The sequence below is a fragment of the Phacochoerus africanus genome, chromosome 3 (assembly GCF_016906955.1).
Source record: "Phacochoerus africanus isolate WHEZ1 chromosome 3, ROS_Pafr_v1, whole genome shotgun sequence".
Taxonomy (NCBI): Eukaryota; Metazoa; Chordata; class Mammalia; order Artiodactyla; family Suidae; genus Phacochoerus; species Phacochoerus africanus.
This window is the reverse complement of record NC_062546.1, coordinates 16,872,889-16,985,987: the sequence shown is the minus strand read 5'-3', so window position 1 is coordinate 16,985,987 and position 113,099 is coordinate 16,872,889. Positions and strand designations below refer to the sequence as shown.

Here is a 113,099-nt window from a genome sequence, read left to right as displayed (position 1 = left end):
TGGGGTCGGGGGTCAGGGCTGGTGGGGAGGATTTCAGAGAATGAAATGTGCTATTATGAAAGGGACTTCAGAGCCCCTCCCTGTAAAGGCAGAACACACCCCATCATCACCAATTCACAGGAGGCCCCGGGGAGCTGGAGTCACCTGCCCAAGATCACACTACTGAAGTTGTGCTGCAGCTTTTTAGTAAAGGGTCCCCGGGGCAGGGCCAGTGGGTGCAGCCAGCATCGTAATTCAGGTCCTGCGGTTAATTAGTAACAGGAAGGCCCTGTAGTCTGTTCCCAGCCAGCAGGGCTGGGAGGTCGAACTTCAGCTGGCTTGGGAGGCTGAGCGAGTGGGTGACAGGTCGCTCCTGACTGGGAAGGTTGTTTGCAAGTCAGGATTGGGTTGCAGGTCAGAGGGATCCATGCGGAGAATCAGGAAGGCAGAGCTGTGCACGGGGCTGCTCCCTAGGACCTGAGCTGGAACCAGAGCTTTCAGGTGAGAGGCTGTACTGTGAGCAGGACACCTGCCCGCCCACCTGTGTGTCTGCCAAGCCGAGGAACTAGTCACCTACTAGTTTTCTTTTTAACACCCAATCAACTTCTTTTTCTTCCTAATTCCCTTCTTTCCTTTTTTCTCCCTATCTCTGCCCTCCCTTCCTCCCCCCACTTCTTTCCCCATTTCCTTCCTTCTCTCTCAGTTACCTCTCTGCCTTCACAGCTGCCTGATTTTTTTTCTTCCTTCCTAACTAACCATTTTAATCCTCACTTTCTGCCCACTAACTTGATCCCTTCTTTTTCTCAATTCCCAACGTCTTCCTGAAACTCCAGGCCATGGGCTTTGGCATCAGAGTGGGTTTAAATCCCAGTTAAAACCCTGGATGTCTCAGGCAGGTCCCTTCACGTCTCTGAGCTTCTGTTTCCTCCTCCTCAAAACAGGGAGGCTGATCATTCCTGAGCCATGGCTCTGTGGGAACAGGATAAGATCAGCTGGCCCTTGGTGCCCTGGTCCCTGGTGTGTATTGGGTGAGCGCTGGGCAGGCAGGCTTGTAAGTGAGTAAATTAGAGTAGAGGGAAGACCCGTGTCATGCCAGAAGTGAGCCCAAGGAAGGGAGCCAAGGGTTCGTGGGGTCGGGGGTGGTCTGGCGAGGCTTCTGGGATTGGCAAGTGAGGGCAGATGGGAATGATCAGCAGAATGTTTCAAGAAGAGGGAACTGTGTAACCCCCCCCCCACCACCACCACCACACACACACACACACACTGCATTCAGCAGGTCCGGGGAGATGGAAACTCCACGTAGTGATGGGCTGAGGGATGCAAGCCCAGGCTGGGGCAAGTCAGGGGAGGAATAGGCTTGAAGGCTCACAGAGGAGCTTGGATCCCCCGCTTTGGCTTGAAGTATCCACCTATAGGTCTGAAGAGTCGGGAGAAAATATCGATATGCAGCCTCTGGCTAGAAAACTAGAGGGTGGTAGTGCAGGAAAGATGCCTTAGGAACTGAGCATTGCTCAATTGCTGGAGTCACAGCCAAGGTGATGGGAGCATGTGCTGGTCGGCAATGAGCATGTCAGAGTTCCCACTAGGACTCAGTACCTGAGTATTATATGAACAGCAACACCTTGAGAATTTTTTTTTTTTTTGTCTTTCTAGGGCCACATCCTTGGCAACCAGACTAGGGGTCGAATCAGATCTGTGGCCGCTGGCCTACACCACAGCCACAGCAACGCCACATCCGAGCCAGGTCTGCGACACAGCTCACAGCAACACCTCATCCTTAACCCACTGAGCAAGGCCAGGGATTGAACCTGCGTCCTCATGGATGCCTGTCAGATGCGTTTCCGCTGAGCCACGATGGGAACTCCCAACACCTTGAGAATTTTTATGCAATGTTACAAAGATAAAAAATAACCTAACCCACCAATACCTTGGGTCATGGCTTCTAGCCTTTCTCATGGCTATGTGCATGCACGTCTTTATTTTCTTTACAAAAATGGTATTCCTGGTCACCTACCATTTTGAAACCTGCTTTTTCGCTTGACATTGTATCACATATATGTTCCCATTTTGATTTCCATAGGTTAGTATACCATTTTTTTCCGTTGGGTAATTTTTCATTTTATATATGTGCCATAATTTATCTTGTCAATTCATTCCTTGATTCGTTAGTCAAACTGAGCACCAGCCATTTTCCAGGCCCTGATTTAGGTGCTGGAAATTCAATAGTGAATAAGAAAAAGTTCTCACCCTTGCAGAGCTGATGTTCCAGTTCAAGACAGAAAAAGAAACAATTAAAAGTTGTATGATGAGGTCTCAGAGAGTGATAAGTGTTACCAAGTAAAATATAAAGCAGCTGGAACCCGTCTCCTGGAGTGGCCAACCCTCCTGGTTTGTCCAGGACCGTACTGGTTTAAGCGCTGGAAATCTTATATCCCAGGAAACCCCTAAGTCCGAGACAAGCAGGGACAATCAGTCATGTGTAATCAGAAAAGGCCTTTGTGCAAGGTGATTTGGTCAGAGCCTTCTGTGAGGTTGGTGGAAGCCAGCCCTGCAGGTGTCTGGGGAGTACTCTAAGCAGAGGGGAAAGCACATGCAAGGGGCAGGAGGCCAGAGGATGCTCTGTGTTTGAGGGACAGCAAGAGAGCCAGCCAGGCTGGAGCACAGGGAGAGGGGGAGCCTGAGGACCAAGGAGAGGATGGAGATGAGAGCCAGGTCTTGTGGAATCTCTGGAACCTCGTAGTCCACAGTAAGGACTTTGGATTTTTTTTTTTTTTGTCTTTTTGCCATTTCTTGGGCCGCTCCTGTGGCATATGGAGGTTCCCAGGCTAGGGGTCGAATTGGAGCTGTAGCTGCCAGCCTACGCCAGAGCCACCACAATGCGGGATCTGAGCCGCATCTGCGACCTACACCACAGCTCACGGCAACGCCAGATCCTTAACCCACTGAGCAAGGCCAGGGAACGAACCGGCAACCTCATGGTTCCTAGTCGGATTCATTAACCACTGCGCCACAACAGGACCTCCAGGACTTTGGATTTTAATCCTAAATGAGATGGGCAGCAGCTAGAGTTTTTGAGCAACAGAGTCACATGATCTGTTTTGTTTCGTTTTGTTGTGTTTGTTTGCTTTTTAGGGCTGGACCTGTGACATATGGAAGGTCCCAGGCTAGGGGTCGAATCGGAGCTGCAGCTGCTGGCTTACGCCACAGCCACAGCGACATGGGATCCAAGCACCGTGTCTGCAACCAGCAGCACAGCTCATGGCAATGGTGGATCCTTAACCCACTGAGCAAGGCCAGGGATTGAACCAGCAACCTCATGGATACTAGTCAGATTCTTAATCCTCTGAGCTGCAACAGGAACTCCCTGATTTCCATTTTTAAAGAGTCACTCTGGCTTTTGGTCAAGAAAGATCGTAGAGAGTCAGTGCCATGAGCTGTGGTGTAGGTCACAGACATGGCTCGGTTTCAGTGTTGCTGTGGCTGTGGCGTAGGGCAGCAGCTACAGCACGAATTTGACCCCTAGCCTGAGAACCTCCATATGCTGTGGGTGCAGCTGTAAAAAGGAAAAAAAGAATTCATCCCTAGCTCTGGCACATGGAGGTCACTGGTCCACTCTTTTGGTGTCATGTTGGGATGGCTGCCTCTTTGGAATGTGTTCAAGAGATTAAAAGAGGAGTGGGGACTAAGTCCAGACAACTCTTTCAAGGAGTTTAACTGAAAAGGGAACATAGCCATGGGACCATGTCTCAAGGGGGAGGTAAGGTCCAGAGCAGGAGCTATTACAGCCGCACGTAGAGCCATAGGGTGGGACATTGCAGTTATTTTTGATTTCACTATTGTTTTTCCTTTTTTTTTTTCTTTTTGCTATTTCTTGGGCCGCTCCCTCGGCATATGGAGGTTCCCAGGCTAGGGGTCGAATCGGAGCTGTAGCCACCAGCCTACGCCAGAGCCACAGCAACACAGGATCTGAGCCGTGTCTGCAACCTACACCACAGCTCACGGCAACGCCGGATCGTTAACCCACTGAGCAAGGGCAGGGACCGAACCCGCAACCTCGTGGTTCCTAGTCGGATTCGTTAACCACTGCGCCATGACGGGAACTCCACTATTGTTTTTCTATTCTAAGCAGTGCGGCTACACGAAGGCCACATTAGGGTCTTATCATTGACAAGAAATGTCCTTGTCCTGGGCACTTATTTTGTCAGCATGATGTCCTGCTCATCTGTGTGTTGGTTCAACGTTTCTATTTCCTTGGAAGATGGAAGGCTCTGATACTGGTACTTGGATTTTCTTTGTATGACATGCCCACTTCAGGGCCCGCAGAGAACACCCGAGGCCCCTGGGCTCAGACCCCTCCCTGACCAACCCCCTCAGCCCCGGCCCCTCAGATTCCCCCCACTGTGGGGAATTATAGAGGTCTGGGTGTGACTTGTGGTAGCCACACAGAAAGTTCCAGAAGGGCACTGTGTCAGGCCTGCCAACTCCTTCATTCCTCTGAACACCCCACATAACCCCTGGGAGAGTGGAAGTTACCCTGCGAAGACCTAATTATTGCACCAGGCAGCAAGGCCATCTTGCCCAGGGTGCAGTCAGGACCCTACTTCCTGGGTCTTGCAAAGCCAAGCCCACCCCCGCCCCCCCACCCTGGAGACGGAGGCCAGCAGGGAAAGGCCCAAGGGGCCCAGTGTTCAGCAAAGACCAAGGCCAGGCAGACCGATCCAGACCCCCAGGCTCTGAATCACCTGCAGGTTCTGGGGAAGCAAAATGCTCTTCAGCCCCAAATGGTCTACACCAGGCCTGGTAGTCCCGGGGACATGTCTTCTCACAGACGGGCCTCCTACACACGCACGCGCGTGCAAGCACACACACACACACACTCCTTCTGATCTACACCAACATGAACACAGACCCACAACGACCACTGTCCCACACTCACATATTCATGACACTTACATGCAGACTCACACTCATAGACACACACACGTTAACACGTATAGAGATACTCACTGACGTGTCCACACACTACATACTCACTGAAGCACGTACACACATACACACCTGCAGTGAGAATACACATAGATGCACAGACACACCAACAAAATTATACAAATGTGGTCACACTGATGCACAAATACCTTGATTACAGGGACACACGTACACCAGACAGACAGACATGGACACACATCTTTGCACAAGACACCTGCACACACACCCCAGCCCCACACACTCGCCCGCCTTCTAACAAGCCCCAGCGTCTCCAGGGCTCTCCTGCAGCTGTCACTCACCCCCTGCCATCCACACCCCTCCCTGGGGGAGGCGATGTCCCCGAGGGAACAGAGGTCTTCGGTCCCATCTTAAGCCCTGCTGGCTCCCGCGTGACATCAGCAGCCCCCTCGCTGCCACCCTCCTGCTGGGAGTTCCGAGCTGGGTGCTGGGCCCGGGCTGGCGCCAGGCACAGACACTTCGGCCCTTGTTGGGAGAACAGAGAGGCTCTCTTGTCCACTGCCCATCCTCCGGCTCCAACTGCTCGTTCTCCCAGCGGCATTCTCCCAGGCTGTGCAGGTACACGGGGCCGGGGAGGCCAGGGCCTGGCAGAGGGGCGATCAGGGCCAGGCCAGGAGAGGGTGTGGGCTGTCTGTGGGGGCTCGGACACGGGGCACTGGCAGAGGCCAGGCTGCACTCCCTATGGGGTGCTTCTGTGGCTCCCTCCCTCGGGGCTCCACAGTGCTGGGCCTCCCAGAACAGCCAGCTTTGCTTCCCCTGTGGTCACTTTCTCAGCTCCCAAAAAGGCCATGGGGTGGTTGCTCCAGGACCCCCTGATAACAATGGGTGGTCTCCACTATAGCTCAGACCCCACAGCATAGCACCTAGCAGCCCCCACGAGCAACTGGGTTCTCAGGCGAGATCTCAGTGGGGCTGTGGGTTCCTGGGCACCCTGAGCTGGAGCCCAGACATATCAGCCTCCTCCACCCTGCAGGCTGGGGGCAGGGAAGACGTAGACTCCTGGCTGCATAGACAGCTGGTCAGATTCTCCATGGTTTCATCTCAAATAGACACAAGCCGGTGGGTCTGTCCGTGGCTCCAGCCCAAGGTCCCCAGGGCAGTTGCCTTTCCAGGAGCATTAGGCAGAAGTCTTTGGGGCAGAGAGGTAATAGGTAACACAGAGCCAAGCCCAGGGCCGTCCATAGGGATCCAGGGTTGCAACATGCCTGTGTGGGGTCCAGGGGAGACCAGCCTGCCCCTCACAAGCTGTGGGACCCTAGGCAAGTCCCTTGCTAGGCCTCAGGCTCCCCACATGTGAAATGGGAGGAAGGGTTCAGACTTCATGCTCTGCGAGAGACATCCAAGCTGCCCTGGCCGTCCCCAACCCTTGAACAGAGAGCCTGAGAGGGACTGACCATCCTCCTTCTCTCCCTCCTTAGATGTTTGATTGGAGACACTGGGTCCAGGGGATATCGTTTCTCGTCCCATGCAGGGGTTGGCCTCGTATAGGGGACGCTCAGGCTATGGCAGGTGCCCGAGGTTGAGGAGGGGTGGAGAGGGCAGCGGTGCCTAAGGCCCTAGACAGGTGACACTAATTCCCCGACAACTGCTGTCTCATCCTGCTGCTCTTTGTGCCACCAGAGCCCACCTGATCACTGTTACAGGATGGACTCCAGCCCAGCTGGGACCCCGAGTCCGCAGGTGAGTGGGTGTCTGTTCCCCCACCCACCACCAGGGGGCGCACTTCCTCCCAAGGCTGGGGAAATCCAGGGAAGTGCGAAGTCAGTGGGGTGGGCTGTCCCACACCAGGACTGGGGGGCCTACAGGGATCCCTGTGAGCTCACAGACCCCGGGCCAATTGCAGGGTAAAGAGAGAAGAGACCTGGGCCAGGGCTTCAAGAAGTAAATGGGGTGGAAAAATCGTGGGACTGACGCTGAGGGTGCCTGCGTTCTAATGCAGGTAGGCCTGCCTTAGCTCTTCTCCAGGCCTCAGCTTCCCCACTCTCACATTTGGTACAACAGCCAGTAGCCTCCCAAGGCTGTCGTGAGAAGCAGGTGAGATGGTGGATGGGTGGGTGTGCTGGTAGGTGGGAAGAAAGAAGGAGGGAAGGAAGGAGGGAAAGAAGGGGGAGGGGAGGAAGGCAGGAGGGAGGAAAATAAAGAAAACCTATAGAAATGTGGCAACTGGGTTTGGATTGGGCACAAGGGAGTGCATCAAGGAATAGGGACCCTTTGATCTTTTATTATTATTCTTATTATAGGTGGTTTGGGGCCCCTCTGATCTTAATCACCTCTTTCTTTAAATGTCTCTAGCCCCCGAGGGCCAACAGGAATATCAACCTCGGGCCTTCTGCCAACCCAAAGTGAGTTCTGCTCTCTCAAAGAACTTTCCTCCCTGGCTCGCCTCGTACAGGGCTCCTCTCCACTTGGGAAGATAATCTGATTTCTGGTCTGAGACCATCAAGACCCTCTGCCATCTGGACCCAGGACCAAGCCCCCAGCTTTATCCCTCACTAATTCCCCAGCCCCCGCCCATGCTGAGCCCTGGGGCTGGCATATCCCCCCAGCTGCCTTCAGAGCACCTCACCCTCCTGGTCCTCTCAGTCTTTGGAGGGCAGATTCCTCACCTTCTTGCAGTTGTAGCTGGCTTTCTCCCCACCTCGCCTGTTGTTTACTCAATTGGGAGATCCCCAGGAACAGGGGCCAGTCTTTTTTTTTTTTTTTTTGTCTTTTCCAGGACTGCACCTGCACCATATGGAGGTTCCCAGGCTAGGGGTCCAATGGAGATGTAGCCACCGGCCTACACCAGAACCACAGCAACGCCAGATCTGAGCCGTGTCTGCCACCCTACACCACAGCTCATGGCAACGCTGGATCCTTAACCCACTGAGCAAGGGCAGGGATCAAACCTGCAACCTCATGGTTCCTAGTTGGGTTCGTTAACCACTGACCCACAACGGGAACGCCACAGGGGCCAGTCTTAAAGGCCCCTTTTGGCTAGGAGAACATGGCATCCTTCGAAAGCTCCCTGCCTTCTCCAGCTTCAAAGTTGAAAAGAAGCTCTGATTGGAACCAAGGCACCCGGTTTTCCAAGCTTGCAAATGCTGACCCATGTTCCTCCCTCATCCCCCAGTGCCCGGCCCACTGACTTCGACTTCCTCAAAGTCATTGGCAAAGGAAACTATGGAAAGGTGAGTGACCAGTGAACGGGGGAGGCTTGGGTCTCGCCTTCTCTGGCCTCCTTCAGCCCCTGCTGTTCCTTGTATGTGCAAAGAGGGAGCTTACAACCTGCAGAATCATGGGCACAGGGTGGGGCTGGAAGCCCACATGGCTGTGGAGAAATCCAAAGCCCAGAGAAGTAGTGACCTTGGGCTCTGCATTTGTCCTTCTGCTCAGGTCCTACTGGCCAAGCACAAGTCAGACGGGATGTTCTACGCGGTGAAGGTGCTGCAGAAAAAGTCCATCCTAAAGAAGAAAGAGGTACCAGAGCTTGGGCCCAGGCATCTTCTTTCCTGCTTCTCAACCTCCAGCCTTGGGTGGCTTCCAAGATGGGCCAGAGGTGGTCCAGCAGGGGGCGCTGGGTGATTTATAGGATGCTGATCCTTCTCCGAGAAGGCAGGCTAAGTGACCCATCCAAAGGGCCTGGCCCTCTGCCTTCCCCTAAGGCTTCAGGGCTCAACAGTGGACAAGTCCTCTGCCCTTCTAGGTGCCAGCCTCCCCGTCTGTGCAGTGAGGGGGTCACACTTTAGACTCTCCAAAAGCCCTTCCAGCCACGGGCATCCTGGAATTCTAGATGCTTCTGCTGACTTGAATCTCCTTATCACCTGCTTCATGAGGAGGACAGAGCAGGCCCAGAGAGAGGATCGAATGTCTAATCAGAGGACTCGGGAGAGGGAATTAATGTTAAGAAGGACATGAAAGGGCAGGTCTTTCCGAAGGAGGTGGCCTTGCAGCTGGCCTTGGACATAGGATTTTTTTTTTCTTTTTTCTCTTTTGTTGTTGTTGTTGTTGTTGCTATTTCTTGGGCCGCTCCTGCGGCATATGGAGGTTCCCAGGCTAGGGGTTGAATCGGAGCTGTAGCCACCGGCCTACGCCAGAGCCACAGCAACGCGGGATCCAAGCCGCATCTGCAACCTACACCACAGCTCACGGCAACGCCGGATCGTTAACCCACTGAGCAAGGGCAGGGACCGAACCCGCAACCTCATGGTTCCTAGTCGGATTCGTTAACCACTGCGCCACGACGGGAACTCATTTTTTTTCTTTTTAAGACCCCACCTGCAGCATGTGGAAGTTCCCAGGCTAGGGGTCAAATCAGAGGTGCAGCTGCCGGCCTACACCACAGCCATGGCAACACCATATCTAAGCCATATCTGTGACCTATGCTGCAGCTTGCAGCAACACCGGATCCATAACCCACTGAAGGAGGCCAGGGATCAAACCCGCATCCTCATGGACACTATGTCAATTTCTTAACCTATGGAGCCACAACGGGAACTCCAAAGACAGGCTTGTGATGGTCTGAAAAGAGGGTGTCCAGGCAGGAGACCAGCAACAAAGGCCTGAAGGTGGACAGTGGACAGCTTCTTCCCTCTGAGAGATTGTCCTCAGAACTCTTTTGTGCAGTAACTATGTATGCTTTTCTTATCACCCTGGGGTGGGAGTCAGGGGATTTGGATCCAGGGTAGGCGCTGTACCCATGTGGACTGGCAGGGGATGTAGTGGACCAGGTAGAGTCCTGAATATGAGGCAGGGGGGCCAAGCCTGGCCCTGTGGGCAAGGGGGAGCCCCAGTGGGTGCTTGAGCAGGGGCAGGAGAAGGTCCTGGGCAGAGCGGCCTTGTGGGCTGTGGTGGCTGTGACACGGCCCATCTGTGTGACTCCGCAGCAGGGCCACATCATGGCCGAGCGCAGCGTGCTGCTGAAGAACGTGCGGCACCCCTTCCTCGTGGGTCTGCGCTACTCCTTCCAGACGCCTGAGAAGCTCTACTTCGTGCTCGACTATGTCAACGGGGGAGAGGTGGGTGGGCCCGAAGGGCGGCTCCCCTGACCCTCTCTCACCATGCGTGCCATGGCCCATGCCCACCCGTTCCAGGTGTGGGATGATCTCCCCTCATCCTTACAACAGACCCACTTTACAGCTGAAGAAACTGAGGCTCGGGGAGGTAACTCCCTTGCTCAAGGCCACCCAGCCTGTCCCTGGCAGAGCTAGGCTTTGAAGGCAGATCTATCTAACTCTCAGCCACTATCATTTCCTGACTTCCCCACGCAAAGCTGCCCAGAATCCCTTCAGTGGCCCTGGGAAAGGTCAGTGTTGGAGAGGCTCTGTGGTCAATCCTGATGCTCCCACTTTATACCAGAGGCCACTGTGTAGGGGGTGACCAGTCCTGTGGTAAACAAAGACCTGAGGCCTCCTGGCGACCCAGAAGCACAGTTGAGATAAGCTGGGCTCCCTACTCTGTCTCTCTGGGCAAAAGGTGACAACATACAGGAGGCCCTTCTCAGGGACCCCAGATTTAATCTGTGTGACCTCATGCTACTTAACCTAATGCCAAAGGGGAATTTGTATCCTTCATTCCTAAATTCCCTGATGGAGGTGAAAGGCTTTCTGGGCCAGCAAAATAGACCAAAGCAATCGGCCCAGGGCAGATCTAACCTGGGCTCCGTTTGACCATCATAATCATTTTATCACCTGGGCTGGAGGAAAAGCACATCTTTGACCCACCCAGGTTCAAATCAGTTCTGCCGATTATAGTGACGTGACCTTGGGCGAGTCACCTGGCTGCTCTGACTCTCCTAGTTTTCTTTTCCTGGGAAGCTGGCCTCCTACTTGACACCTGCAAGGTAGTCTGGGGATTAAAGGAGATAAGAGACAGGTCAGGGTTTCCATCCCTGCTAATTCATCTCTCCTGCTAACACTGCCAGCTCTGCGGAGGGGGCGGCTGGCATGCCCTTCCCTGTATGAGGACATTGCAGCTTGCGGGGGGGGGCGGGGGGCGGGGGGAGGTGGGGGGGGGATGACACTTGTCTAGCCATCCCACACCCCTCCCTTAAGGAAATGGAGCTCCCCAGGAATCTGCTCACATGCCTCCCTCACCCCCTCACCCCTGCCCCCACCAGCTCTTCTTCCACCTGCAGCGGGAGCGCCGGTTCCTGGAGCCCCGGGCCCGGTTTTACGCTGCCGAGGTGGCCAGCGCCATTGGCTACCTGCACTCCCTCCACATCATTTACAGGTGAGGCCTTCTCGGCCCTTTTGCCCTGACAGCCAAGGCTGGTATAGACCCCTAGATCCTGATGAGATCCCAATGGGCTTGATCCTTTGTCTGAGGCAGAGGGTCCACCAGCAGGTGGGAGCCTGCTCCTTCCTCGGCTCAAGGGCCCGCCCTCCTTGGGTGCCCCTGTACCTCTCTGGGCGCCTCCATCAACAGTCCTCCTGTAGGACCCCCGTCCCAGCTCTCCTCTCTAAGCGGCTAAGACATCACAGTGCCCTTTTCTCTCATTTTCTGCAGGGACCTGAAACCAGAGAACATTCTCTTGGACTGCCAGGTTGGTGGGTGTGTGCGCGCGCGCATGTGAATGCATATGCATATGAGTAGAGATGCATTTAAATGTGTGCTCACATGTGTGCCCATGCTCGTATACATGCATGTAAATGTACCTTGTGTGCTGGAGTTCCTGTTGTGGCTCAGCAGGTTCAGAACTCAACTAGTATCCATGAGGGTTCAATCCCTGGCCTCACTCAGTGGGTTAAAGAATCTGGCATGGAGGAGTTCCTGTTGTGGCTCAGCAGGTAGCGAACCCGACTAGCATCCATGAGGATCCTTAACCCACTGAGCAAGGCCAGGGATTGAACCTGTGTCCTCGTGATGCTAGTCAGATTTGTCTCTGCTGAGGATGGCCTTTTTAAACAAATTTTTTTTGGGAGTTCCCGTCATGGCACAGTGGTTAACAAATCCAACTAGGAACCATGAGGTTGCGGGTTTGATCCCTGGCCTTGCTCAGGAGGTTAAGGATCCGGCGTTGCCGTGAACTGTGGCGTAGGTCACAGACATGGCTTGGATCTCATGTTGCTGTGGCTCTGGCGTAGGCCGGTGGCTACAGCTCCAATTCGACCCCTAGCCTGGGAACCTCCATATGCTGCAGGAGCGGCCCAAGAAAAGGCAAAAAGACAAAAATATATATATATATATATTTTAATTGAAGTGTAATTGATCTACTGTGTTGATTTCTGCTGTACAGAAAAGTGACTCAGTTATACACATATATTCATTTTAAAAATATTCTTTTCCATTATGGTATATCCCAGGATACTGAATATAGTTCCCTGGGCTATTCAGTAGGACCTTGTCATTGGGATGGCTCTTTATTTTTTATTTTATTTTTTGCTATTTCTTGGGCCGCTCCCGCGGCATATGGAGGTTCCCAGGCTAGGGGTCCAATCGGAGCTGTAGCCCCCGGCCTACGCCAGAGCCACAGCAGCGCAGGATCTGAGACGCGTCTGCAACCTACACCACAGCTCACGGCAACGCCGGATCGTTAACCCACTGAGCAAGGGCAGGGACCGAACCTGCAACCTCATGGTTCCTAGTCAGATTCGTTAACCACTGCGCCACGATGGGAACTCCTGGGATAGCTCTTTAGAAGTGTTCCAAGCTGAGTCAAGAAGCCTGGGTGTCTGTGTCCCTGCACTGACAGGCCGTTGGAGAGGGTATAACTTCGGATGAGGGCAATGGCCCAGGAGGGGGGATGGGCAGAACCCCACAGCATCCATTCACTCTACAACCTCTACCAGCCACCCTTTGCCCCAGCTGCCCCAAGGCATGGTTGCTTTCGGGGTCCCCAGCCCTCTCCTAAGGAGGCTGCTGCCACCAGGCCCCTCCAGCGAGGACGTTCTGGAGCTGCCGCTGCTGTAGGGTCTGAATGTGAGTCTGTGATGAGGCAGGGGCAGGCAGTGGAATGCCATTCTCCCCACCTGGCTGCATGTGCTGCTCGTGGCATCCAGGCTTGAAATGCCGAGCCTCCAGCCTGTGCCTGCACTGGGGCATCAGACCCCAGGGCCGCTGGCCTGGAGGTGGCATCTGGGCTTGGCAGTTAGGCCTGGCCATTCCTTTGGCTCAGACCACCCTCCCACCTCAGCCCTCCCTCCTCTCCAGGGACACGTGGTGCTGACAGATTTTGGCCTCTGCAAGGAAGGTGTGGAGCCGGAGGAGACTACATCCACGTTTTGTGGCACCCCTGAAGTAAGCTTCGTCTCCCAGGAAGGGTGCAGCCAGGGGTGGGGGAGGCTGCTGATTAGAGCTAACAGGTCACACCTGAGGGGTTTGTCCCTTCAAGTACATCCCTGAGCTGGCAGGGCACTTGGTCTTGGTTTCCTCATCTGTGTCATGGGGACACCTGCTCCAGGGGCTACTGGGACCCAGCTGGTGAAATTCGGCAGCAGTTCTGTCCAGTAGAAGTAGAAACAGAAATGCAGACCATATCTGCAGTTTTAAAATTTCCAGGGGAGTTCCCACTGTGGCTCGGTGGGTTAAGAACCTAACACAGTGTCCGTGAGGATGCGGGTTCAATCCCCAGCCTTGCTCATTGGGTTAAGAAAGCAGTGCTGCTGCAAGGTGCATTGTAGGTCATAGATGTGGCTTGGATTCAGTACTGCGTAGCTGTGGTGTAAGCTGGCAGCTTCAGTTTCGATTTGACCCCTAGCAGCCTGGGAACTTTCATATGCTGCAGGTGCAGCTGCAAAAAAATATATAAAGATAAAAATAAAAATAATATTTCCAAAGAATCCATGCTGTGGTACAGTGGGTTAAGGATCCAGCATTGCTGTAGCTGTGGTGTAGGTCATAGCTGTGGCTTGGATTTGATTCCTGGCCTGGGAACTTCCTTACACCACAGTGTGGCCATAAAAGAAAAAAAAAAAATTTCCAGCATCTACACTTAAAAAGTAAAAAGAGGGAGTTCCTGTTGTGGCACAGCAGGAAGAATCCGCCTAGTATCCAGGAGGATGTAGGTTCGATCCCTGGCCTTGCTCAGTGGGTTAAGGATCTGGCATTGCTGTGAGCTGTGGTGTAGTTTGCAGACAGCCTCGGATCCCTAGTTGCTGTGACTGTGGTATAGGCCAGCGGCTACAGCTCCAATTTGAACCCTAGCCTGGGAACTTCTATATGCTGTGAGTCAGGCCCTAAAACGCAAAAAAGTAAAAAAAAAAAAAAAAAAAAAAGGTGAAATCAACTTTAATAATATATTTTATCTAGGGAGTTCCCTTGTGGCACAGTGGGTTAAGGATCTGATGTTGTCACTGCTGTGGCTTGGGTTCGATCCCTGGCCTGGGGACTTCCACATGCTGCGAGTGTAGCCAAGAAGAAAAAAACATACATTTTAAAAAACTTAATCCAATATATACAAAATAGTATATCAACATACAATCAATACAAAATTGTTGAAATATTCTATTCTTTTTTTTTCTAAGTCTTTATAATCTGGTGTGTGTTTTACCCTTACAGTCCCTCTCAGCACAGATCAGCCACATTTCAAATGTTTAGTAGCCACATGTGTCTAGCAGCTACTGTAATAGACAGCACCGGCCTACAGGGTGAAGTCCATGTGTCACAGGAGGTTTGAGATCAAGGTTTGCAAAAGTGAAAACACTGGTCTAGGGAGTTCCTGTTGTGTGGCTCAGTGGTAGCAAACCCGACTAGTATCCATGAGGATACAGGTTCGATCCCTGGCCTCACTCAGTGGGTTAAGTATCTGGCACTGCCTCAAGCTGTGGTGTAGGTCACAGACATGGCTTGGATCTGGCATTGCTGTGGCTGTGGTGTCAACTGCAGCTCTAATGCAACTTGTAGCTGGGGAACTTCCATGTGCTGCAGGTATGACCCTTAAAAAAAAAAAAAAGGCAATCCCTCGTGACCTTTTCCTCCAAGTGTCTGGTTTACAAATGCGGAGACTGCAGCCAAGGGTCTTTCAGATAAGTGTGTTTCCCCCTCAACAGTACTTGGCTCCAGAAGTACTTCGGAAAGAGCCTTATGATCGGGCAGTGGATTGGTGGTGCTTGGGGGCAGTTCTCTACGAGATGCTACACGGCCTGGTGAGTGGGGTATAGCTGGATCTGGAAAGGACAGGGGAGCGGCTCTCTCCCTTGCGTGGGCTGCTCAGGCTCCTCAGGAACCCAGTGAACCATCTCTCCTCTGCAAGCTGAAAAAGATGATGCCAAAGTGAATGGGTGGATTAGATTTTCTTTTTCACCATATTATTTTCAATAACAGTATTTCTAATAATATTTTTTCCATAATATTTTCTTTTCTTTTTTGCTTTTTAGGGCCACACCTGTGGCATATGGAGGTTCCCAGGCTAGGGGTCCAATGGAGCTGTAGCCACAGGCCTACGCCAGAGCCACAGCAACATCAGATCTGAGCTGTGTCTGCAACCTACACCACAGCTCATGGCAACGCCGGACCCTTAACCCACTGAGTTCGAACTCGGGGGTCGAACCTGCAACTCATGGTTCCTAGTCGGATTTGTTTCTGCTGTGCCACTATGGGAACTCCCAATAATGTTTTCAATAAATAATATTAGTTCAGCCCTTTATAATATACTGCCTCACATTTACCCCTTTGGTGCCTCAAAACAGCCTTTTGAGGCTGGTACTGCAGGACGTGGAGTTATTTTACCAAGGGGGAAACTGAGGCCCAGAAATGTCACAGCGCTGGGAGGTTGTGGAGCCAGGCCCTGGACCAAATCCCAGGCTGTCTGCTCTTCTCATCTGAAAAATCCCAACCTGTCTCAAAGGAATAAAATGATAATGGGAGAACATTAACTTTGCAAAGTGCAAACAAAGTTGGTGCATGAGCTATATTAAGACACATGGGCTTGGGAGTTCCTGTCGTGGCGCAGTGGTTAATGAATCCGACTAGGAACCACGAGGTTGCGGGTTCGATCCCTGCCCTTGCTCAGTGGGTTAAGGATCCGGCATTGCCGTGAGCTGTGGTGTAGGTTGCAGACACAGCTCGGATCCTGCGTTGCTGTGGCTCTGGCATAGGCGGGTGGCTACAGCTCTGATTCAACCCCTAGCCTGGGAACCTCCGTATGCCGTGGGAGTGGCCCAAGAAATGGCAAAAAGACCAAAAAAAGGGGGGTGGGCACATGGGCTTGGAGTTCCCGTCTCGGCTCAGGGGTACGGAACCTGACTGGGATCCATGAGGATGGGGGTTGGATCCATGAGGATGAGGATGATCCCTGGTCTCGCTCACTGGGTTAAGGCTCCAGTGTTAATTCGAGCTGCTGTATAGGTTGCAGATGCAGCTCACTTCCCACGTTACTCTGGCTGTGGTGTAGGCCAGATGCTACAGCTCCAATTCCACCCCTAGCCTGGGAACTTTCATATGCTACAGTGGCGGGCCTAAAAAGACACACACACAAAAAAGAGAGAGAGAGAGAGAGAGACATGGACTAGAGGAGGTGCTTGGGGTGTCCACAAGCTTCAGATTGGTGGAGAGAGACTTGGCATTCCCAGCACCTCTTGGCTGTGCCAGACACCTGGAGCTCTCTGTCTCTCTGCAATCTGCCCCATGAACCACTGAGCCATTGCCTAAGACTCGGGTCTGGCGGAATCCTTCCAGCTGCCCAGCTTTGTCCCTGAGAACTGTGCCCACTTTAGCATGGATAATCCTTCTGTCTCTCTCTCTCCCCCGTCTCTATAGCCACCCTTCTACAACCAAGATGTGTCCCAGATGTATGAGAACATTCTGCATCAGCCACTACGGATCCCCGGGGGCCGGACTGTGGCCGCCTGTGACCTCCTGCAAGCTCTTCTCCACAAGGACCAGAGGCAGCGGCTGGGCTCCAAAACAGACTTTGTAGGTGACCTGCCAGTGGAGGACTGGCCCCTTGTGGGGCTCTCGGCCTCCTGCAGAGGCAGCTCAGAAGCAGTGACACACACCCAGCTGTTCCCTAAAACCAGGCTCTGCTAATTCGCTCATTTGGAGATTCTCAGCTGCTTCTGCTTCTTTCTTTCCTTCTGTCTGATGCTTTTATTCAGTACTGAGCACCTACTATGTGTCAGGCATCGAGCTAATTGTTAGGGATTCATTAGACTGGGTCTCTGCCCTTATTAACTTTACTGGAGGAAGGCAGACCAACAAACATGTACAATATTACAGAGTGTGACAAGTATCAGGAAAGGGAGTTCCCATAGTGGTGCAACAGACACAAATCCCACTAGTATCCATGTGGATTCGGGTTCGATCCCTGGCCTCGCTAAGTGGGTCGGGGATCCGTGTTGCTGTGAGCTGCAGGTCACAGACTCAGCTCAGATCCTACATTGCTGTGACTGTGGTGTAGGATGGAAGCTGTACCTCTGATTCCACCCCTAACCTGGGATCTTCCATGTGTCTCCCTAAAAAGGTGAGGCCCTAAAAAAAAAAAAAAGTATCAGGAAAGATAGGAACTATGAGCTAAGACAGACAAATGGGAGGAGGGCCTGACAGTCATATCAGAGTTGGAGCCCTAAGTAATGTGCAGGGTAGTGGGGTGGTGGGAGCGCCTATGGAGAGGGCTAGTTTTCTTTTCTTTTTTTTTTTCAGGACTGCACCCTCGGCATATGGACATTCCCAGGCTAGGGGTGGAATGGGGGCTGTAGCCACTGGCCTATGCCACAGCCACAGCAACTCGGGATCCAAGCCGTGTCTGCGACCTACACCACAGCTCACGGCAACGCTGGATCCTTAACCTGCTGAGCAACGCTGAGGATCAAAACCGTGTCCACACGGATCCTGGTTGGGTTCGTTACCACTGAGCCCTGATGGGAACTCCAGGCGGGGCTACTTCTGATCAGCACCTTCTTCCTGCAGCTTGAGATAAAGAACCATGTATTCTTCAGCCCCATAAACTGGGATGACTTATACCACAAGAGGCTGACTCCACCCTTCAACCCAAATGTGGTAAGAGGTCATTATGTTCTAGATTCTGATTCCCAGGGCTGGTGGAAGCTTGGAGGGTTTCTGGAGGGCCAGGTCTCTTTCTACAGATGGGAGAACCAAGGGTCCAAGAGGCAAAATGACTTGCCCAAGGCCATCGTGTAAGTTAGCAGCAGGACTGGGCCTAGAACCCAGAAGGTCTGGCTGCCAGTTCATCTCTGTGTAGCCAGGATGCCACTCCTTTACTTTTAGCACCAATAACCCTCATTTCAGGGCCCTTTACAGTTTGTAAAGGGCTCTGTGTCATGGAGCACATGCAGACAGAGCCTAGCCCTGTACAGATATTTCTCCATGTTTAGCTTTTTTCCTGATAATAAAAATGATATGTGGTCCTTGTACAAAGTGTGTAAAACAGAGATGTTTAAAGCATCAGGGAGGACAATCTTATTATCTCAGCACCCAAGGGAAAGCACTACTGACATTTCTCCTTCAAGTCTTTTTTTTTGCCTTTTCTAGGGCCACTCCTGCGGCATATGGAGGTTCCCAGGCTAGGGGTCGAATCAGAGCTGTAGCCGCCAGCCTACGCCAGAGCCACAGCAACGCTGGATCCTAGCCGCATCTGCAACCTACACCACAGCTCACGGCAATGCTGAATCCTTAATCCCCTGAACAAGGCCAGGGATTGAACCCGCAACTCACGGTTCCTAGTCAGATTCGTCAACCACTGTGCCACGATGGGAACTCCAAGACTTTTTTTCTTATGTGTTTTTCACACAGGTCACACTTTATAGGTGTCATCTTCCTTTTCTTTTCTTTTCTTTTTTTTTTTTTTTTGCCATTTCTTGGGCCGCTCCTGCGGCATATGGAGTTTCCCAGGCTAGGGGTCGAATCGGAGCTGTAGCCACCGGCCTACGCCAGAGCCACAGCAATGCTGGATCCCGAGCTGCGTCTGTGACCTACACCACAGCTCACAGCAACGCCGGATCCTTAACCCACTGAGCAAGGGCAGGGATCGAACCCGCAACTTCATGGTTCCTAGTCGGATGCGTTAACCACTGCGCCACGAAGGGAACTCCATCTTCCCTTTCTTTTTGCTAAAAATGATGTCATTATTTCCCTAAGTCATATAAGACTTGATAAGTATGATTTCAAGTGCCTATATAATATTTCCACTCTATGTTGGTAACATAATTTATTCAGCTATATTCCTAATGGTGAACTTGAGGTTATTACCACTTTTTTCTTTATTGTAATGGACTGATGAATATCATTAAGTGTATATCTTTGCCCACGGTTCTGATTATTTCCTTTGGATGGATTCTGGATGGGGAATTACCAAGTCAAAGAGTGTGAATGTATTTTATTATTTTTTTAGTTTATTATTTTATTTATTTTTTTGAAATTATTGAGGTATAGTTGGCTTATGGTATTATATTAGTTTCAGGTGTACAATATAGTGATTTGATATTTTTCATAGATTATACTCTATACAAAGTTATTATATAATATTGGTTATATTCCCTGTGCTGTATATTACATCCTTGTAATTTACTTTATACCTAGTGGTTTGTACCCCTTAAGCCCCTTCATCTACTTGCTCCCCCTCCCATCTCTGTTCTCTGTATCTGTTGTGCACGTCTCTTTAGGGTTTAGCTTCATCCTGCCTTCACTGCGTGTGAGGGAGTATAATCTACTTCTAACCAGCAGCGTCTGGAGGGTTGGTGTGGAGCAGGCAGGGTGCCAGGGGGGTGGAGGAATTGATGGGTGGTTATTGGACCTCATGGAATACAGTGACTAAAGTAAATGCATGGGTAAGTGACAGTTAAGGGCCCCCATGGGGCACTCAGAGGGGAGCCCTGATATCTCCCTCAGGACTGTGGGCATCTTTGGCAGCTCTGCCTCCTGTGTTCCCTTCTCATCGTTGGCTCATATTCACAGGCAGGCCCTGCTGACCTGAAACACTTTGACCCAGAGTTCACCCAAGAAGCCGTGTCAAAGTCCATTGGCTGCGCTCCCGACACGATGGCCAGCAGCTCTGGGGCCTCAAGTGCCTTCCTGGGATTTTCCTACGCGCCGGAGGACGAGGCCATCTTGGATTGTTAGACGAGAAGCACCTGAGAAACCACAGAGCCAGCTGGTATCTGTAAGGAATTACCTTCAGCTGCTAGTCACCGAGACCCAGCGTTACCATAGCTTGAAGATCTTCTTTTCTAGGATTTCCCATTGTGGCTCAGCAGGTTAAGGCCCCAACATTGTCTCTGTGAGGATGTGGGTTCTGAGCCCTGGCTTTGCTCAACAGTTTAAGGGTCTAGTGTTGCCACAAGCTGCAGTGTAGGTCGCAGATGCAGCTTGGACCCAGCGTTTCCCTGGCTGTGGCTGGAGTGGAGGCCAAAGCTGCAGCTCTGATTTGGCCCCTGGCCTGGGAATTTCCATATGCTGCAGGTGCAGCGGTGAAAAGAGAAAAAAAAAAGATTTTTTCTTTTCCAGTACATAAACGAAGGATGTGTTAGGTGGATGCAGGGCTGGTACAACAGGTCATCAGATACTCAGAGGCTTTCTGTATTTCTGCTCTGCCATCCTTGACAAGTGGGTTCTGCTATTAGGATTATTATACTATCGTAAGGTGATACTGGATCTCTAGCCACTGCTTCCGTATCCTGGGCAGGGAAAAAGGAGGAAAGAGCAAAAGATCACCTTTATAGAGCTTCCCCAGAAGCCCCACCGGATGACTCCTGCTTACATCTTATGAGCCATCCACCCTACCTATAGTGGAGGCCAGGATATATGTCTATTTAGTGGGGCACATTACTCTCCTATAACACAGGGGTTCTGACACGAAGGGAGAAGGGGAAAATGTTGGGTAGGCAACCAGGACCCCTGTACCACCAGAGTCTCTTGGTGTTTGGATTTCGATCTCAGTGTGTAAAATGACAGAGATGTCACAAGCCTATAGGGTACCACCCAACACCCTGTTTTCCCATGTTGATGGTGTCTTTCTTTGGGTGGGTGGTATTGGATATTTGTTATTAGGTTGGGCCGCCTGGCATCTGAACCCCTTCTTCTCTTCAGGGAATCTCCTACTTAATGGGCTATGATGAGAGGCAGTAACTACCTCCACTTACAGTAGCTGTAAATGCTAGATAGATACCGACCCCCCCCTCCCCCGCTACCAGCCTCCCCCACAGCCTGGACCAGGCATGTGACCCCAGGATGCACCTGTGATAGATTTTTGACTCAAGGAAGGAACAGGGAGCTCTCTTTCATGTGGTAGCTGTGGTCACAAAACCCAAAAAACAGAGTTCCTGGTGTAGATGTGGCAACAATGCAAATGGTAGCAATAGGTAGTTGTTAGCAGCATCTATTTCCCAATCAGGTCAGTGCTGCACATCTTTCCTGGGAAGCCTTGAGTCTCCTTCTCCAGTATTCTCAATGATTTTGAGAGCTTCTGACCCCGTTAACCACTCCTTTTTTGCTTTACTGGTCAGAGTCAGCTTCAGAACACCTGCCTATGCTGAACCAGCTTCAATGCTAGACGCTTTCAATTCTATTATCAGTTTCCATCCAAACAACCCTAAGGGAGGAACTATTTCTATCTATCCCCTTTTTACCAATGATGAAATAGGATCAGAGAAGTTGTACCCTGCCTGGAGGTCACATAGATAATAAGGGCCAGAGCTGGGATTGGAGCCCTATGACTCCTCTGGGTGTGCCCTTCACCCTGCCTGTTAGGTCCAAGCAGATCAACTGTCAAAATCTCTAAGGAGAGCCCAGCCAGGATGGCTGGAACAAGCCAAGTGATGGGAAATGGGGGCTCAAAGAGGAAGCACTCAACTGGATGCTTTGCTCCACCTTGCATGCCCCTGTATACTTGGCACATCTAGGGCCATAGTGAGCCCAGGCCTTGGACAGAGGTGGGGGCTGGTACAGGCCTGGTACAGGCCTGGTGAATAGCCACTTCTTCTTTTTTTTTTTTTTTTGGTCTTTTTGCCATTTCTTGGGCCGCTCCCGCGGCATGTGGAGGTTCCCAGGCTAGGGGTCGAATCGGAGCTGTAGCCACTGGCCTATGCCAGAGCCATAGCAACGCAGGATCCGAGCCGCGTCTGCAACCTACACCACAGCTCACGGCCCAGATCCTTAACCCACTGAGCAAGGACAGGGACTGAACCCGCTACCTCATGATTCCTAGTCGGATTCGTTAACCTCTGCGCCATGACGGGAACTCCAATAGCCACTTCTAAAAGTAATTCTTACTGGAATAAATGAGAGCATATAAAACCTCATGAGTGCAAGACACTCTGCACTTGTCTGATGGATCATGCTGCTTTATTTCAGTGAAAAATCTCTTTTTGACAAACCTGTGGTTCATTACCTACTTCTTCAGGGTGGTCTTATTAGCTTTTTGGTTTGTGGACATGAAGGAAACTTTTTTTTTTTTTGCCTTACTTGCAGCATGTAGAAATTCCCAGGCCAGGGATCAAACCCATGCCACAGCAGCAACCCAAGCTGCTGCAGTGATGCCAGATCCTTAGCCCACTTCACCACAAGGGAACTCCCAAGGGGAACTTTTTTTTTTTTTGCTTTTTGCTTTTTAGGCCCGCACTTATGGCATATGGAAGTTCCCAGGCTAGGGGTCAAATCGGAGTGTAGCCACTGGCCTACACCACAGCCACAGCAACACCAGATCTGAGCTGTGTCTGCAACCTACACAACAGCTCACGGCAACACCAGATCCTTAACTCACTGAGCAAGGCCAGAGATCAAACCCGCAACCTCATGGTTCCTAGTGGGTCGGATTCATTTCTGCTGTGCCACAACAGGAACTCTGAGAGGGGAACTTTCTTAACACCAGTGTGTGCTGGTGATTTTATAGGCTTTTCCTCTTAACTCATTCTTACTCTTTGCCTTACCTTTTTGTCTACCCAGCCGACTGCCCCAGGAATTATGGAAGATGAAGTTAGAAGCCCGTGGAAAACACACCAATGACAGTGACATTGACCTACTGGGAATCAAAAACCAGGTCATGAAGAGCTACTGTTACGTTGACCTGTACTGAGAATTCTGAAACACTCTGATTTGATTTCCACCTTCATAGCGTCTGCCAATAGACAAATGTGGAACGTGGTGAGGGAGAAGCCAAAATTCACCCAACTTTCCAAAGCCAAAAGCAAGAGCGTGTAGTTGTCAGAAATGTGATAGTACTGTCAAAAGTATTCAACCCACTATGGGCTGTGAAACACATAATTGCTCTATCTGTTCTAGGACTGTAAAATCACAAAATTTTCACCAGGATAGAAAATAAAAATGAAAAATGACGGTATTGATCTGTTGAATATCAGAACAGACACGTTCACACCTCTGTTTATTAAACACATTCTAAGTTTCATAGGTATTATCTACAAAACTCACAATAAACCAGCATTTAGAAATTAACCTCACTTTACAGATAAGAAATATTCACTCAGAGACAGTAAGCAACTTGCCCAAAGTCAGCCAGCTGGTACTGAACTTGGTGGCGGCTGATGCTAAGGTGCTTGCTTTTTCTACAGCCTTCAAAAGTGGAAGAGGTGCTCTGGGCAGGCCCTCTTTCCATCTTCTAGCAAACACTGACTGCAAACTGTACTCACCCAATTTTGCACCAAAAGACAGCATCCTCAGGAAGGGAAATCATAATCACTCTGTTTCCACTTAACTTTGCAGTGACAGTAGGTGTGAAAAGGAAACAGGAGTCTTGTATTTTAAGACCCTAAAACTCCGACTACTCTGTACATGCTGCAGACTGCAACAAATATCAATCACAAAGACTGCTTTTATCGTTTGAGCCAGCCAGGTATCGGGCTTAGTACACACATCCACGTTCGCTCAGGGCAGGCACTGAGCAGTCCGCTGGGGAGAAGGGTGGCCTATTTGTGGCAACTGCTGTCTGGTTTCTCATTTTCACAGCGACTGCAGGGCAACCCATACGTGGCTCTTCCGCATAAGCAGTTCTTTCTGCCCCAACGCCCTTCCCCAATCCTTGCTTTATTGAACCATTCTTCTTTCGGTGGGGGTGCCCGGTCGGCCCAGCTTCCGCCCCTCACAGATCCCTTAAACAGTTTATATTTTTACTTTTTGGTAGGATCTGGCCAGGTTTAACTCCCCGCCTGGGGATGCGCAGAGGGCGGGTTCACCGATTCATCCGAGGCCTAGCATTTTGGCAATGAACAACAGGGGTATTCAAACACAAAGAACCACCTCGTTTTACCTCCCACTCTCCCACTAAACCTGTCCACCATCCTCTCGGTGGGCTTCCCCAGCCTCCCAGGGGACTGAAACCCTTCCACTACGCAAGCGAACTCGAGGCACGCATTCCTGACGCAGGATACGCGCCGCCGGATGGCTCCACCCCGCCTCGCGTCTCTCTGCGCCTGCGCTCTTGGGATCAAGGCTGGGTCTCCCGCACTGCTGCGGGAGGCCTTCACTAGTCTTTCTCGGAGTGGAGCGAAATTTGGGCGCTCGGGGCCAGTCGTTTTTATCAGATTTTAATAAGAAAGAGAAAAGGAGAAAATAAAATGAGCTTATCTTTGGCCTGAAGTTAAACAAGTTCTATTTGGATTTACCCCTCATCCAAAATAATGGTACAGGAGTTCCCGTCGTGGCTCAGTGGTTAACGAATCCGACTAGGAACCATGAGGTTTCGGGTTCGATCCCTGCCCTTGCTCAGTGGGTTAACGATCCGGCGTTGCCGTGAGCTGTGAGCTGTGGTGTAGGTTTCAGATCCTACGCGGCTCGGATCCCGCGTTGCTGTGGCTCTGGCTTAGGCTGGTGGCTACAGCTCCGATTCAACCCCTAGCCTGGGAACCTCCATATGCCGCGGGAGCGGCCCAAGAAACAGCAACAACAACAACAACAAAAAAAAAAAAGAAAGAAAAGAAAAGAAAAGAAATTAAAAAAAAAGGTAATGGTACAGTCCGACGTTAGCCCCGCCCCCTCCTAGGCGAGCTAGGTGTACCGGCTTCTTCAGTTCTGTCGTCATCACGTAGCTCCGGAAGTAGATCCACGCCGCGGTCCCCGCCTACCAAGCGCGCAGTTTCGCCTCCGCTGTTGCTAAGCGGCCTTGGATACCTGGCCGCGGGACGCTGGGTGGTGCCAAGTGGAGATGGTGGTCACTGGGCCTCAGGTAAGCGGGATTTCGACCGTGGTGGGCCGGCCCGGGCGTTGGGGAGGCCTAGGAGTTGGCGAGGGCCTCTGGGCCCGTCTTCGGGAATTGGGGTCTGCTAGGGTTTAGTAAAAGTGGAGCACAGATAATAGGCCCGGATCCCGGACCTCAGACTGGGCTCAAATTTAGCTCGCCTCAGACTGGGAGATTTTTAGTCATCCTGCTGAAGATGAAAGATCATTGGACAAGAAACCATAACAAAATATCCTAGTCTCATCCCCTTTTTCTAGGAATCCTGCTCTTAGGAAGCAGAAATATGTAAATTTCAGTAGTGTCTATGTTGGCAAAAAATGGAAAAGATGCCCTTGAAGACGGTGATTGAGTTTATTATGGCGTAATTACACAACCACTAACCTAATCAGAAGGCAGAATACAGTGTTGTATTATACAGTGTGAAAATAAGCATGGGCATGGATGCAACGGAACATGAAAGATAGTTGCAGTGGAACATGGGGATTTTTTTTTTCTTAACCTGACAAAGTGATTTTAAAGTTCGCCCTGAAGAATGAAGATGTGGGAATAACAGCTATTAGGAAAATTCTAAAAATTAAGAGTAATAAGAGGCATTAGCTCTTATCAACACCCCTAAATATTATAATATATATATTATAAAGCTGTAGTAATTTAAAAAGTATGGAGCAGGAACTTATGGCCAAATAGAGTATAAAAAATTAATAGTAAAATTAGGAGTTCCCTTTGTGGCTCAGTGGTTGCCAAAACCGGCTAGTATCCATGAGGATGCAGGTTTGATCCTTGGTCTTGCTCAGTGGGTTAAGGGTCTGGCGTTGCTGTGAGCTGTGGTGTAGGTCGAAGATGTAGCTCAAATTCCTCCATTTCTGTGGCTGTGGCGTAGGCAGATAGCTTCAGCTCTGATTGGACCCCTAGCCTGGGAACTTTCATATGCTGTGAGTGTGGCCTTAAAAAGCAAAAAACAAAACAAAACAAAACAAAAACCCAAAGAAACAAACAAACAAAAATTAATAAAATTCAGTTTTTAGGGATTTACTATATAAAGCAATTTTTTTTTAAATGGTCACACCCGTGGCATATGGAAGTTACAGGGCCAGGGATTGAATCTGAGCTGCAGCTGTGATCTACACTGGATCCTTTAACCCACTGTGCCAGGCCGCTGGGCTGTGGATGAAACCTGCATCTCTGCAGCAACCTGAGCTGCTGTGGTTGCATTCTTAATTCACTGTGCCACAGTAGGAACTCTGGCAGTGTGGTATTTTAAAGATGGATTGGTGTCAGACAGCTTTCTAGTAATTAAAAAAAAAAGAACAATTAACAATGAATTTTAAGCACCAAAATCAATTTTAAATGGACTAAAATTTAAATCTTAAAAATTATTAAATCATGAAATACTAGAAGTAAGCATTGTGGATGTATTTATAGTCATAGCATGGTAAAAACTCTTCTAAATATGTCATGCAATTAGGAGTTCCCGTCGTGGCTCAGTGGTTAACGAATCCGACAAAGAACCATGAGGTTGCGGGTTTGATCCCTGCCTTGCTCAGTGGGTTGAGGATCCGGCATTGCCGTAAGCTGTAGTGTAGGTGCAGACTCAGCTCAGATCCCGTGTTGCTGTGGCTCTGGCGTAGGCCGGTGGCTACAGCTCTGATACAACCCCTAGCCTGGGAACCTCCATATGCCGCAGGAGCGGCCCAAGAAAGGGAAAAAAGACAAAAAAAAAAAAAAGTCATGCAATCCAGAAGTGAGAAAAGAAAATTAATACTCTTGACTCTATAATGTTTAAAACCTTGTGTATGGCCAGCAAAATTCAACCAAAATAACCTCCCCCAAAAGAAGAAAACTACCAATAGCTGTTTAAAGACAAATAAACTTATGAAAGTATTTGTTTAAAGATCAATTAGAAAAATATTAAACCTAACAGAAAAATGAGCAGAGTATATGAACAAGAAAATTAGAAGAATACAAGCGGCCAATACACACTGTGGAAGATGACCATCTCACTAATTTCAAAGTGCAAGTTAAAACAATAAGGATTTTTTTGCCTATCTTATTATTTAGCAAGGATGAAAAATTAAAAGTAGATTGGATTGTGTGGAAACAAACATATTAGTGGAAGTAAAACTTAGTACAGTTTTTTTGGAGGGCAATTTGGAAATAATTTACTTAGCCATTCAACAGATAAGCCTCTGTAGATATGCACAGTACAGAAAAACATGTTCAAAGATGATGTTGTAGTAGTATTTTACTAGCAAAAATTTGGGGGAATAACATGTCATTATATGATGGGTTGCATAAATTATGTTGCATCCATAAAATGGAATACTGTACAGCAGTTTCTAAAAGAGTGGGAGATCCACATAGGGTGACATGGAAAGATGTGAAAGATAACAGGTTGGGTGAAAAGAAGTGCGTTGCAGAGTAGCACATATGGTCCTGTGTTGTAAATAAAACTAAGTTAACATGTATAAAAAGAACTTGGAAAAGTATACCCCATGTTTAAGGGTAGTAAACTGAAAAATCAGGTTAGAAACATGGTGATGGCAGAACAGGGCCTTGGGAGTGGGCCAGTGGGAAGGCCAAGGTTTGCCTTGATTTTTTGGCAGCAGCTGTGATTATTCATTTTACTCTCAGCCTTTGGGAATTGTAGGGAAATTGTAGCTAAGCTTCAGTTCCAACTGTATACTTTTTTTTGGCTGCCTCCTCAGCATGTGAAAGTTCCTGGTCCAAGGATGGAACCCATACCACAGTAGTGACAATGCTGGGTCCTTAACTGCTAGACCACGAGGGAACTCCTGTATGCCTTTTCTTAATGATTTAGAGGAAATAGACGGTTTAGTCTTTTTAGGGTCTTTATTTTGGAGTACTGTTTATTGTTTCCTTTTCCTGATCCTTTTTTCCATAAGACGATCATGGAGAAAGAGCTCCGGAGCACCATTCTTTTCAATGCATACAAAAAGGAGGTATTTACCACCAGCAATGGCTATAAATCCATGCAGAAAAAACTTCGGGGTAATTGGAAAATTCAGAGGTGAGTGGGTATATCCCTTCTAAGTGATGATAACAGCCTGCTGTTAACACTGAAAAGTCTTTATTTTCTTATGTAAGATGGATTGTTTAGGTGGGAGGAATTACATTTAAAGATCATTCCGAGGAGTTCCCATCGTGGCGCAGTGGTTAATGAATCCAACTAGGAACCATGAGGTTGCGGGTTCGGTCCCTGCCCTTGCTCAGTGGGTTAAGGATCTGGCATTGCCGTGAGCTGTGGTGTAGGTTGCAGACTCGGCTCGGATCCAGCGTTGCTGTGGCTCTGGCGTAGGCCGGTGGCTACAACTCCGATTCAACCCCTAGCCTGGGAACCTCCATATGCCGCAGGAGCGGCCCAAGAAATAGCAAAAAAAAGACAAAAATAAATAAATAAATAAATAAAATAAAGATCATTCCGAAATAAATTACTATTAAAACATCTCTTTTGAAAATTGGCAGCTAGCATGTTATTACATTTTCCTCCAAATCACAAATCAGAGAATTATTCTCATTATATGTATGCAAGTTTTTAAGAGGTTACAGGCTTTCTCCATATTTTAACTTGGGTAAAAACTTCAGTTTAGGGAAAGGAAAAATGAAAGTCTGTGTGTGTGTGTGTATGCTTTTTCTTAATGGGTAAAGATACGTAATCATGTAAGCAAATGGAAGAGCTGATTGAATTAGCATTTGGAGGATTTCTTTATGCCCTAGTGTGGTTTAGTTTGGACACCTTGGCTTTCGGTAGTATTTGAGTGGAAGCCGATGACTCTGTGGCAGGTCTGTTAGAGGGGATTCACTTTGGGAGAGAGACTGGACCAGGTCCCTCTAAATCCCTTCGTCTCTGGGCCTCTGTAGCCTCTGATTCCATAGTCTAGATGCTAAAGTAGCTCATAAATTGGTATAAATAGTGGATCTGACGCTTGCTTTTAAAATCACATTTCTAGCTTAAAAGATGAAATCACATCTGAGAAGCTAATTGGGGTGAAACTGTGGATTACAGCGGGGCCAAGGGAAAAATTTACTGCAGCTGAGGTAAGAAATATCCATAAGGGGAGTTCCCTTTGTGGCTCAGCAGTTAATGAACCTGACTAGGATCCATGAGGATGTGGGTTCAATTCCTGGCCTCCATCCTGGTTGAGGATCTGGCATGGCCATGAGCTGTGGCGTAGGTCGAAGACGCGGCTCGGATCTGGCATTGCTGTGGCTGTGGCGTAGGCCGGCAGCTGTAGCTCCGATTGGACCCCTACCTGGGAACATCCATATGCTGCGGGTGCAGCCCTGAAAGGACAAAAGACCAAAAAAAAAAAAAAAAAGTTAATGTCTTAACTATAATGTAAAGAAATTAAAGGGAGATGATTTATACAAAGAATGTGTACATTTCAGCTGCAAATATGTGGGCACATATACTCTAGAAGAACATGTATGTCTGTTTTTGTTTGTTAATGCTTCAGCATACATACACTAGAACACTTCTTTTTTGTTTGTTTGTTTTTGTTTTTTGGCCACCCTGCAGCATATGGAGTTCCCAGGCCAGGGATCAGATCAGGGCCGCTGTTGCGACCTGCGCTGTAGCTGAAGCAATGTTGGATCTTTAACCTTCTGCACTGGGCTGGGGATCAGGCTTTGGTCCCAGCACTCCATTGTGCCACAGTGAGAACTCCTAGAACACTTCTTTTCATTGACGTTTTGAAACAAAGACTAAATATAAGTCTGAGTATATAGACTCATCTCAGATGGGTCAGCCTATTGTGTGGAGTCCAGAATCTGTGAAGTTATGTCTCACTTGGGAGGAAACCCCCAGGGAGATGTTAATTGTGGCACTGTATTTTCTATATTTAGGGAGCTGGGGGAGAAAAGGAAATCCAGGTTGCAAACAAGAGCAAGAGGGCTCTGCTGTAGCAGCGCTGGTCTGAGCCATTGTTTCCAGAGGGGGATGCGTGCAATGAACCACTTCGATGCCAGAAGGAAATTGTGTCTATTATCCATATATTTAGTACCCTTAAAAAATGTCCTTTTGGGAGTGTGTTTTATTTTTTCTTTTTCTTTTTTGTCTTTTTTGCCATTTCTTGGGCCACTCCTGCAGCATATGGAGGTTTCCAGGCTAGGGGTTGAGTCAGAGCTATAGCCGCTGGCCTACGCCAGAGCCACAGCAACGCAGGATCTGAGCTGCATCTGCAACCTACACCACAGCTCATGGCAACGCCGGATCCTTAACCTCCTGAGCAAGGGCAGGGACCGAACCCGCAACCTCATGGTTCCTAGTCAGATTCGTTAACCACTGAGCCACGATGGCAACTTCTGGGAGTGTGTTTCATAATTAGCTAAATATATGTATTTTCTATGCTTATGGGAGTGCCCATTCATATTTTTTTCTGATGGAGTGCTTGAAGACAGTTGAGAGACTGTGGGTCTATGTTACCTACCCCAGGTGTTCTTGGGCTAAGTCAACAAAATCAGTCCTCGATTTCCTTCCCTCCCCAGCTTTGTGAAAGCCAAAGAGCTTTCCAGAGATAAGCATGCATTTCTCACGTGGTTTGATCAGTCAGTGGTTTGATCAGTCAGTGACTTGAACAGAGGTCCTCCTTGCGGTTGGTGTGAAATGACTTCATCCTGATATCCTTGGCCGGCAGTGAAGAAAGGTTGTGACCAACCAGGGGTGTTTTTGCTCACTCTGCACCCCCTTCCCCACCCCCGGGGACATTTCGCAACATCCGGAGACATTTTTGGCTGTCGGGAGAAGGTAGGTACAGCTAGCATGTATTGGGTCAAGACCAAGGATGCTGATTGGAGGAGACCTGTGACCTTCCTTTAGCTGTAGTTTTCCACTCTTGGTTTGCTGTCCTGATAGTCAACTTGGAAAATGTCATTTCAACTTGAGTGTTTTGCAGCTTTATGCTTAAAGCCAAGTGTGGAGGTCCTATGTAGAGAGTAAGTTTTTTATTGTCTTAAATACATGTACATTTAAGTGCGTGATACATTTGAAGTGTTTATTTTTCAGCTAGTTAAGGTCTTATTCGTAGTATTTTGGACGGAAGTCTTTGGAGTATATTCATAATTTTTCTTTTCCTTTGTGTAGTTTGAAGTCCTGAAGAAGTACCTTGATGGAGGTGGAGATATTCTTGTGATGCTGGGAGAGGGTGGGGAATCCAGATTTGATACCAATATTAACTTTCTCCTAGAAGAGTATGGAATCATGGTTAATAACGGTAATCATTCTTCTTTTAATAGAGGCAGTAATTTTCTATTTGTTATTTATGTTATGGTCCTTTGGCCTGGTTGTACATTGGAAAAAGCCCTGGGCTGTAAGGGTGCATGGTCCAGCATTCCAGCCTCACTTGCAACCTGCATTTTCTAGTTCTAGGCGTCTTCCATTTATAAAATGAGAGATTGGAATATAGTTCCAGGATTCCTTTCAGGTTAAAATTGGTACGTGTCTGTAATATCAAGCTTATCTCTTATCTAAGATATACTCTCCTCTCTTTTCCCTTTAAAGATGCTGTGGTTAGAAATGTGTATTATAAGTATTTCCATCCTAAAGAAGCCCTGGTTTCCGATGGAGTTTTGAATAGGTAAGCATACTGAAAGCAGAAATGACTTGGCCAGTGGCTCTCCTCTTGCCTGCATGGCTCTTCCCTTCTCTCTTCTCATACATCCTTTTCTCTGGCCCTCTTTCCTTTCTTGCCTTTTTGTTTTATTCTATTATAGTTTATTCTTTTACTTCTCATCCATCAAATTATATACCTCCCATCCTTTGAAACCTTACTCCACATGACCTTTTTGCCAGTTAGAATGCATGCAGTTGAAAGTGACAGAAAACACTTCAAATGGGATTAACACGAAAGAGACTCCATTGATTCACACGATTGAAAGCCAGGAAATAGGGCAGACTTTGAATATGGCTTGAAAGAATCATGATGTCATCAGGGCTCCAGTTCCATTTCTCTGTCATTTTCTTGGCTCTACTCTCCTGTGTGGGGGACGAATAGTTTTAACAGTCTCCAAAATTCATGTCCTCGTGCCACACCATTTCTGCAAGAGTGCATGCCTTGGTCCCAGCATGCCCAGCCAGAGCAGACGTGAGGTTTGCTCTTTGAGCTGGCTGAGGCCACATGCCCATCACGCACTGGTTGCTGTGACAGAGGGTATAGCATGCCCTGATGGCACTGCTGGGTCGTATTCTCCACCCCTGGAGCCTGGGATGAAGTCAGTTTTTTTTCTGATCCACTGGATCCTAAAACATAAATTAGGGACTTTGAGAATGTGGGAAATTAACGCGTGAGGGGGCAACATAAGGGGCCCTCTGAGAGCTTTTCCCTATATTCAAAAAGGTTTATTCCACACTTGAACTTGCTGTATGTCTAGCACTCTGCTGGGTTTGAAGATGCAGAGCCTAGAACACAGGACTAGGATGTGGGTCTGGTGTGCATATGGACATTTCCCTCAGGACTCAGGAAGGAGGAACTGATTCTTCTATGTTTATATTAACTTTGGCCGGCTTCCCAAAAGATGTGTAGCTGTGTAGGTGTACCTTTATTTAATTTTTAAGAATTGTATTTTGAATAAATCTACATAGTCCTTGTATCTAGTTCATACTTAATGAAGGGAGCATGAAATTCCTACATGTTTTTGTTTACCAAAATTTCATTTTTTTCTTCAAGGGAAATTAGCCGAGCTGCAGGGAAGGCAGTGCCTGGAATCATTGACGAGGAGAGTAGTGGAAACAATGCCCAGTAAGTGTGTTTTCTCAGCCCACCTGAAGTGAATGTATTTGTCATTTGATTAAAAAAATATATATGGGAGTTCCCATCATGGCACAGTGGTTAACGAATCCGACTAGGAACCATGAGGTTATGGGTTCAATCCCTGGCCTTGCTCAGTGGGTTAAGGATCTGGCGTTGCCGTGAGCTGTGGTGTAGGTCGCAGACTCGGCTCGGATCCCATGTTGCTGTGGCTCTGGCGTAGGCCGGTGGCTACAGCTCTGATTGGACCCCTAGCCTGGGAACCTCCATATGCCACAGGAGTGGCTCTAGAAAAGACAAAAAAGAATTTTCTTTTTCAAAATGAAGAGTTTTCTTTCTTTCTTTTTTTTTGTCTTTTTTTTTTTGCCATTTCTTGGGCCATTCCCACGGCATATGGAGGTTCTCAGGCTAGGGGTCGAATCAGAGCTGTAGCCGCTGGCCTACACCAGAGCCACAGCAACGCGGGATCCAAGCCGCGTCTGCGACCTACACCACAGCTCATGGCAACGCCGGATCCTTAACCCACTGAGCAAGGGCAGGGACCGAACCCGCAACCTCATGGTTCCTAGTCAGATTCGTTAACCACTGAGCCATGACGGGAACTCCAACAGTTTTCATTTCTGATTACACAAGTAACTCTCACCAAAAAAACAGTGTCAGCAGTTCAAAAGGAAGAAAATAGAACACCTCCACTCTCAATCCATGCCCCTCTCCCTAAAGCTAATCCTTCCAAACATATTTAGATTTTCTTCATTTTTTAACAGATAAAAATAGAAAAAAGTGTCTTATCCTTTTAATGACTAGATTAAATTGGATGTATCCTAATCTAACCAATCTCCTATTATTGAACCTTTAGGTAGTTTATAATATTTTGCTTTAATAACAGCACCTAACATTTATTGAGCACTTACTATGTCACAGCATGTGTTACTATTTCATTTAATCCTCACAGCAGTTCATCAGTTGAGATAACAGAGAGGTTGATGCCTAAGCTCACTTGATCTAGCAAGTGTCAGAACTGTTTCAAACCCAGACAGTCTGCTCCAGGGCCTGTATATACTCTTAACTTCTGTTCCATACTGTTATTATAAACAGTTTAATATTTATCATAAATAACAAAGCACAGAGTGAATATCTTTATACGTTCAATTTTTGTGCACTTAGCTAATATCTTTGTAGGCCAGATTCTTAGCATTCAGGTTTCTAAATCAGAGATCTTCCAGGTGATGCATTGCCAAATAAAATATATTAGTAAGTCACCCACCAGGCATTTGTAACATTTGCAGTCCCTACATACATGCTCCCTTCTCTCTTGCCAGTGTGGAATATTCTATTGAAAGTGTTACCACTTTTGGAGTTCCTTGGTGGCCTTGTGGTTAAGATCCAGCATTGTTGTTACTGTGGTTCAGGTTCAGTCGACCTCTGTCCCAATCCCTGTCCCGAAAACTTCTGCATGCTGTAGGTGTGGCAAAAAAAAAAGAAAGAAAAAAAGAAAAGAAAGTGGTCCCACTTTAACTTGCAGTTCTTTGATTATTACTTAGTGGGTGGCTTTTAAAGTCTATTGGCTGATTGTATTTCTTCTGTGAGTTTCCTGTTCACTGCTTTTTGCTTGTTTTTCTATCAGTGGTTTGTCTTTTCTTACTCATTTATAAAACCTCCATGTATTGCAAATATTTTTCCCAGTTTACCTTTTTACTTTGCAGTATTTTGCCCCATAAAAGTTGAATTTTTTTAATAATTAAAACTTATTACAAAGTTCTAATCAGATCCAATATATATATGTGAAGGGTAGGGGTTGTTAGTTTACAGTAAAAGTGACATTTCAAATTATTAGGGAATGGATGATATAATTTTGGCTAAATTTCCATTTTCATGCCACACCCCAAAATAGATTTCAGATGGATTAAATTTTTTTTTTTTTTGTCTTTTTGGCTGGGCCTCCAGCATGTGGGAGTTACCAGGCCAGGGACTGAACCTATGCCATTGCAGCAACCTAAGCCACTGCAGTGACAAGGCCAGATCCTTAACCTGCTGCAGCTCAGGAGAACTCCTTAGATAAATTTTTAAATATTAAAAATGAAACCAGGAGTTCCTGTCGTGGCTAACGAATCCGACTAGGAACCATGAGGTTGCGGGTTCGGTCCCTGCCCTTGTTCAGTGGGTTAACGATCCAGCGTTGCCGTGAGCTGTGGTGTAGGTTGCAGACGAGGCTCGGATCCCACGTTGCTGTGGCTCTGGCGTAGGCCAGTGGCTACAGCTCCGATTCAACCCCTAGCCTGGGAACCTCCATATGCCGAGGGAGCGGCCCAAGAAATAGCAACAACAACAACAACAACAACAACAAAAAAGACAAAAGACAAAAAAAAAATGAAACCATAGAAACTATAGGTGAATGTTTTATAATCTTAGAGTAGGAAAGACCTTTCTTAGTATGAAACCAAGTTTATATCCTAAAGGGGGAAAATATATAGTAACATATATCATAAGTTAACTTTTTTTTTCTTTCTTGGCCACACCTATAGCATGTGGAAGTTCCCAGGCCAGGGACTGAACCTGTGCCACAGCAGTGACCAGAGCCACAGCAGTGACAACACTGGATCCTTAACCTGCTGAGCCACCAGGAAACTCCATAAGTTAACGCATTTGACATTCAAGAATCACAACCTAATTCTTGGTTAATGAATGAAAGAACTGTGGACTTGAAGTTAGAGGAATTTAGAAATTCCTGATTTTTTTTTTTTTTTTTCTTTTTAGGGCCACACCTGTGGCACATGGAGGTTCCCAGGCTAGGGGTCAAATTGGGGCTGTAGCCACTGGCCTACGCCACAGCCATAGCAATGTCAGATCTGAGCCTTGTCTGCGACCTACACCACAGCTCATGGCAATGCCGGATCCTCAACCCACTGAGCGAGACAGAGATTGAACCGGCAACCTCATGGTTCCCAGTCAGATTTGTTAACCATTTCACCACGACAGGAATTCACTCCAGAAATTCCTGATTTCATGCCTTACATGCAGGGTGACCCGAGGCAAAGTCACTCCTACTTCAGTTGCTGTATCTGTGTAATGGGGACAGTATTAATCTTACAAAGTTGTGGGGAAGCTCTAATGAGGCAGTGCTGTGAAAGTGCTCTATACAGTGCAAGGCATCATTTCTTACTTGCTATTGAATTATTACTTCCTCAGTAGTTGGAGTGAAGGGCAAATGGCTGTTTCTGGGTCATTCAGAAACAGCACATGTCTTGGGAGGCTTTGAGGTATGGCTAAGCAGTTCTGCTTTGTGCTTTGAAATAGCTTGACCTGTTGGAGCCTCATAGTGTCATTTAGCCTCATTTTTTATCTTGTCCCTTTTACCTTCTCTTTCTCTATTGTAGCTACACTGACTTTGAATTCCTTAAACATGCTAAGCTCCTTCTCACTTTATGGCCTTTATGTAACTGCTTCCTCTTCCAGGAATACACTCTTCCAAACTTTTCACCCAACTAATCTTTTTTTAAGATTTTTATTTTTTCTATTATAGTTGATTTACAATGTTCTGTCACCCAACTAATCTTACTCATTCACATGTGGTTAAGAAGAGTCCTGTGTTGGTTTGGGGGTGCACGTTTAGCCTTATGCTTAAAGTCTTATCAAAATATCTGTCTGATTAACTTCTTAGTAATAATAAGAGCAAAAAGAAATAGAGGAATGTAATGATAAAAGCTGACAATTTTCATCATATAACTCAAGTGTCCATTTTCCTTTCTTTTTTTTTTTTTTTTTTTTTTGGTCTCTTTAGGGCTGTACCTGCAGCATATGGAAGTTCCCGGGGTGGAATTGGAGCTGTAGCTGCTGGCCTACGCCCACAGCCACAGCAACATGGGATCTGAGCCGAATCTGCGGCCTACACCACAGCTCACGGCAACGCCAGATCCTTAATGCACTGAGCGCAGCCAGGGATCGAACCTGCATCCTCATGGATACTAGTTGGATTCTTAACTTGCTGAGCCACAGTGGGAACTCCTGGTGTCCATTCTTGAGAATTACCTTGCTCGAGTGCATTTGCGGCAAGAGTGAGGAGGGATGTCCCCTGACATCTGCATAACTGTTTCTCCCATTCCCTTTTTCCTCTTCTTTGTCAGCTGCCCATTTCTTTCTGCTCCTGCCCTGGAAACCATGGGCTGCAGCTCCCTCTACTGGGGTGCTGCTGGGGCAGGGGTGCAAAGGGGAGAATGGGGAACATGAGGCAGGTACTTCTCAACCACCATGTGACATGGAAGTCATAGGTATAGTTAAGACTTTGCTGGAGGGACAGGGGAAACTAACCCTGAAAGGAAATAATTTTAAACTTAAGCTAAAAAGAATGGTCTAGGGAGTTCCCATTGTGGCCTGGTAGGCTAAGAATCTGACATAGTCTCCACGAGGTTGGGGGTTCAATCTTTCAATCTCTGGCTTCACTCAGTGGGTTAAGGATCTGGCATTGCCATGAGCTGTGGTGTAGGTCACAGATGCAGCTTGGATCCTGCGTTGCTGTAGCCTAGGATGGCAGCTACAGCTCTGATTCAACCCCTAGCCTGGGAACTTCCATATGCTGCAGGTGTGGCTATAAAAAGGGGGGAAAAAAAAAGGTCTAAAAGAAAGGAAAATTAGAATCATATAGGAAACTCTATATATATATTCCCTCTGCCTGTCCCCATCCCCACTCCACCCCCAGTTTCTAATTTTATACTTTGGTTTTAAGATTATGGTTTCTTTCCATTCTGAAGACACTTCTTTCAAACAACAGCCTTTATTTACAGAGCTCCATTTTTCTTTCAGTAACACCACAGACCCTCTTGCAGGGATTGACCTCACCCAGGTCTGCACCCCACCATCCCCACTCTGTCCAACACCCTTTCCAGGGATACATTTCCCCAAGTCATGATGCATTCTAGATACTCGAAGTCTTTGCCAGGATAGTGGGGTGTGGAGGAGGGACTCCACAGCAGGTCTGTGTAGAAGTGTCCAGTGTGGGATAAATACATGCTGCTATTCACATACATGTCCCACAGGTAGCATACCCTTCTAATAAAAGGCATTCTTTTTTTTTTTTTTTTTGGCTTTTTAGGGCCTCACCTGTGGCATATGGAGGTTCCCAGGCTAGGAGGTCTAATCAGAGCTGTAGCTGCCGGCCTACACCACATCCACAGACACGCCAGATCTGAGCCGAATCTTTGACCTATACCACAGCTCATGGCAACGCCAGATCCTTAACCCACTGAGCTAGGCCAGGGATCGAACCTGCAACCTCATGGTTCCTAGTTGGGTTCGTTAACCACTGTGCCCCGATGGGAACTCCAAGATTCACATTTCTTAAAATGCTTTATCAAACTTGTAGCTAGATACCATTTGATCCAGCAATCCCACTCCTCCACATCTAGCCAGAAAAAACCATGACTGGAAAAGATACATGTACTCCAGTGTTCATTGCAGCACCATATACAATAGCCAAGACATGGGAACAGCCTAAATGCCCATCAACAGAGTGGTAAAGATGTGGTACATATACATGATGGAATATTACTCAGCCATTAAAAGGAAAGAAGTAATGGCATTTGCAGCAACATAGATGGACCTAGTAATTATCATGCTAAATGAAGTTAGACTGAGACAACGTCATATGCTATCAGTTACATGTGGAATCTAAAAAAAGGACACAGTGAACTTCTTTGGATAACAGATGCTGACTCACAGGCTTTGAAAAACTTACGGTTTCCAAAGAAGACAGGTTGGGAGTCGGGGGATGGGCCAGGGGTGGGATGGAAAGGCTATAAAATTGGGTTGTGATGATCATTGTACAACTGTAAATGTAATAAAATTTATTGAGTTTAAAAACAAAACAAGCTTGTAGCTAGAGTTATACTAATAATTGAGTTAACAGCCAAAGCTTATAAAAAGTTTTATGTTTGATCATGAATTACTCAAGAAACACTGAGATTATCTTCAAAAACTTTTTTATTCATTAAAAACCATGAGCATTTCTTTATTTCTTTCAGGGCTCTCACCTTTGTCTATCCTTTTGGTGCCACATTGAATGTCATGAAACCAGCAGTGGCTGTTCTGTCCACAGGCTCTGTCTGTTTCCCACTTAACAGACCCATCCTGGCTTTCTATCACTCGAAGGTACAGTCTTTCTTAGATGTGGGTGGATATGTTTTTTTTTTTTTTGTTACCGAAATGGTAAAAACTGATTTTCTGTTTCCGCAGGGGTTTTGTGTATGTTCTCATTGGTTTCACAACAGTTCTGTAAAGTAGGATTTCAGTTAACTACATTTTACTGATGGGGAAACAGTAGATTGTCCAGTAGTTGATGGAGTTGAGACCTAAACCTGGGGAGTTCCCTTTATGGCTCAATGGTTCGTGAACCCGACTAGGAACCATGAGGGTGTGGGTTTGATCCCTGGCCTTGCTCAATAGGTTAAGGATCCGGCGTTGCTGTAAGCTGTGGTGTAGGACACAGACGCGGCTTGTATCCTTGTTGCTGTAGCTGTGGCGTAGGCCAGCAGCCGTAGCTCTGATTCAATCCCTAGCCTGGGTAGCCTGGGAACTTCCATATGCCTCAGTGCAGCCCTAAAAGCAAAAAAAAAAAAAAAAAGAAGAAGACCTAAACCTAACCTAACTCTTGTTCTAAATTCACAGCTTTTCCACTGTAGCCTGAGGCTGCCTATATTATAACCATCTCTGACTACCTGCTCTCAATGCAGGAGAATCCATGCAGGGAAAGGTTGAGTTAACACACTGCACCACAATGCATAGAATCATGCTGCTGGTATCTTAGTGTAGCCCAGGAAAACATTTCCTCGGAAGACTATTTGTTCAGTTCTCATCCTGGAGAACCCCCCAAGTGTGGGAGTGGGTGGCCCCAGAGAACACAGCCCTCCTTGTTATTGCCGCATTTTTTTTTTTTGGTCTTTTTCTCAGGCCACACTTGTGGCATATGGAGCTTCCTAGGCTAGGGGTCTAATCAGAGCTGTAGCTGCTGGCCTACACCACAGCCACAGCAATGCTAGATCTGAGCCTCATCTGCGACCTACACCACAGCTCACGCTGGATCCTTAACCCACTGAGCGAGGCCAAAGATGGAACCTGAAACCTCATGGTTCCTAGGTGAATTTGTTTCTGCTGTGCCACGACGGGAATGCCTCCACTGCCTTTTAATTTGTGTTTGCTGAATTCACCTTCATCTGTCTACCAAGACTTAGAATTCACCAGCTGACCTCTCAATTTTTGTCCAGAGATGTGCATGTCTCTAGCTCTACCTGGTCCTTTTTTCTTCGTAGGGCCTAGGTAAGACTTTTCCCTCTCATACTTAAAAGCTCTGGCATCACTTTATTAGGAAGTAAATAAATGTCTGTGCTGAGTTTGGAAGCTGGTATTTAGACAAAATTCATGTAGGTGTCATGATAGTTGGTCTCTCCTAAATAGCTGGAAATAGTGTTTTAAAATTAAAGTGTTATTGGAGTTTCCTGGTGGCGCAGCAGGTTGAAGATCCATCATTGTCGCTACTGTGGCTCAGGTCACAAGTGTGGCTTGGGTTTGATCCCTGGCCCCAGAACTTCTGAATGCCATGGGCGTGGCTGAAAAGAGAAAAATTCGCTTGTAAATGGACCCGTTCAGTTCAAACCCGTCTTGTTCAAAGGTCAACTGTGTATTATTAAAGAAAATATAAGTCTGTGAGTAGAGAGGGTTTGAATTTACTTACCTACAGGGTTTCAAGTCACAGCCCAGTTCTTTCTGTAGATACTACCCAAATCACTTACTGTTTTCAGCAACTGAACTATTTGTAGTGGTTATGGTATAGTAATGGTATTTGTTTTCTCTCTGAAGTATTTGCTTTTAGTGTGGGACAAGTCAGAGTTTGTTTTGCAAATATTGTTTTATTTACAGCATTTGTGTATTTGTATCTCAACATCTCTGGCTTAGGTGTCATTCTTTCCCAGTGCCCTTATAACTGTGCCTGTTCCCTATATGCGATGATGCTAGAAAATTTGATTTCATTTTGTATTTTTAATATTGCACTTTTTTTTCTCATTACAAAATAATATATGCTCATGGTAGAAAATTTTTAAAATACGGAGATGGAGGGAAAAAAGAACGCCACCCATTGTACCACTGTGAGGAAGCCCTGGCTGACATTTTGATCATTTTCTCCCACGTTTGCTTGTGCCTCATCTTTGTTTATTTGCCTCACAGGCTTTAAACTCCAGTAGTTGCACAATTGATAGCACACTTTTTTTTGACCTAATATTATGACAGAAGCACTTTCCCATGTTATGGAATACCCTTTCTCTTTTTTTTTTTTTTTTTCCGTTTGTCTATTTGCTATTTCTTGGGCCGCTCCCACGGCATATGGAAGTTCCCAGGCTAGGGGTCTAATCGGAGCTGTAGCCACCAGCCTAAGCCAGAGCCACAGCAACGCGGGATCCGAGCTGCGTCTGCAACCTACACCACAGCTCACGGCAACGCTGGATCGTTAACCCACTGAGCAAGGGCAGGGACCGAACCCGCAACCTCATGGTTCCTAGTCGGATTCGTTAACCACTGCACCACGATGGGAACTCCGGAATACCCTTTCTAATCTTTAACAACTAGAGTGAGTTCCACTCTTCTTCTTTTTTTTTTATTTTTTTTTTTTATAATTATAGTTGATTTACAATGTTGTGCCCCATTATTCTTAGCTATTTTCTGTGGTTGAACATTTGGATTTATTTATTTATTTATTTATTTTTTGTCTTTTTGCTATTTCTTGGGCCGCTCCCACGGCATATGGAGATTCCGAGGCTAGGGGTTGAATCGGAGCTGTAGCCACCGGCCTACACCAGAGCCACAGCAACTCGGGATCCGAGCTGCATCTGCAACCTACACCACAGCTCACGGCAATGCTGGATCGTTAACCCACTGAGCAAGGGCAGGGACCGAACCCGCAACCTCATGGTTCCTAGTCGGATTCGTTAACCACTGTGCCACGACGGGAACTCCTGGATTCATTTCTAATCTTTTGTGATTATGACTGTAAAATTGTACAGAGTTTTTGGTATATTTCAGATTGCTTTGTTGCATATGTTGACGGTTTCAGCAACAGTGTATAAAAGAACTTATTTCATTAAAACTTGACCAACACTGTTTGTAGTTATTTTTTCTTGCTTTATTACACTGATAGGAAAAAACACTTTGTTTTGATTTTTTAAAATTACTAATAATAGAATTTTTTATCATTAACCAGTCATTACTTTTGTGAATTTTTCATGCTCGTGGCTTAGTTTTCTGTTTGAATCTTAGTTAACATTTCTTTGTTAGTACTCATAAAATGTCTGAAGCTTTATAGATTGTCTTTGGATTTGTCTTTTTTTTTTTCCTTTAAGATGATGATTTTCATTTATAATTTGACTAACAGTGGGAAAATGCTGTTGAACCATTTCACACTGCTTTTTGTTGAAGTCAAATGGAAGGGTATGGAAGTATCTAAACTATGGTAGTGATATCATAATCGACATTTCTAGACCATTAAAATACTCATGTGTGGAGTTCCTGCTATGGTACAGTGGGTTAAGGATCTGGCATTGTCTGTGGCAGCGAGGGTTCGATCCCCAGCCCAGCCCAGTAGGTTAAGGATCCGGCATTGCTGCAGCTCTGGTGTAGGTTGAAGCTGTGACTCGGATTCAGTCCCTGGCCTGGGAACTTCCATGTGCTGCCAGTGCTGTCAAAAAAAAAAAAAGCTCATGTGAATTGGGCTTTCTTAGTATATAAGACTATGTCCACGTGATTCTGATGATAAATGTATAGGAACTAGGATGCGCTTGGTACATTTTTGGGATCTGAACATCTGACACTGCTTTGTCATCGACAGGACCAAGGTGGGAAACTAGCTGTGCTTGGCTCATGTCACATGTTCAGTGACCAATATTTGGATAAAGAAGAAAACAGCAAAATCATGGTAAGCTCTTCTCTTTTATCACACTATGAATGATGTGTGTGATTTTCATGTTATTTTAAAAAAATTCTGTTGAGCTCATCTATTAATTTAAAACCAGCTATTCAGAGCCCATCATATGCCAGACACTAAGGTTACAAAGTTGAGTCAGCCATAGTCTCTGCTCTGAAAAAGTTTTTAGGACATCAAGAGAGTGCGTGGGAGACAGAAGTAAATTCAGAAGGATGTGGTGGGCATATCTAAGCATGCCACCTTGTGGTGGGAGCCACCCTGGGGAAGTGGGGAGGAGTAAGCCCAACCAGGGCCTCACATATAAACCCTAGGAACTTGAACCTTCTCCAGAAAGCCCTGGTAGAGTGTCCAATAGCCTTGGGCATAGTCAGATCTCTGTTTTGGGTTTTTTTTTTTAATTGAAGTATAGTTAACTTACAATGTTGTGTTAGTTTCAGGTGTACAGCAGTGATGCAGATGTGCATGTGTTTATAACGCACACACATAGTCTTTTTCAGATTCTTTTCCATTATATATTGTTGGGATAGTTCTCTGTGCTGTACAGTAGGACTTGTTGTTTATCTGTTTTCTATATAATAATGTGTATACGCGAATCCCAAACTTCTAATTCATCCCTCCCCAGCTTTCCCCTTTGGTGACCATGGGTTCGTTTTCTTTATCTGTGAGTCTGCCTGCTTTGTAAGTTCATTTGTTTTGCATTTTTAGAATTAAGTGTAAGTGATAGTAAATGATAATTGTCTTTCTCTGACCACTTCACTTAGTTTGATAATCTCTAGGTCCATCCAAATGGCTGCAAATGGCACTATTTCATGTCAGATCTGTGTTTTAGAAAGACCTCTCTGTTAGTCGTGTGGAAGATGGAAGGGAGAGGGCACCCTGGAGCCAGTTAGGAGGCTGGCAGAGTCGGCCGGGCAAGAAGGGACAATGACCTGACTGAAGGCAGTGAATGTGTGAGTGGGGGGCGGGGGAGCTGGACAGCACTAGTGGGATTTAGGTGGGGTCCTGACAAGACTGGTCACCGACTGAGCTGGGCAATGAGAGAAAGGCAGTGCAGGTGCTTGTTGGACTAGTGTGAGGGAAGCATGTCCTGTGAAGGATGAAAGTGTGGGCCAGAGCTGGACATTGGCCTCATGTCTGTGACTCACTCACCCCAGGAAGAAGGGCCCACTGGGCTTTTTCATTAACGAGATAAGTTCCTTCAGCTTTAAGGACTATTGTTGTATTGAGAGATTAATTTAATGTCTTGTTTTCTGGGAATTCCCTGGTAGTTCAGTGGCTAAGGAGCTGGTGTAGTCACTGTGGCAGCTCATGTTCCTGCTGTGGCGCAGATTCAATCCCTGGCCCAGGAACTTTCACATGCTATGGGTTTGGCTTAAAAAAAAAAAAAAAAAAAAGAAAAGGGGAAAAAAAATAGATCTTGTTTCTGGAGTCTGTATGAAGTTCTACTGTCTCTAGGCATATTCTGGAGGAATCTGGATATATTCTACTCTTTAAGTGCAGACTGTCATCAGCACAGTAAAGAGGATTGTTCTGGGACTATGAACAGATTTTTATAAATTTTGGCTGTGGTTAGAGGTTAGAGGGCCCTAGGATAAATGATAAATTTCCAGTGATAAAAGTGGCGTTAGGGTGATGACAACTTTTATTTTTCATGTAATTTTACCAAGAGAGAAGAATGGCTCCCCTTTTTCAAATCACTGGTGTAGTCTCTTTCCCTTTATCATATTTTCTTCGTTGATTTAATTCTCTAGTCCTGCCCTTAGCTTTCTCAAATAACCCATGTCTAATTCTATGTTGTTGTTGTTGTTGTTTTAAATCTAGGATGTTGTTTTCCAGTGGCTCACGGCAGGAGACATCCAACTAAACCAGATCGATGCTGAGGACCCAGAGGTAGGAAGTTGTGAATCATTAAAAAACTTTGAAATGAAAAATGGGTCCAGCTTCTCAGCACCCCTTCTAACAGTTCCAAAGGAATATCTCTCTCTTACTTTATCTCCCTGGAAGGCAGATGGAAGGAAGTGATGCTTTTTGGTGAGATGGAGGCCATGTTGTAAAAAATAATAAATCAGTAAGTTATATAATTAGTTGTAGAATTCAGTAGGGTGGGCACCTCTCTCTATGTATATAAAATAATTGGAATTTAATATATATTCTCTGGCACAAACTTTCAGAGTACGTGTCTATAGAGAAATACTTCTTTCAAAAATATGAAGGATATGAAAAGAATTTTTTCATAAACAAAGATCATCAGAATTTAAATTTTAAGCTCTAATTTTGTTGCCTTTATGATAATACTTACCAGACGGGAGAGTGGTGAGACCAGTGCTGAGATAGGAGCCAATCACCGCATTTTAGGTCCTGTTCCAGCATGAGCCCTGGGACCTTGAGCAGATTGTTTTTGACCTTTTTTTCTTCACCTTAGTTCTCTAATACCTGTGTCCTCTGTTTCACAGGGTAATTGTGAGGCCTAAATTAATAGGTGTAAATTTACTCATTAAACTATAGGGTGTAAAAAGTGCTATGTATCTGTTATATCTATCAAGACTTTTTTTTTTTTTTTTAACTCTTGTAGTTATTATATATCAGGTACTGTATATCACATACCTCCTCATCGATTGTCTTGTTTGAACCTCACCACAGCCCTGGGAGGTAGATGGTCTTATTTTCATTTTATAAATGAGGAAACTGAAATTCTGCAAGATTGCACTATGCTCAAAGAGCAAGTAGCTGCAGAGCCGAAACCCAAACCCAGGTCTCCTGATTCAGTCTACTCATTCATCAATTACTTCTCTCAAACTCTGAAATGTCAGGAAGATGGTTTCTTGGCTCTGGGTAGCAGGCGATGGGCAAGAAGCAACCAGAAGTGATTGTCCACTGACTACCTTCACTCTCGCTGAGGACGGGCTTGGCTGGGAAACCCAGAGGTTGACTTGGGTTAGGAAACAGGAGATCCCTTTGTCTAAAATACTCTCCTGGAGTTCCTGTTGTGGCGCAGCGGAAACGCATCTGACTAGTATCCATGAGGATGCGGGTTCGATCCCTGGCCTTGCTCAGTGGGTTAAGGATCCTGCGTTGCAGAATTCCTGTCGTGGTGCAGCAGAAATGAATCCGACTAGGAACCATGAGGTTTCTGGTTCGATCCCTGGTGGTTTAGGATCAGTGGGTTAAGGATCTGGCGTTGCCGTGAGCTGTGGTGTAGGTCACAGGCATGGCTTGGATCTGGCCTTGCTGTGGCGTAGGCCTGCAGCAGCAACTCCAATTAGACCTCAAGCCTGGGAACCTCCATGTGCCACGGGAGTGGCCCTAAAAAGACAAAAAAAAAAAAAAAAAAAAGAAAAGGAATCCTGCGTGGTATAGGTTGCAGATGAGGCTTAGATCTGGTGTTGCTGTGGCTGTGGTATAGGCTGGCAGCTGCAGCTCCGATTAGACCCCTAGCCTAGGAACTTTTATATGCTGTGAGTACTGCCTAGAAAGCAAAAATAAATAAAATATTTCCTACATGGAAACATGAAGTGTGTGGCTCTTTTGCATAAATTCCTCCTGAGAAGTGACGTAAGACCCCAAAACAGAAGAGCTGTGGCGCAGCCAGGAATTCGCTTTGTAGATCTCAGAGGATCCAGCTCTGAGTGGGCGGCGTCTCTGGCAGAGGCCAGTCCTAGTTAGTGTCGAGGGTCAAGGCAAGCAGCACTAAGAGGGGCTGCGTCTGCTCCTGTTCTGTGTGGCCGCCTTGCCCCTGCTAAGTCTCTGTCATCCCTGTTCTCTAGCTGAGGAGACTGAAGTACATTCTTCAAGGTTCCCACTTAGATTAACAGCAGCCAAGCTGTTAGCGCCGACTTCAGGCGGATTCTGGAGCCTGTGCCTTCTCTGTTGCTCCGTTGGTCACTCTCCACCACAAGTGATGGCCAGCCTGGTTCAGTAGAAAGCCAGAGGAGGGAGTGTTGCTAAGGCCTTTCTCCAAAACCGGGCGGTTTCATACACCTTCCAGATGTGAGACCTGGTGAGAAATGTCCTTTGTATTGTAAGGCCTTGGATTAAATCTTGTTATGTTGGAATGGGATTCGAATCCAGACAACAGCTCAGTTTCACATGGTGGTTGATAAAATGATAGCTCGATAAAGGGCTGGAGGAACTTATATAACGCGTTTTTACCTCACAATCTACCAGGAAGTCATGAGAACCAGCGGTCCTGGGAGTGTTCTTTAGTGTTTCTGTCTGGACATCTAAGGCCCTGAGAGTTGTCTGAACCGGGATTTTTGTAGCCTGCTTCTGACAGAGCTGAGAAGCAGCCGCAGGACCTTCGGGATTGCTGGGCCCATTACTGATGTCTGTGCCATGTCCCGGGTGTGTGGCCTGCCACAGCCAGTGCCCTTGTTACTGCTCTCACCTCATGCCTTCCTGTTAGAGGCTTGAGGCCTCTGCAGCAGCCAGATGTTGCTAGGAAGGGCATTTATTTGTTGATGCTTTGACTTTGTTTCTTGTCCCGCCGCGACGGGAACTCCAATATAATAAAAAAATTTTTAAAAGGAGATAAACAAACTTCTTGTTGCCAGCATACATTTATTTAAATGTAAATTTCTTGCTTGCCTAGGTAATGCATTCACGTAGTTTGGAATTCAAAAGCACTCACAGTGAACAGTCTTCCTCCTGTCTCTGTCCAGCCACTTGGCTCCCTTCCCCAGTGACAGCCATCTGAGCAGTTTCTTGTATGTTCTTCCAGAGATATTTTATACAGAGATAAGCAAATGTGGAAATGTACATGAGTGTGTGTACTTCCCTTCCTCCTTGTTTTACCCAAATGGTGTTATGTACCCTGTCTAGTACCTTCCTTTTTAAAATTACCAGTATGTGAGTCCCTGTTGTGGCACAGCGGAAACAAATCCAGTTAGTATCCGTGAGGATGCAGGTTTGATCTCTGGCCTTGCTCGGTGCGTTAAGGGTCTGGCGTTGCTGTGAGCTGTGGTGTAGGTCACAGATGTGGCTTGGATCTGGTGTTGCTGTGGCTGTGGTGTAGACCAGCAGCTGCAGCTCTGATTTGACCGCTTGCCTGGGAACTTCTATATGCCACAGGTGCAGCCTAAAAATTAAAAAAAAAAAAAAAATTACCAGTATGTCTTGGAGGTTTTCCCGTATTTATTCATAAAGAGCTTTCTTTTGATTTTTTTTTTTTTTTTTGGCGGGGGGCATGCCTGTGGTATGTGGAATTCATGGGGCCAGGGAAGGAACCCAACCCAAACTGCTGCAGTGACAATGCTGGATCCTTACTCTGCTAGGCTGTAAGAGAACTCCTGATTGTTTTTTGAAAACTGAATTATCCATCATTGGTACTGTGATATATTTAACCAGTCTCTTATTGACAGACATTTAGGTTTTCCTGATCTTTTACTGTTACCAACAACACAACACAAGTCATCATTAAGGCTTCTCAGCAGTGTTGCAAGCATGTCCTCACCTAGGTGAGAAGGGCTGGGGTGTAGTGTCCACAGAGGGTCGTCATTGCTGGGTCACAGGCACTTCATGCATAGGACAAGAGAGAAAGCAGAGTGTGCGGCCCAGATGCTGGTAGCTGGACAGAGGTCAGACGTTAAAATGGGAGCTTGTCGACTTTCTTTTACGATTGCTTCCGTTTTCTCACTGAGCTAGAAAAATAAGGTGATCAGCTCAGATTAAGAAAGGGAAAGTCATTTACATGTTCGAAGTGACAGAGGAAGGTATTGCCTAAAAGAAGGGGTGACAGGAATGAACTTGAGACTCTAGCTGATGGCTGAGCTCTCAAGATCGTTGATCATGAAATGAAAAGGAGACCAGTCCGCAGGGTTGTGTGGCACGAATCATTGCAGAGCTGGGTTTTGCCAGCATTGGGGTTTTCCCAGGTGACCTTTGCCCTTCTTTCCACCAAAAGTGGCTTGTTGATGGTTTAGTTGTCAATGATCATGAACAGTAAGGTCTCTTAGCAAGATTTAGACCTGAGACGCTGGAGACCAGACTGAGTAAATTCTTGCCCCTGCTCTGCTGAAGGGAGTCCTCTTGTGGCTTTCAGATTTCCGACTACATGATGGTGCCTGACACGGCCACCCTGTCCGAGCGGCTGCGAGTGTGTCTCCAGGAGGGTGATGAGAACCCGAGGGACTTCACCACCCTCTTCGACCTGTCCATTTACCAGCTGGATACCACTTCCCTCCCCAAGGTCATCAAGTCAGTACCACGGCTCTCTCTGCTGCTCCACGCTCCATTCCGAGTGATTGGTTTGAAGACACGAGCCCGGGGATGGGAGTGAAGGTCATGGCGAGCATGATGTGCAAACTGTGTCCTGAGATCTGGATGAGGTCGGCCTGATGAGGTCGGTTGAAACAGTTGGGAGATTGGGAGGGGGCTTGATGCCAAGGCAACTGCCAGCAGTTACCAGCCCCTGCTGTGTTCCAGGCTCCCTCTTGGGCATTTAGAGAAACCAGCTTGTTCGGGTTTGCCCAGGACTTTCCTGGTCTTAGCACAGAGAGTCCCATGTCCCAGGAACCCCCTCAGGAAATTAAGAAGGTTAGTCGCCCTCTGAGCACTCCACGTTGTTCTGTCATTGAATGCTTTCAGTAGTCCTCTGAGTTACCTGCCTCATTTCCAGCTGAGTGTAGAGAGGGTTGGACTCTCCCAAGGTGGAGGCAGGGATTTTAGGCCAGGCCTGAGCGACTTTCAGGCCAGTGCTTGACCCCGTTTCATTGCCTGCTTTGTTGTTGTTGGTTTCCATCCCTAATGACAGGGGCAGGGACTGACATTTTTGAGCATCTTTAGCCTGGCCAGCATCTGCATCTGGATAAACCAAAGGCTCAGGGCATGGCTACAGATGATGGTCTCACGTCCTGCCCCTGTATTTACGTTCAGGGTCAACAGGGACTTAGAGAGCTCTGTGCCAAGCACCACACCCAAAGTTCATGGTCTTATGGAGGAGACAGAGAAACGCTGTGATGCAGGGTTATTGTACTAATGCTAAATGTGAAATAAGACTGGAGGCCATAGGGAGTTCCTGCTGTGGCACAGTGGGTTAAGAATCCAGCTGCAACGGCTTTGCTCGCAGCTGTGGCTTGGATTCAGTCCCGGCCCGGAACTTCCATATGCTGTGGGTGTGGCCATAGAACAAATAAACAAAAAACAATGGAGGCCATGGGCATAATGAGGTAAGAGGATTCAATTTTGACTGGGGTGAGCAGGGAAGGCTTTCTGAAAGAGGGGCTCCAACCAGGCATCAGTTATTTCATCAAACATTTCTTGGTGGCCTGTGTCTGCTTGGTGCTCTGCTGGGTCCTGCAGTTTAAAAGGTGAGGAAAATCCCTCACCTTTTATTGGGAGAGAGCTTTCTGCAGGGAGGTGGCTTTACGAGCAAAGGTAGGGTGTGTCTAGGTAAGGAAGTTTATGCCTTTTTTTTTTTTTTTTTTTGCTTTTTAGGGCCACACCCATGGCGTATGGAAGTTCCCAGGCTAGGGATTGAATTGGAACTGCAGCTGCCAGCCTGCGCCACAGTCATAGCAACACAGGATCCAAGCCAAGTCTGTGACCTATACCACAGCTCACAGCAGCACCAGATCCTTAACCCATTGAGTGAGGCCAGGGATTGAACCCTCAACCTCATGGTTACTAGTCAAGATTTGTTTCCGCTGAGCCACCACGGGAACTCCAGAAGTTTATTCCTAATTGCCATTTGAACTGCATTTAGCCCTGACTTCTAATAAGTGCCATGTAAGTTTTTTATGTACATTGCTTTATCATGTAATAATCATATCAGAACACTGAAGCACACACAGCTAGCTTTTGGTGGGGTCTAAATTTGAATCTGGCCAACCTTAACCCTGAATGTGGTACATGTTGGTTACTAGTAGGAGGGAGGTGGTGAGCTGAGGGGAGAAAGAGAAGACTTATGGCATTTGTTTTATTGTTAAATACACAGTCAGGGAGTTCCCGACGTGGCTTAGTGGTTAACAAACCCAACTACAATCCATGAGGATGCAGTTTCGATCCCTGGCCTAGCTTGGTGGGTTGAGGATCTGGTGTGGCCATGAGCTGTGGTGTAGGTCGCAGATGTGGCTGGGATCTGGCATTGCTATGGCTGTGGCATTTGTCCAGCAGCTGCAGCTCCGATTGGACTCCTAGCCTGGGAACCTCCGTATGCTGTGGGTGCGGCCTTAAAAAGCAAAAAATAAATAAATAAATACATAGTTCTATCGAGGGACAGAAAACAGAACATTATGGCTAGGTGACCAAGGCTAGGACTTGGCAGCAGGGTTCTTTGCAGGAGGGCCTTGCGCTTAGAACTACCTCTGACATCGCTCTGCCTTCTGGGTGGACTGAGTTGTGGTGCTTCTGGCTGGCAGGGATTGGCCAGGTCTGAGTTTTAATTTTGCCTTTGTCACTTCCTAATCACATGACCTTGGGAAGCTACATCATCTCTATACCTTTTCCTTAAGAGTTTACACCCAGTGTTACACCCACTGTTTCCTTTTCCTTAAGAGTTTACACCCACTGTCCAGGATTGTTTTGAGGAGTTAAAGAAATGGGTGCCTAGCACTGGGTCAGGCACTGTGCATGGCATGTAGCAGATGCTCCAGAAAAGTCCTTTCTCTTCTCTTCATGGAGATCTTCTGCTCATTGCTAGGAAGGGTGCTCTGCTCCCCATGCACCTGGGAAGAGCGGAGGAGGTGACCAGCAATGAGCTCAGCTAACTGCCCTCCCGCAGTCCGAGACCTCTCTCCTATTTGAAAGCACCCGTGCAAAGGCCAGGGGTGAACTCTGTCTATACCCCTTGGCATTTGCTTGTTTAGATGAGTTTTGAAAGGCCACAAATGAGCATTCAGTTTAAATTGTTGAGTGTATTTTAATTTTCCTCATTCAGAGTTCCTGTTGTGGCTCAGCAGAAACGAATCCGACTAGTATCCATGAGGGTTTGATCCCTGGCCTTGCTCAGTGGGTCAAGGATCCGGTGTTGCCATGAGCTGTGGTGTAGATTGCAGATGCAGCTCAGATCTGGCATTGCTGTGGCTGTGGTGTAGGCTGGCAACTGCAGCTCCAGTTTGGCCCCTAGCCTGGGAGCTTGCATATGCCACACCTACCTGTGGCCCTGAAGGAAAAAAAAAGAAAAAAAAAGGTAATTTTCCTCAATCCCAGAGAAGGTCAGCCAGCTTGCATGATTTGCACCACACAATACGTGTGGAGAGGGTGTGGAGAAAGGGAACCCTGTTACATTATTGGTGGGAATGCAAATTGGTGCAACCACTGTGGAAAACAGTGTGGAGATTCCTCAGAAAACCGTAAGTAGAATTACCATTTGATCCAGCAATCCCTCTCCTGGGCATCTGTCCAGAGAAAACCATGAATTGAAGAGACACATGTACTCCAGTGTTCATTGCAGCACTCTATAATATCCAAGACATGGAAACAATCTAAATGTCCATCGACAGAGGAGTGGATCGAGAAGGTATGGTACATATACACATGGAATGTTACTCAGCCATTAAAAGGAAGGAAATAATGGCATTTGCAGCCACATGGTTGGACCTAGAAATTCTCATACTACGAGAAGTTGAAGTAAGACACCATCATTGCCATCACATACATGTGAATCTAAAATAAAGGACACAATAAGCTGCCACTTTTTTTTTTTTTTGGCTTTTTTAGGGCCGCACCCACAGCATATGGAAGTTCCCAGGCTAGGGGGTCAAATTGGAGCTGCAGCTGCTGGCCTACACCACAGCCACAGGGATCCGAGCCTTGTTTGCACCCTACACCACAGACCACAGCAATGCCAGATCCTTAACCCACTGAGCAAGGCCAGGAATTGAACCTGCTTCCTCATGGATCTTAGTCAGGTTCATTAAGTGCTGAGCCATGAAAGGAACTCCACAATGAACTTCTTTGCAGAACAGATACTGACTCACAGACTTTGAAAAATTTATGGTTTCCAAAGGAGACAGGTTGGGAGGTGGAGGTAAGGGCTGGGGCTTTGGGATGGAAATGCTATAAAATTGGGTTGTGATGATCGTTGTACAACTGTAAATGTAATAAAATTCATGAAGTTAAAAAAAAAAGACAATTTGCACCATAGTGCAAAAGGTCAAATGAATGTTTGGGAGAATAGAGGCAAAGGGGAAGCTGCAGTAAAAAACTACCACAGGTGAGTTCCCTGGTGGCTCAGAAGGTTAAGGATCCAGTCTTGTCACTGCAACAGCTTGAGTTGCTGCTGTGTGGCACAGGTTTGCTCCCTGACCCGGAACTTTACATGCTGAAGACACAGACAAAAAAAAAAAAAAAATACCGCAGGGGAAGGTCAGAACTTGAGTCTGTAAACTCATTCCCATGGTGCTCTCCTCTGGCTGTCCTGCTATTCTGGCACAAGTGCCTGGCACCCTTTTCCTTGTTCTCCTTGCTCTTGCCTCTGTCTGGGACACCTCCGAGGATGACCATATGATCTGTTCCTCCCTTTGCTCTGGGCTGCTCTGACAGGCCACACACTCTGCCCCTCCCCCGTCTCTGTACCTCTCTCCTGATCTGCTTCTTGTAATGCTTATTAATACCTGGCATCTTGGCTTTTGTTTATTGGGTGTCTCTCTTCTCCTGGAATGTCACTTCTATGAGGGCCTGCCTTGTCTCTCTTTTCCCCTGATGCTCTACTCCTGGTGCCTAAAACTGCCTGGTACTTAGTAGGTGCAGTAAACCTTTGTGGAGTGAACGAGCACACAGAAATGCATATCTTACAGATCTGTTCAGTTGCCAGCAGCAGACTTCAGGTTTGACTCCTGTCTGTTGATGGTGAAACAAATAAGGAAGCACAGTGAGTTGCCAGATTCACAGCGTCTACTAGGTCAAAATTAAAAGCCTGTTTAGGAGTTCCCACTGTGGCTCAGCGGTAGTGAACCCGACTAGTAACCATGAGGATGAGGGTTCAATCCCTGGCTTCGCTCAGTGGGTCAAGGATCCAGCTTTGCTGTGAGCAGTGGTGTAGGCCATAGATGCAGCTCAGATCCTGAGTTGCTGTGGCTGTGGTGTAGGCCGGCAGCTGCAGCTCCGATTTGACCCCTAGTCTGGGAATTTCCTGGGTGTGGGCCTAAAGAAAAAAAAAGCCTATTTAGGAGAACCTTAATATGAAACTTGAAAGCAAGAACTTTCCCTTTCAGTTGTCAATAAAGTCACGACGTCTGCTACTGGAGAGAAGAGTCCCCAGAGGATCATTGCATTGTGTCTACCAACACAGCGTGTGTGCGTTTATGCTGAACCTCCTGATTTGGTGAAGAGCACGGTGTGGTCAATTAAACGTGCTTTGCCACAGGGTCTCATCTTGATTCCCGTTTTTTTAATCTTCTTGTTAACACAGAGCTCACGAACAGCTCAACGTGAAGCATGAACCTCTCCAGCTCATCCAACCTCAGTTTGAGACACCGCTGCCCACCCTTCAGCCCGCAGTGAGTAGCTGTATGTCGGGCATCCCACTGCAGGGCCGGGCTGTCTGCCCTTCCCCTGCCAGCTGACCTCACTTGGTTTCTCTGGCTCCGAACGTGCACAGAGACCATTAGCATTCTATAGGGCCTCCCGATTGCTCTAGTTCCCAGGTGAGAAGTCAAGGGCATAGACCTTTCTGGCCCTTCAGTGTTTCCCATCTCGTGGGCTTGGAGGGTATCTGTGAGAACTGGGTAAAAAAGGAGGAAGAGCTTTGAGCTTTCCAGGCAGGGGCATTGAGATTCACAGCGCAGTTCTTACAGCCCAAGGGCAGTCTACAGGTTATATTTCAACATTCTAGTTCTGCATGGATTCCACTTGCCTTCAAAATTGTCATATCCCACCTCGTTCTGGAATATCATGAGCCAGTTGGCTTCATCTTGGTAGCTTGAAAATTGGCTATGGCGAAAGTATTTACAAAACAGAAAATGACAAATGCTACAGATCAGGCCTTTTGTTTTCTTTTGTTTCTCTTTGTTTTTTGCTTTTTAGGGCCACATGTGTGGTATATGGAAGTTCCCAGGCTAGTTGTAAAATTGGCGCTGCAGCCACTGGCCTATGTCATCCACAGCAACACAGCATCCAAGCAGCATCTGCAACCCACACCACAGCTGGCAGCAACGCTGGATCCTTAACCTAATGAGTGGAGTCTGGGATCAAACCCACATCCTCACAGTTACTAGTTGGGTCCATTACTGCTGAGTCACAGTGGAACTCCTCAGGCCTTTTGTTGTGAATGATAGTTCAACATTTATGAGAGTGCCACTGGTTCATACCTGCAAATTCTGGCTCCGAGTTCAGCACGTGGTACATTAATCTACATTTGTTTCCCCAGTTTCTATCCCTAAAGAACTCAGGATTAGGTGAGAAACAACTTGTAGAATCAAATATTCAACACAAATAAACCCTATAAGCCCCAAGCCTTGTGTTCTTGCACGAGTTAATGGGCCCTGGCACAGCGTGGCCAGTTCCGGGTGGTGGGGCTGGTTCTGCTGAGTTGCTTACAGTGGACTGTCGTCTTGCTTGCTGTATTCTCATGGGTCAGGGCAGAAGGAGGTGCGGGGCGCTGGGTGGGTCTCCCAGGAAGGGCTGAGTTGGCCTCTCCTCCTTTTCCCTGCGTCGCATCACTGTCAGTTATGGCTTTGGTTGTGCTCTTTCATGAAAGACCTTACTGCCTCTTAGGTTTTCCCGCCGAGTTTCAGGGAACTACCACCTCCTCCACTGGAGCTGTTTGACTTAGACGAGACGTTCTCCTCCGAGAAGGCCCGGCTTGCTCAGATTACCAATAAGTGTGAGTTGGGTCAAATTTTTGTTTTCCTTTGTGAGTTTTATTACATTGTGAATTTCTGAGATTTTGCCATGAGAGAAAGCTTAGAGTTTGTTTAGGGAGAATGCAATATGGATGGGAATATAAAATTACAATTTTTGTTTATTTCATGTAAATGATGTTGATTGTTTCTCTAGAGGCCAGTTAGCACATGGTACCAAGCAAGCCACAGACTCAGCTTTGATTCCTATGGGTCTTTAGTTCTGTCCTGAGTGACCCCAGGATGAAATCTGACCCTGGCCGCCATTCAGCAAATCTAGGCTATTGGTCGTAGGAGCAGTTGAATGAGAAAATTCAGGCGTTCCCGTTGTGGCTCAGCAATAACAAACCTGACTCATATCCATGAGGACACGGGTTTGATTCCTGGCCTCAATAAGTGAGTTAAGGATCCAGTGTTGCTGCAAGCTGCGTCATAGGTCACAGATGTGGCTCAGATCTAGCATTGCTTCGGCTGTGGCTGCAGCTCTGATTCAACCCCTAGACTGGGAACTTCTATATGCCGCAAGTGCGGCCCTAAAAAGACCAAAAAACCTTTTTTTTAAGTAAAAATTTTTAAAAACTTGAATTTGTAATAGGCTTAGTGTTCCCTTTCGGGGCAACAAGAGTAAGTTGTGCCACATTCAATCAACGGGACGATACGTAGTCATTATAAGAGAGGTTTACAGAGGCTAGGGAGGGGGTGACACTAAGAGAATGTCAGTGAGATTTCTCAATGGAGAAAGCAGAATATAAAGCTGTACTTATAGTAGGATCCCAATTATGTGAACATCTGTATGTGCTCAGAGACCAGAAAGGAGTATGCAAAAATGAAAATAGTTCCGTGTTAGACACCTTCACTGCATCTCTGTTCTGTGCCAGGCATTGTGGTAGGTGCTGGGCAGTCAGAAATTTGTAAGACTCAGTAATTACTCCAGTAGGGATATTAGACCTGTGATGGATCGGTTGCTTTGATCCAGCATTTCTGTTTCTAGTAATATATCCTACAGAAATCCTTGTAGAAATTCAAAACAAAAAAGATATATCTATAGAGATATTAATTGTAGTGTTCAAAAAATTGACAGCCATCTAATGGTCCATCAGTAGGAGGGTTAGTTAAAAAAAAAAATGAAACATGATGGAGTTCCCATCATGGCTCAGCGGTAACACACTCGACTAGTATCGATGAGGATGCGGGTTCAATCCCTGGCCTTGCTCAGTGGGTTAAGGATCTGGTGTTGCTGTGAGCTGTGTAGGTTGCAGATACAGCTCAGATCCTGTGTTGCTGTGGCTGTGGTGTAGGCCAGCAGCTGTAGCTCCGATTCAGTCCCTAGCCTGGGAACTTCCATATGCTACAGGCGTGGCCCTAAAAAGGGAAAAAAAAAAAAAAATGAAGCAGGAGTTTCTGTTGTGGCTCAGCAGGTTAAGAACATATACTGTCCATAAGGATGCAGGTTCAATCGCTGGCCTTGCTCAGGGGGTTAAGGATCCAGTGTGGCTGCAAGCTACAGCATAGGTCACAGATGTGGTTCAGATCCTGTGTTGCTGTGGCTGTGGTATAGGTGGCAGCTCCAGCTCCCATTTGACTCCTAGTCAGAGAACTTCCATATGTCACAGGAGCAGCCCTAAAAAGTAAAAAGAAAAAAATTGGAATATACATCTCTTAAAAGAAAGATATGGACCAAAGCTTTGACATGGAATGTCCATGTTACATCATTAAATGATGAAGGCAACTTACAGAACTATTATAGTTTTGGGGTTTTTTTTTTTTTTTCTCTTTAGAGCCACACCCATGGCATATGGAGGTTCCCAGGCTAGGGGTTGAATTGGAGCTACAGCTGCTGGTCTACACCACAGCCTCCGCAACACAGGATCCAAGCCTCATCTGTGACCTGCACCACAACTCAGAACAATGCCAGATCCTTAACCCACTGAGCAAGGCAAGAGATCAAACCTGTGTCCTCATAGATGCTAGTCAGATTCGTTAACCACTGAGCCATGACAGAAACTCCCAGAGCTACTATAGTTTGAGTCCATTTTGTACACATATGTATAAGTGCACAGGTATACATGGCAGTAATTACCCTTGGTAATATTGGTGGGAATAGAGCTGAGAGATCATTTCTATCATAACTTTAAAAATGCAAATCAGGCTTTTCTGACCCTAACTCCCCCTGATGATAAAACTGTACTCACCTGATCCTGGGGGCAGAGCCTCCTAGCCTGTCAGCTTACATCTCTCATGAGTGTCCTATCTTAATAAATCTACTTCTTGCCTATAAAATAAATAAATAAATAAATAAATAAAAATAAAAATGCAAATCAGGAGTTCCCGTCGTGGCTCAGCATAAACAAATCCAACTAGGAACCATGAGGTTGTGGGTTCGATCCCTGGCCTCGCTCAGTGGGTTAAGAATCTGGTGTTGCTGTAAGCTGTGGTGTAGGTTGCAGACATGGCTCAGGTCTGGCGTCGCTGTGGCTGTGGTGCAGGCGGGTAGCTGTAGCTCCGATTAGACCCCTTGCCTGGGAACCTTCATATGCTGCAGGTGTGGCCCTAAAAAGCAAAAATAAATAAATAGATACAATTTTTTTTTTTTGTCTTTTTGCTATTTCTTGGGCTGCTCCCACGGCATATGGAAGTTCCCAGGCTAGGGGTCTAATCGGAGCTATAGCCCCCAGCCTATGCTAGAGCCACAGCAACATGGGATCCGAGCCATGTCTGCGACCTACACCACAGCTCACAGCAACGCCAGATCATAACCCACTGAGCAAGGGCAGGGACCGAACCTGCAACCTCATGGTTCCTAGTCGGATTTGTTAACCACTGCGCCACGACGGGAACTCCAGTATTTTTTTAAAGTTGTAATTCTCACTTAAAATTTAAAAAAAAAATGCAAATCAGGGGGAAAAAAGAAATTACGTATAGTGGGGGTTCCCGTTGTGGTGCACTACAAACTAATCTGACTAGTATCCTTGAGGATGTGGGTTCAATCCCTGGCCGGTCAGTGGATCGGGGATCCAGCGTTGCTGTGAACTGCAGTGTAGGTCACAGACATGGCTTGGATTCCCTGTTGCTGTGGCTGTGGTGTAGGCCAGCAGCTGTCGCTCCGATTTGACCCCTAGCCTAGGAAGTTCCTTATGCCTCTGGTGTGGCCCTAAAAAGAAAAAAAAGAAAAAAAAAAAACCCAGAAATTACAGTATAGTGTAAGAAGGGCAGTAATGGCTGTCCATCCTTAATAAAGGGTTGGGGGTAATTTCACTGAGATATGCTGTTGGTAGGATTATGGGTAATTTTTTTCCTTTCTTTCCTTTCCTATAACATTGCTATTGTAAATGCTATTCGAAATACCCTTGTCCTTCTCATAATGGTCCTGTGGCATTCAGAGAATGATAATTTGATGCCCTACTAGTTGCTCCTGTTCTTTGTAATATAGGAATGTGGGATCTGGGAAGAGCAAGTCAGAACCAGTCCAGCTTTATTCTAATTACGAGTGTCACACTTTTGTTCTAATTTACAAAAGCAGCACATCAGAGATCTCCGGTTTGTCCCCGTTTAAGTCCTTTGGTCACATTACTTTAGGATGAGGTCAGTGATCTTGAGAGATGTGGAAACCTGACAGGGACACCCAAGTATCAACTGAGTCCTTGTAGGGTCAAGGGTGAATCTAACTGCCCCAACTGTGCTTAGGTACTGAAGACGACCTGGAATTCTACATCAGGAAGTGTGGTGACATTCTTGGAGTCACCAATAAACTACCAAAGGACCAACAAGATGCCAAACATATCCTTGAGCATATCTTCTTCCAAGTGGTGGAGTTCAAGAAATTGAACCAGGTACAGAGCCCAGAAGGCCCACTGAAGTGGGGGCCCTGCTACTGGTAGTATCATCCGTAAACTGGACTTCTCATGTTCCATTCCGTTCACTCATTCCGCAGATATTTCAGTATCAGGGAACAAGACAGGTAATGATCCCTGCTCTTATTGAGCGTATATTCTAGCTGGAGGAGGTAGTGAACAATAAACGTAATATATAAGTAAGTCATGTAGGATGCTCGGAGATAAGTGCTATGAAGAAGTAGAGCAGGGTCAGAGGGATGAGTGTGTGGAGAGTGGCAGTATTAGATATGGTAGTCAGGGTAGAGCTGATGTGGGAGCAAAGACCTGAAGGCATGCAGGGATTGGCCATGGCGATGCTGGAGGATGAATGTCCCAGGCAGAGAGAAGACCTGTGCAGAGTCCCTAAGGCTGGGCTCTGTCTGGTTTGTTTGAGGGACAGCAGTGATACCTGTGTGGCTGGAGAACTGAGCCAAGGATGGAGCAGCAGGATGTGAGGTCAGCACCTTATGTTAGAAATCATCTTATCCTGAGGACCAAGAGTTTAAAAGTTATGCCCGCGGAGTTCCCGTCATGACCCAGTGGTAAGGAACCTGACTGGTATCCATGAGGATGAGATACCAGTCCCTGGCCTTGCTCAGTGGGTTAAGGATCTGGAGTTGCTGTGAACTGTGATGTAGGACACAGACGTGGCTTGGATCTGGTGCTGCTATGGCTGTGGTGTAGGCTGGCAGCTACAGCTCTGATGTGACCCCTAGCCTGGGAACCTCCATATGCCTTGGGTGTGGCCCTAAAAAGACAGAAAAAAATTATGCCTGGCCTTCATCTTGTCTATCCCTGGACAAGATTTCTAAAATTAAATGTCCAACCACAGTTGGTAAATGGGCATTTATTTATATACTACTGATGGGGGAATAGGGTGGTCCTGGTTTTCTGGAGATGTTTTTTTATAATATCATTCAGAAACCCTAAAAATACACACACACACCCCTCTTGACCAAGCAATTCTAATCCTCAGAACATAATCTTGAATGTGTGTAGATTTACTAGTCAGGACGATCAGTGCAGCAATGTTTTAATAGAAGAAAAATCATCAGTAGAGAACTGGTTAGATGCCTAGGGTGCATCCATAAGACTAAGAATGTTTAAGGACTTGGGAAGACATTCATGGTACAGTAAATGGGATGAGTAATGGGCTATAAAACAGTATTAAAAAGTTCATTTTTCTTTAATATATGTATGTATGCCAAGTGGGAAGACGAATTCGGATCTGAGCCACTATTGGCAGGGGGGTGGCTCTACTGGGTAGAGTGCATGCCTCACATGTACCACATGGTGCTACATGTCTGAGCTATGGCAGTGAACAAGATGAACGCAGTCCCTGCTGCCTGTGAGCTCCATACAGTGAGGGAGACAGGAATGTGTGTGCAATTACACTGCTCTGAGATAAATGGCAGCAAGGGAACTCTGAGGCCAGATATTGATATATTTGCTCAGCACCGAAATGTGAGATGGCACTCAGGTCGACTCCCAACAGTCCTGACCCTGGTGGCAAGGCAGTGCAGGCCCCCAAGGCCAAGGTAAGAAGTCTGGTGTGGTATTTGCTTCAGTACCTTCACCTGTATCTGCTCTCCACATCATGGTGGCCAGTGAGTGGTGGGCTGTGGTCAGAGCCCTGTCCTGATAGTGAAAACTTGATCCGTGGACTGGATTTGGCCTTAAAGCCAGAGATTACCTATGTGTCCCAAATAATGATTCAGAATCTCTAATGAAAGTCCAAGCAACAAAGAGTTCACATTTCAGGTTTTGTACTAAAATACTAAAATTCTCTTATATTCCTTCATTCAGGAACATGATATTGATACAAGTGAAACGGCATTCCAGAGCAATTTCTGAGGACCAAGGCTCTTGAAGCATTTTCTGCCTCCTGATTCTCTGTAAACTTTTTGAACTGTCCCTCAGTTCCTTAGCACAACTGTCAATACGGTCTTTCATCTGCCAGCTGTGGAAGGTCTGTGCATCTTTTGCAGCGTTCAGAGAGGGATGACATTTCTAACTTACAAGATCCTTATATAAGATACATTCTATTTTTTAAATTAAATCTGTTTGAATATGTATTTTTATAATTTATTCATGTCTTTCATTGAAATCTTTTAACTCTAGTTCTAGATTTCAGTCGCTTTTACCAAAAGCATAAATAATTCTCAAGATAATACCATACAGCTTTTGGACTAGTTCATAAGGATAGAAAACAAACTTAACTCAGTCTGTTTGCCCCGCTGTCCCTAATGAAAGAGGTAAAATAGTAGATAGGTATCTCCCTAACATAGGCCATTCACCCCTTCTCCCAGCTACCCACAGGCAGAATCATTTGGAGGCTGTTTTCTCCACCCATACTTTGTCCCCTGCCTCTGAGCTCCTGAACTACTCAATTCCTCAGGAATTATTTCAGGTTATAATGAAGGGCAAGGGGAGTTCCCCTCGTGGTGCAGTGGTTAACGAATCTGACTAGGAACCATGAGGTTGCGGGTTCCATCCCTGGCCTCGCTCAGTGGGTTAAGGATCCAGCGTTGCCCTGAGCTGTGGTGTAGGTCGCAGACGCGGCTTGGATCCCGTGTTGCTGTGGCTCTGGCGTAGGCTGGCAGCTACAGCTCCGATTGGACCCCTAGCCTGGGAACCTCCATATGCCACGGGAGCGGCTCAAGAAATGGCAAAAAGACAAAAAAAAAAAAGGGCAAAATGTGATAATTTGTTCCAAGGACAGTGGGAGAGACTACCTGTTTGAATGGGGCATTGATCTGGAAATGCACAGCAGTGTACTGGTACCCTGGGAACCAGCCTTGAGGAAAGCCTGAAAGCCAGATAGAGGATTATAGAACCAAGTTCTTGTTGTGGCTCAGCAGGTTAAGAACCTGAGTAGTATCCATGAGAATGCAGGTTTGATCTCTGGCCTCAATCATTGTGTTAAAGGATCTGGCATTGCTGTGAGCTGAGGTGTAGGTCAGAGGTGGCTTGGATCCCTCATGCTGTGGCTGTGCAGTAAGCAGGTAGCTGCAGTTCTGATTCGACCCCTAGCCTGGGAACTTCCATATGCTGCAGATGCAGCCCTGAAAAAAAAAAAAAAAAAAGAAAGCAAAGACAAAAATTACAGAACCACTTCCAGTGTATAAGGGATGTGGTGCAATAGGCCTAGCTTAGCTGGTGGGTTCAATAAAGATGGGAATTGTGGAAGGAAGGCCCTTTGGGAGAGTATATTTGTTGAACTCAAATACATCTCTAATCAGAGAAATGTTAGTGTCAAAATGAAAAGGAGAAAACAATGATAAAATGGTATGTGTGGGTGACAAAAGGTCTCTCCTCCTCCAAGAGAAAATTTGTGGTATCTTTTAAGATAGATCATAGTCTACTGTGTGGCTTTTGCTAGGTTACTTCTTATTCATAAAACCATATATGAGAGGTTTTCAAACTCTCCCTTAAAAGGTCCTAGAGCGCTGCCTATGCCTTAAAAATTTTTTTAATTTTTTTAAATAAAAAAAAATTTTAGGTAATACTTAAGCACGGAATGTTAAAGAGAGAATTTCACCCTCTTCAACCATTCAGTTTCCCTTTCTTCAACTAACGTTATTAATTTCTTCCGCTGCCTTCAAGAGACAGGAAGAGGGAGTTCCCGTCATGGCTCAGTGGTTAACGAATCCGACTAGGAACCATGAGGTTGCGGGTTCGATTCCTGGCCTTGCTCAGTGGGTTAAGGATCTGGCATTGCCGTCAGCTGTGGTGTAGGTCGCAGACATGGCTCGGATCCCACGTTGCTGTGGCTCTGGCATAGGCTGGCGGCTACAGCTCCAATTAGACCCCTAGCCTGGGAACCTCCATATGCCACGAGTGTGGCCTTAGAAAAGACAAAAAGGCAAATAAAATAAAAAATAAAAGTTAAAAAAAAGAGACAGGAAGAAATATATACTTTAAAAAGAATAATAAATCTTGCTCATACCAAATTTTAACAGGAAGCCTACTGTTTCATCTTAGGGCTGCACACAGCCCAGACCTCGTAAGAGTCGCAAACGGTGACAGATAGCATAAAGGAAACTTTCAGTGTCAGCAGCCTGTCCAGGGCTGACGATCCACACCAGGAGTCAGACCATTAGAAACCGAAGGGGGTCAACCGGGCTCCTGGCCGTGACAGCCACAGCGTCCCGGCCCCCCGCGACTTACCCACCCTGCTCCCTCTTCTCCCCTGGGCCTTTCTTTCACCCGTCCTCCCACGACCCGAACCGGTAAGCTCCCAGTGACCCTGGATGGTTCCAAGGACGAAGGATCGGAGGGCGAGGCACGGGCGCAAGGAGAGGCCTCGGGAGTTCGAGAGTCCAGCAGCCGCGCCTTCTAGTGACGTCAAGAGGCGCGACTCCCGCGGTCACTCGCCTGGCGCCCGAGCCCGAGCGCGCGCCGGAAGTGGGCGCGCAGTGGGCAGAGACGCCCGCCTAGTGATTCGGGAACTTGGGGTTGTCACACTTTGTTTACTAGTTGAGGCGCCTCGAAACAGGTGATGCGCGAGGCGAGAAACTGCCAGGTGGACTGCAAGGCCTGACTTTTTTTCGCTCCTTCTTCGCAGAGGAAGGTGATGTTGCCTTCTAGTGCGGCCGTGGGGCCTGGCCGGGCTGGACTGTGCAGGTGGTTTCCACCGGCCTCTGAACAAAGCCCTGGCGTCCATCGGCTGTTCCCTCCCTGACTTTGTGCCCTGACTCCTTAATCCTTCCCTCCTTGATTCTGAACTGCAAGTGGCCACGTTACAAAAGGAGGAACTAAGTGTTTGCGAAAACTGATGCCCCGGAAAGCCCAGGGTAAGAAGTCAGAGGCGTGGGCGTGGGGGGACGTGGTGTGCGTGTATAAAGCATTTAAAGCACCCCAGGGTCCTGGCACTAGTCTTCAAGTCTCATCTCCTTTATCAGGAATGCAAGAGGTTTGGATTCGATGGTGTCTTTTTTTGCTGTCTTAGGGCCGTACCCACGGTATATGGAAGTTACCAGGCTAGAGCCGCGGCAACACCGGATCCTGATCCAAGCAGCCACTGCAACCTACACAGCACCTTTTGGCAAGATCGGATCCACTGAGAGAGTATAATGATCGAACTCGCATCCTCATGGATACTAGTCGGGTTCTTAACCCACTGAGCCACAACTGGAACTCCTGGATTAGATGGTTTCTAAGAGACCAAATTCTTACCCTTTGCAGTTGTATAAAGGAGGACTTGGGGCCGGCATGAGCCTGGACAAACCGAGGCAGGGTTGGTTGCCCTGTGCTGTAGTCAGTAACCCCACACTTCTGCCAGTGATCGGGGAGGGACCTGTAAAGGAATGCAAATGCAAATCCCTCCAGGCGTCTTCATGTCCCTTTGTAATCCTTTTCCTACAACCACTGTCACTTTAGATTGGTTCTGTCACTGTTGATTGATTTGCAGTTTCTAGAGTTGTCTATTAATGGTATCACAGTGTGTACATGTTGGCTTCTTTCAGCATAATTATTTTGAGGTTCATATTGTATAAATAATTCCTTTTTATTGTTAGAGCAGTATTCCACCCTGTGGAAATAATTGTTTTATGTCTGTAATTCTTGTTTTTCCAGTTACCTGTTGATAGACATTTGAGTTGTTTCCAATTTGGGGCTATTGCAAATAAAGCTATGTAAAAGTCTCAGTGTGGACATGTGCATTCATTTTTCTTGGCTCCATATGGCTGGGTCCATGTTAGGTGTGTGTTTATAAAAAATTGGTGAATTATTCCCATACTGATTGTAGAGTTTCACATTCCCACCAGCAGTATTTGACAAATCTGATTACTCCCCCTCTTCACTAACATTTGATATGATTAATCTTTTTAGTCAGCCATTCTAATAGGTGTATCAATCTTACTCTGGTTTTCATTTGCATTTCCCTAATGACATGGTATTGAGCATTTTTTCGTGTGCTTTGCCTCTGGATATATATGTGTTTGTGTGTGTGTGTGTATAATATATAATGTGTGAGATATATATATAAAATTTATGGCTGTACCTGTGGCATACGGAAGTTCCTGGCCAGGGATTGAAACCAAGCTGCAGCTACAGTTGTGGCAACACTGGATCCTTTAACCCACTACACTGGGCCAGGGATTGAAGCCTAGCCAACCTAGCAACTGGAGCCACTGCAGTCAGATTCTTAACCCACTGAGACACAGTGAGCACTCCACCACTGGATATATTTTGAAGGTAGAGTTTGAGTGTGGAGCCAGTAGAATTTGCAGACAGATCATATAAGTGATGTGAAAGAAAAATCAGAAATGTGTTCAACTCTAAGGAGTCGCCCTAGTGGCTCAGCAGGTTAAGTATCTGGCATTGTCACTGCAGCAGCCTGGGTCACTGAACTGGCAAGGGTTTGATCCCTGGCTGGGAAACTTTCACATGCCATGGGCATGGCCAAAAAAAAAAAAAAATGTCTTCAACTCTGGTCAGTCCCTGAGTACTTCCTGGTATTTCTGTCCTTGACATGTACTAGCTGTTCTTTCTGGCCACTTCGCAAATTACTAAATCACCCAGCTCTGAAGAGCCTTCAGTGACCCCTTTGGTTGGTACCCATAGCCCCTACCTTTGTCTTCACTTTTATCAGTCTGATTTTCTGTTTACTCATTGTCTCCTCTATGAGCTGATGAGCTTCTGGAGGGTATGGTTGGTTGGATTGTTTTCTATGGTTGCCCTTGGTGTACCCCAGCCTCAATCATTTCAGCATATTTTCATAAACAGAACTCTTCAGATTTACACTTCAAAGTATGTGTGCTTTGCTTCATGCTGCCTGCTCACTAGCTGTATGATCATAGCAGCTGAACATCTGTGTGCCTCAGTTTCCTTATCTTTAAAATGGGGAGCCTATTGATTGATACCTGCCTCCCATGTGATAAGCATTAAGTGGAAAATGAATGCAAAGTTCTTGGTATGGTGCTGTTCTTTTCTTTCTTTCTTTCTTTCCTTTTTTTGGTCTTTTGAGTGCCTCACTCGAAGCACATGGAGGTTCCTAGGCTAGGGGTGGAATTGGAGCTGTAGCTGCCTGTCTACACCACAGCCACAGCAACTCGGGATCCGAGCTGCGTCTGCAACCTACATCACAGCTCACGGCAATGCTGGATTCTTAACTCACTGAGCAAAGCCAGGGATTGAACCTGTGTCCTCATGGATGCTAATCAGATTGGTTTCCGCTGAACTATGACGGGAACCCTCCAGCTAGTATTTTCTGATCTAACTAGTTTGCTGGTCATTTGTTGGAACTCAAATACAGGTGCTTTGCAAACAGTTAATAATAAAATGTTAATGTTTTGAGAAGTGTGTGGGAAATTTCTCTGTTGGGGTCTGGGTGTTTGTTTTTTTTTTTCCTTTGGTCTTTGTTTTTTTTTTTTTTTAAAGGCTGCACCTGTGGCATACGGAAGTTCCCAGCCTAGATGTTGAATCAGAGCTACCGATACCGGCCTACACCACAGCCACAGCAATGCCGGATCTGAGCCGCATCTGCCACCTACACTGCAGCTTGTGGCATTGCTGGATTCTTAACCCACTGAGCGAGGCCAGGGGTTGAACCTACATCCTCATGGACACTATGCGGGTTCTTAACCCGCTGGTTTCTTGAATCAGATACCTGAATTACTTCCCTACACTGGGATCCACCCTGTTGTTGAGAGTGTCTCATTTCCAGCCCTATAACAGCAGGAGGTACAAAGGAACTTTACCTGCTGGCCACTTACCTGCTCCCCAGGGAATTTGTCCCCTACACCGGTGCCCTTGGGCGTGAGGCCGAAGTATCTGAAAAACAGTCCTTTTTATCAAAATCTTTTTTGATGGTCCTTATCTTAGAAGACACAATTCAAATGCTAGCATTCCAAGTTCTCTCGGTTCTATTCTGTGCCTTCCTAACAACTCTTCAGCCCAAATGTTAGCTTTAACATTCATTCATTCAGTTAAAAATGTGTGGAAGTTCCTGTCGCAGCTCAGCGGAAACGAATCCGAATAGTATCCATGAGAATGCAGGTTCGATCCCTGGCTTTGCTCAGTGGGTTAAGGATCTGATGTTGTCATGAGCTGTGGTGCAGGTTGCAGATGCCACTTGGGATTCCGCATCTGGCGTTGCCATGACTGTGGCATAGGCTGGCAGCTATAGCTCTGATTCGACCCCTAGCCTGGGAACTTCCATATGCTGTGGGTTCGGCCCTAAAAAGCAAAAAAATAAAAATGAAAATGTGTAAAATCCCTTTTGTGACTACCTGCCAGGAGCCAAATATCATGGTCAATATCTGAAGCTAAAAATGTAAATGTAGGGCTGTCCTTGCTGTTGAGAAAGCAGTGAAATTATGAGCAGAGGAAGTGTGGTGGGAAAACAAGGATGATGAAGGTGCTCAGTAGGTAGAGGGGAAGAAGTCAGGCTGAGTGACATGTGATCCTACTTACCATTTACTTGTTATCAATCGGTTTGTTTTGTGTCCAGCCTGATGCTGCACCCCAAGCATTTAGCAAATTGATTTGATGCCTGTCTTCCCAAGATGGGGACAGGCCTTGGGTCTGGAGCCTGGGTGGGGCAGATTGTGGAACAAATGACTGGAGCCTCCCTGTCCAAGGAGGGCATGTTCAGAAAAGGTACCCAGTGGAGTGCAGTCTGCATATTATCAGTCCTGGGCCCAGGGACCACTCCCAGCTGTGGCTGCACCCAGGATGCTTGGAGTCCTCTCTCCAGGGGTGTCTGTTTCTGTGATGATAACTGGAGAAGACACACTTGTGCGATAACCAGATTCCATCTGGTTCCAGGGTTATTCCCTGCTCCCTGACTTGCAGCACTGACTCCAGGTTCTTCCACTCTAGTGTGGACGAAGAATGTTGAAGCCAGTAAGCCATCAGTCACTGCAACTGCCCCTGGGATGTGGAAAAGCAGGATACTGGTCCTAGAGAGTTAAAGATGCATGTCAAAGCAATAATTTCAATAAGCCAGGACTCTTCCCGTACATAGAAAAGTGCTAAATGCAGTAACTTGAGGTGTCTGATTTTCGTACTTTTTTTCTGGCCACGCCCATGTCATGCAGAAGGTCCCAGGCCAAGGATGGAAACTGTGCCACAGCTGCTGTGACCTGATCTATAACAATGACAACACCGGATCCTTAACCCACTGTGCCACCAAGGGGACTCCTAATTAGCAGTAATTGTTTGATGTTCTGACTACCTGTTTGTTTTACTTGATTTGTCTTTTTTTTTTCCCCCCAAAACACCTGTCTCCACCCTTACGTCTTGGAAAGTCTCTCAGAGCTTTTTGAGAGGCTGTATCCCAGGCTTAAATCCTCAGTGAGTCTGCTTTTAGATTGTGCTTTTTTTTTCCCCAGTCAACAAGTGTGTTGGTCAGCTGGTCCCAGCAACTGGAGACAGCTGCTTCCCGTCTCTTGCTTTGGGCAAACACCTTGCTGCCAGATCCTGTGTTTCTTTTGAAATGGAACTAATAATCAATGTCAGAGTGTGTGCTTTGTGCAAAGCAGCTTCCTAGACCTCAAAGGACAAGCATGAGAGCAGCTGCAGAGTTAAAATAATGATGATGGATAATAATGATAATAACTAAAAGTAATGTAGTATTTATTATGTGCCAAGGATTGTTCTCATTGGTTTACATGTATTAATTTATTGAATCCTACAACCACCCCCACAAAGTCAGTACCAATGTAGTGATTAAGGGCATAGACTGTAGGACTTGACAGGCCAGGTTTGAATCTCTGCTTTGCCATTTACTAGCAATGTGACCTGGGGGAGGTCTGTCTCAGTGTCCCCATCTCCCAAAAGAAGATCAGACTAATACTACCTCATAGGGTTGTTATGAGGATTAAATGAATAAAAATTTATAAAGCATGCCGAATAGTAGGTGGCACATAGTAAAAGTTATCTAAGTTTTTGATAAATCTCATTTAAAAAAAAAATTTGGGGGGAGTTCCCGTCGTGGCGCAGTGGTTAACGAATCCGACTAGGAACCATGAGGTTGCGGGTTCGGTCCCTGCCCCTGCTCAGTGGGTTAACGATCCGGCGTTGCCGTGAGCTGTGGTGTAGGTTGCAGACGCGGCTCGGATCCCGCGTTGCTGTGGCTCTGGCGTAGGCGGGTGGCTACAGCTCCGATTCAACCCCTAGCCTGGGAACTTCCATATGCCGCAGGAGCAGCCCAAGAAATAGCAACAACAAAAGACAAAAAAAAAAATTTTTGGCCATGTTTGCAACACGCACAAGTTCCCAGGCCAGGGATCAAAACTTCAACACAGTGGTGACTTGAACCACAGCAGTAAAAACCCCAGGTCCTTAACCTGCTGAGCCACCAGGGAACTCTGATAAATCTCATTCTTATAGGTGAGAAAACTGAGGCACAGAGGAGTTGAATGATTTGCCTATAGGCGTTCCCGTCGTGGTGCAGCGGAAACGAATGTGACGAGGAACCACGAGGTTTAGGGTTCGATCCCTGGCCTCCCTCAGTGGGTTAAGGATCCGGCATTGCCGTGAGCTGTGGTGTAGGTCACAGATGAGGCTCGGAGCTGGCGTGGCTGTGGCTGTGGCAGAGGCCGGCAGCTACAGCTTGGATTCAACCCCTAGCCTGGGAATCTCATATGCCGTGGGTGCAGCCCTAAAAAGACCGAAAAAAAAAAATTGCCTATGATCACACAACCAGTAAATGATGGAGCTGGGAAGCAAACCCTAGGAAACCTGGCTATAGAGTCTGTACTCTTAATTATTATGCTCTAGCAATGAAGAGGGGGTGTCTACCTGAATTACTTTATGGAGGGGGAAGCCCTGAATTAATTGATATGGAAGCTTCTAACATGTAAGATGTCAGTGTTCCTCTGTGGTAAATGAGGTTTGCAGCAGCTGGCTGGACTGTCCCTAAGTGGCCAGAAGTTTCTGGAAGAGAGATCTGAGGCATAAGCCGTGGCTAAGAGGCTGAGGGTCAGCAAGATCCCCCAAGGCTCCTGGCTCATACTTCATTTACCTTCCTCTCGGCACTCCTTCATAATGTGCCGTGAAACTCAGGAGGTAAACTGTAAGTGGCAACTTAAAATGGAAAATCCTGGCTAAGCCTCTAGGAGTTTAAGCATGTGGTAAAGGGAATTCAATGCAACAGCTAAATTCTGGGCACTGGGGATACTGTTGTGAGTTGAGGGACCACTTGGATCTTGGCAAGCCCATAGTTCAAACTGGGAAACACAGAAGCCAACAAGCAGATTGTAACCAAGGACCTAAGGATAAACAGGAACTAGTCAGGTGAGAGGAGTGGGAAGTGTTCCTGGCCCAAGCAAAGGCCAGGAGGCTAGCAAGTTTTTTTTGGTTTGGGGCCGGGTGGTGATCTGGTGGAATTCTATAAGCCTGATTGTGGAGTGTTTTACCCTGAGGGAGAGGACTGAATTTATACATTCTGGAGAGGCAAGATCAGGTTTGGGAGGCTCTCTTTGAGCTGCCAGGAGTCCAGCTGAGGAGCTGGAACCATTAAATTCGAAGCCGTATTGGAAGCAGGGAGATGGTTCCATGGTGCAGCCTTGGTCTTGGTGGGGTGAGGGGCCTCTTTGGGGTGGGGGCTGTAGGGATGCAGGACAGGCTTGGATTAACTCTGGGGTTTTCCTACAGGCCATCTCCCTCGCCTCACTCTCCCATCCTTGGGGCTCACTTCTCAGTCTTTCCTCCAGGGTGGCCGGGACCACTCTGGTCTCAGGCCAGGCCTCAAATCATCTGACTGCGGATTCAGAGCCTCACCCACACCCTCCCTGTCCTGGGGCTTCCGTGATCTGCCCAGAGCACTGTCCTCCCGCCCTCGGCCCTGCCCCTGAGCAGCCCCCGCCCTCAGCCCCGCCCCACGCGCAACCCTCGGCCCCGCCCTCCCGCCCGCTGGCTCCGCCCACGCGCACGCCAGCCCGCCCGCGCGCCAGGCCCGGGCGGCGCCGACGCGCTTGGCGGGAGATAGAAAAGTTCTTCTGTGCGCGCCGGCGGCGGCGGCGGTCGCAGCCACTTCGAGCCGCAGCGGGACCTCCGGCCACGCTGACGCATCGCATCGCGGCCTCGGGGCCGGGAGCGGCCGGAGCAGCTTGTACATTGACCCCGGCCCGGCTCCCGCTCCGGGCTCAGCCGGCGGGCGGGCGAGCGCGGCGCGGCCCGGGCCGGGGGGATGTCTCGGCGGACGCGCGGGTGAGCGGAGCCGGGCTGCTGAGGGCCCCTCCCCCCTCCCCAGACCCCATCCCCCTTCACCCCGACCTCTGTCCCCACCCCCACCTTCGTCGTGGCCCTTCTGAGCTGGTCCGCGGTAGGGTTGGCAGGAAACGCAGCGTTCTGGGTCGCCTGACGCGAGGGCGCGCGTGAAGCCGAGGGTCTCTCCGCGGCCCCTCACTCTGCCACCCGGGCTTGCTGGGCCTCGGAGCCGGGGCGGGCAGGTCTCCTGGGACCCGGGCCAAGCCTTGCATGATGTCATTTTGTCTCCCGCCTAATTGCGGGATGGGGGTGGGACGGCGGTGTCAGCCGGCCTTTACCGAGGAGGGAGGCGACCTGTGGAGAAGGAAAGTGATTCTCCAAGTGGAAGCGAGCGGGAGGCCAAAGGTTGGAAGACACTTGTCGTTCCAGCCTTTGGGGGTTCGGATCTGCCGGTGGGCATTTCTTAATGTTCGGGGAAGCACAGAGCGCCTCGAGCTCTCTCCCTCGACCTGGGAAGGATGCTGGGGTGGGGAGGGACTCTTTTGTCCTCCGCCACCTGGGTTCCGGGCCCCAACTCGGTTTAGTTTCGGAGACCTGCCTTCCAGTTACACATGAGTTTGGGGCAGCTGGGGTTGAGAGCGAGGGTAAAAGAGACTGATGTGTGTGGAGCCCGCTCTGAGCCAGCAGCCCCCAGAGCCGAGGCAAGAACTGCGGTCTCCATTTTACTTATCCCTCCAAGAGATTGAGTGGCAGAGGCAAGCCAGGATCCACGTCTGGGGGCTCCAGGTCCCTGTCGTACACCTCTGCGCCCGGTGCCTGGGCTCTGGGCTTCTCACCCAGTCTGGGAGTCGTGGAAGACCACGGGGTTCTGCCCTGCTCCCTCCCTGGATTCGTGCAGCCCAAATAACCATACCCACCCCCACCCCAACCCCCGCAGATGGTGTTGGCCTTCTCAGGCCCAGCCCATAGAGAAGTAATGGTTACTGGCTTTCCCCAGAGTTCTTCTCAGCGAGGAAGCATCTGGTCCCTGGGCAGTGGTCAGGCTCCGGGTGTGTCTTCCTTAGGCCACGATTTCCCAGGACAGCTCTGATTCCCAGGAGTTGTTTTATGGGCAGGTACTTGTGTCAGGCCCTGTCCTGATTTCTGGTTCAGGAAGTGTTACTCCAGGCAACAGCAAAGCCCTGGACAGCCCCCCCCACCCCCCCCAGTCCTCTGCCACTTCTCCCTTGGGGCTCAGTGGAGGATCCCCCCCTCTCCCAGGTGAGGGATGGATTCTGCACCCTGGAACCCCACAACATTCAGTTTGATTCCCGGCCACTCGCCTTAACCCTCCGATGCACCAGCGCTCTACTTCCTGCTCAGCTTCTGACTCACCCCACCTGGAGCAGAGCCCAGCACATGGAAGGGCATAGAGAGGCTGTGTTGGACCGACCCGTGCTTGCCCCCACTGACTTAGCCTCTGCTTTTCCGACTGGGGTTACAACACGAGGACATGAAAGTGCGGAGTTTGGAGCCTGGCTCTGTGGACTTGGCAAGGGGCGTAATCCCTGCGAGCCTCAATTTTCACATCTATTAAATGGGGATAGTGAGAATGTGTGTGAAGGAGACTGTTAGCACCGTGTTGGTGATAGAAGTACATTACCTTGCAGAATTCTCCCAGCCGTCCCATTAAATACACTCTCGGGGCACCAGAGTGTCCACACAGAAAGCCTTTCATCCTCCAAGGAACATTTGCTGAGCTTCTATTAGAAGCTAGGTGCTGGAGAACCACAGATTATTTCTGTCAGAATGGAGTCTGGGGCAGTTGCTTTTCAAGCCAGGCTCCTCCTGTTATTAGTATCTTGTGGAATTTTTGCTTCTTTGTTGTTTCTGTCAGAATGGAGTCTGGGGCAGTTGATTTTCAAGCCAGGCTCCCCCTGTTATTAGTATCTTATAGAATTTTTGCCTCTTACTTTGCTGTGGATTTGCCCCTGAGTTGGGTTGGGAATGACAAGACAAGGCTGAATTCCAGCTCCTTTTGTGACTGGTGTATTGCTGGATTCCTTAGCTACTTCTAAAAAATTTACTTATATTAGCATTTCTTATCCACTAAAAGGCAGCAGCTTTGCTTGTTTAGTCATTCATTCCTGAATCCAGCTGTTATGGAGCTAACATTTCTTAAGACTTTTGTTGCCCCCTCCCAAAGGCCCTACAGGTACAGCTGTGGAGGAGGTGGAGCTGACCTCTGTCCAGGTTGTCAAGGAGACAGGGAGTTGCAGATTAGGAGCCTAGGTTCTGAGACAGGATTTCCGAGGTGCTATGGGGAGGGTAGGAGTGACTAGGAAGAGGCTGAAAGGGGGAAAGGAACGTGGACACAGAGGAAAGTCCTCTCTCTTCTTTTCTGCTCGGCCTGTGCTTGCCTTGCTCGGTGGGAGACTGTAGGCTCTTCCCACTTACGAATGCCTGGCTTAGGAATGCACCTGACCGAGGTGACGTGATGGAGTTGGGAGTGTGCTCCTGTGAACACCAGGCATCCCTGGGGTGGATAGCATCATCTCCATTTTTGTAACCTTTAAACCTGATGAAGTAGGAAGCTTTGGGAGCAACTTGGGAAATTACCTGTTAGAAAATAAAAACATCCAGAACTCAAAGCTGTTTGTCCTCTGATTTTTCTTTCTATGAACTAGGCCTCTGCATAGGCAAGGATTGAGGGGGGTGTGCAAAAGTGGACAGAATTACTGAGATAATGTATTTAAAATGGTTTTCCCAAATAACCAATATTTCTTAAAATCCTGGTGTTTGATGATTACATACATCATCGGCTTTTATCCTTAAAATACCCATGCAAGTTTAAAAAGTTTCCTTATGGAAAAGAAAATATTAAATGGGTATCTGGTATTGAATATCATAATATTCTTGATGAAATATATTTTTTTAATATACACTCTTTTTTAAAAAATTCTTTTTCATTATGGTTTATCTTAGAGCATTGACTATAGTTCTTTGTGCTATACAGTGCGACCTTGCTGTTTATCCCCTTCATGTATAGTAGCTTACATCTGCTAACCCCAACTTCCCAGTCCACTTCTCTCTCAACCCCCTGCCTCTGGGCAATCACAAGTCTGTTCTTCTTGTCCATGAGTCTGTTTCTATTTAGTAGATGATTCATTTGTGTTATATTTTATTTTTTAATTTAATTTTTTTTTTGTTTTTGTCTTTTTAGGGCCAAATCCACGGCCCATGGAAGTTCCCAGGCTAGGGGTTGAATCAGAGCCACGGCTGCCGGCCTATGCCACAGCCACAGCAATGCCATATCCTTAACCTGCCAGGCAGGACCAGGGATCGAACCTGCATCCTGGATACTAGTGGGGTTTGTTAACACTGAGCCACAACAGGAACTCCATTTGTGTTATGTTTTAGATTCCACATATAAGTCATATGGTATTTGTCTTTCTCTTTCCAATTTACTTCATTTAATAGAATAATCTCTTGTGTTGCTGCGAATGGCATTTCATTTTTATGGCTGAGTAATATTCCTTTGTGTGTGTGTGTGTGTGTACAGATACATACATACATATATATATATATATATATATATATACTACATCTTTTTCTGTTCATCTGTCAATGGACATTTAGGTTGTTTCCCTGGCTTGGCTGTTGTGAATAGTGCTGCACTGAACATAGGGGTGCATGTGTCTTTTTGAATTATAGTTTACATGATATATGCCCAGTGGGATTGCTAAGGTAACTCTATCCTTAGTTTTTTGTTTTTGTTTTTTTTTAAGGGCTGCACCTGCGGCATATGGAGGTTCCCAGGCTAGGGGTTGAATCGGAGCTAGAGCTGCTAGCCTACACCACAGCCACAGCAACATAGGATCCGAGCCACATCTGCGACCTATACCACAGCTCATGGCAACGCCGGATCCTAACCTACTGAGCAAGGCCAGGGATCAAACCTGCAACCTCATGGTTCCTAGTTGGATTCGTTTCCACTGTGCCACGACGGGAACTCCACTATCCTTAGTGTTCTGAGGAACCTCCTTACTGTTTTCCATTCTGGCTGCTTGGTGAAGTCCTAACTTCTTTTTTCTTGTAGCTTTTGATATTATTAGGATTTTACTGAAAGTAAAAGAATAAAGGAAGAAAAAAATCCCATAACCCCATTTCATTAAAAAATTTTAAAAAAGAGGAGGGTGGAAGTACTTACATTTTACCTACAGTAAAAGCCTGCCTCCCCAGAACTTTTCCCCAGAGATCCCTGGCCACTGCCCACACTGTCCATGATGTAGCAGCAGTACATGTCCTTGACCTTCAGCTTACTTGCCCTGCAGTGAGGAGCTGGATGAGCTGCACTACCAGGACACAGATTCAGATGTGCCAGAGCAGCGAGACAGCAAATGCAAGGTCAAATGGACTCAGGAGGAGGTGAGTGACATTGAGAGGCAATTGTGGGGGCGAGCCGGGTGGGGGATGAAGGAGGTAATGGCAGCTGAGGGGTTGGACCGAAAACTGAGCCTGGGGTGTGTCTGCCTGACACCCCAACTGGTGCAAAAAAGAGGAGGAGCCAATGAAAGAAGAGGATGGGCCCTCTGGTTCTCCTCGATGCTTCTCAGAGCATTCCCAGGTACTCTTCAGTATTGAGGACTTTTTGGGGCATGTGCCTCTCAGACCTCAGGGCCAGCAATTGCTATTGTGTCTCTCAGAAGCTGGCGTGTTCTGCATTGTGGACATTAATTGTGTTTCTTCTCTCTTAACTGCTAGGAGGTTTAGCCATATTGGCAACACCCCCCTTTATTGTTATTTTATTTTATTTTATTATTATTATTTTTTTTGCCATTTCTTGGGCCATTCCCATGGCATATGAAGGTTCTCAGGCTAGGGGTCGAATCAGAGCTGTAGCTGCAGACCTACGCCAGAGCCACAGCAACGTGGGATCCGAGCCGCGTTTGCGACCTACACCAGAGCTCATGGCAACGCCAGATCCTTAACCCACTGAGCAAGGCCAGGGATCGAACCCACAACCTCATGGTTCCTAGTCGGATTCGTTAACCACTGAGCCATGACGGGAACTCCTCTTTATTGTTATTTTAAAAAAATTGTATTGTGTCTATGATACCAAGCTCTGGATTAATTTTCTTTTTATTCTTTAATCAAGTTTATGGAAGTATAACTTAGATACAGTCAAATGCACCTTTTGTTTTTTCAGCTGCACCCACAGCATATTTAAGTTTCAAGGGCCGGGGATCAAATCCATGCTACAGCAGTGACGATGCCAGATCCTTTAACCGCTAGGCCACCAGGAATTTTTCAGATGCACCTTCTTAAAGTAAATTGTTCCAACAGTTTTGACAAATGTATATTACCCACCTAAGCAATGCCCTGATTATCCCAGGACTTCCCTTTGTGGTCCATCTTTCCCAGCTCCAGGTAGTCACCCATCCAATGTTTCCAATGCATTTTACCTTTTTTCTTGAATGTCCTATAAATGAAATCACACAGTCATACTCTTTTCTATCTGGCTTTTGTTTGGCACGATGTGGTATGATTCAGCTATTTGTTCATTTTTTATTGCTGAATGATATTCCCTTGTGTGACTAGTCTATAGTATGTTTCACTAGCTGATGGGCATTTGGGCTGTTAAGTTTTTGGCTATTGTGGGTAGAGCTACTGCGAAAATTCTTGCTTATGTCTTTTGAGAATTATGTTATCACTTTTTTTTTGTATTTTTGCCTTTTCTAGGGCCACTCCCGTGGCATATGGAGGTTCCCAGGCTAGGGGTCTAATCGGAGCTGTAGCTTCTGGCCTACACCAGAGCCACAGCAATGCGGGATCCGAGCTGTGTCTGCGACCTACACCACAGCTCAGGGCAATCCAAGCTGTGTCTGCGACCTACACCACAACTCACGGCAACGCCAGATCCTTAACCCACTGAGCAAGGCCAGGGATCGAACCCACAACCTCATGATTCCTAGTCACATTCGTTAACCACTGAGCCACGGTGGGAACTCTTGTGTTCACTTTTCTAAAGAGAATATTTAGGTACACTCATGGGGTAGGTATATATGTTTAGTTTTAGAGAAACTGCCAGATCTTTTCTAACTTGGTTGTACCATTTTGAACTCCTACTGGCCTTATCTTTTATTCTACCTCTCTTTCCTTGGATGTGTTTTTATTTATTTATTTATTTATTTATTTATCTTTTTAGGGCCACACCCGCAGCATATAGAGGTTCCCAGGCTTGGAGTCAAATCAAAGCTGCAGCTGCTGACCTATGTCACAGCTATAGCAACTCAGGATCTGAGCCGTGTCTGCGACCTACACCACAGCTCATGGCAATGCCAGATCCTTAACCCACTGAATGAGGCCAGGGGTTGAACTCGTGTCCTTATGAATACTAGCTGCATTCATTACCACTGCACCACAATGGATGTGTTTAAAGTAATTTTTGTTTCCTCTTAACCTGCTCTGTGAGTTGTAAAACCCTCTTAAATCATCATAGATGTTTCTGCAGAGGAGTGCTAAACCAGCTTTTTCTGTTCATCCTATTGTGGACCGGGGCTGCATTCTGCTCTTGAGGCTTGGAAGAGTAAGATAGGTCCCTACCTCAGAGCATCTCTGCCTGGGATAGAGAGAGAAGACCATGCCCAGGCTCATGGATATGCCATGGTCTTCATGGTGCTGGCAGGACCAGTGTCCTTTGTGCTCCCTGTGGGGTCTCGTCTCTCTTACACTAAGTCTCGTAGATGTAGGAGGCACCTGTAATTGTTGAAATGCCTTTAGAAGTTGAGGTTGCTGTTGTCTGAGAGGTTAGGAAAAGTTTCATGAGTAAGGATTTGGAAAGTCAGTTCGGGAGGTGTGCAACGTGGTAGCTGGTAAGTCAGACTAGGAAGCGGGTTTAGGTGAAGAACAACTAGTAGAGGAGCCCTTATTTGCCTGGAGGGAAGTATCTTTGAAGAGGAAGAGTGATTGATTTAGATGGAAAGATCAAATGGCGTCCAATCCTGAAAGGCCCTGAGAGGCTCAGAGATGTAGGATTATTTGGCTGGCAGCATGGAGCCATTGGAGGTTTTGTTTTTGTTTTTCCTTTCAGGGCCATACCTGCTGCATATGGAGGTTCCCAGGCTGGGGGTCAAATCGGAGCTATAGCTGCCGGCCTACACCACAGCTACAGCAACGCAGGATCTGAGCTGCATCTGCGACCTACACCACAGCTCACAGCAATGCCAAATCCTTAATCCACTGAGCGAGGCCAGGGATCAAACCCTCGTCCTCATGGATACCAGCTTGGTTTGTTAACCACTGAGCCACGATGGGAGCTCCAGCATCTGCTTCCCTTTTGACTGGATGTCCCACCAGAGCGGGCAGGTCTTTTGCTAGTGGCTGGCTCCCATGCCTGGTGCATAGTAGGCGATCATTTCATGGCCTGAATGGACGAGTGAGGCTGTTGCCTTTGGAGAGGGCTCTGTTGTGAGCACCTGCTTTCTGCCTGTGTGTGAGCCGAGCCCTCTGTCTTTTTGGCTTTGGCAGGACGAGCAGCTGAGGGCCCTGGTGAAGCAGTTTGGGCAGCAAGACTGGAAGTTCCTGGCCAGCCACTTTCCCGTGAGTGCAGCCTCTCCACGCCCCTTCGCCCAGGACAGTGGGCCTGGGACAGACTTTTTGTCAAGCAGAAGAAAAGGGAGTTCCTCACCAAGCCCGCCTAGATCCCCCCAACAAAATGATCTTGTAGCTTTCCTAGGCCCTTTCTTCCCAAACGGGCATCCAAGGCATCCTGCTATGGGCCTCTGCACACGGAACCCGGGGGCCTTAGGCCCCATGATCATTCAGTCAGATCAGTGGCATATTTGCATTGTCTTCCTGCAAGTCAGGAGTGAGTTGGTGCTTGGTTTCTCAACCGTGAGACTGAAACTGAAGGGAAACCAACTTGCACAGGCTTCATGGTGAGGCCCCCAAAGAGCTGGCTAGTGCCACCACATCCAGTGTTTGGAGGCTTCCAGTCCCCCTGAGGTCCCCCAGCCCCAGCACTGCAGGCGTGTGGCGGGGAGGGGATGTGGCAGGAGCTGCTGCCTAGCTTATTTCCTGGGTCACTCAGGCAGCTCAGGGTTTAAGTCACCAGACCCTTCTGCCCCTTTCCTCACTGTCCCCCCTCCCAAAAACTTCAGGGAAATAGGCGCCTTCCCAGAAGCAAGCAAGGATCCCTGACGTGTCTCGCAGGCTGGTGTGGGGCTGTGGCTTCCCACGGGGTTCTGGGTTTGCCTGGTTCCATTGGACCCTCCGGTAACAAAGGGAAGCCACGTGTGTTCTGATCCATGGGCACGTGGTGTGTGGTGATGCAGGGAGTAAGACAGAACCCCTCCCCCAAGTGCAGCCTGTAGCCACCCTCCCAGGAGTTCTCACGGGTGCCTGTGCTCTTCCAGAACCGCACTGACCAGCAGTGCCAGTACCGGTGGCTGAGGGTCTTGAATCCAGACCTCGTTAAGGGGCCATGGACCAAAGAGGAGGACCAGAAGGTAACTCCCAGGACAGGGCCTTCTACCCGGGGGGGGGTGGGGGGGGGGTTGTGTGGGCTTCACCCACACCAGGGGGTCAAGGGTCTGAGGCTGCCCTCCAGGTTGGCTGACCTTGGGTGTGTGACAGCCTGTTGGACGGTGCTGGGGTGGGGCAGGGCGGGGCCCCTGGGCCTCACGGCAGTTTTCCCCCAAGGTCATCGAGCTGGTTAAGAAGTACGGCACGAAGCAATGGACACTGATCGCCAAGCACCTAAAGGGCCGGCTGGGGAAGCAGTGCCGCGAGCGCTGGCACAACCACCTCAACCCCGAGGTGAAAAAGTCCTGCTGGACCGAGGAGGAGGACCGCATCATCTGTGAGGCCCACAAGGTGCTGGGCAACCGCTGGGCTGAGATTGCCAAGATGCTTCCAGGGAGGTGAGCTGCGGCAGGGGCGGGCAGGGCAGGGCACCCACTGCCTTTGGGGGGTGTCCCAAGGTCTAGTCTGATTCCTCTGGAGTTGTTCACATTTCCCAGGAGCAAATGCTTCCTTCTGATTCTTGGCGGGGGTGGTGGGGAGGAGGGGGCTGCTGCGCCTGGCTGCAGGGAGTCTGGAGCAGAGGAGGGCAGGGCCCTGGGGGCTCCTACTCACTGGAGGTTCTCATCTGGTTCCCCTCCGGGCTCTGTGCCATCTCTGCCCTGTGGTATGGCCAGGGTTGCCTGGGCATTTTTCCTAGAGATTAAGCCTCTTTCCCTCCTGCCTGTGAGATCTAGATGCCTGAAACCCTGCTCCTCACTGGGCCTGGTCCCTCCAAGCCCTGGGCCTCTTGGAATTCTGTTCTGCAGGGAGCAACATGATGACTTGGCTCCATTTTTGTCAGAATCTTCCAGGGTCAACTTCCAGTCTCTTAGATGCTTACTGCTCCTCCAATGGCTTTCCATCTTCTGGAAACTTACAAAAATTTCTGACTTGTTGCTGTCTTCTACCCTGCTCTCTGTCTGTGTGCATTTTTACCTTATTTTAGTTTTAACCCTTTCTTGGCTATGGCAATTTGGTCCTGGGAGGGAGAGGAGAGAAAATGCCAGTCTAATTCCCCTGGAGTCTGGAGTTATCTGTGTCCAAAACTCAAACCCGCATATGTTATCCTTTTGGCGCTTCTTCTAACACTCGGGTCAAGGACTCAGGCCTCTTTCCCGATGCCTTCACCTTCACTCACCCGTTGGGCCTTAGCTGCTCTGCCCTCCTTCCTCCCTCAGATGCCGTGAGCTCGCTTCTGAGAAGGATGCGTTGTGCTCCTGGCAGCCTGAATGCCGCCTGCCTTGTGCCCGTCCTGTCGTGTGGCCAGCATGCTCTCACCATTCAGTTCCTGCTGGGAGCGTTATTTCCTCAGGGAAGGTGGCTCTGTCCTTCCTTCCTGTGGTCGGTCCCTGGCCACCTTCCCACAGTGCCCAGACCCCTGCCTGGTCAGCGCCATGCCATGACGGCCTGCAGCAGGAGTGGTCAGAGATCCAGACCCTGCTCTGAGACTGGTGGCTCTGTCCACCGTTATCCTCCGTTCACACTACAGGGGAAAAGCATCCCAGAGAAGGCGCTGTGTCGGCACTTCTGCAGTGCTGTAGGTCTGTGCCCCTGCACAGCTGTCCCAGTTCACACCGCTGTCCTGCTACTCTGCTCCTCTGTCCTGTTGTCCCCATCTGTGTCTCCCCATCCACGCTTCCCTGCGCCGAGCTACCACTGTGCTGCTCTGCTTCTGTAGGGTGGGACTGCTCTGATTTATATGACTATATATGTTTCCTTGTTTATATTTCAGCAAGTAATGGAAGTTGATGTAGTTTTCTGATTCTCCAGGTAAAAAAGAGACCCAGCAGGTTAAGACCCCAACTAGTATCCATGAGGATGTGGGTTCCATCCCTGGCCTCGCTTAGTGGGTTAAGGATCCGGCATTCCTTGAGCTGTGGTGTAGGTCACAGACTCTGCTCAGATCCGGTGTTGCTGTGGCTGTGGTGTAGGCTGGCAACTGTGGCTCTGATCGACCCCTAGCCTGGGAACCTCCATATGCTGCAGGTGCAGCCCGAAAAAAATTAAAAGAAAAAAAGAGCCGAGGCTCAAGGTGGTTGTCAGTGGACCCTCTCTCCTCTAGCTTTGCCCTCTTTGGCCATTTTTCCCTCTGTGGAAGGTGAGAGGGCTTGTGTTCCAGGCCACCGAGCCTCAGCACCAGGGCCCTTAGCCAGATGCTTGCTGATGGTCCCTGCAGGTGCCCAGTGAGCAGGAAAGGGAATGAGAGTTCCCCAGAACATTTCAGCGTGTCAGGATTTTTACCCTGTCGGCTGAACGAGACCTTTGCCTGTCTCGCTAAGGTGTGTGGAGATGCTCCATGGATCATTACAGGCTGGAGCACGTTAACTTCGTCTTAGAGCTAAAAGCCCTTAGAACTCCTCAAGCCAAATCCTTGTTTACAGAAGTGGGAACTCAGCTCAGGGAGCTTAGTGATGTGCCTGCTGGCGCATGGGCCCCAGGGCTGGGGTCAAAGGTCCTCGGTTGGCCCCTGCAGGACAGACAATGCTGTGAAGAATCACTGGAACTCCACCATCAAGAGGAAAGTGGACACGGGAGGCTTCCTGAGTGAGTCCAGAGACTGCAAACCCCCCATGTACTTGCTGCTGGAGCTGGAGGACAAGGACCGCCAGAGTGCGCCCCCCTCGGAAGGCCAGGTGAGCCGGGGCCCCGGATGGCTTGGCCAGAGGGCTGACGTTGGTTAGTTGGTTTTCGTATGTATCTGATGTCATCTCATCCACTCCTGCTTCTCCCTCTTTTCCTGTTCCATGGCTGTTTCGTAAGCCTCCACAGGATCCCTGTGTGGCCGCATGTCTCTCACCAGGGCTTTCCCTTTGGCACCTGTGCCCACGCCCTGCACTCATCTGCCCCTGGGTGAAGGATGCCAAGCAGATCTCAGATGGAGGGTTAGGTGGGGATGTCCAGAGTCTCTTCCTGTCCTTGTCAACAGCTTCCTTCCTACTCTTTCCAGGCTTTTCATAAAAAAGTATGTGTGCAATTAAAAAAAAAAATCAGATTTATTGAGGTACAGTTCGTATACAGTAAAATGCATGGTGTTTCGTGTATAGGTCTGAGTCATGACAGAAACAGACATGTAACCACCACCACAATCAAGACAGAACGTCTCCGTCACTTCCTAAATTCTCTTGTGCCCCTTTCAGTCCTTCTCCCATCTTTAGCCCTTTTCATTTGTTTTCTGTCCCTTTAATTTTCCAGAAAGTCATATCACATGGTGTTACACTTAGACTCATTAACCCCAGAGCACACTTTTAAAAATTGAAGTGTAGTTGATTTACAGCGTTGTAATAGTTTCAGGTGTTTGTTGCTATTTTTAAACTATCTCTTACGATTTTTTTTTTGGCTTTTTGCCTTTTCTAGGGCCACTCCTTTGGCATGTAGAGGTCCCCAGGCTAGGGGTCTAATCGGAGCTGTAGCTGCCAGCCTACGCCACAGCCACAGCAATGCGGGATCCAAGCCGCGTCTGTGACCTATACCACAGCTCACGGCAACCCCGGATCCTTAACCCACTGAGCAGGAATCGAATCCCAAACTTCATGGTTCCTAGTCGGATTCGTCAACCACTGGAACTCCAAGTAATCGTGAACTATTGAATAATCCTTTTTAACACTCCCCCTACCTTTTTGGTACCAGCTAGATAGCTAATAACTTGTTTACTGCTCCAGTTCTGCTGAACTGTAACAACACTCTGCTGAAGCACTGTATCATGTTTTTGCCTCTATTTCTGGATTTTTCAGCTTCAGAGACTCCCTTGTTTCCCAAATAGGAAAGCACCTAAGGGGTAATAGCCAAGAAAGGTGTAAATTGAAAAGTAAAAGGACCCGCCCCTTTGGCTCCCCATGCATCGCTCAACCAGAGGAATTTACTTCTCGGAAATGTGTCTTCCAGGTTTATATTTCTGTTTAAAGAAAAAGCATCCTTGCCACAAAGGGAAGCAAAGCACATCAGCAAACACAGAGAAGTCATCTTTCAGGATAGGGCAGAGCGGACAGTATCAGAAAGTCCTCCCTGGCTGGGAATCAGTTTTCTTGACTTTGTTTTTACCCCCCAGACTTCTGCGGCAGGGAGAGTGGCTCTGCTGAAACAGGAGGAACCCCAGCCCTTGATCTGGGCCCTCTGCTTCAGGTTTCAGCCTCTCCACTCTCATTTTAATGGTTCTATTGTGCTGCTAATTTATTTAATTACATTTACCTCCCACTTTCTGTTAGAAACAAAACCTGAATGACCGTCTTTGTAGCTAAATCACTGCTCCCTGGCTCAGTTATTTCTTGAGAAATTACTGCAGGTGGATAGGCACATTTTTAAAAAACTTTAATACATTCTGCTAGATCATGTGCCCAGCCTGTAAATCTCAACTTCCAGAGAGGATGTATTGTTCAATGTATTTGCCAACATTTATTATTGAGGGTACTAAGTTTAAAATGAGATTATGTCTACTGTCTTACAAAATCTACTTAAATCTTTCGACCTTGTATGCATACAGACATTTACACCATTATATCTCATCATTTTGTCTATTGATACTGGAAAGATGATACCGGGAGTCCAGGATCTTTTTGACGGCAATCGAAGAATGAACTCCGAGGAACACACAGGCAGCAAGCAAGCAAAGTCTTTATTACAGGAAAGCAAATAGCTCCCAAGACTGCTGGGAGGGGGAAGAAGAGCCCCCTTTCTCTATTGTCCTATAGGGGTTTTTATCCTTTAAAGATGGGGGAGTACCAACTGGGGTCCAGAAAGATGTGGCTTTCTCCCCTTGGCCTTATTGGCCTTGTTCAATTACTGATAGCAGTCCTTGTCCAATAGGGTCTTAGGGGTGGAAATGTCCCGTAAGTCTCATAGTTTTTGCCCTTTTCTTCGTGTAAACTGAGTCACAGGGGATTATGGATTAATGTCCATCTGGGCGTAGGTACCCTCCCTATAGTAAATAAGCCCTGTGGGGCTGTTCCTCCTGGAGCCCTTAAGCCACAAATGTTAATCAATGGCCATATCAAAGAATGCATCAAAGCGCATGCATCCACGTGACTACCTGCCTCAATATTTCCTGTTGATGAACATTTGTCACCGTACATCTGTCACCATATATGCTTCAGTGAACATCACTGTTTAATTCTTTGTCCACATGCCTATTTATGTATGCGGAATGCTTGGTCAAACAGCGTGGACATATAAAATTTTCATAAGCATCACCAAATTGCCACCCTAGGGGCTGTGCCGTTCTCCACACTGTAGTCCCTACTGGTTATGATTGTACAAAATATCTTTGCCAGTTTTATGAGCAACAGGGGAGTGTCATTGCTTGATTTCGATTTCTTTTACTAGTTGACTGTTTTCCCTTAATGTATTAGTTTGTCTTTTTCTCAGTCATTTGTGAACCTTTATTTCTAAGTATTTTACTCCTTCATCATATAACTGCTTTTCCACCTTTTATTGATAGCTTCCTCCTTATTTTATAAAGGTGTAATTTTCAGACAGTAAAATTCACCGCTTTCAGGAGACAGTTCTTTTGACATGTAAACATTACCACAGTCAAGATTTAGGGCATTTCCATCACCCCCTACAGTTCTTAAGTGTAGTTGCCACCAGCTGGCAACTGCTTACCTGTTTTCTGTCTCTGTAGGTTTGTCTTTGCAAGAATGTCTTGTAAATGTAGTCATATAATTGGTACTCTTGCACGTCTGGTTTCATTCACTTGGTGTAACGCATTTAAGATTCATCCTTCTGCTGTGTGTATTAATGATTTGTTCCATTTTGTGGCCGAGTGATATTCTTTCCTGTGGACTTACTACACTTTATCTCTTTACCAGCTGAAGGACATTCATGGATGCCAGCTAGTGTTTAACAGTGAAGCTGCAGGAGTTCCCTTTGTGGCTCAGCAGAAACGAACCAACTAGTATCCATGAGGGTGTGAGCTTGATCCCTGGCTCTGCTCAGTGGGTTAAGGCTCTGGCGTTGCCGTGAGCTATGGTGTAGGTCGCAGACAGCTTGGATCCAGAGTTGCTATGGCTGTGGTGTAGGCCGGAAGCTGCAGCTCTGATATGGCCCCTGGCCTTTAAACATGCGTATGCCACAGGTGCGGCCCTAAAAAATAAAATAAAATAAAACTGAAGCTGCTATAAACATGTACAGGTTTTTGTGTGAACCTAAGTTTTCGTTTCCCTTGGGTAAATATCGAGGATTGAGATTGTCGGATCATATGATAAGTATATGCTGACCTTTATTAGAAATTGCTGAAGTGTGTTTTCAGAGTGGTTGTTTTCTGAAGTAGGAATCCTATGTTGGTAGCTTTGAAATAGTATTCATGACATTCTTCCTGGCCCGTTATAGCACTTACAAGTTTTTACATCAGATCAGCTCCTATCTCTCTTTTTTTTTGTCCTTTTTAGGGCTGCACCTGTGACACATGGAGGTTCCCAGGCTAGGGCTCAGAGCTACAGCTGCCAGCCTACACCACAGCCACAACAACTTGGGGTCCAAGCTGCATTCTCGACCTACATCACCGCTCACGGCAACGCCAGATCCTTTAACCCACTGATCAAGGCCAGGGATCGAACCTGTATCCTCATGGATACTAGTTGGGTTCGTTACTTCTGAGCCACAACAGGAACTCCCTGTCTCTTTTTCTTCCTTTGCTTATCTCACAAACCTTTTCCATTCTGTTCCCTTGACGATGATGGCGGTGATAGTAGCAACTAGTACAGTTGAGTGGTTTTCACACAGTTGTTGATCTATGAGACCTTCCTGCTTAGTAAACCTCAGTGTCCTCATTTTATCAGCAAGGAAACTGACCCTCATCTCACAGCCTGCCTGGGCTGGGAAATGGCAAAGCCCTGTCTGCGTCCAGAGCTCATGTTCTCCCCCTGATTTCCACGGTGCCCGCCGCCTCGCCGATCACACGGGACCTTGCTCCTCACTCTGGCTCAGGCCCTTGTTAATCACATGTGCTGTTTATAAGGCTCCTCAGGGACTGTCAGGTTAACGTGTCAAGTTAACCCTATTGCTGCAGATGATTTCAATCATTTTTCAAACTTTCATTTTGAAATAATAATAATAATATACTGAAAAGCTATAAGAAGAGTGTTCCCATATACCCTTTACTGATTTTAATAATTTTTAACATTTGCCAGATTAGCTTTATCTCTCCGTGTATACATTTTTTTTCTTTTTGGCCAGCCCTTGGCATGTGGAAGTTCCCGGGCCAGAGGTCTAACCCGTGCTGCAGCAGTGACAGCACTGGATCCCTTAAATATATATGTAGATATATATATATATTTTTTTTTTTGGTCTTTTTTGCTATTTCTTGGGCCGCTCCCATGGCATATGGAGGTTCCCAGGCTAGGGGTCTAATCGGAGCTGTAGCCACCGGACTATGCCAGAGCCACAGCAACGCGGGATCCGAGCCGCATCTGCAACCTACACCACAGCTCACGGCAATGCCAGATCGTTAACCCACTGAGCAAGGGCAGGGACCGAACCCGCAACCTCATGGTTCCTAGTCGGATTCGTTAACCACTGCGCCACGACGGGAACTCCTATATATATTTTTTAAATCAAACTATTTGAGAATTAGTTCCTCACATGGTGCCGTTTATGCCTCAATACTTGAGTGCATGGTCCCTAAAAATAAGGACATTCACCTGTGTAACCACAGTACGTATTTGGAACTTAACATTGGTTCAGGGCTTTGAACTAGTCTGCCGTCCAGATTCCATTTTCTTCCTGTCCACAGTACAATCCAGGATTAGACATTGTGTTTTGTTGTCATACCTCTTTCATCCACTTCTTCAGCCTTTCTTAGCCTTTCACGATGCTGATATTTCTGAAGCATAAGGTGAGGCTGGTTATGTTACAGTTTGAGTTCACTTGAGTTTCCTTGTTACTAGAATCAGGTTGTACATTTTTAGCTGGAATATGGCATAGTTTATATCTTATAACAGAAGATGCAAACTGCGTGCCCTGTGTCCACCAGGGGAGTCTCGTGACCAGCTGGCCCCCAGCATTCCCTGCCCTGAAGGAGGAGGAGAGCAGTGAGGAGGAGGCCACAGCAGCCGCCCCCTCCCAGGAGCAGGAGCCTGTCCCCGCAGAGCCGGACGGGGTGTGGACACCAGAGCCCCTGGAGGACTTCCCCAAGCGTGAGGACCAGGAGGGCTCCCCGCCGGAAACCAGCCTACCCTACAAGTGGGTGGTGGAGGCCGCAAACCTCCTCATCCCTGCTGCGGGGTCCAGCCTCTCCGAAGCCCTGGACTTGATCGAGTCGGTAATGTTGGTCACAGCACTTCACAGTGGGGGGGCCCAGGGCACCCCCAGCAGAGAGTGCTTCTCTCCTAGGCAGATGTCTTCCATCCATGCATTGTCTCGCTGACATGGCCGAGCGGATGCCGAGTACCCAGCCCAGCGCCAGGTCCTGGTGACACCAGGATCGTGGCTGTGCAGTCCTTGCCCTGGGATGCTCCTGACGCTCCTGTGTAGCACTGGGTGGAGGTGGGAGGGCTCCCCAGTGGGAGTGGTGGATAGAGTTCTTGAGGGGTGGGGAAGGGTATTTGAGGCCATGATACAGCACGGGAGGGCGGGGTGTTTATGGCAGCACAGGTGTTTGGGTGTCCCTGGGGAGGCCCCTGGAGGGGCCAGGGTTTGGGGCTGGAGTGGTGAGTGGGGCTTGATGACTCAGGTAGAGCAGCTTCTGAAAAGCACCCCACTGCGGGGCATACCTCTTGATGTGACCTCCCGGCTCCATCAGGAATAGGTTTCAGGAGGGTGGACAAGAAGCTGGTGACCAGGGGGCAGAGGGCTTCAGTGGGCGGTGCCCACACTCGCCTTCCCACTTGAGTTTCCCCCTCGATGGCTGAGAATAATGACGCATTTATTAGATATCTGCTGGATGCCAGGCTGCGAGATTACTGTATGGTCCTCATGGTATCCTGTGAGGGGTGTCCTTTCTGTGCTTTGTAGATGAGACTGAGATTCAGAGAGATCAAGTAGTGTACCCAAGGTCACACAGTGAGTGAGGTACCACGGTGCTGTGCTCCACTGTCCTGCTCAGGGAGGGGTTGGACAGTGAGCTTGGTCTCTTGTGGGCGCTCTGCTCAGACCCTCGTGCCTGCAGTGGCTGGGACTGTGGCTCCCCTCCACTCCAGGGGATTTCAGAGTAGTGATGTGTTTGTCAGTCTGTTCAGCACATGGCCCCGGGGCCACCACAGACTGTCCCTCCTTTGGTTGAGGAGAGTGGGCCCACTCTGTGTCCTGCACTTCTGGTATTTTAACAGTGTAGCCTCCCTGCACACCCAGACTGTTCTTTTGAGCACCTGCTGTGTGCCAGACCCCAGGGCTTCTTTGGCAATGATAGTATCTAACATTTGCGTGCCTACCATGTGCCAGGCTTGTTACTTGCTACCTCTATATGCTGCCAGTCCTTTAACAGCCTGGGAAGCGGCTTGTGGCCTCAGCTCAAGTTCAGAGAGGTTAAGAGAGGCCTGTCTAGCATCACACAGCTGGTGAGGGCCAGGGCCAGGAGTCAGGCTTCTGGCTCTAAGCTCGGGCTCTCTCCGTGATGACCTTCGGCAGCTGATGGGGAGTTTCAGTATTTACAGAAACACTGCTGTCAGTCCCTCCAGGCAGTCCTCATAGCATGTGCTCTGGTCTATTAGATGCCACCAATTCCAAAAAGTTGAAGTTGGCTGCTGGGAGGTGGGCCTAGAGTCAGCACTGCCCTGACGGCCTCCACCTTCAGGAATGAACCTGCCAGGCTCCTATAAGCCCCAAGAACCAGAAATCCCTGCTGGCGGGGGGTTCTGTTGTGGCCCAGCGGGTTAAGAACCTGATATCTCTGTGAGGATGTGGGTTTGATCCCTGGCCTCATTTGGTGGGTTAAGGAACTGGCGTTCCATAAGCCACAGTGTAGGTTGCAGGTGTGGCTCAGATCCGGTGTGGCTGTGGCGCAGGTCAACAGCTACAGCTCCAGTTCAACCCCTAGCCTGGGAACTTCCATAAGCCGTATGTGCAGCCCTAAAATGAAATTGACAAAAAAAATCATTGCTAGGGTCTTGGCCTATTCAGGGCCAGACCTCCAAGAACCAAAGTGGAAACTTCTGTCTCCAGAAGTTCTTGGGCTGGGTTATAACTTATTCAGTACAGGCAGAAAGACCTGAGCAATTCTAGGAATTGCTCTTAAAACCTAGTGACCTCAGGCTGATCACATCCTTTCTGGCCTGGTTTTCTCCGTGTGAGAGGGGAAAGTAATGCTTCTCCAGCAGGGTGGCTGTGGGATTGGAAGCAGCTTGGGTGAAGGAGTTACCAGCAGTGCCCCCTTTAGGAACAGGGCTGTTGAATCAAGATCCTTCAACCTGCTCACAGCCTTGGGCCCACGACTTAACTTCCAGCCTTCTGTTAATGGCTGTCAACGCAGGAGAGGATTTATATCCGAGATGTTCACAGAGGTACTCTTTTTTTGTTGTTTTGTTTTTTGTTTTGTCTTTTGAGGGCCACGCCCGTGGCACATGGCAGTTCCCAGGCTGGAGGTTGGATCAGAGCTGCAGCTGCCAGCCTATACCACAGTCATGGCAACTTGGAATCTGAGCCGCGTCTTTGACCTACACCACAGTTCAGGGCAATGCCGGATCCTTAACCCACTGAGTGAGGCCAGGAATTGAACCTCATGGATACTAGTCAGGTTCCTAACCTGCTGAGCCACTATGGGAACTCCTAGAGATACTGTTTTTAATTTTTAAGAATGAGGGGAGGAATCTAATATCCTTCAGAAGAAGAATAATTAAGTAACAGTATTCTGATGATGGAATACTTTATAGCTATTAAAATAGCTAAAAGTTGACCTTTTTTCCACATGTAATAACTAATTTGCTGATAGTAAACATTAAACTCATAGGTCATAGAATGAGGTGCTATCATTATTCCTGCTTTATAGAAATTTCAAATGGAAAAAACTGATATAGAAATGATTTGTACTGAGGATAAAAACACTGAAAACATGAAGTATTTAGGGACACACTTAAGTGGTCCTTAATAAAGAAGTGAATTGGGATGGTCAGTAGCAGGTTCAGGCAGTGGTTTCCTGTGTGGCAGGCGGAGGATGTGCCAAGTGGACCTCGAGCTTTAGCAGTGAGGTTTCATTTCTTAGGCTTATTGATGGGTATGTGAGTTTTCTCTGTAGTTTTCTTTATGCTTTTTGTTTATCTTAAAAATGCACAGAACATTTCTGTAAATAACAGCAAGCAGCCACATGCACAACCTGACCAGTTATGTTAACAAACGCAGACACAGACCTAGAAGAATCTCCGAGGAAAGGCAAGAAAATGTTTATTTGTTTATTATTTTTTATTTTTAATGATTTTTGTTTTTTCCATCATAGCTGGTTTACAGTGTTCTGTCAAGTTTCTACAGTACAGCAAGGTGACCCAGTCACACATACATGTATACATTCTTTTTTCTCACATGATCATGCTCCATCATACGTGACTAGGTACAGTTCCCAGTGCGATACAGCAGGAGGAAAGGCAAGAAAGTGTTAATGATAATTGTTCCTGGGCTGTGGGATCACACTTGGCCCTTGTGTTTTTTCCTTTAATGAATCAGTCCTGTGGTATCAGCTGGTAGAGAAGCAGAGATTCCTAACCCCCCTCTCTGGGCAGGACCCTGACGCCTGGTGTGACCTGAGTAAATTTGACCTCCCCGAGGAGCCGTCTGCAGAGGGCAGCGTGGACAGCAGCCCAGGGCAGCCACAACCATTGCAGCAGGAGCAGCAGGCCCCAGCGCCCCGCCAGGCTGCCGCCGCCGCCACCACCATGGTGCCCAGTGTGACCGAGTACCGCCTGGATGGCCACACCATCTCGGACCTGAGCCGGAGCAGCCGGGGCGAGCTGATCCCCATCTCCCCCAGCACTGACGTGGGGGGCTCAGGCCTTGGCACTCCGCCCTCAGTGCTCAAGCGGCAGAAGAAGAGGCGTGTCGCCCTGTCCCCCGTCACGGAGAACAGCGCCAGCCTGTCCTTCCTGGACTCCTGCAACAGCCTCACCCCGAAGAGCACACCCGTCAAGACCCTGCCCTTCTCGCCCTCCCAGGTGTGTGGACCCTACCCCAACTGTTCACTGGGCGCCGGTGACAGTGCCCCAGGGCCCCTACATGCTGGTTTAGAGTCTGCTCTGTGTGAGGCCCTGGGCCCAGTGCTGCAGACGCAGGAGAGGAAAAACAGGCCTGGCCCTGCCCTTATGCAGCTTACCTGCTGATAGGAAGATGAGTTAGGAAAAAAGGATCCACATGAACATGACAAAGGGAGTGAAGGAGGCTTGTGGTACATTAGCTGCATCTGGGGGGGTGGTGTGTCCCCGGGAGTGTGTCAGCCAGGATGTGTGTCCACAGGAGTGTGTCAGCCGGGAGGGAGGAGGACGGCGCATTTGTAAGAAGAATGGGTTACTGAGCACCAATATCATAGCCCATATGCCAGCCCTGGGGAGCGAAGGGCCCGTGGCCCAGCCCTGCCCTGGAGAGGATGGCTGGTTTGGGGGACGTGGCAGGTGGGAGAGCAGTTACTGCCTTGAGAGCGCCTTGTGTTGAGTACTACCCAGGCGCTGCTTGTGGTAGACACAGTGTTGAGGGGATCCCGTCTTTCCTAGAGTGGGGGAGGCACTCAGTGGTGTCTCAGCTGGGGGTTGTTGGTCCATTGATGGACTTGAATAAAGGCATAGAGTCAGGGGAGAGTAGAGTGTGGTGTGAAGTCCAGAGCTAGGAGTGATGGGTGGGGGGACTGGGGGAGCAGGGCTAGGGTCAGGATGGGGGCCAGGAGGAATGATGGATCGGGAGGCCGGGGGGGATGGACCGGGGGCCTTGGAGGGTCTTAGATACAGCCTGGGCAAGTAGAATGCACTGCACTGCGGGCCATAGGGGCGGTTGGACTGGAGGAATGGCTCTCCCTCCTCTGAGGACAGGAGAAAGTGAGGCCCAGGAGTTCCCTGGTGGCTTAGCAAATTAAGGACCATTGTCACAACTGTGGTTTGGGTTCGATCCCTAGCCCAGGAACTTCCATGTACTACAGGCGTGGCCAGAAAACAAAGAGAAAGTGAGGCCCAGAGGTGGCACGTTTCCAGGGGCCACCCCCTCATCTGCTGTTGAGGGACTGAGGCCAGGCCCACGTGTCAGGCTGTCTGTCTGTGGTGTGTCTGTAAGGGGCCCTGCATTAGTTTGCTAGGGCTGCTGTGACAAAGTACCATACACAGGGTGGCTGAAACAATGCACTTATTTTCCTAATTCCAGAGGCTGGAAGCCCAAGATCGAGGTGTGGTCAGGGAGGGTTCTTCTCCGGCCTCTCGGGCTTCTCCATGGTCGTCTCCTTGCTATGTCTTCCCACGGTCTTCCCACAGGGTCTGCATTCCTGACCTCTTTGCTTTTATAATCTCTCGCCTTCTTTGATCAGCTTCTAAGGACACCAGTCTTCCTGGGTCAGGGCCCACCCATGTGACCTCGTTTTACTGTGATCACCTCTCTAAAGGCCCCACCTCCAAATATGGTCACAGCCTGAGGTACCGGGGGTTAGGGTGTCAGCATGTGACCTTGGGAAGAGCACACTTCAGCCCACAGTGGGCCTCATGGGAGGGCTGCTATCTGGAGAGAGAAGAAAGCCAGGTCAGAGCTGCCCAGACAGCAGCCCAGGGTGTGGGAGTGCAGCTGCCCTGCTCAGGAAGCCCACCAAGGGCATTGGGCCTGAGGGCTGCAGGTGGCCCTGTGCGTCCAAGGGCACTTTCAGGGCAGAGGTGGTCCTCAGACTTGGCTCAGAGCTGGGTTGGAGTCCCTCCTCCAGCATCCAGGGCCAGAATCCAAACCTTACAGAATCCAAATCTGTAAAAGGGGAATCGTAATAGTATGGACATCTCAGAGGATCTGTGAAAACTACGTGAGATTCTCAGTGTGCAGTGCTTTGCTCTGGCATGAGAAGGTGTGTCTGTTAATGTCACCGCCTCCATCATCATTAACCCCTGTCTGTCACGGATCACATAAGAGCTATTTTTTTCCTTCTGAAAAGGAGCTGGTCTCAACCAGCCGTCTTTGCCTTAAGTACGTCTGTCAGTAGCACGTGGGGGTGGGAGGTAGACTTCCTGCAAAGGGAGGATGGCGATGCCAGGCCCGGGGTCTACTCAGCCCTGCTGCTGGACTGTCCTGGCCTTTGCTCTCCAGTGCCTGCTGGCTGGGAGTTCTTAGGTCATCATGTTGTCTTGTTTCCTGTTTTCCTGGCAGTTTCTGAACTTCTGGAACAAACAGGACACACTGGAGCTGGAAAGCCCATCGCTGACGTCCACCCCCGTGTGCAGCCAGAAAGTGGTAGTCACTACACCGCTGCACCGGGACAAGACACCCCTGCACCAGAAACACGCCGCGTGAGTGCCGGGCCGGCCCCTCCCCCAGCGTGGCCAGCCTGGGGGAGACTCTGGGGAGGGACACCTTGGAAAAACACCTGCGACTGTTTCAAGAAGGCAGCCTCCTCCTGGTCCCCATTCCTCTTCACTTTTGTCAGTATCGGCTGATGCTTCACCTTTGTTTTTTTGTTTGTTTGTTTTTGGCTACCTAGTGCAGCGGTTTCATGTGGGATCTCAGTCCCAGACCAGGGATTGAACCTGGGCTGCAGTGGTGAAAGTGCTGAGTCCTAACCACTAGACCACCAGGGAACTTCCCCATTTTTATTTCTTTAATTTGATGGTTTTCTGATCTCAGAAAGGGAGGGTTGACCTTGCCATGAAAGATGTGATTTCTGCATCCTTTATAAGTTTCATGTGCAGAGCCACTGTGTTCGAGGGGCCCCATGTGAAGGACACAAGGGCCCCTGGTTCTCTCTGTCTCTGGTGCTTCATCAGGAGGGATGGTCGTGCCCCTGGCTTTTGAGCTTAGGAAGCACACACTTCACCTTCAAGCCTGTGCAGGTTGCTCACCTGTGAGCTTCTGTGGAGGTGCTTTCACAATAAGTTAACTTCTTGTGTCATATGACTCTTGAATTCCAGGGTAGAGGGAGTTGCTTAACTGCTCTTCTGCTTGTTACATCTGCTGGGGAGAAACACTGCTATTTCTGTTTCACCAGTTAAGTTGTAACTCAGGAATCAGTTTAGGAATTTCTTTTTTTTTTTTTTTTTTTCCTGTCTTTTATAGAGCCACACCTGTGGCACATAGAAGTTCCCAGGCTAGGGGTCAAATCAGAGCTGTAGCTGCTGGCCTGCACCACAGCTCACAGCAACGCTGGATCCTTAACCCACTGAGTGAGGCCAGAGATCGAACCTGCATCCTCATGGATGCTAGTCAGATTCATTTCCACTGAGCCACGACAGGAACTCCTCAGCTCAGGAATTATAGTCTTTGTAATGATTTACACGATTTCAGAAAAGATGTCAGAATCCTTTCATCAGAAATCAGCCTGTTGGAGTTCCTGTGATGGCACAGCGGAAACGAATCTGACTAGGAACCATGAGGTTGCGGGTTTGATCCCTGGCCTCGCTCAGTGGGTTAAGGATCCAGTGTTACCTTGAGCTGTGGTGTAGGTTGCAGACGAGGCTCGGATCTGGCGTTTGCTGTGGCTGTGGTGTAGGCCGTCAGCAACAGCTCCGATTAGACCCCTATCCTGGGAACCTCCATATGCCACGGGTGTGGCCCTAGAAAAAGACCAAAAAAAAAAAAAAGAAAGAAATCAGCCTCTCAATGGTTGGTCTAAAATTTACCATAAGTAGGTTTCATGAGAAATGATTCTCTATTCAAGCCAAAATCCTGGACGTTAAATCTAAGCTCTTTAAAGAGTTAAAACCACAAAAGGAGTGAATACCTCTCTTTCCCCTACCTTCTCCTCCATATTCCTAATCCGCTGCTGCTGCATCAGCCTCTGTGGGTTCTCCCACACTAAGAAGCAGTCCCAGTGCTCTTTGTTCCTCTGTAGATGCACATCGTTCCTTCTGTCTGAAGATCACGCTTTTACATTGTAGTGTGGGCCTGCTGGTGGTGAGTTTTTCCAGCTTTTCTGTATCGGAAAAGTTGCCTTAATTTTTGAGAGAGATTTTGCTGGGTATCAAATTCTAGGTCGGCAATATTCCTCCTTGCTTTAAAGATGTTGCTCTCCTGTCTTGGGGCTTTTGTAGTATTTTATCATCAGTTTTGAACAGTTTGATTCGGAAGCACTGTGATGTATTTTTCTTTTTTTCTTATCTTTGGTGTTCATAGAGCTGCTTGGATCTGTGGGTTTGTAGTTTTGCTGAGGGTATGGGAATCATGGGCAGCCTGAGGCCGGGCAGCTGGTCTTTCTCCCCAACCCTGTCCCTAAGCCTCCTTGTCTGTCCCTGGCAGGTTTGTAACCCCAGATCAGAAGTACTCCGTAGACAACACTCCCCACACGCCGACGCCATTCAAGAACGCCCTGGAGAAGTACGGACCACTGAAGCCCCTGGTATGTGCTGTGGTCAGCCTGGTCCTCCAGCCATTTGTGGTTCACAGCACCCCTGTCCCTCCGAGACCTCACTGGAGTCTCCCAGCAGGCCTGGGAAGTGACACATGTCCTAGTTTATAACTGGGGCCCTTCAGGCTGCGTTACCAGTTCATCAGCATTGCCTGAGCGCCTGCTGGGTAGTGCTGGCCGGTGCTGGTCCTGGAGGAGCTCGAGGTGGTGGAGACCAACGTTAGAGGCATAAATGTGTAACCAACAGGCCCTGAATGGAGAAGGACTCGCTGGGTGCCGGGGCTGGTTCAGGGAAGTGGCGAATTGCTGTTCAAACTTCAGAGGCCGACTGCCCGTTCTTTACAAGATGCTCCCTGCTGGCTAGGCTGGAGCTGCCAGCCGGTGAGGGGACGTCTCCTGGGGCTCTTCCCCTGCAGTGTGAGAGCTGCCCTTCTTCCACCAGCTCCTCCAGTTCGTGAGAAGATCCTGCTTCCCCCACTGGAAAAAGAGAGCTGGTTCCCCTGGGCTTTCTGAGACGGACAGTGTCTTAGAAACCAGCCAAAAGTGGGAGAAAGGCGGGTCTATGTGGACAAAGCCTGCAGCGAACTCCCCACCCTGCTCACTGCTGGGGTCTGGCCTGTGGGGCCGTGATTCCCCGTCTTGTGACGCAGCTGCCTGAGTCGCACAGGCACTAGGCCAGGCACCATCAGCACTGCCCTTAACTGCCTGAGTGGGGTTCGGCTCCGGGATAATAAGAGGTCTGGCTGCTCACCGGCCACGTCTGAGAGGGTGAATCTGACCTTGGCAGTGATAAAGTATGTGGGGGCTTTTAGAGTGACTTCTTAGGTGTCGTCGTGTCACCTTCTGCTCAGTGGCTCTCTCCCTCCCCTGGTCTTTGCTGCCTAAACCCCCAGGCCTGAGAAAGGGCAGTGGACTCAATGTCCCCGTTAGTGCGAGACAGAGGAGTGAGGGGTGTGGACTTGGAGTGCGTCCAGGTTCTGACCTCATAGCTGTGTGGCCTTGGGCCTGGCTCTCACTCTCTGAGCCTCCATTTCTGCCTGAGGAAGTTGACAGCTGTTGCCCGGGCCTATGTGAGGGTTGCTGTGGTGAAGGGGGGACCCTCCTGGCCCAGGCGGCCCTCGGCGCCTGGAGGTCAGTGTCTGCTTGTCCAGGCAAGACGGTTAACGGCCATGGCTGGTGTGTGGGAGGCCCCGGGCCCCTTCTAGAATCGCCTGGGGCAGCTGCGGTGTCGCCCAGGGCAGCCAGGGTGCGGAACCTCACCTGGACCATCCCCGCCCCTGCCCGTAGCCCCAGACCCCACACCTGGAGGAGGACTTGAAGGAGGTGCTGCGCTCCGAGGCCGGCATTGAGCTCACCATCGAGGATGAAGCCAGGCCCGAGAAGCAGAAGAGGAAGTCTGGGGTGAGTGGCTGGCGGGGTAGGGTGCCCTTGCTGCCAGCCTGGGAGGCTTGGCCAGGGGCAGGTGGAGCCAGGTGGAGGCGATCAGTGGCAGGGAGGGAATGGGTCTGGGGGCAGCTGGTAAACGGAAGGCTCAGAAGGAGGGGGCGTGGAGCTGCAGCCCCGGCTTTTGTCCCCCAGAGCAGTTGTCCATGCAGCCAACCAAGGTGGGGCCCTGGCGCCTGGGACCCTGCCTCTTGCCCTTTGAACTGAAGCCTTAGCTGTTCAGCATCGTTTCCACTCTTCTGATGTGGGCTCCGCATCAGTGCGGATAGAGGGAGATTGAGACCCAGAGGCGGTTGCTCCCTCCTGGAGTCCATGTGCGGATACGGCAACGCCCAGGGACATGAAGGGGGTAGAAAGGGCAAGAGGATTTCAAGGGAAATCCTTTAAATGGAGCCGGCAGGCATCTAGGCCACATGAACAAGGGGGGGCAGCGGGCTCAAGTAAGGTGGAGAGCTGGCAGGGACACCTGAGCGCAGAGGGCAGGACAGGGCCGTGCTGGGCACTCCCTCCCACCGCCCAGCCTGTGTCATTTCCTGACAGCAGGTGGATTCGTGTCCCCTTCTCTTTGTGCCCCTTTCTCCCAGGGAGAGGGGAAGACCGGAGTGTGTACGGGTGGCAGGCAGGGGAGAAGGTGGGCAGCCAGGCTGGGAGGGACCCACTGGGCTGGGCCTGGGGGGTGTAGGTAGAAAGTGTGACTGGGATCGCCCCCCCCCCCCCCACCCCAGCTCCTCTGTTGGCAGGTGGTTCTGCGCCTTGTATTTGGGGCACAGTGCTGGGTCGGGGGAAAAGTTCTAGTCTCAGAGCCCCTCTCAGGTATTGGCGCCGACCCCTGACTTGCTTTTAGGCAGCGTGGGGATGAAGCAGGGCATTCCTGTCACAGCCTGTGTCCCTGAGGTTTTAGTCTCCATGTCACTCACCAGCAGTGGTGTTTTAGTTGTAACTGGGCCATGTAGGAGCGTGTTTAGGGTGGTAGAGATTTGTGACTGTGCTTGTTCCCTTTGGGACGGGGTTGGGGGGTGTTGGTGTCCTCGCTCCCTGCCGGCACGTCTGACAGAACAGTCTGCCCTGTGTGCACAGTCTGCGACGGGGCCAAAGTGTCCCCCAGGCCTCCCCCAGAAAATCCTCACCAGCTGGGCCTGCTCAGGGCTCCCCCGCCCCAGGGCCCACTTCTGTGACCAGGGCAGCTGGGGCAGGCGTCATCAGATACTGGCGGTGACCCAGGGGATCCGAACGTCTGCCCTCACCATCTCCTCCCCCCCAGCTGCGGCGGAGCCCCATCAAGAAAGTCCGCAAGTCCCTGGCTCTGGACATCGTGGATGAGGACGTGAAGCTGATGATGTCCACACTGCCAAAGCCTCTGTCCTTGGTAAGGGGTCTGGGAGAGAAGTGACCTGGGGGGGCCGCCCCTACTCCCCCGCAGATGCAGAGGGCTGCACGGATGGCGTCTCTCAGGCCTTCTGCCTCTGGAGCCCTGGAGTGTGAGGACCTGGAGGTGGAGTCGTGTGCCAGGCTCAGCAGGAAGGGGGCTGGAGGGGAAGGGGGAGTGGGGCACCCACCCCTGGCTTCAGTCCAGGCAGCCCTGCTTTGTCTTTCACAGAAGGGTTTATTTGGCAGGAGGTGATTGCTAGAATATGCTTGACAACTGGTTTCTGGGTCCCCAGTGCCTTCCTTTGTATTCTTGCAGGGGTGACCCCATATGTCTCAGGTGATCAGGGCACCTTAGCCCTGGTGTGGGCACTGCCACTTCCCAACCGACATCAGGAAGGGGGCTGCTGCTTTCACGGGGTCCGGGCCCCAGGAACAGTGCCACACTGTTGATCCTTGCAGCGGACCCTGTGGGCCCTTCTTTTTTTGTTTGTTTGTTTTTTTGTCTTTTTGCTATTCCTTTGGCCGCTCTTGCGGCATATGGAGATTCCCAGGCTAGGGGTCTAATTGGAACTGTAGCCACCGGCCTACACCAGAGCCACAGCAACGCGGGATCCGAGCCGCGTCTGCAACCTACACCACAGCTCACGGCAACGCCAGATCGTTAACCCACTGAGCAAGGGCAGGGACCGAACCCGCAACCTCATGGTTCCTAGTTGGATTCGTTAGCCACTGTGCCACGACGGGAACTCCTGTGGGCCCTTCTTTCACTGGCTCCAGGTAGAGATAAGGCTGTGGTGATGCTCAGGAGGCAAAGGGTTGCCTGACCAGAGCCTGTCTGGTCCACCTGCCGGTACGCCTCCTGCTGTCGCAGGCCTTGCAGAGAAGCCTCGCTCTGGCCAGGCATCCAGCCATGCTGGAGACCTAGTGCCTTCCAGCCTGACCTGCAGCCTGCATCTCCTCGGGCGAGTTACATAATTAGCAGAAGGAAAACTAGGGCAAGTGCTTAAGAGCACAGGAGGTAGAGTGGGGCCGGGACAAGTCCTGACACTGCACCTGGTCCCTGGGATCTCAGGCACCTGAGCCTCAGGATCTTGCCTGTAATAAGGGCACCGTGCCCAGCAGACTATGAGGAGGGTAAAGCTGAGCAGAGGGGGAGGTTGGACGGACCTGGGGCTGCTTTGTGCAGTTCCCTGTGAGTGCTGTTGACGAAGGTGCCTCTGGGTATTTCTGGTCCTAGGATGAAGCACCCTCATCTCATCAGCATGGGATGAGGAACCAGCATTGTTGGGCATTTACTAAGTGTCAGGCTCTGAAGCAGGCACTTTACAGCTATTTCCTGCTTGATCTTTACATGAACTCCCATCTGGAGGAGGAAACTGGCTTAGCACAAAGTTAATGTCCTGCCCAAGATCTTGACAGCCTGCAGGTGGTGGTGCTGGGACGTGCCTGTGGGTTCCTTTTCTCCTTCCCACGAAGAGTTCGTGGCAGAATGATGAGCTTTTGACTTGATTTTGGTTTCAGCCAACCAACATCCCACCAAGCTCCTCTGGCTTCACCCCAGACAGCAGCCTGCTCAACGAGGGCTTCCTGCAAGCCAAGCCTGAGAAGCCGGCAGCGCAGAAGTCCCGCGGCCACTTTCCAGCTCCTGCCCCTGTGAGTGCATCCGCCTCGGGGCCTTGCTCTGCGCCTGTGGGTCTTTGCACAGGCTCTGCCTCGCCTGAGGCTCTTCTGTGGCTTTGCTGCCTGATTAACGCAGGCCTCACATCTCTGTCCAGACGCCCCCGCTCAGGGAACCTGTGTACTGGAGGCCTTCCGTCCACAAAGCCCCTCCTTCATGATGTGGCCTCACTCATAATCGAGTCGTTGTCTCTGTGACTTTTGTCCTTGAAGGGGGGTTGGGGGGGATGCCCTGCCTGCTCCTCTCAGCATCTGCAGGTGTCAACCTCTCTGTTCCTCACCAGCCTGCGTGGCTGTAGCTTTTCCTCAAGTAGAAGCTGGTGCCGCATGGCACCAGCTCTGCCTCTGTGTGACTTCCCCAGGTCCACCAGAAAGGGGGGAGGCGAGCACAGAAAGACTTTTGGCTTCTATGGAGTTCCTGTTGTGACTCAGGGGGTTAAGAGCCTGATATGGTGTCTGTGAAGATGTGAGTTCGATCTCTAGCCTCGCTCAGTGGGTTAAGGATCCAACATTGCTACCAATTGTGGTGTAGGTGGCAGACATGGCTCAGACCCGTGTGGCTGTGGCTGTGGTGTAGGCCGGCAGCTGCAACTCCTGTTCAACCCCTAGCCTGGGAACCTCCATGTGCTGCAGGTGCAGCCCTAACAAGAAAAAAAAAAAAGACTTGTGGCTTCTAGAGGAAGGGAGGGTCATAGAAATGTCCCCACCTCTCCCTGGCCAGGTCGCCAGGCTCCCCTGGGAGTGTCCGCTGCCCCTACCTAGAGGTAACCTTCTTGCCTCCTCCCAGATGACCAGCGCCTGGAAGACGGTGGCCTGTGGGGGGACCAGGGACCAGCTCTTCATGCAGGAGAAAGCCCGGCAGCTCCTGGGTCGTGTGAAGCCCAGCCACACCTCTCGGACCCTCATCTTGTCCTAGGGACTTGGCCGTCACAAGCCTGTTCTCATGTTTACAGGGGGCTGGGGGGCCAAGGTAGGGCCGTGAATTTGAGACTCACTCAGATGACCGCCTGCAGGGAGCCTTCTGCCGCCAGCCCCTCCCCAGACTGCTCAGGTGGAGACAGAGCAGGGCCGCCCCCTGTCCTGTCTCCGAGTCCGGCTGCAGCTGCGGGCGGTTCCTGGTGCTAACAGAACAAAGCCCCACCTCTGAGCTGGCCTGTCCTCCCCACCAGTGCACAGGGAGCCTCGTTAGCTTCACTCCAGCCCTGGTCAGGCCTGACCTCATCTCAGACCTCTGCTTAGGACAGGGGACGTGGCCAGCATTTCCTTCAACCTGTTGGTACATTTATTTTCTTGAAAGAATAAAATTGCCTTTCTCTTGTGCTCTGGACCCCACCTTCCTCCTCAAACAGTTGAGCCTGGTTTGATCCTGGCTGTGTCCTGGTTCCTCTCCTCTTTCCACCTCCCTCCTGCAGCCCATGTGGCCGAGCTGGACGCTCCAGGCTGTCCCATGGCTGGGCCATGCCTCCTTCATACCCCATGCCTTTGCTGATCTCTCAGCCTGGATCCCCCCTCCCCACTTCCCTCCCCTGCTGACCTGCAGAGACCCAGGCACTGTCACTGACTGCTCCCCGCAGGGCTGTCAGCACCGATAGGGGACCATGCCCTGTGGTGAGGGTGAGGGCCAGGTGCCTTTATCTCTAGGGGTGGTACCATGACTCTGTACCCATATCAGATTCAGATGGGGGTGCCCTGGGACCACTTGCGCACCCCCCACCCCCTATTCCCGACAGAGTTCATCACAAGTTCCTGGGGGTGATTTGAAGTGAACAGTCCTGCAACCCAACAGGGCTTCTGCCCAGCGCCCTGCTCCCCAGGTCCTACCCACCCACCTTGAGGGCTTATTTCTGGGGCTCTTCCATGCTGCACCCCCACCCCCACCCCAAGGGTTGGTTGCAGTTGCAGTAACTGCAGACCTGCTAGCTTGCCCTGGAGCTGTTCTCTGCTTTGTGCATGAGGTGAACACGCACCCAGGGGCCCTCCAGTTCCTTCCCCTTCCTGGGTGAGGCGTGGATCTGGTGCTGAGGGTACAAGAGCCAAAAAAAGGAAAACTCCGCCAACCTACCTCACCTTCAGACAACCTTGCTCTCATGGAGCTTAGACTAAAGAGGGGAGGTGGACTGTACACCAACCAATCTATGCAGAAGATGCCAAAGGTAGTAGGGCATTGAGGGAAGACAAGGGAGTAATAGCACGAGGACTGGCCGTCTATTAGGAGGTAGGAGGAGGTTTGAGAAGATTTGTTGTGGACGGAGAGGGAAGAGCCCACTTGGGAGGGGTTACTGGTGCTACTGCCTCAGTGCTGAGGGTCCTGCTGTGGTTTGACCATGAGTTTGGGGCCCCAGTGCCCCAGCGGGGCCTGCAGCCTTGGGCAACTTGGCATCTGCACTGGTCCAGAGCCTGGTGTTTTCCAGGACAGTGCGATAAGCTAGAGGGAATTAGCAAGCAAGGGGCTGAGGTGCCCCGGCGAGGAACGGATGGATAGTATGGTATTCCTACTTTTAATTTGAGCTGTTTATGTTTTTCAGTTAGGTTTCTGGTACTTTCAGGAAAAAGTCTGGGCTAGTAAATAAAGCCTTTGTAATGATGGTGCAACCCTATCACCACCTGGTGGCCACAAGTGTGTTTGCTGCTACAGGTAAAGTGGGCCCTAGACGTTCCTTGAAGGTCTTGGTAGGTGCTTGAAGCATTTTTTCTGATTTTCAGGCTCTTTCTTCAGCATTCACATCAAGCAGTTGTCTGGCCTTTGCTTGAACACCCCCGCTGATGGGGAGGAGTGACTGCTATTCAGTAACCAGGTCCACCGTTGGGCAGCAATTGTGAGGACGCAGTTCTTTATCCAGAGAAAGACATGCCCCCCTTGTACTGAGCCAAAGAAAGCTGATTGGCAGGAGAAAGATGCTCAGGGACAGGAGGTTAGGCCAGGGTTAACTCGGAGTGTGGTTCCCTGAATGAACCCCTTTCTCCACAGACCCCCGTGTGCGTCAGTTCCGTGTTCCAGCTATTTCCAGAGAACACCAAGGCTCTGATTCAGCAATGACGGTGATTTAAGCCCCTCTAAGATGGATTTTATGTTTCTACACTTGGTCAGATGTGTTTAAAAGCAGTTAAAGCTGAGTTTTGCTATAAGTTGGGAATCAGACTTCACTGATGCAGGCCTGTGGGCTCAGCTGGTCAGGATGAAGGTGTTTTACTTGTATATTGTCTAGAGCCGACCTGGAGGTATGTAGGTTACAGCACATAATGAACAAAACAGTCTAGCAAGGGCAGGTGCCCAAGCCTGAGTCTCAGATGCCCTTCAGAGAGGCTTGGTTGGGGCATGTCTGTCCCCTCCCTGAGAGCAGCAGGCCTGGTACCCAGCAGGTGCTAATTAGTGTCCCATCCTGCTTTGATATGATGTGGCAGAGAGAAAGGCTTGGGGCAGCTTGGACAGGGGGGTGGGGAGGCTTTTTAGTGTTGGTTCCTAGCTTAATTCTTTGGTCAGGAAGCATCACCTGTGTGGTTTCATATTTTTGAAATTTGTCGAAACTTGCTTTTATGGTAAAGCATATGATCAATTCTGTCAGTGTTTCTTTTTCTTTTTCTTTCTTTTTTTTGTCTTTTTGCCTTTTCTTGGGCCGCTCCCACGGCATATGGAGGTTCCCAGGCTAGGGGTGGAATCGGAGCTGTAGCCACCAGCCTACACTAGAGCCACAGCCACGTGGGACCCGAGCCGCATCTGCGACCCACACCACAGCTCACAGCAATGCCGGATCATTAACCCACTGAGCAAGGGCAGGGATTGAACCCAAAACCTCATGGTTCCTAGTCAGATTCGTCAACCACTGCGCCACAGTAGGAACTCCCAGTGTTTCTTTTAGATCAAAAAAGAGTGTGAGGTCTGTAGGCGTTGGGGGCAGTGTCCCATTTTTGTCCTCTATTAATCCTGTTGTCCAAATATCCAATATCCTGGGTTTGTTTTGTGTGTGTGTGTGTGTGTTAGGGCCACACCCATGGCATATGAAAGTTCCCAGGCTAGGGGTCAAATCAGAGCTGCAGCTATCAGCCTACACCACAGCCACAGCCACAGCAACACCAGTCTGAGCTGGGTCTGCAACCTATACCACAGCTCATGGCAATGCCAGATCCTTAACCCACTGAGGGAGGCTAGGAATCAAACCCATATCCATATGGATCCTAGTCAGGTTTATTACCTCTGAGGCATTACGGGAACTATGTGTGTGGTTTTGTTTTTTTTTTTTTTTTTTTTCTTGGTCTGCTTTTTTCTGGACCCAGAGTAGCCAACCCCCAAACAACACATGTTAAGAATCTTGTTTGGGGGGAAAAAAAAAAAAAAGAACCTTGTTTGAAGCCATTAAGTATTGGAGTGGTTTGTTACACAGGATTAACATGGCCATAACCACTGGCTGATGAGAAAGGTAGGTTGTGTTAGCTGGAGAGGAAAATGAACAATGCACCATGGGCTCAACAGGGTGGAGGAGGAACTTCAGAGACTCAGAACTTTGTTGGAAATGAGAGGGAGGAAGGATTCTAGAACCCAGGGTCTCTGTGACAATGTCTGTATCTTGACTGTTGCCTAGAACATCTGGCAAGCTTTGTGGGGCTCTCCTGGCAGCCGTGACTTTGGATCAGGAACACCTGGATGTGAATCCCAGCCTGGCTTTCTCCTGCTCTGAGCCTTGAAGTCCTGGGCGATAAACTGGGGGAAGCCTTCACCTTCCAGAGCTGTGGAAGGGCTTGGAGGGAACACTGGCACACGCTGGGGGCTCAGAAAACATGGGGTCTTAGGATGTTATTACAAAATGCTTCCTTGTTTCTTTCTTATGCACAATAACCCTGCAAAGGAGAAGTCTGTGTCCACGTTTCAGTGGATTGCTCTGAGCAGAAGTTACTAGAAAGTGGGCAAGTCAGAACTTGAGCCCAATCAAGACAGGCATTTCAGTGCCCTGTTCTCTGTAGTCGTCTGTTTCATAGTGATCAGCCAGGGCAGCAGTGGGGTGCAGTAGAGGAAGCATCTACCTGAGGTACAGGTTCAGTTTCTAAAGACTTTGCCTGGAAATTCAACATGGGACAGTACACAGATCCCAAGTGAATAGCTGGATGAATTTCAGGTGGACACATTCGGGTAACCAGTACTCAGATCCAGAAATAGTCCATGACCAGTACCACCATCCTGACCGCAAACACCATCAATGGTTTGTCTTTTTTTTTTTTTTTTTTTCCCCCTGCTTTTTAAGGCCACATCTGAGGCATGTGGAAGTTCTGGGCTAGGGGTCAAATCAGAGCACTACAGCCACAGCATCGTGGAATCCAAGCCTCATCTGTGACTTACACCACAGCTCACGGCAACACTGGGTCCTTAACCCACTGAGCAAGGCTGGGGATCAAACCCACGTCCTCACGGATCCTAGCTGGGCTCATTACCCCTGAGCCATGACGGGAACTCCCTTGCCATTTTCAAAAGCGTTGTGTGAACTGAATTTCGCTTTATGTGAGATTTACCTTGGTTTGACTGGGTAGTTAGGGTTCATTCTCATGACTGTGTCCCGTTGAGGGACTTTTCTGTACTGTAACTGGTACTCCTGAAGGACACGAGGAGTGTTTCCAGACTGGTGTTACAGAGTGCTGTTGTGGATAGCTCCCCTCGTTGAACTTGTGTACGTTTCTGGTTTATGCAAATTCAGGACTGGAATTAGGCCACTTACCACAAGGCTAGTTGTTAGCCTTGTGAACCAAGGCTAGTTATTTAGCTTCTCTGAGACTCACTTTTCCTAGCTGTATATTGGAAATAAAAATACTGTCCCCTCAGGGTTGTGGCTGGGACTTAGTATCTGTACGGCACCCGGCCCCGGGGGCAGTCATACCCATTCTCCCCCCGACCCTGGCTCTTTCCTCCTTTGCTGTGCCAGAGCCCCTCTGCCTGAGCACAGGGCTTTTCTGCCAGGCTCCCCCTTTGCCAGAAATCCTCCAAATGAACTTGGAAAGTTCACCTGCTGCCCGGGGCCAGTGGGGCTGCCAGTCCCTCGCTCCCAGCCCAGCATTAGCTTGCTGTGGTCACTGTCACTGCTAACAAGGGCTTTCATGATGGTCCCTGCTAGAGTCTGGCTTGCTGCAGATGTTCTCCTGGAGACAGGCCCAGCGGGGGCACGGAATGAGGAAGAGAGGGAACAGCTGGCTGAGATTCAGGAATTCAGAGCAGCATTCCTCTCTTGCCTGGTCTTTCCTCCAAATCTCCAGGTAGGACTTTTTCTTGTGTTTCTTTACTCCTCCTGGAACATGTTGAGCTGGGATGTGACAGTGAGAATGGGGCAAGTGGGGAGCTGGCTCAGGGGTGGACTCTGTTAAGACAGCTGATCTCTCTGTAATAGTAACCTGGAGCTGTGTGTTGAGAAGGATGCTGAAGGTATTGTCCAGGCTCAGGAAAGAATGCTACGATTGATGGGTTATGTCTGTTACAGGCATGGGAGGTGGTGGCAGTAGCTTACATGTCATGTACTTCCCATTATCTCTGACTGAAAAGTATTGGTTACTGTTGATTAGAATGGACATGAATCTGATTTAGAAATATGGCGAGTGAAATCCTTTCACATTTCTATGATTATTGATATATTTGGATTGATTTCTACCATTTAGTTTTGTGTTTTCTCTCTCTTATTCCTTTCTTCCCCTCTTTGTTAAATTTATAGTTTTTTGTAATCTCTGGGTCTCTCTTCTCTTGGCTTGTTTATTTCTCATTTTTGTTATTCATGTTTCTTTTCCTTCTGAACAATGGCCTCTACCAGCCTATTTTTATTTATTTATTTTTATTTTTTGCTCTTTAGGGCCACACCTGTGGCCTGTCGAGGTTCCCAGGCTAGGAGTCAAATCACAGCTGCAGCTGCTGACCTACACCACAGCCACAGCAACATGGGATCTGAGCCACATCTGCAACCTACACCGCAGCTCACAGCAATGCCAGATCCTTAACCCACTGAGGGAGGCCAGGGATCAAACCCGCATCCTCATGGATCCTAGTCTACAGAGAGAACTCTCACCCTGGCTTATCTTTATTTAGAAGTTCCCTTTTTAGCATTTTATATGCAACATTGATGATTCTCTCAGTTGATGACGTTTGTTTATATATTTTGTAAATTTGCTTGCTCATTGTTTTTTCTCTTACGACCATACATTTTCTCTTGGCTGGATGCCCCTGCTGTTGCTGTACTAGTAGTTAACGTTACTCAAGGGCTTCCTTTATTCTAGACAGTCCTACGTGTGTTAAATCCCGTAATTCTTCAGCCCATCCTGTGACCTCACTCACACTTACTCTGTGAGTGAGGACACAATGCCAGGCTGGTTAGCCAGCTGCCCCAGGTCCGTAGACGGTTGATGACAAGCCATCCTTGTGTCCGTCATGTGGCTCTTTGCTCTGTGAGTGTATAAATTTTTTGTTTTGAAATAATTGAAATTTATTAAAAAATTGCAAAGATAGCACCAAGAGTTCCCCTCTACCCTCCACCCGGCTCTCCCTAATGTTAACATCTTACAAGACCATGGTGCACTCAGCAAATCCAAGAAATACACATCAGTACAACACTACTAACAGCCACACAGGCTTTATTTATATTTTACCAGTTTTTCCACCAATATCTTTCTCTATTCCAGGGTCTAAATTTGAAATATTCCATAATATATATTTAAAACATTTATTGCATATAAATGTATAGTTATATATTTAAGACTGTTTTCATTAAAATGTATAATATATATATTTTAAATTTAAAAAGTATAGTTGGTATACAGTGTTGTATTTTTGGTATACAGCAAAGTGATTCATTGACTGTATATACATTTTTTTTTGGGAGGGCATGCCCTGTGGCATGTGCAAGTTAAAGGGCCAGGGTTAAAACCCACACCACAGCAGCCACCTGAGCCACAGCAGTGACAATGATGGGTCCTTAACCCACTGAGCCACCAGGGAACTCCTAAAAAACTTTATTACATATTATAATGTAATGTATGTAGTTTAGATAAAATATGTAATATTGTAGGATATATAAAATATACTATAGCTTAAAATGTAAGATATATTAATACATTTGAAATTATTTTTATTATGTAAGATTTCAGATTTTTATAAAAAGGGAATAGTAAAATAAATTTATGTAAAAATGGAGAGAATCATAAAATTTATACTTCACTCACCTTCAGTAATGACTAACTCATAACCGCTTGGTTGCATTCATACCTCAACCAAATTTCTTTTTTTTCCTGGTCCTGTTGGCCTATAGTTTGCAGATATATGCCTTAGATATCACTTTCTTATTTCTCCTGCTCCCTATATGGCAACTCTCTAGTCCATGCATTTTATTAACCATGGGGCTTCTAAGGCCAATACCCAGAGCTTCTCCTTCTTTTTCCAAGGAGAAATCTGTGGGGCTCTTTTTTTTTGATTTTTTGCCTTTTCAGGGCCACACCCTTGGCATATGGAGGTTCCCAGACCAGGGGTCGAATTGGAGCTGTAGCCACCAGCCTACATCACAGCCAAAGCAACATGGGATCCGACCCATGTCTGCGACCTACACCACAGTTCACGGCAACGCTGGATCTTTAACCCACTGAGCGAGGCCAGGAATCGAACCCACATCCACATGGATCCTAGTCGGGTTGGATCCCTGAGCCACGACGGGAACTCCAAGAAGTCTTTATGTAACACTGTAGAAAGTGTTGAAGGGGTCAGGACTGACAACATTACAAGAACTTGAAAAAAAACTTAGCAGTTAAGCTTTCTTCCTGGAAACTTTCAAAAGTTTTGTTTGCTGTTTTTAAAAAATATGTATTTTAATTTTTTTTACCAGATAATGCATTCATGTGTATTTATCTATAAAAGGTACTGTGGGTAGAATTTCTCTCTTCCCTGTCTGGCAGTCACTTAGGAAAGAGGGCCACAAACATTTCTGTAAGGGATTAGGCCATCAACACTGGGCTTTGTGGGCAGCCGCCTGTGCTGGTGAATCCTTGCAGAGAAACTGCGCATGCAAGCACATCCATGTTCACATCCTCTCCCAGAAATCTACAAAAATGGTGGCATGGACTTGGCTTTGATCAGTTAAGCCAGGCTTTGGCATATTATACCCTGCAGGCCAAATCCAGCCCATTATTGGTTTCTGTAGATAGTTTTGTTGAAACCTATGTTCATTGTCTGCATATTGCCTGTGGCTGCTGTCATGTTACCAGGGCAGAGCTGAGTAATTGTGACAGAGACCATATGTCTTGCAAAGCCTGAAATACTCACTGGCCCTTTAGAGAAAAAAATGTGCTGGCCTCTGACTTAAACAACATGTCTTAGCCTGTCCATGCCTTACAGAAACAGTGTCCTCACTTTTTCAGGGCAGCATACTATTTCATTACATGACTGCACCATAATTTCATCAAATGCTCCTAATGGATATTTAGATATTTCTGACCTTTTGCTGCTACAAATAATGCTGCAGTGAGTGTCCTTGTACTTACCTCGTTGTCCATGTGTATGACTATATTAACAGGATGAATTCCTAGAAGTGGAATTACCCCATTACATTGATAATTTTTATAGCTATTGTCAAATTGCTCTCCAACTTACATTTTCACCAATGTTATAAAAGTGCCCATTTTGTCCCACTTTTGCCAGCATAGTGTTGTTAAACCCATCTGTTAGGTGCGGGGTGGGGGGAGGGGGCGGGGGGGGGAAGCATCCTGGTGCAGTTTGCTTGTTACACCTTTTATTCTGGTGAGTTGCATCTCCTTTCATGAACTTAAGAGGCCTGCATCTCCCTTCTGTCGCTGGCGGTTTACTCTCCTGATCTGATGATCTTCTGGGGGGGTGGTCAGGGACAGGGTGTGGTCTCTCTCTGACTCTCTTGTGTCGCTTTCACAGACAAGATTTTGGGGAACAAAGGTCTTAAGGACAAACATGGGGTGGCAGTTTGTGCTATCGACATTCCAGCCATCCGGGTTGGGGAGCCAGGGGGACACTGCAGGGGCGTTTCTGTTCTGCTCTGAGCTTGGAAGGCTGACTTTCAGAGGCCTCAGGCTGTCTTCTTCCTCTGCCCTGCTTCTGTTGACACAGGCAGCCTCGTGCTCCTCCAGCTTCTTGATGGGGACCACGTGGCAGGCATTGTATTTGCAGCTGGCCATCTTTTTGGCTTTCTTGGGGTTCTTTCTCCTGCATGAAGCCAAGTGGTACTGAAATCTGCTAAGTGGGATTCGGTGGTGAGGGTTGTAGGGGCAAATTTCTAAGGCTTCTGGCTCCATGGGAAATAGTTCTTGAAGCAGAGTAGCTCGCTACTCTACTCTCAGAGTCAGAATGAAATGCCCTTCATGGAAAATCTCCTTGGTAAGAAGGATGGAGCAGTCGTCTGTGTCAGCACTGGCCCTTGGAACTCTGCAGGAGGTCTGAACAGCTCGTGCTCCCCCTACTCTTGAAGGAAGGACAAGGGGCTGTTAGGGGCAGCCGCCGGGAGGGCAGTCATCAAATGGCACGCGAGCTGGGAGGATGTAGTCCTCTCCACAAAGCAGATGCAAGAGACAGAAACCTCACTCGCCCCTCAGGGAGGTAAAGAAGGTGTGTGCCAGCCCGCCGCTGACTCTGAGTCACGCTGTGTGATGTCACCGACGGGTCACAATGGTCAGAGTGAGTCATCAGCAAAAAAAGGCTGCTGGTTGTCTATCACTTTCAACTAGGGGCACTCCATTCAAAGCTGTTGGTGGTGTGTCTATGGTCATTTACCTGTCTTTAAACTTACACATTTAATATAAATTCTGATTTATTTGGATTGACATCCACCATCTTATTTTTGGTTCTTTTTTTGTTTGTTTCTCTCTTTCCTTTTTTTAAATAAACATTAAAAAAAAAAAAAAAAACTTTTGCAGTTCCCATTGTGGCTCAGTGAGTTAAGAACCCCACGTAGTGTCTGTGAGGATTTGGCTTTGATCCCTGGCGCTGCTCAGTGGGTTAAGGATCCAGTGTTGCCACGAGCTGCAGTATAAGTCACAGATGTGCCTCAGACCCAGCGTTTTTGTGGCTGTGGTGTAGGCCAGCAGCTGCAGCTCCAATTCTACCACTAGCCTGGGAAGTCCTATATGCCACAGGAGGGGCGGTAAAAAGAAAATAAATACATAAAAATTAAAAGCTTTTTTTAAATTAAAAAAATCATTGCCATTTCTTTCACCATTTTGTAAGTTATGCACTGTAGAACTAATTGTTTAGTAATTTATAAATTAGAACATGTATAGATAACTTTTCAAGGTTTAAAGTTAATAGTAATATCTTTTTCCTTGATGACACAAGGCTTTTTCTTCCTTTACTCCCCTCCTGACTTATTGTTCCCTATATATTAAGCCTAACTTTAAAAAAACTTCACAAAACCGTATTGCTATTGCTATTGTATATTACTGAGGTTTGCTTGCACTTGTGCTCACATTTGCTTTTCTCTGCTTCTGCATCTCAGACTTACCACGTGGGATCACTTTGTTTCCACCGGAAGTTTAACTCTTAGAATTTCCTCCTGACAAACTGTTTTAGTTCCCTTTGTCTGAAAATGTCATTTCACTCTCATCCTTGAAATGCATTTTTTTTTTTTTTTTGGCTGTACCCCTGGCATTTGGAAGTGTCCGGGCCAGGGATCGAATCTGAGCCACAGCTGCTACCATGCTGGATCCTTAACCCACTGCATGGGGGGAGGGGAGGCTGGGGGAGGGAATTGAACCCGTGCCTCAGCAGCCACTTGAGCTGCTGCACAGACAAACCCTAGGTCCTTAACCTGATGCAATGCACCACAGTGGAAACTCCTTGAGTGGTATTTTTGCTGAGGGTAGTTGTGCTATTTTCTTTCTTCACATTAAAGTGGAGTCTAGTTTCTTCTGTGGTGGAGAATTCAGAATTTCAAAGTTACTCTTTTGAAGCTAATCCATCTCTTCATAGGTCTGTTTCAAAGAATCTATCTTTGGTCTTCCTACACTTTCACTATGTTGTCGACATATGGATTTCTTTTTACTTTTTTTTGTTGTTGTTGTTGGACCTCTGGAATCTATGGATTAGTGTCTTTCATTCATTT

The 113,099-nt window shown here is 48.3% G+C and overlaps 4 protein-coding genes across 8 annotated transcripts; 3 read left to right on the top strand and 1 right to left on the bottom strand.

The window, feature by feature from the left end:
* The first annotated feature begins 288 nt into the window (after positions 1–288).
* On the top strand, positions 289–23,185 carry SGK2 (serum/glucocorticoid regulated kinase 2). Of its 2 annotated transcripts, none has more exons than XM_047771062.1 (14): positions 289–480; positions 6,604–6,663; positions 7,276–7,325; positions 8,096–8,153; positions 8,359–8,442; positions 9,849–9,980; positions 11,081–11,193; positions 11,470–11,506; positions 13,114–13,200; positions 14,952–15,047; positions 16,660–16,815; positions 17,809–17,898; positions 19,813–20,017; positions 22,798–23,185. In XM_047771062.1, the coding sequence occupies exons 2-13, from the start codon at positions 6,628–6,630 to the stop codon at positions 19,975–19,977; spliced, it is 1,104 nt and encodes a 367-aa protein (XP_047627018.1). In that variant the 5' UTR covers positions 289–480; positions 6,604–6,627; the 3' UTR covers positions 19,978–20,017; positions 22,798–23,185. The 2 variants fall into 2 exon arrangements, with proteins under 2 accessions (XP_047627018.1, XP_047627017.1); XM_047771061.1 differs by lacking the exon at positions 289–480 and adding an exon at positions 4,641–5,541.
* Positions 23,186–24,858: 1,673 nt separating this feature from the next.
* Positions 24,859–61,489, top strand: IFT52 (intraflagellar transport 52). 4 transcript variants are annotated; one of them, XM_047771059.1, is made up of 15 exons: positions 24,859–25,030; positions 27,946–28,070; positions 29,011–29,098; positions 31,143–31,272; positions 31,560–31,635; positions 32,725–32,796; positions 38,820–38,946; positions 42,671–42,757; positions 44,588–44,656; positions 48,804–48,958; positions 54,114–54,201; positions 55,418–55,526; positions 59,227–59,372; positions 59,815–59,956; positions 61,221–61,489. In XM_047771059.1, exons 1-14 carry the CDS (start codon positions 25,010–25,012, stop codon positions 59,818–59,820), a joined length of 1,299 nt encoding a protein of 432 aa, XP_047627015.1. In that variant the 5' UTR covers positions 24,859–25,009; the 3' UTR covers positions 59,821–59,956; positions 61,221–61,489. The 4 variants fall into 4 exon arrangements, with proteins under 4 accessions (XP_047627015.1, XP_047627013.1, XP_047627012.1 ...); XM_047771057.1 differs by having other exon boundaries at positions 59,809–59,956; XM_047771056.1 differs by lacking the exon at positions 59,815–59,956 and having other exon boundaries at positions 24,870–25,030.
* Positions 61,490–71,349: 9,860 nt separating this feature from the next.
* MYBL2 (MYB proto-oncogene like 2) lies at positions 71,350–102,348 on the top strand. The gene is made up of 14 exons (XM_047771055.1): positions 71,350–71,573; positions 75,887–75,980; positions 79,083–79,154; positions 79,970–80,062; positions 80,256–80,476; positions 82,591–82,750; positions 88,081–88,368; positions 91,754–92,182; positions 94,350–94,489; positions 96,432–96,531; positions 97,828–97,941; positions 99,245–99,349; positions 100,873–101,004; positions 101,816–102,348. Exons 1-14 carry the CDS (start codon positions 71,554–71,556, stop codon positions 101,942–101,944), a joined length of 2,097 nt encoding a protein of 698 aa, XP_047627011.1. The 5' UTR covers positions 71,350–71,553; the 3' UTR covers positions 101,945–102,348.
* An 8,486-nt stretch (positions 102,349–110,834) lies between these two features.
* On the bottom strand, positions 110,835–111,297 carry GTSF1L (gametocyte specific factor 1 like). Its single transcript, XM_047770317.1, is given in 2 exon segments — positions 110,835–110,879; positions 110,881–111,297. Coding segments are annotated over 2 exon segments (462 nt in total).
* Positions 111,298–113,099: the final 1,802 nt, after the last annotated feature.

Excerpts from the sequence above, each read along its gene's own strand:
- IFT52 (XM_047771056.1), top strand. The coding sequence starts at position 25,010 with ATGGTGGTCACTGGGCCTCAG. Across the intron at positions 31,273-31,559 it reads TGGAATCATGGTTAATAACG|ATGCTGTGGTTAGAAATGTG; the intron begins GTAATCATTCTT and ends TTCCCTTTAAAG. Across the intron at positions 55,527-59,226 it reads TGCTCAGATTACCAATAAGT|GTACTGAAGACGACCTGGAA; the intron begins GTGAGTTGGGTC and ends AACTGTGCTTAG.
- SGK2 (XM_047771062.1), top strand. The coding sequence starts at position 6,628 with ATGGACTCCAGCCCAGCTGGGACCCCGAGTCCGCAG. Across the intron at positions 7,326-8,095 it reads GGGCCTTCTGCCAACCCAAA|TGCCCGGCCCACTGACTTCG; the intron begins GTGAGTTCTGCT and ends CTCATCCCCCAG. Across the intron at positions 11,507-13,113 it reads ACATTCTCTTGGACTGCCAG|GGACACGTGGTGCTGACAGA; the intron begins GTTGGTGGGTGT and ends CCTCCTCTCCAG.
- MYBL2 (XM_047771055.1), top strand. The coding sequence starts at position 71,554 with ATGTCTCGGCGGACGCGCGG. Across the intron at positions 88,369-91,753 it reads CCCTGGACTTGATCGAGTCG|GACCCTGACGCCTGGTGTGA; the intron begins GTAATGTTGGTC and ends CTCTCTGGGCAG. Across the intron at positions 92,183-94,349 it reads TGCCCTTCTCGCCCTCCCAG|TTTCTGAACTTCTGGAACAA; the intron begins GTGTGTGGACCC and ends TTTTCCTGGCAG.